Here is a 144179-nt window from a genome sequence, read left to right on the forward strand (position 1 = left end):
AAAAGCCAATCCCTAACACTATTAGTGATACTCTCTTAGGATTGCATACAGGAGCCTAACATAACTGTCCTCTGAGAGCTCTAACAAGCAGCCAATGGAAACAGATGGAGAGACCTGTAGCCAAACATTAGATGGATCTCAGGAAGTATTGTAGAAGAGTTGGGGGAGAAATTGAGGGACCCAAAGGGAACAAATACTGCCTGTGCCCTGGACTACTTGCTGCTGACCCTACCTGCCCTTGGGGGTTGTAGGTGTGGTGGCGCAGAATCAAAGACACAGACTCAAGGAGCTGATGTGAAAAGCCCTCAGCAAGCTCATCTGAACACTGTTGCAAGCTCTTTCAATACCCCCCACCTGTGCCCCACTGGTCCCAAGAAAGCATCTCTTCTACAATGCAGTTCCTGATTGGCTGGTATTGTCTGCATCAGCAATTCTAGTCTCTCAGGCAGTCTTCAATTAGGTCCTCCTGCAGGAGATGCCTTTGTGGCTGTGCAGTCCTCAGCATTCCTCCTACAGACAGGGACTCTACAAGAAGACCAACAGAGTCAACTAGCCTGGACACAGAGGTTCCCTGAGACTGAACCACCAATCGAAGAGCAAGTACAGAATGGACCTAGCCCTCCCACATTTATGTAAAAGATGTGCATCTTGGTCTTCATGGTCCCCCCCAAATTGGAGTGGAGGTTGCCCCTGAAACTTTTGCCTGCCTGTGGATCCTGTTTCCCTAACTAGGCTACTTTGTCTGGCCTCAGTGGGAGAAGATATGTCTAGTCCTGCAGTGACTTGATGTACCAGAGTTGGGTGATACTCAGAGGGGCCTCCCCTTCTCAGATGATAAGGGGAAGGGGAGGGAGTAGGAGTTATTTTCTCAGTGGGGGCCTGGAGGGGCTGAAATCAGGGTGTTAAATAAATAAATAAATAAACAAACAAACAAATGGAAACAAAGTGGAAAAGTTAGATGAAGTGAAGTACACCTATACTCCTAGCTATGAGAGAAACCGATGCAGGAGGATCACTTGAGGCCAAGATTTTGAGACAAGACTAGGCAGTATGGTAAGACCCAGGCTTTAAAAATGCACATTAAAACTACTATGAAATATCACAGTACAAACACACTCTATTTCAGATTAAAGTATAGTGATAGACCAGTATGTAAAGCAACAGGAAATTGTATGTATTTTTATATGAGTGAATCAGTACAAGCACTGTGACAACTCTTTTTGCTTTCTTCTAAAATAGAATCAACACATGCCCAAAGCCAACAGTTTGACTTTAAATCTGAATGGATGGCCAGATGGCACTCATAGAGTGTATTCATACTAACAAATGTATCCTTTGAAGAGTTTTGGCGCTTCAGATCTGAAATCTTATCCAAACTGCCCTACTTTTGACTAAAGTGTTTAAAACAGATTTATGTCTTGAAGTGTTGTGTAGCTTAAATCTTGAAATCTTTTACCTATTGCCCTACATTTGAAGTATAACTGAATGAATCTTCTAGGATAAACCAAAAGTCAGAAAAGCATGTGCCCTAAACAGCATCATTTCAGCAAAACTGAAAACAGCATAAATATTTATCTGTAGAGTAGTAAATTGTAACAGACTCACAAACAACTAACAAAATGAAGAATGTTAATGCTCTACAAACATGCAATACAAATTCATGTAGGATGCTGTTTCAAGTGAAGGAAACTAGATACAAAAGAATATGAAATCTATGCTGATTCTACTTGGGAGAGTTTAATCCATCCAGGTTATTAAAAGATGGAACAGTGCTCAAATTTGACATGGGACAATCATTATAGCGATTTTAAAGGGGGGGGGGGACGTAACTCATAATGATGTTTTAGCTTTACCTGAAGTGGGAACTCTATGCATGTGTTCAACTAGACATAATACTGAAGCTCGGCATCTCTGAAACTTCACTTTTCAACATATCTTGCTATTGAAAAAAAAAACTTATAGTGTTCTGCTTGCTTTTTCAATTTAAATTGTTAACAGGCATTTATTTTATTTAAATACTATTTGAAACAAATATGTAGGTTCGGTGTTCATTATAAAAATTGATAATTTATTTACAATAAGCTGATTAATAAGCATTTATAATGGAATAAAATAATCAAAATTCTAATATATTTCAAAGTAAGACAGAAACATTGAGACAGAATACCTAGGACACAACCTACAGACCGCAAGGAGTGTAACTGGCAGAAAAGCCCAAGTGAGGAAGCTTCAATCCCACTTAGAAGGGGGAGAAAATAATTACTTGAGGCAGAGGGAGGGGGGATCTGGGTGAGAGAGAGGAGAGTTAGGGGAAAAGGGGAACAGGATGGGTTATGGGGGAAAGGAACAGGGGAGAAGCCCAGAGAGCCAGGAGAATGAGTGAAAATGAGTAGCCTCGGGGGTGGGAGGTGGGGGCCAGGATCCGCTAGAAAGTACCAGAGACCCAGGAGGTAAATGAGTCTCGGATCTCTTTGGGAGTGACCCTAGTCAAAATGCCTAACACTGGGGAGAGGGAACTCAAAGAGCCCACTTCCTATAGATAGGCAGGGCCTCAAGTGGAGGGACTGGGTTACTAACCCACAGTCAAAATTCTTGACCCAGAATTATTCCTGCCTAAAAGAACTTCAGGGACAAAAATGGAGAAGATACTAAAGGTAAGGAGGTCCAGTGACCGGCCCAACTTGTGATCCATCTCATGGTAGGGCACCAAGGCCTGACACTATTAATGATGCTATGATGTGCTTACCGACAGGCACCTGACATGGCTGTCCTCTGAGAGGCCCTATCAGCAGCTACCTACACCCAATCATTGTACTGTAGTCTGGGACTCCAGAGTTTATTAGGGGGAAGATTGAAGAAGCTGTTGGGGAGAGCGATCCCTCAGGAAGACCAGCAGTCTCAACTAACCCAGACCCAGGGATCTCCCAGAGATTGAACCACCAACCAGGACCATACACAGGCTGGTCCCAGACCCCGGGCACATATGTAGCAGAGGTCTGCCTGGTCTGGTCTGAGTGAGAGAAGATGTGCTTGAGGCCCTAGGGAAGGGGGTTGGTCTAGTGGGGGGAGCACTCTTTCAGAGGCAAGGAGGAGGGAGAATGGGATGAGGAACTGTGGGAGGGAAGCCTGGGGCAATGAATGGAATGTAAATAAATAAAATAATTTTTAAAAATGCAAAAATAATGCTAAAAATTAGAAGAAAGACCAATTTTAATATTAACCTGAGACTTTTATTACACCAATGAAAACACAGATCAAGATGCTATAATAACCAATACCAGCTTATTAAAGTTTGGGACGCTGTTTGGTATGGCAGTGCATGGCTTTAATCCCAGCACTTACTAGGCAGACAGGTTCTCTATGAGTTCAAGTCAGCTAGGTTTGCATAGTAAACTCCAAGCCAACCAAGACTACATAGTGAGTGCCATTCAATAACAATAACAATAATAACAACAACAACAACAACAACAATAATAATAACGAAGAGGAGAAAGAGATAGAGGAGAAGGAGAAGGAAAAAGGAAAAAATACCTGTGGCTCCCAATCTTCTCAACCTTAGACTCTGTGTTGTCCTTTTCACCAATAGGTGAATCTCTGACTGTGCCTGTGATTTAAATTGTAGATGCTAACATGTAATTAGGTTTACGTGGGATTCCACACAGATATCTGATGTGCAAAGGACTCTGTACTGAAAGTCACTTCTCTATATGAGAGCTTATTGTGGATGTTGGCTTTGTTCAAAACAAATGAGTAAAATATCAACAGGATATCAACTTATCCCAAAGTTCATATTCAAATGTGCCTTGTCATTGTGCTAAAAATAAATGTATATGAAATATAACTTCCATGAGGACATCTGAGTATATATATGAATTTCATAAGGACATATCATGTGTTATCATTTCACCACTTCTCCACTCCTAACTCCTCCCAGACCCCCTTCCCTGAATCTTCCTCTCAACTTCACATACTATTCTTGTTTTGTTCTGCTTATTTATCTGTTTTTAGTAACCCACTGAGTCCAGTGAGTGCTGCCCATGTATGCTTGTAGATGGGGCCATCCACTGGGGCATGATTGATCTTCTGGGGGCTGAATCATTAAAAAGGTCTGACTCTTCCTCCTCTAGCAGTCACAAACTGTCAATAGCTCCTCAGTGAGGAGTGTGGGTTTGTATGCCCCTCCTTCCTTTGTGTTGGAATGCTCACTGGCTTAAGGAGAAAACCCAGCAATAAATCTAAAAAAACAAAAACTAACACCAAAAAAACAAAAGAAACAAAAAACTGTAAAACCCAATCATGAATGAATAGGCTTTCAACAATATAAACTCTTGCTTCTTCAATGTTATCTCTCTATAGACAATATAAAATTTCTTATATGTTTAGACCCAGACACGATCAAGTCATTATTATTGCTTGTATGTCACACAGATACTCTACAATTATGTATTTTCTTTAAGATCTTGAGTCCTTTCATTAGGAAAGTCCTAAGTTGCTGATTAAAATGAGCATAGTATCGACTCTTCTCTTCCCCTCAAAGGTCTCAGACACTTGTCTGCTGGCGGTGGACGTGGTCTTACCTGCAAAAAAAAAAAAAAAAAAAAAAAAAAAAAAAAAAAAAAGTGAAACATGCTGGAGCCTGGCAAGACCCATCATAAAATTATTTTCCACAGTGGTGGAACTTTCTGGTATTTTGCATTATCTACTTTCCAAGTGCACCACTTCAAGCAGGCAGCAGTGTTGCACAATGTGTTCTATCAAACCACCTCAGGCCTAATTCAAATAAATGTTCCTGTCAAATATCCATGCTTCCAGGGCAATTTCAGATATTCACATTGACAAGGTTTTACTTTTTTTTTCCCTGTGCATTTTGAACTCTATCCCTTAGCAAACACAGGCCTTGTGAGAATTTTAGATTGTTGAGGCATGTTAACTATTCTCTTAAAGTGTTGAAAGAATCCCACTTCTCAATTTGCTCCTTAAAAAAAGCGTATTGCATCTACTTAGTATGTGTTTGCCTGTATGAAGGCTTGTGTGCACATGTATGCTATGCTGATGGGTATGTGGATGTCAGGGGACAACTTTCAGTAGTCAGTTCCAGTCTACCATGTGGGGAGCAGGGTCAAACTCAGGTTGCCAGGCTTGATGGCAAACTCCCTTACCTTGCTGAGCCAGCTCGCTGACCCTCACTCTGCTCATTGTAATTCTGCAGAAATGTTGCGAGTGTGTAGTTAGTTTCCAGTAGTGAGTATATTCGCTGACATCCCCAGCCACGAAAAGAGTGGGGTATTGAACTTAAAGCCCACTGACAAGCTATTCAGTGGAGCTAACTAGGCAACATATCAAGTTTACAGAATCCAGGGGACCCCACCATTATTGTTCCAAAACAGAATCTAAGGGAGTTTAAACTGTAAAGCTGTTTACATTGGCATTCCTTCAGCCCAACTCTTGTGCATTAATAACTGTCATAGATTCCTATACACGCAACCTTAGAAATTTGAAGAAATCTGGTTTCCAAAGTGGTTCAAGGCAGAAGTTTGGTGTGAAGATTATATCTACTATAATTCACCCCAGGAGCCTATGCAGGCAAATGAATCAGTATAGAGATGTTGGCTGTTTCAGAGAACAGTGAGTATCCTACCTTGGTACTGGTGGTGATACCCATTGTCTAGATATAACTAGTAGTATCCAGATTGGAACATGTGAACCCTAACTCATTTAATTCTTGGTGCTTATGTTTCATGGTAGATTTTAAAGCACTGGGGGGGGGGGGATTAAAGAAATTTTGTTTTATTGAAAACAGCTGTATGAAACTCAAAATTAGACATTTTGAAAATTCATGGAAGGTTCCAGAAATTATGAATTTATAACTTTACTATTTTGAGTTTCAGTACAAATATATATTGTTCTTTTGACTCTGATCTATGCGAAGATAGCCCATAATAATTTCCATACTAACTTTAGTACATATATTATAGAAGGATCCAAAGTATATTGCATATATTCATATTTTCATTGAAAATAAATAATAGAAAACTATCATGGGTAAGGTTATAAAATGTAGAAATGGGAAGTAACCCACAAAAGACTATCAAGTCTTTAAAGCAACTCTAAGCTTCTAGTTTTCCAAGTATGAATTTGAGATTATGAATACCTGTCATATTCTCCGCATATGGATTGATACCGGGAGGTTTGTGTGTCCACACAACCTGGACACTTGTTAACCACACAGCACATTAAGTTCAATGTTTGAAGGCATCTGTTCAGTTACATGAGAAACCTTCAGTCCATTAGGAAATAAACAGCGGGTGTGACATCTTCCTTGGCAACCAGTTTCTCCCACAGGACTCTCAAGTAGTGGCTCGGTTCCAGGACACTATGGGAAAACTGCAGAACCAAAGCTGACCCTTGGTGAGGGCATTGAGAGCCTCCGTGGCACAGAGCGCTTCTGAGCAAAGCCAGCGCTGGTGTCCTGGGGAAAGTAAGGCTGTGCGCCAAGGAGAAAGAGACTCTGGTGTGCTCCAATAAAATGGGACTGGGGACAAGTGCTCTCGGGCCAGGTCAGCCCCGGGCTGCTGAGAGCACACGCCTCACATCTTGGTCTGTTTTCTCTCTTAGTCCGGTGTGACTATGAGAGTTAGTGTTTTCCCTTCTCAGCACTTTTTCTTTCCTTTTTTTCCCCTCATTTCTCCAAGTGCAGACAGCTTAGCCAAAGTGCAGATTTTAGCCAAAAAATGTTACTTCATTTTGGACCTGGGGATATATAGTTTTTAAATTAATATTTACTTTGGCTCACGTTTCGATTTTGTTTATGTTTTTATCTGACAATCGAAGCCATACTTGAGAAGAGCCATTTATGGAGCAGTATGGGATTCTTGGCCTCCAGGAATAAATGAGAATTAAACATAAAATCAGCAATCAGCAGACATGACGCTGAAGAGCCCGGTCAGCCCGAGAGGATTCATTCCTGGGAGGTTCTTCATAAAGTTCGTCGACATAGACACACATTGAAAGATGAGGCCTGTTTTATAATCTCTCCCTTTCCTTCCTTCCCTTATTCCCAAGAGTGATTCTTTTGAAAGATTAATTAATATGGGGAGGATTACAAAAACTTAGGAAGAGGTTTGAGATGGATAGACAACATTTACTTATAAAGTTGGAGATCTAGGATGACTAATTAACATGATTTATCATAAATTATTCAAGGAGTGTGATGAACTCTTAGAGGTCTTTGAATGCCAGTCTTTAGCATGGTACCAACTGAAGGCTAGCCATGGTCCAGCTTTTCTTCCTCACAGAAACACTTAGACCAAGTTAATATATGAAGGGAGATCAGGGTCCTGATATGTGAAGAGGATTAACAAGCATTGTTATTATACTGCCTTCTATAAAAAAAAGAAATAAGTGTTTATGTTGTTGCTATCATGGAAAATGTTATTTTCACTTCTTTAGAGAAATGCTTAAGTTGGACCCAGAGTTGCAGAATTCTTTTAGTAAGCATTTAAAAGGTACGCATACAGTCTCTGTGTCAGTCTAAGTCTTCACAGTGTCCATTTCAGAGTTCTTTCTTCCTGGAGCATCTTATAGTGAGTTTTCTTCCCATTGTTATTCCTGGCTACATGGTAGCATAGAGATAGCCTCCTAAGTGGAATACCAGCCCGTCAGCAGGGATCTCTGTCTTAGCTGGATGTGTTCGTCTCTGCAAATGTGTTTTAAAACGGAATGGAAAAAAAAATGTAACACAGGTGAAATGAAAATAAATGTAATATTATAGTCCCAAAGTGTTACCCTTTGTAGAAATTTTGCAAGATTCTCTAAAATATAACATTAGAGAAGGCACATGAAGACCATGTAAGAATCCTTTGTACTATCTTTGTAACTGTCTCTCGAAGTTAACACTACTTTGAGATGAAACGGTCTTAAAATACACAACTGCCTTTAATTCCTTCTGAAATGACATTCCACATACTTTTAATATCTATTTTTAAATACCAGCTTTTTATTAACTATCAATTTATTTTATTATTTATCTCATCAATGTGGAGTTCTGCTCACAAAGTTTATTTTCTACCTCCCCTAAAGGTTGTGTTTCTCAGAACCCATATTAATTCTGAGGCATGTACATTCTGCTGATAATTTCTTCACATGGGGTATATTTCAGCTCAAAAGGATCTGTCATTTAAACTATATTTTAGTATCATAGTTCCCTGGGCATCTACTGTCATTCTTCCTGACAATATTAAACAGGTAGCTAATTTCCGCCCATACTTTCTATCCTGCACCCCAATGTTAGCAATAAGTGCTGTGGGCTTGTCGATACCTTTCCAGTTTCTTTTCGTCTGTCTCTCTGCTGTTAGTCCCCCTCATTCTCCAGCTGTCAGCACTAGTCTCAGACTTTCCACAGTGATATTCAAAATCCATCAGCCTCCGTAAGGAGAGCAGTTTTGTTTTGTTTTCTTTTTTGTTTTGATTTTTCCTTTATCAGCAGAGGTAAAGATGGCTCCCAGACCTTCTCTGTAGTTTGAGGTTAATTATCACAGGGTTGCTTAACAATTCCAAAGAAATACCAATTAGTTAATTCTACTTGGGAGTCCAACTTTTGAATACATAATTCTGGTTGAATTATGTTTTCTGTCAAGCTTTGATGTCTTCTGATTTTTCCAAATGGCTTAACATCCCAAGATATTTTCCCCACTTGGACCAGAGGCCAGTCTTAAGTGCCTAAAGCTGCTGCCACAAATGGCAACATTGACACAGTCTGCTATACAGAGAGGACAGCATGCATTATGTGGCTGTCCTTTTAATACTTGGGCTTGCTTGCACTTATGGAGGTTGCTTTTGGTATTGGTACTAAGCACAAATACTTAGGAGACCCACAGAAACCTCTTTTCCATTCCTTCTCTAACTGAACCAGGACACTGTCTGCTTCCAGACTTCTATATCCAGATTCTTCTTTATAATCAACATATCATCAACATTTTATCACCTTCGTTATAAATGGTTTCTAATATTTAGCCTTTTCGCCTATCTTGTGTTCATTTTGAAGGTGCCCAGCATCAAGAACTGGATATAACATTTTGCCTAATTGGCAAGGTTTCAGTAAGAATAGAAAAAACTCCTTAATCAGAGGCATCTCTAAAAGCTTTATTTTTTGTATATAGGTTTTCACATCCTTAAAGTCCCAAAGATAGATGATGCTGGTGGTCCTGAAGAACACTTGGTAGGCTCACTGTGTGAGATGACAGGAGAGGATCCCTGATCTTGCAGGATTTATTGCTTTTATATTGAGCAGAAGCAAGCCTGCTTTTTGCCAGAGAGAAATGTTACCAAAGACAATTCTGTGGGAATAAACTGGAGAGAGAACAGTCCGAACTTTCCATTCCTGACATACTTAGAGAGAACACTCTGGGATACTCAGTGACCATGACAGATGGCCTCTTCCAACAGCTGGCCAGATGTTTCTAGATTCTCTCTATGCCTACCATTATATGGGGTGGGGGGGGATGTTGTAAACAATTTTAGCCTTACTTTTTCAAAGCAACATTCTGCTTACATTTGGCTTACTTTGCTCTTGTTTTCTTAGCATTCAGCCAAGCCTCCTGCTACTTATGTTCAGCACTAATTGCACGAGGCCTTGTATTTGGACCTAGAGCAGTGGCTCTCAAATCTACCTAATGCTGCAATGCTTTAACACAGTTCCTCGTGTTGTGATGATGCCCAACCATAAAATTATTTTTGTTGTTTCTTCATAACTGTAATTTTGCTACTGTTATGGATCATAGTATAAATATCTGTATTTTCTCATCATCTTAAGTGACCCCTGTGAAATGGTTTCTTGACCCCCAAGGGGATCATGACCCATAGATTGAGAACCTTTGACCTATGGTCTGTAGACTCAGCAGGACTAGAGAGAGGGGTCTTTATCTATACAGCTATGGGAAATTATTGACCATGCTGCATGAACACTTTCAAGTCCAGGGGTTGGTTCACCCACTCCTTTCACCAACTCCTAGCCCATGTCCTGTAGGTGAGGCCAATAAACCCAATGGTTTCTGAGGATGAACTTTGATAAAACATTATTTTGCTTTGTCACTGGGACTCTGTCAAGAGTGGGGAAAGCATGGTATAAATCCTCCAAGGGAAAAAATTCTCACAAGAAATAGTAATTTATTTATTAGGGTTATAGTACAGCATGGTATGAAGAAAGAGACAAGTTAGAAAACTCTCAGTCAGTTACTTACATTATATAAATGGTAAAACTTGAAGATGATATATATGATCATAAAATTTCTAAGTCCAAGCTCAATCCAACCTCGACTTAATCAGTGGAGTGATTGAACTGCTCTCGGGATCAACTACTTTAGTACTGTTTCAAAGAACAAAATTTATGTCTAATAAAAGTTTATTTAAAATTTTTCCATTTTTCCCCCAAAGCTGTACCTAAGTATTACACAGTAGTTAAAAGTATCAGACTGTGGTAACTGTCCCTCTGAAGACCTCATCAAGGATAGCCAGATACCAGGGAACTATGTGGCATATAGTGTTGAAAGTCACTTGTTTTCTTATTTAAGGAGTCCATGAAGACCTGACCTGGTCAGTGGGCTATAGCCAATATCCAGTCTCAAAATATGAGGGCTCATACAGTGGGAAAACATCTCACAATGCTTCTAGACAAAGCTGCAGTCCAACAAAGCCATTGTCCTATCCTCCCATGCACAGAACAATTGGTAAAAGACAGGAGAATGGAGCCAGAGGCCTCTGCCAAGTTCAAGTGACCCCTGAGGACCAGATCCTGAAGTGGCCTTGACGGTAAAAAGAAAGTGACTAATATTGGCCCAGTATGTGGTACTAAACACCCAACAGGAAAATATGAGCAAAGATGAAAACGATTGGTATGTTTCCTTAACAATCCAGGAAATTATGCTCCCCAGACAGTAGTCTTAAATTCATATAAGAAGTTACTACTTCTCACTAGTGATTTTCTTCTTGATAAGAAAATGCTGCCCAGATATAAGACTTCAGATCTTGGCTCACTGAAACTCTTACTTCTAGCCAAGTAAGAAAACCCACTATTGTTTTAACTTGAAAATAAAATGCTGGCTAAATGTTCTCCCTCTTTAGAAGCCATCTGGGAGGGACCTTACACTGATTCTAGCCATTCCAACAGCTATCAAAGTGCCTGAAAGCAGATCCTGGGTTCATCACTCTGGGGACTAGTCTTGGAGGCTCGAGGAAAAATGAGAATGAGCTAATAGATTGGTGTTCTTTGAGCCAATCAAGAGAGTCTAATGGGCTTTGATTTAGACATTTGAAAAATATCCCCTGTTCTGGCCGATTCCCTGCCTAGGACTTGTCGTGCAGATAATCTTGCCTTCGCTTCTCTCTCACATCTCTTTCCAGGTACCAGCAAAGGCCTTCCTCTCTTCAAGTCATAAAACCACTGACATACTTTTGAAGTCTTTTAGATAGATCCCCCAGAGTGGCTCTGGTGTCACATCCAGTAACCCTCACTTAGCTCAAAGAAGCCAGATTGGTTGTCACCCCAGTTCCATAGCAGAACTTAGAGTTACTTCTTAGAGTTTTCTTCTTCAGAGAAGGAAATGATGAGAGTGGAGAGAATAAAGTAGCCCTGAGGTTTAGGGTAAAACATCCAAAGGAGAAGTAGCTTGGTTAGTTTTTGGTTAAAAGCTAAAAATATTCTTGAGTTTCTCAGTAGCTTCATCCTTGCCAGAGTGCAGAGATGGAAGGATTGTTTGTGGGCTCTGATCCTTGATATGATTTCTAAATAATTTTAGGATTACCTTTCCTGTATGGGACTGTTGAAGTAGGAACAAGGGCCCAATAGGAAAAAACTCCTCCTGGTCAAGAGAATAGAACCTCTGGTCTGAATAAAAACATAACCTGCAGTTGAGTCAGATTAATCTGCTGGCCAGAGGACCACCCCTAAGAATTCCAGCTCCCTGCCCTGGGATTTTTATCCACTGAAACTCTAATAAAATTTTTCTTGTACTTCTATTTGAGTCCATTTTTAAATTCTTTTAATAATGAGACTAGGAACCCCAAGAGGAGACCCCAATGTATTGCTGCCTCTACTGTTTTGTCTGAGTTGATGATCTTTGTCTACCTTTCTACTTCAGTCATTTATTCTTAGGGATAATCTGAAACTTTTATAGGAACCATGTACTAGAAGGTTTGTTCACTTTGGTTTGAATTGAAAAATCAAGATATCCGATGCCTTTTGATTTGAAAATTTAGAACATCTGTCGTTATTGGTAAATTGAACTTACATTCTCATTTTGCTAATAGGTTTTTAGTTAAAAGCCTGGCACGAAGGGAATTGTGGTTTCAGACTGTGAGTTTAAAATCATTACAATTAGTGTTTAACATATCTTTAACAGTCAATTTGGAACCACTACAATCAACACATTTTGAAAAATGGAATGTTTGCTTATTCCTAGAGCATGAAAAACATACTTAAGGATAGATGAATTCTTGGAGAACATTCTACTTTCTGCTAGTTGAGGAAGGATTTTTCCTGCAAGGGGAAAAATGTTAAACCATTTGAATAAGTGTTACGTAGTTGGCAAGAGGTCAGATGAAGATGGTAGTTGAGTCATAACTTGTATCCCACTTCATTCAACTTTTGAACGGTTGGTTTTGATTTGTGAAGCTGGGAATTGTGGTAGAGAAGAATTGGGTCTTATCTGTTAACAATGCCAGCTTTAGTACTGCATTTTATTTCCGTGAATCTTATTGATTTGCTGAGCCCACTTCTCATGAATTTGGCAATATTCAGAAAGCTATAGATCAGACTCAGAGCAGCAGACTACCAAATAGTGATTAGGACCTTTCCTAATGCAGTTCTAAGAAGCGATATGGAGCATCTTTCCTATCTCACACCTGAGCTGGCCATCACCACGTCCCATGCATGCACAGTTCACTTTTCATTGCACATCACAATGCACTTGAGAACTGAGTGGTTGTGTAGAATAAGAGAGGTGACAATTCAAAGTGATGATGGCTTTTAGTAGCTCCTGGGGCACAGGCTTACCAAGCTTTTCACCTTTCATGGATGACTCCCATGTGGAAATCAGAGAACAACCTGTGAGTCCTTTATTTCCTTCAAGCATATGGGTCCAGGGATTTTAACTCAGGTCAACAACCTTGATGGCAACCTTTACTCATTTAGTCATCTCTTCAATCTATTTATTTATTTTATCTTTTCAAACTTTGGACCCCCCACTGCACTGTGCCCTTGTTAGCAGTTCCTCTGTCAAGTATGCTGTTCATGGTTTTTTGTTTTCTGTGCGAGTAAATAATCTATTTTAAACTCAAGGAATAAAATAATTTGAAATTGTTCTTTGGCTAACATCATTTATATACTAGAAAATCAATATAAAATAAAAAGTGATAATCAGCAAAGTAAAACCTACAGTAGTATGCATTAAAATGAGATGTAATAATATTTATTAAGAATGTATTCCAATATCAAATGGAAAATTTTAACTACTGCAAAAAAAAAAAACAAAAGAAAAAAGAAAAAACCCTAAATTACTTTTATATCAACCTAATAATTTCTTCATTAATTTGTACTTACTTCATTATTTTCTGGTTCCCTTTGATTACAAGGGGTGATCTTGATTCCTATCTTTCACTTGTTTGCAAATCAATTTAGGATTTTTCTTTGTAGTAACCATGATGCTTACAAACAACGTTTTATACTCATAATGTGCAATTGACTTAACTTTAATCATATATGCCATTTCTACTCTTTTGATCTCTTCCATAATTGTTTTCAGTGAGGTTTTTCTATACTTGTGCGTTTTAGCAAATTATCATAGTTATAGTTGTGATGATATTAATTTTCTGTTGAGATCAAGCTGTGGCCTTCTCTAAGTTACTGCATATTGTGTAAAACAATGGTTGTTCATATTGTGCATTTCCCTAACAGATTTCATTTTCACAAGTAGTTCTTAACTCCATCTTAAGGATGGATGAGGACTTTGAACCTAGGTGGACATATAAATGACATGCTCTGCCCAGGATCACTCATGAGACACAGACTGATAAATTACTTGTTCTCAGGAATAGAAAGGGTGTTCCTTTGATTTAACTCTGTTAGGTAAGATATTTCAGTCAATTTTTCATTCATACATTTATTTACCATGTGATATATGGTATACAATCTGAGAGATTATAATAATAATTTAGACTGGCATAAAAGCACTTATATTTCCTTTAGCCCAGTTACTAAAACACAAGGACAATCTGTCAAATATTTTGATTGAAACTACTATACCTTGTAAATTCGTTGTTCTTCAATAAATTCTGATACTGTAGAAAGGCATACTGTGCTCATTTATGTTTCAAGAATAGCATACTCATGACATCTTTATGTCAGAAAGATATTTGATTTTTCCACTATTATAGAATAATAGAATTCTGAGATTGACTACACATTTTTTATTAATAGTTTACATTTTTCTTGCATATACTAACATTTTTTATAATATTGATGGTCTAACTAGGTATTTAACAATCACGTTTAAAGGACATGTTTGCTGGGTATAATACTTTAGTACAAAAATAACAAAAACTAAAGATGAAACACAAAATGGAGACTTAAAATGAAACAAAACTAAAAGGAGAGTTTTTACTTTGTGGTGCACTGAAAATAAAAAAAAATGTTAAGAAGCAACTAATCAAAATCATAAGACCATAAGAGACTAAAATGAACAGCTGCACCCCAGCAGAGTAAATAGATGACTTACTTGAAATGTGCAGTGAAATGTGAAAGAGTGAATCAAAAAGAAATCAGATGTAAGAGCAATACTAAAGGAGATTGGATCAGTAATTAAATAACTTCATCAATTCCAGGCCTTCAGGGCTTCATGACTAAATTCTACCAAACAGTCAAAGAATTGATATCAGTTTTGCTCTTCCAAAGAAACTAAGCAGAAGGAATGGATTTTAAACTTATTTTAAGAGGTAGAAAACATATACTAAAGCAAGTCAACTATCACAAAACAAACAAACAAAACAACTCCAATGGGACTATACCTTTGAAGAACTTATTTAGAAACACCTTCATGAAAATAGTCACAAACCAAATTCAACAGTGTATTAAAATAGACTCGCCCTGAAATCCAAGAATGCTTTACCATTCAATCTATACCAAAAAATCTGTACCTTAAAAACAACACTTGGTGATCTTAATACATGCTGAAAAACAAAGAAATAAAAACCAAAGCCTTTGTTAATTTAAAAAAATAATAAATAATGTTACAGAGCCATCAGTAGATTCATCAAAATATTAATTAAAATTCCAATATCATTTTTCAAAGTAATAAAGTTTCACAGAGCAAAAGAAATGTAGAGTAAAGAAAAACATTTAGGTGTGCATTTAAGAGGGAGTTACATCCTAAATACAAAAGAGTCAATAGCAAGTAAATAAAAGTCCTTATACACTATCTAAACAAATACTCTATACACACACACACACACACACACACACACACACACACACACACACACAATGTCCTGCTAAAAATAAACCTTCAAAGTTTCTTTTCCATTTTTATTGACAAGGAGAATGAAAATGGAAGGGCAGTTACTGCTATTGAAGCTAAGAAACAGAGGATTAATGTCTGTTCTGTTCTCTGTTTTGCATGCTTTAATGCTCCACAATGAAATGTTTTCAAATAGTTTCTCTGTCTATGATGAAAAAAATGTATGTTTCATATCTCAAAGCACGAGAAAATATAAGATCACAAAATATAATTAAAATTTTTGGATCATAATTTTTCCCTACATAGAAATTTAAATTTGGTTAATTTTTATTGTCTTGGCTAATAAAGGAATCAGAAAAACGTAGTCTTTAAGAAGATTTGAGCTCTTAACACTCTATGGAAAGGATCAAAGTAACGCAACCAGATTACTCTGAAACAATTTGTTGCATGAAATGAACACTTGTCACAGCCACCCTGTTACTCCACAGACTTTGCCTACCGTCTCCTTCAAGAAAATATAAACATCATAGGACATAAGATAACCAAAAGAGAACAAAATACATCAATAATTATAATTTTCAATTACCAACTATCGACTATTGAAATATATCAAAGTAGATGACAATATAAAATTAAATATTAATATCTCTTTTCAAAGATTTTAACGTCTTTCTATTTTTGCTCATCTAGTTGTCATCTCTCCATTCAGATAGGATCATAGCTCCCTTTTACAGTTCAGTTTTGTCCCTCTGTGATTGGTGGTTTAGTCCTTGGAAGCTTTGGGGGAGCTCTGGTTGGTTAATATTGTTGCTCTTCCTATGGGGTTGCAAGCCCCTTCATCTCCTACAGTCCTTGCCCTAACTTCTCCAATGGGGTCCCTGTGCTCAGTCAGATGGTTATCTTCAAGCATCTACATTTGTACTGGTCAGGCTCTGGCAAAGCCTCCCAGAGGACAGCTACACCAGGCTTCTGTCAACAAACACTTCTTGGCATCAGCAATAATATTTGGGTTTGGTGTCTGCAGATGGGATGGGTCCCTAGGTGGGGCAGTCTCTGTTTGACCTTTCCTTCAGTTTCTGCTCCACTCATTGTCTCTGTATTTCCTTTAGACAGGAGCAATTATGGATTGATATTTTTGAGGTGGGAGGATGGCCCCATCCCTCAACTGCAGGCCATGCCTATCCACTGGATATGGTACTATCTCCCCTTTGTTGGGCATTTCAGCTAATGCACTCCCTGTTGCGTCATTGGAAACTCTTGTGTCCCCGGCATCTGGGACTTTCTAGTGGCTAACCTCCAGTTCCTCATCCTCCACTTCTACACACCTTCTTTCAAATTTCTGACCCTCTGTGTTTCTCACCCATCTGAGCTGTCCCCCCTTTTCCCTTCCTCTCCTCTCTTCCCCCCAGATCCCTCTCTCCCTCTACTTCCCAAGATTATTTTCTTCCCCCTTCTAAGTAAAAGCATCCACACTTTGGTGTGGTAATCTCATTTTCTTACAAAATCTCTAACACAAGTATTGGTATAAAAATGAGAATTGATAGAAGATAACAAAAGAATAATAAAGTGTTTGAAATTATAATGTTGAGGTGAAATGAATAAGAAATGATGTCCTATTTGTGTACTTGTGTGTGTATATGTCCAGGATTCCAGGGTAGAAACTAGAAATCCCTATGACAGAACAACCAACTAAGAATTCAGTTATCAAAAATTTTGAAGATGGTTGGGTGGTCCCAACTCTCCACTGGGGTCCCTGCCTATCTACTGGTGGAGTTCTCTTCGGGTTCCATCTCCTCACTGTTGGGCATTTCAGCTAAAGTCATCCCCATTGCGTCCTGGGAGCCTCTCACATCCCAGGTCTCTGGGACATTCCTCTCCCCCAACCCCCTGAAGCTACATATTTCCATTCATTCTCCTGGTCCTCTGGGCTTCTCTCTTGTCTCCCCTCATACCCAATTCTGCCCTCTTCTCCCCATGTCCCCTCTCCCATCCAGGTCTTTCCCTCATTCTGCCTCCAGTGATTATTTTATTTCCTCTTATATGTGGGGTTGAAGCATCCTCACTTGAACCTTCCTTCTTTTTAAACTTCTTACAGTCTGTGAGTTGTATCATGTATATTCTGCACTTTTTGGCTAATAGCCACTTATCAGCAAGTGCATACCATGCATAACCTTCTGGATTACATTAGTTAGAATGATATTTTCTAGTTCTATCCATTTGCCTGCAAAATTCATGATGCCCTTGTTTTTAATAGCTGAGTAGTATTCCATTGTGTAAATGAACCACATTTTCTGTATCCATTCTTCAGTTGAGGGACATCTGGGTTGTTTTCAGCTTCTGTCTATTACAAATAATGCTGCCATAAACACAGTGGAGCACATGTCCTTGTGGTATTATGGGCATCTTTTGAAGAGTGGTATATCTGGATCTTCAGGTAGAACTATTTTCAGTTTTCTGAGGAACTGCCAGGTTGATTTCCAGAATGGTTTTGCCAGTTTGCAATCCCACCAGTCATGGAAGAGTGTTCCTCTTTCTCCACATCCTCACCAGCATCTGCTGTTACTTGAGGTTTCAATCTTACTCATTCTGATTGGTCTAAGGTAGAAAGAATGTCAGGGTGGTTTTTGATTTGCATTTCCCTCATGACTAAGGATGTTGAACATTTCTTTAAGTGCTTATTGACTCAGAATTGTTCCATAGGGAATGCAGGGGGCAAACTGAAGAAGCAGTGATCTGCCAAACTTGGAATCCATCCTATATGCAGGGACTGTATCTTGACACTCTAACTGATGCCAAGTTGTGCTTGCAGACTGGAACCTATCATGTCTGTCTTCTGAGATGCTCTACCAGCACCTGACTGAGACAGATTCAGATATGAATAGTCAACCATTGGATTGAGGTCGGCGACCCCTATGGAAGAGTTAGGGGAAGGCCTGAAAGAACTGAAAGGGAAGGCAACCCTACAGAAAGAACAACAGTATCAACTAATCTGGACCCCTCAGAACTTTCAGAGACTAAGTTACTAACCAAAGAGCATACATTGGTGGGTCTGTAACCCCTGGAACATATGTAGCAGAGGACTGCCTTGTCTGGCCTTACTGGGAGAGGATGTGCCTGACCCTGTAGAGACTTGATGTCTCAGGGAGATGTTGTGAAGTAGAGTTAGGTGGGTATGTGAGGATGGTAGGTGGGTGGAGTTGCACCCCCTCAGGGGCAAAGGGGGGGATAAAGAGCTCTTGGGGAAGGGGCTGGGAAGGGGGACAACACTTGGAATGTAAATAAATAATTTAATAAATTTTAAAAAACATTTAAAAGGAGAATACACTTATCATCTAAGACAATGGCCTCCTGGGGGCTATGTTCAGGAAGACAAAGTTCCTGGCATTATAAAATATGTGAAGACTTACAGTACCTTGTATTAGGGTGGCCAATTTCCTTGACATGGCAAAATAATGACAAACTAAAGTCTCCAAATTACCACTTTAAAGAATGAACTAATGTTCACAAAGAGACAGAATTAAAATGATACTGTAATTTAGCAATGCACAACCAAACTGGTTTTTTGTTTGTGGCCATAAGACAATGATCACAAAGAAAAGTTTGGTTACTTAAGAAAGGAAATAAAGAAGGAATGAATGAGTCACTATGTCCTGCCTTGTAAAGTGCTCTGATGGCTGCCATTGCCTCGGGAAGAAGTTCTTTTCATTTTTTAGAAGTTGCTCTTCTTTTTTGGCTTAAAATAAGTGGCTATTTCCGTGTCTGTGGAAGCTCTCTTTTAAGAGTTAGTTAATAGTTTCTCTCATGCCTTAGTCCCTTGTTATTATAGCACTAACGAGAACCAGACTCCAGAATGCCCTAGAGTGCCCTGTGTAAGAGGGCACTCTAACTCATGCAAAGAAGACTAATAAACCAGAAGAATGACAAGAATTTGCTGATCTGGTGGTGAAACTGTTATTTTGGACTTTGAGAGTACATGGTCAAGGAAGGCAATGGCAAATTAGATTATCCTGAATGTGTCTATTTGCTTAACAGAAGTGTTATGTATATATGTATATATGTATATATGTATGTATGTATATATGTATATATGTATGTATGTATGTATATATGTATATATGTATGTATGTATGTATATATGTATGTATATATGTATGTATGTATGTATATATGTATGTATGTATATATGTATGTATATATGTATGTATGTATATATGTATGTATATATGTATGTATGTATATATGTATATGTGTATATGTGTATATGTGTATATGTATGTGTATATGTATGTGTATATGTATGTGTATATGTATGTGTATATGTGTATATGTATATATGTATGTATGTATGTATATATGTATGTATGTATATATGCATGTATGTATATATGTATGTATGTATATATGTATGTATATATGTATGTATGTATATATGTATGTATATATGTATGTATGTATATATGTATGTATGTATATATATGTGTATATGTGTATATGTGTATATGTGTATATGTGTATATGTGTATATGTATGTGTATATGTATGTGTATATGTATGTGTATATGTATGTGTATATGTATGTGTATATGTGTGTATGTGTATATGTGTATATGTGTATATGTATATATGTATATATATAGTGCTATTTGAAATGTATTCTCAATGCCAGAACTATAATTAATGAGCCTAGATTCAACATTGTCACTTCCTGAAGGAATTCTAAATGTCTTTCATCTTGTGGCATATTTCTATATAGTGCAAAGATGTTGAGAAACAGAAAAAAATGAGTTTCTCTTTCATAGTTCATGTGTATTCATTTATTAGCTCTTTAACTCCATTTCTAGAGTCAAATAAAACATCATTTGTAATAGGAATCTTTAGCATCTATAGAGGTGCAGTAATGAACTACTTATTGTATCTTGGTAAAGGTATTTCTAGGTATTTTACATTTTTCTAGATATTGTAAATGGTTTTATTTTTTATTTCATTACCGGCTATGTTGTTTTTGTTTGTTTGTTTGTTTGTTTTTGCTTTTGTTTTTTGTTGTTTTTTGAGACAGGGTTTCTCTGTATAGCCCTGGCTGTCCTGGAACTCACTTCGTAGACCATGCTGGCCTCAACTCAGAAATCCCCCTGCCTCTGCCTCACAAGTGCTGGGATTAAAGGTATGTACCACCAATAGACAACTATAAAACCTCTCTAAAAATCCTAAATAGAAACTCTACTTCTAGACACACATAAAATTTTGTATACAAAAGACATGTATAGTCTATTCATTTATAGTATTAGACATAATTATAACAATATAAGAGTTAGAAATGTCCTAAACTTTCATTTAAAATGTAGGAAAATTTTGAAGACATGTATATAGTTAAATAATATGAAATGGTTAAAAGTTAGAGGGTTTGAGAGGTGGATAAAAATGCCCTTTTTTTCTGGCTTCTCTGGGTCATCTGCCTAGGGTTTGCTATTCTAATAACTCCAGCCTTTCTTTCTCCTTCCTGTTTCATTCAAGTACCAGTCAAGAGCATCATTTCCTCCTTACATCTAAATGTAACTCCCAATGTACTTCCAAGGTCCTCAGATATATCTACGTAGAGATGTTCCAAGTGCCATAGTCAGTGGTCCCATTCAGCTATAAGAAGCCAGATGAGTCAAAACCCCAGGTCCCAATAGGGCAGTGAAGTTTTCCACTTCAGAAGAGGACATGATATATTTGTAGTCGTCTCATTGCTGTGACCAAATCAGAAGAAAGAAAGGAACAATGCTTTTGGATTTATAGTTAGAGAACATGCAGCCCATGAAGCCAAGGAAGTCCTAATTGCGAGAACAGGAGGTAGCTGGTCTGGTCACATGGTACCCACAGAGCAGAAGCTGAGGGTGATGGATGGTTGTGCTTGGCATGCTGTCTCCTATTTCTTGAGTTTGAGGCCCTATCCATGGAATCATATCATTCACATTAACCTAATCTAAATAATCTTCCAGAGACACACACACCCGGAACTCTGTCACAGTCCTCAATCATGTCACACTGACAAGACTAGTCATTCCAACTCTACCCCCTTGTCAGTTTGACAGCAAACACATCATTTTGAATCATAATTTTCCACCCCTTTCCCCCAATAGCTCATGGAAAGCTCATAATGCAGTTTAGTGAGTTCAACTTCAAAAGTAATGCTTGTCTTTAACAATTATAACATTTCAGAAGTCCAAAGTCTGTGTCATCTGACACTCAAGGCAATGTTTTAATGGAGTTCCTATCAAATAAAGACAAATTATAGATTTCCAATGTATAAGTGTTCTGAACAAACAATCCCATTCCAACCTGAAAGACTGGAGACATAAGAAATAATTAGGCCAAAGCAAGACACACCTTAGACAACCAAGCATCAGATCCTGGAGCTCCAAGCCCAGAGTCTACTACATATGGCATCATCTAGCTCCAAGGGCTTGGGCGGTCCCCATTCCTCTAGGTCTACCATCTGAAACATATACATACTTTTCTTGGGCTGGCTCCATCCCATGCCTCGAGATGTCCTTGATGGATATTTCACAGTTCTGGTGTTGCTAAAAATCCCAGGACCTTCACTGCAGTTGAGACGTCCCTATCAGCTTTATGCAGCAGCTCTCAGAACCCCAGTGAAAGGATTTTCAGGAAATCGCACATTATCTGGACTTGGTGGATCTCTGGAGCTGTGGTTAAAGATTCCATGGCCCTTACTCCCAATTCTGTGTTTTTTATGATTACAAGTTAAATGCCATGTAGAAAGTATTATAGGCATAGATTTTTCAAAACCTACTTTAATTATGGTTCTTAAATGCTTCAACCTCCCTTCTAGACCACCAACCAGAGGTAGTGGAGAAAAAGGGTTAATAGAAAAGGTGGTTTGTGGACCTGTTTAGAAGTAGTTCTTTAATGACAGAATATTAGGGTCCAGTCCAATAGCAAACATCAAACACAAACCAGCAGCAGTGGCTCAATCCAGCAGAAACCTCAAGGCTCTGCTGAATTGGCTCAAGTCAGTAGAAGCAGCAAGAATCGGTTGGAATACCAAGAGGAGTTCTTTGATGTGCTTCTCTCTATGAAGTGAAGACCAGAGAAGACCAGCAAAGCACGGTGAAGACCTGCAAAGTGTTCCAAGGCCTAGCAATGCAAGACTGTCCTCGCACTGTCTGTGAGGTTATATGTGTGTTCTTTCTAAACATCAGGCAACCTCTCAAGCGGCAGCTCCGGCAAACATCATATCACATCTTTCACATGGCTGCTCAAGCAAAACCGCCTCTCACACAACAGCTTCCAGGAAACCATCGTGTAACAGAACTGAGTTTCAAAAAACAAAACAAACAAACAAACAAACGACTCCAGAAATGATCAATTAGAGAACAGGACCTTCAGTGTTCACAGACAGATTTCCAATCAAAGCATCAAAAACACCTCCTACATCCATCCCTCTTTAAAGGAACCTGGGCCTCTTGATCACTTTTGCTCTTGTGTGCTTGATGAATTTTGTTTCCATGAACTAGTTCCGAAAAACTACAAAACATGTGATCAGGTTTAACAGAACAACAAAAGCCATTCAAGGTACAGATTTTATCTATTAGCTGTTCACATTGTTGTTGTGGCAAAAATAACTCCTGCTCCCCCAAAAAAGAAATTTAAAGAAGGGAAGATTTGCTTTTGCTTCCATTTCCTGGGGATGCCACCCACTAAAGCAGAGATGATGGGTTGTCAGGAGCAGGAGGAGACTGGTGAAAGAGAGAGTGATACATGTTTGCACTAAGCTCACATTTTTCTTTTTACCGAATCTGAGACTCTAGTCCATGGAACAGTGCCTCCCACAGAGACATGCCCCATAGACTTTTTTCCAGGACTATTTACAGCTCGTCTAAATCCCACAAAGTTAATAATTGGGATTAATCATTGCATACACTAAAATTTTGCATATTATAATATAAAAATTATGTCTATGATAATTGAAACTACAAGTATCAATAGTAAATTTTCCTATGAATGAGAGTATATGCCACCTAGTCATGTCAACTCTTTAGTAAGTATTCATTTTTTTTAAAGCAGCTATTCCACATCAGATGTTATCTGAGGAATGAACTCTAATGGCACTCAGAATTCTTGTTGCTGTGGCGCTTAGTCTAGTTGTAGCAATAGACATTTCAGGAAGTTGTAATGAAGAATGACAAAGAAGCACTAACGTAGGGCAGTGAGTACCTGCTGTGTGAACACATGTGACCTTGGCTTAGTATGGGAGACAAGGTAGGTGCTGTGCAAGAATTCATTGTTTGTTGTTGTTGTTGTACTTAGGAATGCCCTCCGTATATGGATGTTGTTCTGAGATGCCTGTTTTCACGCTGGTTCTTCTTCATTTTTATCTTGGAACAGGAGTTTTCTCACTACGGTAATTATTATCTGGAGCAGCTAAGACTCTTTCTTTCCTATTCTTTTTTTTTTTTTTTAGGTATTTTCCTCGTTTACATTTTCAATGCTATCCCAAAGGTCCCCCATACCCACCCCCCCAATCCCCTACCCCCACACTCCCCCTTTTGGCCCTGGCGTTCCCCTGTACTGGGGCATATAAAGTTTGCAAGTCCAATGGGCCTCTCTTTGCAGTGATGACCGACTAGGCCATCTTTTGATACATATGCAGCTAGAGTCAAGAGCTCCGGGGTACTGGTTAGTTCATATTGTTGTTCCACCTATAGGGTTGCAGATCCCTTTAGCTCCTTGGGTAATTTTTTTTTCTGGTCTAAGACTCTTGATTTTGAAAATAAAATTCTAAAACTTGTCATTCTAGCATCTCCCTGACTTGTACGAAATCTCAGCTCCATTAAGTCAAAAGGCAGGTGTTTTTCCATTCACAAGCTGTCAAACATCCTCTCTACCCTTCCCCCACTGCCGACTTTTTAGATTCACTGTGGTTAAGTATTCTGGCCATTTCTCCATGTTTATATCTGCCTCTTCAACAAGTCTGTACAATCTAGAATGGCCACTCAGTTTTGAGTGCAGTTATTTATGAACCGAGTAGACCTGATATGGCCCTGAAATCTTGACATTGAAAAGATGCTGCCATTTCTTAGTCTTTCAGTCTGTTCTGATCAAACTTGTCTCAGCTGTGACAATATTCACACCTGACATATTCCAGAAATAAGCAAGACTCGGTGGTGAGTATAGAAGCTGCATAGGAAACAGGCAGGGATCTTAGGGTTCTGGTTTTATTTGCTGTTTTTGAAAGCTGCCCCAACCACTAGTGTCATTTTGATTGAATAATGGAAGTGGCTAATAAAATTCCAGTAAGCTCTAATTATAAAGTCCGTGTCATTGTGGGAATAATAATTAACCAATTAGAAAACAAGGTAGAGAGCTTCTTGGGAGATCTCTTAATCAGGAAGCATGCCTCATAGGAAGGAAGTTACTAAAGACCATAGCTCAGCTCACTAATACCTAAGATTATTTGGAAAAAACCACTATCATATATGAGATACAATGATGTTTTTAAACTTTTTTAAAAAATAAGATCGTATTACATAGCCTTGGGTGGCCTTGAACTCACAGAGATCTGCTTACCTCAGTCTCTGAGTTCAGGGATTAAAGGCAGGCATGACCATTCCTGGCCCTAAATTTATTTTGGATTAATCAAGGACAATATATAGACACAATAAGCATATTCTGAAACTGGAAGATTTCAAATAATTAGTAAACCCTGAGGGTTTTTTGTTCTGTTTCCAAATAGATATTTAGTTTGCCTTTTGTTTATATGTTGTGAAAATATAATGGATATGTTTTTCCAATGAACATTTTGTAAGAGATTAATTTATCCTTATTTTTCAATATAGAAATAGTTAAACAAAAAGAAAATCATAGACAGTAAGAGATATAAATTTAGAAATTGTTACATAAATTAGTCAGGTTTTATAATTGAGAAAAATGAACTAACCAAAAATGGCAAGCTTGTTTGCTATTTAATATTTTTAGCACAGATTTTTTTTTGTAGAAAAAATAATTTTCAATGGTACAGAAAGAAGCCAGTCTAGATAATGAGCACTAATACATTTATGATTGTTCAAATCATCAAATAATGAAAATAAAATAATTAATTTGGATGAGCCACACATAACCTTCCATTTTATAAGTGAAAGGCGAACAGCAAAGCCGGCTGGGACTATTACCCAGCTCTCTGGATGTTCATGAGGACGGATAGGTTTTGTTCTCACTATGTGTTATGGAACCAAGCTAAAGTCTCCAGGTAGGTCTCAGTGCATAGTGGAGTCTTGTGCTCCAGTACTACAACTCTCTTGACTTAGACTCTAATTATGTTCCCCCTTCCTATTTCTTCTGTTCTCCTTTGCCTTTATTTTAATTTAATGGTCAGTTCTCTATGCTGTTCATCTAGGTCTTTTTCTTCTTATTTTTAATTTCTGTATCATTTTGTTTTGGATTTTTAGGCAACTCTTCATGTTTTATTCTTGCGCGCACCCAACTGGCCAGGAAGAACGACGCTGCAACAGGATCCTTCTGCACACGTTTATTCAGTCCTGTTTCTTCTTGTTTATATCTCCCTTGTTTATATCTCCCCTGTTTATATCTCCCTTGAACCCTGGGCCTCTCACTCTTTTATACTCTCAGTTCCCATCCACGCACAGCAGGCCACGCCACCTTACCAGGCACGCAGCTTCAGCTAATCAGGGCAGCAGGGGCATATCTCCATCAAAATGGATTCACCGGTATCCTGGTACACCTGCACAGCTCTCAAGATGTTTGTGGCTTATATGAGGAAGTCAGGTGCAAATCATACGACTTAGCTGCAGTCCCTGGCGCCTTTGGGACTGCCGCCACACCCGCTCCCCACATTTTATCACTCATTTTTTCTAACCCTCAGAAGAATTATTAATAATAAACTATTTAATTAGCTAATCATATTTGTAATTTCCCCTGGAATTTTCATTTTCTAATGTTTGTTTCTTTGATGCCCTTTCCTCTCTTTGGTCGAGGTTATGTTACTAGGTTGTTATCCTTTGGTCTTTTATATGAATTTTGAGATGTTCCCCCATATCTATGAAGAATACCATTGGAATTTTGATAAGAATGTTTTTCATATGTATTCATACACTCTGTGTAGCAGAATATTTAAATAATTTATTCCTTCAATCCACAAGCACAGATATCTTTCCAAGTTGTTGTGTTTTTTGTGATATCTTTCATCAATGTTGTATAGCTTTCATTGGATAAGTATTTTGTCCCCTTTGTCAGGTTTATCCCCCTACTTTACGGCACTGATGTGAAAAACTACATTTGATATGTTTTGTGCTCACTGGCAGAGTTGTAATTGTTTTATACATTTGTCTTTTAAATCCTGTAGGAAATGAAGAGTGAAGGGATAAGCCAAATTTTAAATTATACTATTTTTCATATCATCTCTTCATGCCTTTATATCATCCCATGAACTTCTATTCTGAAAAATCTCTGCTGAAAACCTCACTGACAGTTTTACTGGGAATTCCTCACACAGGATAAGTAACTTCTGTCTTGCTGCTTTTTGAGATTTGCTGAGTTTTGACTCCTGCCAGTTCAGTCATAATATGTCTCAGGGTGCATTGCTTTGGACTTAAACAACTTCCAGTCAGTTGAGCTTTCTACAATGAATATCAACTTTCGGGAAGTTTCCATCTATTATTTACTTTTGAAAATATTCTTTCCAGACGTTTCTTGCTCTTTCTTCTCCAGACTCTTGATTGTTCACTTGACATGGTTCAGCAACGTTCCTTGATTTTTTTCCTTGACTTTTTTGTTTGGTTGGTTGGTTGGTTTCTTATTGTTGCCTTTTACTTTTCAAGACTGATTGTTTGAAATCATCTTACTCCAAGTTCCTTGATTTTTTTTTTCCTGCTGATTCTTGAACCTGCTCTTAGAACTCTTAAATCAGTTGCTCATTGGGCTGCTCTGATAAAATACTCAACAGCACAACTAATTTTGTTTCAGAAACACGACATATACTGCAGCCTCCATTCTTTTTTTAAAATATTTTTATTATTACGTATTTTCCTCAATTACATTTAGAATGCTATCCCAACAGTCCCCCATACCCTCCCCCCCACTTCCCTACCCACCCATTCCCATTTTTTGGCCCTGGCATTCCCCTGTACTGGGGCATATAAAGTTTGCGTGTCCAATGGGCCTCTCTTTCCAGTGATGGCTGACTAGGCCATCTTTTGATACATATGCAGCTAGAGTCCAGAGCTCCGGGGTACTGGTTAGTTCATAATGTTGTTGCACCTACAGGGTTGCAGATCTCTTTAGCTCCTTGGATACTTTCTCTAGCTCCTCGATTGGGGGCCCTGTGATCCATCCAATAGCTGACTGTGAGCATCTACTTATGTGTTTGCTAGGCCCCGGCATAGTCTCACAAGAGATAGCTATATCAGGGTCCTTTCAGCAAAATCTTGCTAGTGTATGCAATGGTGTCATCGTTTGGAGGCTAATTATGGGATGGATCTCTGGATATGGCAGTCTCTAGATGGTCCATCCTTTTGTTTCAGCTCCAAACTTTGTCTCTGTAACTCTTTCCATGGGTGATTGTTTCCAATTCTAAGAAGGGGCAAAGTGTCCACACTTTGGTCTTCGTTCTTCTTCAGTTTCATGTGTTTTGCAAATTGTCTCTTATATCTCGGGTATACTAAGTTTCTAGGATAATATCCACTTATCAGTTAGTACATATCATTTGAGTTCTTTTGTGATTGTGTTACCTCACTCAGGCTGATGCCCTCCAGGTCCATCCATTTGCCTAGGAACTTCATAAATTCATTCTTTTTTATAGTACTACCGTAGGATCCCGCAATACCTCTCCTGGGCATATATCCAGAAGATGTCCCAACCGGTAAGAAGGACACATGCTCCACTATGTTCATAGCAGCCTTATTTATAATAGCCAGAAGCTGGAAAGAACCCAGATGCCCCTCAACAGAGGAATGGATACAAAAAATGTGGTACATTTACACAATGCAGCCTCCTTTCTTAGCAACTGATCTTGCTGTTGCTGGACTCAGAAGACAGAACTCATACACTGTAGATGCTCTGAATTTTATCCCTTAAATATTACAACTCTCTCCAGTGCGAGCCATGCTGTGGGCATTCCAGACTCAATGGTTAGCCCTTCCTTCCCCGTCACTTTGCTTCCATTTCCCACAATGTTAATGTGTCCTGTCTATGGCATTAATATATTTTCTTCCGAATCATCAAGACATTGTATATTCCTCTTCTCTCAAAGACTCAGTAATTTCTTTCCATTCTACCCTTAAATCAAATCCATTTATTTCAGTAAAACTTCCTCCTCTTTCACATTTTCCTTTGGTGAAATATAAAAATAATATTTTACTATTGCTAATGTTCATAGTGCCTTAATTCTATTATTCTTCAAATATAATATCTTTAACATTATTTAAATTCTTATTAGCATTTTACTTCTACAGTTTTTGTTTATGAGAAATAATTTTTTTAACTAGAATATAAGGGTTTGGGGATCAGAATTATATACATCCAACATTCCATTTATCAATATACACAACAGTAGACATACTATCTCTGCCCCACAATGAAATTGTTTTTTTTTGGGGGGGGGGCATTGCATTGTTGGTTTTTAATCATCCTTTTTTAAAATTAATTAATTAATTAATTTTTTACACTTCATATTTTTATTCACCCCCCCCCGTCCACCCTCAGACTGTTCCATATCCTATACCTCTTGCCCACCCCCCATCTCCATGTGGATGTCCCCACCCCCACCCAATCTGATCTCTAAACTCCCTGGGACCTCCAGTCTCTTGAGGGTTAGGTGCATCATCTTGTATGCTACCTGTTTGGTGGTCCAGTGTTTGAGAGATCTAGGGGGGTCCAGATTGAGGCTGCTGGTCCTCCTACAGGATCTCCCTTCTCCTCAGCTTCTTGCAGTCTTCCCTAATTCAACAACAGGCATCAGCTGCTTCTGTCCATTGGTTGGGTGCAAATATCTGCATCTGACTCTTTCAGCTGAGGGCAGTCATGATAGATCCCTTTTTGTGAGTGTTCCATAGTCTCAGTAATACTGTCAGGCCTTGGGACCTCCCCTTGAACTGGATCTCACCTTGGGCCTGTTGCTGGACCTTCTTTTCCTTAGGCTCCTCTCCATTTCCATCTTTGTAATTTTTTCAAACAGGAACAATTTTGGGTCAGAGTTGTGACTGTGGGATGGCTCCCCTCTCCCTCACTTGATGCCTTGAAATTGTTTTAATACAGTTATAGAAGTTACAGTTAAAGGTCAAAGTTGAATAACTCTATGCATACTCTATCAAAGGTCTAAAAGCAAGCCTAAAAGTATATATATAGGAAATTATGTATGTTGTACTTTTAAATTATTTCAAATAATTTATTTTTAAAAAATTAAATATATTAAATATTGCTTAATTTGGAAATTTTCAATAAATATGAGTGTGTGAGATATACTAGTAAGATCACACTAATGTGAACATTTTTGTATTGATTGAAACTGAGTCTAGATAGCATATTAACATCAGAAATGTTTATAAACAATATTACCAGTATTGTGTGTAATAAATACTAAGTTGGTCTCCTGTTCAGGTTTATGGGATTTTTTTGTTTGTTTTTTGTTTTGTTTTTTTTGTTTTTTTTTATCAACTCAACACAATCTCCGTTATTTGAGAAGAGTAACCTCATTTGAGAGAATGTCTCCATATGATTGGCCTGTAGGCAAGTTCATGAGCCATTTTCTTGATTAATAATCTATGTGGGAGGGTCCAACCATGGTGGGCAGTGCACCTCTAGGCATATGGTCCCAGGAGGTATTAGAAAGAAAGCTGACACTGAGCCTGAGAAGCAAGCCAGTACACACTTTCCCTATGGCCTCTGCCTCAGTTCCTGAACTAACTCTCAGCCATAAGAGACTTAGATTGAGACGTGTAAATGACAATAAACTCTTTCATCCTAATCTGCCTGGCCATGATCTTTATTGTGTCAACAGAAGGCAAACCAGGACACTTGGCTTACAGGAATCTTAGAGTAACCATGAAAAGTGACAAATTAAATCACAACTTTACAGATGTAATTAGTGACAGATATAAATGTATAAGATCCTTCTGATTCCTCAAAATATCCAGATATTCTAGTTGTTTCTCTGTTAAGTACCTATATATACATTTCCTGAATGGGTGTATAACTGATTTCTTCTTAGATTATAGACCATTTGTTTAATTTGTTGTCTTCCTTATCACAGAAGTTAAAAGGCCATTATTTTAAAAGATCATCATTTTCAAATCATTAACTTTTCTTCTCTCTCTTTTTATTTTGCAAACGTCTTTACATTGTCTCTTGAAAAGCAATGATTTAATACTAGTTTTACTGGTAGACAGGGGTTGGGATTCAGGACTGGTCAAATCCAATTAACTTGAGAACTCCAGGCATCATATCTATTAAAGCTTTTTATCTATGTCATCTCATAGGAATGAAATCCATCCCCACCACAGGCACCATCTGAAATCACTCATTGATGAAATTGCATTGCTTATGCAGTTTGGAGATATTTGGACTTTATTAAGTATGTATTGTGCTACAAATCAGAATATATATATATAGTGCATATTTGATTTGAGATGTTTTTTATAAAAATGATTTAGGCGAGAGAGCTTCTGAAGTGGCGCCAGACAACCGGCCACCTTCCTGGTGAGAGCACAGGGGTCCGCCCGGCCCTAGAGGTTTCTGCCTCAGGCTCTGGCGGGAGCCACCTTGGCTCCAGGACTCTGCGGAGGGCAGGCTGCACGGGTGAGGGTGTGGAATACAGAGGCCAGCAGTTTCTGGGACAGGCGAGAGCCACAGCGCTTCTGAGGTGGGACCATCTTCAGCTCCAGACAACCGGCCACCTTCCTGGCCAAAGTAACACAGCTTCTGGGAAAGATCCTGTTTTGGGCCTTCATCTTCAGCCAGGAGGAGGTCCAAACACCAGATAACTGTGCACCTTGTCTGAAAGAGGAGAGCTTGCCTGCAGAGACTGCTCTGACCACTGAAACTCAGAGGAGAAAGCTAGTCTCCCACATCTGCTGCTAGAGGGTAACAAAATCACCAGAGGAACAATTTCTAAACAAAGACAACTATAAAAACTAACTCCAGAATTTGCCAGATGGCGAAAGGTAAACGTAAGAATCCTACTAACAGAAACCAGGACCACTCACCATCATCAGAACCCAGAACGCCCACTTCGCCCAGTCCAGGGCACCCTAACACACCTGAAAAGGTAGACCTGGATTTAAAAGCATATCTCATTATGATGGTAGAGGACATAAAGAAGGAATTTAATAACTCACTTAAAGAAATACAGGAGAACACTGCTAAAGAGTAACAAGTTCTTAAAGAAAAACAGGAAAACACAACCAAACAGGTAGAAGTCCTTATAGAAAAACAGGAAAACACATCCAAACAGGTGATGGAAATGAACAAAACCATACTAGACCTAAAAAGGGAAGTAGACACAATAAAGAAAACCCAAAGTGAGGCAACGCTGGAGATAGAAACCCTAGGAAAGAAATCTGGAACCATAGATGCCAGCATCAGCAACAGAATACAAGAGATGAAAGAGAGAATCTCAGGTGCAGAAGATTCCATAGAGAACATCGGCACAACAATCAAAGAAAATGGAAAATGAAAAAAGATCCTAACTCAAAATATCCAGGAAATCCAGGACACAATGAGAAGACCAAACCTACGGATAAGGAGTGGATGAGAATGAAGATTTTCAACTCAAAGGACCAGCAAACATCTTCAACAAAATTATTGAAGAAAACTTCCCAAATCTAAAGAAAGAGATGCCCATGAACATACAAGAAGCCTACAGAACTCCAAATAGACTGGACCAGAAAAGAAATTCCTCCCGACACATAATAATCAGAACATCAAATGCACTAAATAAAGATAGAATACTAAAAGCAGTAAGGGAAAAAGGTCAAGTAACATATAAAGGCAAGCCTATCAGAATTACACCAGATTTTTCACCAGAGACTACGAAAGCCAGAAGAGCCTGGACAGATGTTATACAGACACTAAGAGAACACAAATTCCAGCCCAGGCTACTATACCCAGCCAAACTCTCAATTACCATAGATGGAGAAACCAAAGTATTAAACGACAAAACTAAATTCACCCATTATCTCTCCACGAATCCAGCCCTTCAAAGGATAATAACAGAAAAAAACCAATACAAGGACGGGAACCACTTCCTAGAAAAAACAAGAAGATAATCCCTCAACAAAACTAAAAGAAAACAGCCACAAGAACAGAATGCCAACTTTAACAACAAAAATAACAGGAAGCAACAATTACTTCTCCTTAATATCTCTTAATATCAATGGTCTCAACTCCCCAATAAAAAGACATAGACTAACAAACTGGCTACACAAACAAGACCCAACATTTTGCTGCATATACAAGAAACTCATCTCAGAGAAAAAGATAGACACTACCTCAGAATGAAAGGCTGGAAAACAATTTTCCAAGCAAATGGTATGAAGAAACAAGCTGGAGTAGCCATCCTAATATCTGATAAGATTGACTTCCAACCCAAAGTCATCAAAAAAGACAAGGAGGGGCACTTCATTCTCATCAAAGGTAAAATCCTCCAAGAGGAACTCTCAGTCCTGAATATCTACACTCCAAATACAAGGGCAGCCACATTCATTAAAGAAACTTTAGTAAAGCTCAAAGCACACATTGCACCTCACACAATAATAGTGGGAGACTTCAACACACCACTTTCACCAATGGACAGATCATGGAAACAGAAACTAAACAGGGACACAGTGAAACTAACAGAAGTGATGAAACAAATGGACTTAACAGATATCTACAGAACATTTTATCCTAAAACAAACGGATATACCTTCTTCTCAGCACCTCATGGTACCTTCTCTAAAATTGACCACATAATTGGTCAAAAAACAAGCCTCAACATATACAAAAATATTAAAATTGTCCCATGCATCCTATCAGATCACCATGGACTAGGGCCGATCTTCAATAACAAAATAAATGATAGAAAGCCAACATTCACATGGAAACTGAACAACACTCGTCTCAATGATACCTTGGTCAAGGAAGGAATAAAGAAAGAAATTAAGGACTTTTTGGAGTTTAATGAAAATGAAGCCACAACATACCCAAACTTATGGGACACAATGAAAGCATTCCTAAGAGGAAAACTCATAGCTCTGAGTGCCTCCAAAAACAAACTAGAGAGAGCACACATTAGCAGCTTGACAACACACCTAAAAGTTCTAGAAGAAAAGGAAGCAAATTCACCCAAGAGGAGTAGAAGGCAGGAAATAATCAAACTCAGGGGTGAAATCAACCAAGTGGAAACAAGAAGAACTATTCAAAGAATTAACCAAACGAGGAGTTGGTTCTTTGAGAAAATCAACAAGATAGATAAACCCTTAGCTAGACTCACTAAAGGGCACAGGGACAAAATCCTAATTAACAAAATCAGAAATGAAAAGGGAGACATAACAACAGATCCTGAAGAAATCCAAAACAACATCAGATCCTTCTACAAAAGGCTATACTCAACAAAACTGAAAAACCTCGATGAAATGGACAAGTTTCTAGACAGATACCAGGTACCAAAGATAAATCAAGATCAGGTTAATGATCTCAACAGTCCTATATCCCCTAAAGAAATAGAAGCAGTCATTAATAGTCTCCCAGCCAAAAAAAAGCCCAGGACCAGACGGGTTTAGTGCAGAGTTCTATCAGACCTTCAAAGAAGACCTAATTCCAGTTCTTCACAAACTATTCCACAAAATAGAAACAGAAGGTACTCTACCCAACTCATTCTATGAAGCCACAATTACTCTGATACCTAAACCACAAAAAGACCCAACAAAGTTAGAGAACTTCAGACCAATTTCCCTTATGAATATCGAAGCAAAAATCCTCAATAAAGTTCTTGCTAACTGAATCCAAGAACACATCAAAACAATCATCCATCCTGACCAAGTAGGTTTCATCCCAGGGATGCAGGGATGGTTCAATATATGGAAATCCATCAATGTAATCCAGTATATAAACAAACTCAAAGACAAAAACCACATGATCATCTCGTTAGATGCTGAGAAAGCATTTGACAAAATCCAACACCCATTCATGATAAAAGTCTTGGAAAGATCAGGAATTCAAGGCTCATACCTAAACATGATAAAAGCAATCTACAGCAAACCAATAGCCAACATCAAAGTAAATGTTGAGAAGCTGGAAGCAATCCCACTAAAATCAGGGACTAGACAAGGCTGTCCAACCTCGCCCTACCTATTCAACATTGTACTTGAAGTCCTAGCCAGAGCAATTAGACAACAAAAGGAGATCAAGGGGATACAAATTGGAAAGGAAGAAGTCAAAATATCACTTTTTGCAGATGATATGATAGTATATATAAGTGACCCTAAAAATTCCACCAGAGAACTCCTAAGCCTGATAAACAGCTTCAATGAAGTAGCTGGATATAAAATTAACTCAAACAAGTCAATGGCCTTTCTGTACACAAAGGATAAACAGGCTGAGAAAGAAATTAGGGAAACAACACCCTTCTCAATAGTCACAAATAATATAAAATACCTTGGCGTGACTCTAACTAAGGAAGTGAAAGATCTGTATGATAAGAACTTCAAGTCTCTAAAGAAAGAAATTAAAGAAGATCTCAGAAGATGGAAAGATCTCCCATGCTCATGGATTGGCAGGATCAACATTGTAAAAATGGCTATCTTGCCAAAAGCAATCTACAGATTCAATGCAATCCCCATCAAAATTCCAACTCAATTCTTCAACGAATTAGAAAGGGCAATCGGCAGATTCATCTGGAATAACAAAAATCCGAGGATAGCAAAAAGTCTTCTCAAGGATAAAAGAACCTCTGGTGGAATCACCATGCCGGACCTAAAACTGTACTACAGAGCAATTGTGATCAAAACTGCATGGTACTGGTATAGTGACAGACAAGTAGACCAATGGAACAGAATTGAAGACCCAGAAATGAATCCACACACCTATGGTCACTTGATCTTTGACAAGGGAGCTAAAACCATCCAGTGGAAAAAAGACAGCATTTTCAACAAATGGTGCTGGCACAACTGGCGGTTATCATGTAGAAGAATGCGAATTGATCCATTTATATCTCCTTGTACTAAGGTCAAATCTAAGTGGATTAAGGAACTCCACATAAAACCAGAGACACTGAAACTTATAGAGGAGAAAGTAGGGAAAAGCCTCAAAGATATGGGTACAGGGGAAAAATTCCTAAATAGAACAGCAATGGCTCTGCTGTAAGATCAAGAATCGATAAATGGGACCTCATAAAATTGCAAAGCTTCTGCAAAGCAAAAGACACCGTCAATAAGACAAAAAGGCCACCAACAGATTGGGAAAGGATCTTTACCTATCCCAAATTGGATAGGGGACTAATATCCAATATATATAAAGAACTCAAGAAGGTGGACTCCAGAAAATCAAATAACCCCATTAAAAATGGGGCTCAGAGCTGAACAAAGAATTATCACCTGAGGAATACCGAATGGCAGAGAAGCACCTGAAAAAATGTTCAACATCCTTAATCATCAGGGAAATGCAAATCAAAACAACACTGAGATTCCACTTCACTCCAGTCTGAATGGCTAAAATCAAAAACTCAGGTTACAGCAGATGCTGGCGAGGATGTGGAGAAAGGGGAACACTCCTCCATTGTTGGTGGGATTGCAAGCTTGTACAACCACTCTGGAAATCAGTCTGGCGGTTCCTCAGAAAATTGGACATAGTACTACCGGAGGATCCCGCAGTACCTCTCCTGGGCATATATCCAGAAGTATATATCCGGTAAGAAGAACACATGCTCCACTATGTTCATAGCAGCCTTGTTTATAATAGCCAGAAGCTGGAAAAACCCAGATGCCCCTCAACAGAGGAATGGATACAGAAAATGTGGTACATTTACACAATGGAATACTACTCAGCTATTAAAAAAATGAATTTATGAAATTCCTAGGCAAATGGATGGACCTGGAGGGTATCACCCTGAGTGAAGTAACCCAATCACAAAGGAACTCGCACAATATGTACTCACTGATAAGTGGATATTAGCCCAGAAACTTAGGATACCCAAGATATAAGATACAACTTGCCAAACGCATGAAATTCAAGAAGAAGGAAGACCAAAGTGTGGACACTTTACCCTTTCTTAGAAATGGGAACAAAACACCCATGGAAGGAGTTACAGAGACAAAATTTGGAGCTGTGACGAAAGGATGGACCATCTAGTGATTGCCATATGCAGGGATCCATCCCATAATCAGCTTCCAAATGCTGACACCATTGCATACACTAGCAAGATTTTGCTGAAAGGGCCCAGATATAGCTCTCTCTTGTGAGACTATGCCGGGGCCTAGCAAACACAGAAGTGGCTGCTCACAGTCAGCTATTGGATGGGTCACATGGCTCCCAATGGAGGAGCTAGAGAAATTACCCAAGGAGCTAAAGGGAACTGCAACCCTATAGGTGGAACAACAATATGAACTAACCAGTACCCGGGAGCTCTTGTCTTTAGCTGCATATGTATCAAAAGATGGCCTAATCGGCCATCACTGGAAAGAGAGGCCCATTGGACACGCAAACTTTATATGCTCCAGTACAGGGGAATGCCAGGGCCAAAAAGGGGGAGTGGGTGGGTAGGGGATTGGGGGGGTGGGTATGGGGGACCTTTGGGATAGCACTGAAAAAGTAAACGAGGAAAATACCTAATAATAATAAAAAAAATTAAGAAAAAAAATAAAAATAAAAAAAAACACCGAAAAAAAAAAAAGATTTAGGCTGCGAACTTTGAGGTTTGGAGGAAAAGATAACTGAGTTGAGGGGAAAGCAAAATATTCTATTCATCGCAAATCAAGATAGGATTTTCTGTGAACTGAACAGCCAAGTCAGCTGGAGAATCAAGCAAAGCTCCAGAAGCAGGCAGCTTCAGATCTTCATGTGCTCTCCTCTCCTCCAAATCTAATCTCCTAGGCTCATCCCCAGCTCTGCATCATCCTTCCTACTATTGCTTCTCCTCACTCTCTGCCCCTATTTGCTGCACACTGAGCATATCCTGGAGGAACATCCTGCTTTCCTCCTTCCTGTGGATTCTCTCAGCCCCCTCCTCCACTTCCAGTCCATCCCCATCCCTAAGTGTCAGTTCCTAATACCAAGAAACACACTCTACCTAGAACTTGCTTTGGCCACATCTGATTGGTTCCCAGAAAAATCCTTAGCAGGCAACACAGAGCAATCACATCCTCCTAAGAAGCAAAGCGAGCAACAGAACCAAGGAACCAAACATGGCCTCACAGAGATCAGATCAGACATCAGTACACAGAATTGTAATCATCCATAACCCACATGCTTAGACACCAGCATAAAAACACAGTAACAGTCAGCACAGTATGTTCCAGTTAATAGTGCAGGTCCTGAGAAATGCAAAGTAGTTGAAGCACAATACAGGGATTTAAAATTAGCCTTTATAAGTATGATAGTGGTCCTTAAAGATGAAATGAACAAATTTCTTAAGGAAATTATGAAAACACAAACAGTAAAAGGAAATAACCCAAATGTAAAATAGAATCAATAAAGAGAACTCAAACTGAAGGAAATCTGGAAATAAAAATTTAGGAACTCTAACAAGGAACATCAATGGTAAGCCTCATCAAGGAATACAAAAAGTGCAAGACAAAATTTCAGGCACTGAAGACACAGTAGAAGAAAATAACATATTAAATCTAGAAATCTACAGGCACTAATCATTCAGGAAATCTGGGACAGTGTGAAAAGACTAAATCTAATAATAATAGGAGTAGAGAAAGTAAAAGAAACCCAGGCTAGAGGCACAGAAAATATTTTCAACAAACACAATAGAAGAAAAATTTCCTAACCTAAATATGCCTGTCACTAAAAGAAACAAACAGAAAACCAAATAGACTGGACCAGAAAAGAAATTGCCCTCAGCACATAATAAAATACTAAACATACAAGACAAAGAAATACTATTAAAAGCTACAAGAGGCTGGCTTAGTCGGTGTCTCATGGAACCACCACGGAAAATCATTCATATCTCGGTGTCTGTCTTATTTCCACCAAAGTTCGATGTGGCATTATATTGCATTATATATAAATCTTCATTAATGTATATCATTGTCAATTAGGTCAGGAATGGTAGCATGTACCTGTAGTCCTAGCACACAGGAGGCTGAGGATCATGGTTTACGGCCGCCCCAGGCACTTGAGTTCAAATGGAAAAGGATTTTTAAAGGTATCATTAGGAGAAACTACATGTTATATAGAACCTTAGTTCAGTGGTTCTCAACCTGTGAGTCATGACCCTGAAGGGGGCAGGGGTATTGACTGACCCTTCCATAGGGGTCTCCTAAGACCATCAGAAAGCACAGATGTTTACAATTCAAAAACAGTAATAAAATTACAGTTATGAGTAGCAGTGACAATAATTGCATACTCGGGGATCACCACAGCATGGGGAACCATGTTAAAGGGTCCCAGCATTTAGGAAGACTGAGAACCGAAGGGTGCCTAAGGGTGACAGAAGAGAAAGATAGACAGAGGTAGAGGCAGAATGGAAAGATTCAGATAGACACTAAAACATTTGCCTGCTTGTAATGAGAATCTCACACAGCTCAGGCCTTCAATGTACTCTTCCTTACTCGGCTTTAAGACATTTTCAGGGGATGGAGAGATGGCTCAGAGGCTGAGAGCACTGGCTGCTCTTCCAGAGGACCTAGGTTCAATTCCCAGTACCAATATGATTATAACTCCAGAGGACATGACACCCTCAAACAGACAGGCATGCATGAAAAAACACAAATGCACATGGAAATAATAAATTATTTTTTTTAAGTTTTTAAGTTGGGGGATGGAGCACTGGCTGCTCCTGCAGAGGACTTGGACTCAGTTTCCAACACCCACAAGGTGGCTCACATCACCTCTAACTCCAGCTCCAGGTGATCCGGCTCCTTCTTTTGACCAGTTCAAGCACCAGGCAGGCATGCGATGCATGCAAAGCACTCACACGCATAAAAAGGAAAATAAATAAAAATGCCTTAAAAAAAAAAGCTACAAGAGGAAAAGACCAAGTAACATGTAAAGGTAGACTATTAGAATAACATCTGACTTCTCATTGGAGACTCTGAATACCAGAAGGGCTTGGACAGATATCCCATGAACTCCCAAAGATCACAATTGACAGCTCAGACTAATATACACTAAAACTTTCAATATAATAGATAGGTGGAAAGACATTCCACAATAAAACCGAATTCAATCAATAAGTATCTGTTTATAGATTCAGCTCTCTAGAAGGCACTAGAAGAAAAAAATTCAACCTGAAAAGTTTAACCACACCTAAGAAAACACAAGGAATAAATAACTCCAAAGCAAAAATTCAAGAGGGGAACACACACCCCACAACAAATAAACAGGAACTGATGAACACTGTTCATAGATAAATCTCAGCATCAATGGTCTCAATTTCTCAATACAAAGACAAAGACTAAGAGAATGGATGCAAGAACAGGATCTATCATTCTTCTGGAAACAAGAAACACACCATAACATCAAGGTTATTGCCTCAGGGTAAAAGGATAGACAAAGATATTATAAGCAAGTTGACCTAAGAAGCAAGCTGGTATAGCCAAGTATATATCTGACAAAATAGACTTCAACATAAAACTAATCAGAAAAGATAGTAAAGGACACCACATACTCATAAGAGAAAAAAGTTCAACCAAGAGAACATTGCAATTCTTTTTTTTTTTTTGACATTGCAATTTTTAACATGAATTTCCCAAACACAAGGGTACCCAAGTTCATAAAAGAAACATTAGTAAATCTTAGAGTATATATTCACTCTCACACATTGATGGTGGGTAACTTCAATACCATGCTCTTACTAATAAACAAGTCATCCAGACAAAAACTAAACAGAGAAATGCTGGTAACTGATGACATAAATCAAATGGACCTGTCAGATATTTATGGAACATTTCACTCGAACACAAAAGGATATATCTTCTTCTGAGCAGCTCATGGAACTTTTTCCAAAATTGAGCATATACTCAGATACAGAGCAAGTCTCAACAGACACAAGCAAATTGAAGTAACATCCTACATTTGGTCTGACCACTGTTGTTAAAATTGGATATCAACAACAGGAGAAAAGAAAAAAAAAAAAAAAACCAGAAACATCAGAAAGTTTACAAGTTCATGGAAACTGAACAACTCACTACTGAATAAAAATAATCTGTCGAAACATAAATTAAAAAGGAAATTAAATACTTCTCAGTATTGAATAAAAATAAATACACAATATATCCAAACTTGTAGGATACAATGAAGGTTGCTCTAAGAGGCAAGTTAATAGCGCTAAGTGCCACAAAACTTAAAAAAAAGAAAAAGAGCCCATGTTTGTTACTTAACAGAACACTAGAAACTTCTAGAACAAAATGGATAATTCATATCCAAAAGGAATGGACAGTAAGAAATAATCAAATTCAGAGCTGAAATCAATAAAATTGAAAAAAATCAATACAATAAACAGTGAAACAAGAAGTTAGTTCTTTGAGAAAATCAATAAGATTGACAAGACTTTAGCCAAATTAACTAAAAGGTAGAGAGAGAAGATCCAGATTGGCAAAATTAGAGATGAAAAGGGAGATATAAAAATAGACAGAGGGGAAATTCATAGAATTAAGGGCATACTTAAAAAAAAAACTGTAGTAAAACAAATGGGTAATTTTTTTCAGTACATACCACCTAAAAAAGTATATCAAAGGGCTGGAGAGATGACTTAGCAGTTAACTAACTGCTAAGCACTAACTGTTCTTCTAGAGGTCTTGAGTTCAATTCCCAGCAACCACATGGTGGCTCACAACTATAGGATCCCATGCCTTCTCCTGGTGTGTCTGAAGACAGTGACAGTGTGCTCATATTCATAAAATATGCAGGGGAATGACTAGTGACGTTGGTATCTGAGTTTAAGGTCCCTACCTGGAAAGAGGTGCTGGCAAGTGGGAAACAAACATATTATTCTAGGCAGGCCATAGGTCAAGTGATGCAAGTCCTTCTCTGGAAAGGTAGGACCCGTAAGGGTGCACGGAACAAGTGGTCCCCATGCTGCCTGCAGGAAAGTGTGGAGCTGGTGGTGTGAATCTGGGATCCCTACTTATCTCATTCTCTAAAAGGATTCCTAAAAATGAAAAACATAATTTCCTTTTAAACTTGTTTTTAAAATCAAACACTCCTAATAGTTTATTGTATAGAGATTTATCCCCACTGCTCCCATTGCTGTGGGAGTTTGAATAGCTTTAGCCCCCATAGACTCATGTGTTTGAATGCTTGGAGCACAAAGAATGGCGCTACTAGGAGGTGTGGCCTTGTTGGAGGAAGTGTGTCCCTGTGGGGGTGAGCTTTGAGGTGTCCTCTCCTCAAGCTCTGTCCTGTGTGAGTGGAGTCAGATTCTCCTCTTGGCTGCCTTCTGGTAAAGTTCAAAAACTCTCAGGTCCTGCATGCCTCCATGCTTCTCACCATGATGATAATGGACTGAACCTCTGAACCTGTAAGCCAGCCCCAATTAAATGTTTTCCTTTACAAGAGTTGCCTTGGTCACAGTGTCTATTCACAGCAATAAAATTCCATCTAAGACAATAGCCAGTACTCAAAGGTCTATACAACACGTCACCTGGCACCTAATACAAAATATTTTTTTTTTTTTGCCAAAACAGCTGTACTATATGTAAAACAAGCAGTTGCTCCCAAGAAAGACATATATCTCTGCCTAATGTGTTGGAGATCTAATTTAGAACATATTGAAAAATTATTTTCAAGAAAAAGAGCTTTTCATCAACATTTCCTGTTGCTTTTGGATGCTGTTTGTTGCTGTTTGGCTACCTATAAAATCTTTATTTTATTTGGAAAAAGTGTTTTAAGCCTATGTAAACCTGGACAAATCCAGGTTTAAAAATCTATTCATCTTCTATTCTTGACTTTAATACACTCTCCAGTGCCCCCCAAATCTTGGTAATTCTATCCATAAACGTCATGGAAAGATAAATACCGTTTATTAGACATTTATTAATTAATAACTATATATTCTCTTTATTTATTATAGACATAGCTTCAAAAATATTCTACTGCAAGTAAGTTATGAGTAGCATTTATGAAAGTACAGGCGTGTGGTAAGCAATTAGAACAATTGAACAATTAGCATCAAATTTAGATTGCATCACTGAAACCATGGGGAGGAACAACTAACAGGAAAGGCCTTTTGACAAACCATATGGAAGCTTAATAGTCTATGCATTTCCAAAAATATATACATATATGAAAGGAATTTAAATGCAGTCAGTATATAATGGAGGAAAATTCCTTATGGATCTATGGCCCACTCCATGAGGTAGAACCCATCCCTGACACCTGCTTAAGTGATCACAAACCTGAAACTATATAGGCCATGAGCCTACAGGGAATTACTATTATACTACTAAAGGAATGTAGCAATAAAATGACTTCTAGTGACATATTACTGTACCCAATACACAGCTCTGATATGCACAACTCAGTGCACATCAGAGAAACGTTCTCTTGAAGAAGTTAATTAACTCAGAGACCCACAACTGGACAGGGTACGGAGAGTGAGAGACATTGGGCACACTCATCTTACATAGGTTGCCTTTATCAGACCCTTCTGTTAAGGTCTGGAATGTATACAGAGGAAGAAGCAGAAAGATTGTAAAAAGGTAGAAGTGTTATGTGCCTCCAAGGAAACAGTGTCTTCCAGACACTACAGCATTCATAAACATATGAACTCACAGAGACTTTGACAACATGCAAAAGACCAGCACAGAGGAGAGGAGTAGACATAAATTCCTACTCCTAACCAAGAAGTTAATTGCAACTGATTTCTCCTGAAAAGGGATAATCAATTTTCTCAAATGGAATGTCATGGGATATGTCAACCACACTGCAGACAAGCCCTCCTACGCAGTAGTAGCTGGGCAACACATGCTTCTTGTAAGCTTTTCTTTTTGTTTTATTTTGATAGTTTTGTCTTATTGGATTTTTATTTCTTTTACTTTGTGGGTTTTTTTTTTTTTCAGAGAAAAAGAAAGAAAAAAAAAACATGAATTTTAGTGGGTACCAAGATGGAGGTAATCTGGAAGGAGTTTGGGAAAGGAAAGAGTATGATCAAAGTATATTGTATGAAAATTAATACAAAATAGTTAATTTTCAAAGTATAATGCAACTCCTTGAGGACTTTATTTTTTATTAATTTTAGTATGTTTGTGTGCATGAACCTTGAGCCAGATCATACAACAAATTCCTTGACATTTTTAATAATAATTTTTACTAATAATTGAGCAGTTTAAGAAGCAATCAAGTCTTGGTTAATCATTACTTTGGAAACGTGTTATTTAATAAGCTTGTAACTGTATTTACTATGAGCTAGTCAAGGCTTGAAGTCGATACAAATATTCAATGATTGAACCTTCTCAGCAAATCTGTGTGGCACATATAATTCCCTATCCTCATCTTATACATGAAGATAGAACTATAGAGAGGGTAAGCATCTTGCCTAGATTATACATTGAGTCCATACCTATAAATTTTTATTAAGTAACATGGTTATTGACTGTATGAACATGTTTAGGTAAAACTGGAAGAACCATGTTTTTTTTTTTGAATGATAAAATGACTCTTTAAAACTTTTAGAAACAGGGATTAGAAGGTAGCTCAGCTTTTCTGGAAAATTCTTAGTCTGGCAGTGTCCTTACCAGCGATCAAGATTAAAAACCAATAGCCACACAGTTAATAACTCCAGAATAAGTCCAGAGCCAGGAGGCCTTCAGACAAGTAGAAAGGATTAATTAACAGTTCTTGTTGGGCTGGTAGGATTTCTCAAAAGATCAGACAGCTAGCAAGAAACCTAATGTATGTATAGAGTTCAGTTTCGGGGAGTAACATGGTGGAAGGAGAAAAACAACTTATTCTGTGAACTCCATCTGTGTCTCCTTTCCCAAAACTCAATTAATAATTATAAAAATAAAATAGCAAGACAGCGATTGAGACTGTTAATAGACATCCTAACAAGAAACATAAAAGAAGGGAAACATTTTGCAATAGAGACAGAGACACTCAAAGCCCTGCACTTGTAGAACTGGCTCAGTTTGAGGCAGTAAAGTCTCCATGAGTGCCACAGGCATTAAGTCTGTTTGTTCCAATATTTTTTTCTTGTTTAAATAACATTTGCCAAGATCCTAAAATGAGCTAGGCAGTGAGATTACAAACTTGAGTGATCAATGTTGCTGCACACCAAGGCTTTGTCTAAAAGGGTAAAGAAGTACACCTGCTGGAGTGAGTGAGTGCTAAGAGATGCATCCTAATTTATCCTGAAGAGGAAAGTCAGAAGATGTAGCTCCCCTCTGGAAAGATAAGCTTGCAAAGGCTTCAAAGGGAAACCATACTTGGCTTGAGTCTTCAAAACTGGATGCTTCTTGGCAGGAGTGTAGAGAAATAAAAGAGGCATGCAAAATGCACACATATATGTGCCTGGGGATGCAAGGCTATGCCACTTGATAAGAGTCATCACTGACTCCTCCCATGGTATCTGGATACACATTGATCATACTATCCCTAAAGAGAAACAAACTTAAGCCTATAAACCTCGAGCATAACTCTCAAACAACAGTAAACGACAGCAGAGCACATGAGGTGACAAATTCTTTTTAAGGCCCCTTCCAGATGAGTGAATAACAAAATGAAAATGACACTGGCTACAGAAAATAAATAGAAACCCTGTCTATTTTCTTCTTTTACCCTGTCAGAGTAGCTCAAATAAACAGTATATCTTCTAAACCACAAACCATTCAGCTTTGTGCTTGTGTCCAAACACTGGAAGTAGAGACCCTGCCTTCATCTCTTTGGGTGGCTACTGAGAAATAGTTCATGGAAAACAAGAGAAGCAGATGTGGAAATTGAACCATGACCCTTAATTCATCAGGTTGGATGGAGATCCTAGATTGGCTTCATAGCCTCATCCTTTGCACAAGGAAGAAGTGGGTGACAGGGCAGCTGAAATAGTACTGCGACTGCGTGGAAGAAATGGTAACCGAGAAGGTGAATTGATGACTGAGTCTATAATCTGGCATTTCTCAGCTTCCAACAACAGTTAATTGGGTGTAATGAAGGACCTTTCTCTGAGATATGCTTACCCTGTTCTAACAGGGTCTAACCAGTACTTACATCACCAAGTTTGTCTTTGGAAACCCCAATTATTTGCCAAACACCACGCACATCAGGCTGCACATGCTCAAATGCCCTGGAGATCAAGCATGTTTAGTAGGGCATGATGGAGAACAAAGAAATATGTAAGGCATAAAAAATGAAAATGAACACGAGGGATAAACATCTGAAGCACATTTCAGCAAGCTAATCAACTACTGACTAAAGAACAATTTCTGCGAAGACTCCTAAAGAAGCTGAGGAAGAGGGTGATCCTGTAGGAGGAGCAGCATTCTCAGTTAATCTGGTCCTCCAAGATCTCTCAAACACTGGACCACAAAACAGACAGCATACACCAGCTGATATGAGGCCTCCAACACACATATAGTAGAGGACTTCCAGGTCTGTGTTCATTCAGAGATGATGCACCTAACCCTAAGAGACTGGAGGCCTCAGGAAGTTCAGAGGTCAGGTGGGGTTGGGGGTGGGCGCATCCATGTGGAGATGGGGTAGGGTGGGGAGGAGGTATGGGATGTGGATCAGTCAGATGGTGGATGGGGAGGAGCGGGGAATGGAACATGGTGTGTAAAAAATGAATTACAAATAAAATTAAATTAAAACAAAAGAGGTCATAAATGACCTTTGTCATCGTGTTACAGCTGTCATGGCTCTGTGGGTGAGGATCTAAAGACTGGATACCAATTTCTCAAGAGAGATTTTGAAAGAGGAACACTAGAATAGGTGCATCATTCCCTGCAGGAGTATTACATTTTAACCCAGAAACAATGAGAGCAACGTGAACAATCACATCTCCACTATGCTTCTCATTTTATCCTATATAATTTCCCAACAAGTCTAGATTTTCAATTATAAAGACTTTAATATGAAATTGACTATGCACAACAGATTGCATAGTCAACCAGCCTTATTAGATACAATTAAACAATGTGACAGAGAAGTAAAACAAAATCTTATTTTATTCCAAAGTTATTCCCTATGATCTTGGCTGCTCTTTCTTTTGTTGTGATAAGATACACTAATAAATACAACCTGTCTCACAGATAAGACAATTGCCCACCATGGTAGGGAAATCCAAGTGGCAGTACCTTGAGGCTGCTGGTCATGGTATATCAACTGACAAGAATCAGAGGATGTGGGTTGGTTGTGCTAAACTGGCTTTCTGCTTCCAAGGACCCAGGCCCAGAGCATTATGATGCCCACATTCAGAGTTGGCCTTTCCACCTCATCTAATCCAGATAATCCCCTGAAGGCACGTATGCACATTTGTGTCTTAAGAGATTCTAGATTCTGTCAAGTTAATAATCTTTATTAACAAGCACACCTACAGAACTTAAGCATCTAAATGTGTTTAAAACAAATGGAATATTTTAAATTCTCAAGGAACTTCACTCTACGAAACTCCTTAGGGAGGTTGTTTAAAACACCTAAAGACTTCAATAAAAATACTTTAACAGAGGCTGGGCATGAGGGTGCACACCTTTAATCCCAGCACTTGGGACGCAGAGGCAGGCGAATTTCTGAGTTTGAGGCCAGCCTGGTCTACAGAGTGAATTCCAGGACAGCCAGGGCTACACAGAGAAACCCTGTCTCGAAAAAAAAAAAAAAACAAAACAACAACAACAAAAAAAATACTTTAACAGAAATCTACTTGGAAAATAATGCTTGTACTAAATAGTTTTGTGTTAATTTGACAGAAGTTAGAGCCATTTTGGAAGAGGTACTCTCAGCTGAGAGAATGTCACCATCAGTTGCCCCATGGACAAGCCAATCTGTTGTGCATTTTCTTAATTGGTGATTGACTTGGGAGAACCCACCTTACTGTGGGGAGTGCCACCCCTGGGCTGTTGATCCTGAGTGCTATAAGAAGGTAGCCTGAAGAAGCCATGGGGAATAAGCCACTAAGAGGCTTTCCTCCATGGCCTGTGTATTCAAGTTCCTTCCTGCTTCACTTCCTACCCTGGCTTCCCTCACTGATGGACTGTGACCTGTGACCTGAGAGTTGTATTCTGAAGCAACCCTTTCTTCCCCAACTTCCTTTTGGTTATTTTGTTTTATCACAAAGAAATCCAAATTAAAACAATGGCTCATTGCTGGGGTGTAGGAGGGTGTTGTTGGGGGGCGGGGGGATTTTGAGAGGGAGAAAATTGAATCTAATTATCCAGGAATGGTTTGGATCTATACATAACTAATGAGCTGTCATTGCACAGCAGATGATGGGCATTCAGTTGTTCAGTAATAAACGATTTCCAGTTCTCAGAGTCAAACCCACAGAAGATGCTATATATTTCCATAAGAGCTACTTAGTGGTCAAGAAAAGACAAGTGGCTGCCAGATTGAACCAGAATCAAGAGTTTCAAAAGATTCATTTGACTTCCAGCTGAACACAATCTGTCTTTCATTCATTATCATCTTTGTCTTTCAACAAATTTTATATGATCAGTGCATAAAGCAGAGAAAATTTCTCATTAATTTAATGACTAGAAACAGATAATCAACACACACACACACATATATATGTATAATGTTATATATCATGCATACACATGTGTTATATGCTAATTAATAATAAAAAGAATAATGTTTGGGGAACATGGAGAAGCAGCAGATTTGTGAAGCCTATAGAGAACACTTCATTGAGAAAGTGGCATGAGAATTAAGATGAACTCCTACAGCTGAGGAGTGCGTTCAGCAAAATGGCTGGATACAAAATTAACTCACAAAAGCCTCTCCTTCATATAAATGATAAATGGACTGAGAAAGGAATTAGGGAAATAACATTGTTCACAATAATATAAAATATCTTGGTGTAACTCTAACCAAGCAAGTGAAAGTTGTGTAAGACAAGAACTTCAAGTCTCTGAAGAAAGAAGTTGAAGGTGTTGGAAGATGGAAAGATCTCCCATGCTCTTGGATTGATGAGGTTAACCAAGTGACACTGGCCATCTTACCAAAAGCAATCTACAGATTCAATGCAATTTACATCAAAATCCTCACACAATTCGTTACAGATATGAGAGAACAATCTTCAACTTCATATGAAAAGAACAAACAAACAAACAATCCAAATAGCTAAAACAATTCTATATACTAAAAGAACTTCTGGAGTTATCACCATCCTTGTTTTCAAGCTGTACTAAAGAGCAATAGTAATAAAAACTACATGGTATTGGTACAGAAAGAGAGAGGTTGATCAATGAATTGAATTGAAAGCCCTGAAATAAACCCACACACTTAGGGACAGCTCATTTTTGACATATAAGTCAGAACCATACAATGGAAAAAAGGAAAGCATCTTCAACAAATGGTCTAACTGTATATCTACATGTAGAAGAATGTAAACAGACCCATATTTATCACCCTGCACAAAACTCAATTCGAATTGGATCAAAGACCTCAATATAAAACCAGATAAACTAAATCTACTAGAAGAAAAGTGGAGAATAGCCTTGAACATATCGGCACAGGAGACAACTTCCTGAACAAAATATCAATTGCTTATTCAGAGAGGATACCTGGGGGAACACTCTCAGAGGCAAAGGGAAAGGGGGATGGGGGAAGAACTCTGAGAAGTGGGACCAGGAGAGGAGGGTAACCTTTGGAATGTAAATGAATAAAATAATTAGTTAAAAAACAAAGACAACAAAAAAATTTGCAGGCAAATTAATAGAACTAGAAAATATCATTCTGAGTGAGATAACCTAGACCCGAAAGGATATACATGGTATATGCTCACTTATAAGTGGCTATTAGCCAAAAAGTACAGAATATCCACACTATAATCCGCAGACCCAAAGAAGCCAAATAACAAGGAGGACTCAAGTCAGAATGCTTAAATGTCATTCAGAAGTAGAAATAAAATAGTGAGAAGTGAATGGAGGGAGAAACCTGGGTATGGGGAACAGATGTGGGGATCTGGTGAGGGGAGAGCTGAGGAGAGATGGCAGGGAGAGTGAATGCAGAAACTCTGGGAGGGGCATCACTAGGAAGTACCAGAGACCTGAGATAGAGACTCTAGTGAGTATATGAGGGTGACTCTAGCTGAAACTCAGCAGTGGGGGATATGGAGAATGAAGTGGCCACCTCTTGTATCGAGGCAACCCAACCAAAAAACTTTTGACCCCAAATTTGTCCAGCCTAAAAGAGGTATAAGGATAAAGATGGAGCAGAGACTGGGGAAATGGCCAGGCAATGACTGGCCCAACTTGAGTTCCATTTGTTGGGCAAGAACCAGTCCCCAACACTGTTAATGGTACTGTATTGTGCTTACAGAGAGAAGCCTACCATAACTCCTCTGAAAAGCTCATCCCAGCAGCTGACTGAAACAGATGCAGGGACTCATAGCTAAACATTAGATAGAGCCCTGGAAGTCTTGTGGAAGAGTTGGAGGAAGGATTGAGGAGCCCAAAGGGGTTAGGGACTCCGCAAGAAGAATGACAGAGTCAGTCAGGTATGGAACCTTGATGAGCAATGGTGAAATACAGTTCTAGAAAAAGGAACTAGCACAGGTCAAAGTTTGAGAGGCTGAGTGTCTGCTTTGCTCTGTGACACCAGGAGGGCAGGGTGGCTGCCAGGAAAGGGAAGAGTCTGGACAGGCATCCTGAAGTCCCCCAGCTCCTGGGGCAGTCACACGATTGAGTGCCTTACCCTAAGAACTTCTCCCTCTACTCTCACTTTGCTAGAGATTTATTAAACAATGTTTTGAGAACCTGCTAACACAGTGTAGCCTGAATTTTGTAACAATCTTTATTAAAAGATTAAATTAAATGCTATGTATCTTTATGACAATTTATCAGTCAGAGTGAAAAGACCCAGATGCAGAATAAGTGTCCTTTCTTTTCTCATGTGTGAATGTTGGCTTAGAATCTTCAGATATGTTTGTCCCATTTGGAATACATTCAGAGGTCAGGAAGTTAGTAAGGAGCAATGGCAGGGTAGATTTCAAGAGAGGGGCAATAGAATGCAGTGGTATAAAAGGTTAAGGAAGAATAATGAAAAGGAAAGGTTAAATGGAGAGAGGGAGGAAACAGGGTGGGGAGATATGAGTTGGAAAACCTACCTCAAAAGACAATTTGAAAATTTTATATGAAAACATACCACATTACAAGAATATATATATATACATATCTATATAAAGACACACATATAAAAAGAGTTTCAATTGTTGTGGTGGTCCTAGGGAGTGGCACTATTTGGAGGTGTGGCCTTGTTGGAGGATGTGTGTCACTGTGGGCACGGGCTTTAAGACCCTCATCCTACCTCTCTGATATCCAGTTCTTTCCTAGCAGCCTTCAGATAAAGATGTAGAACTCTCAGCTCCTCCTGTACTATGCCTGCCTGGATGTTGCCATGCTCCTCCATTGACGAAAATGGACTGAACCTCTGAACCTGTAAGCCAGCCCCCATTAAATGTTGTCCTTTATAAGAGTAGCTTTGGTCATGGTGTCTGTTCACAGCAGTAAAACCCTAACTAAGGACAGACGGTTGTGTTTGCCTGTACTGGACAATAATGTTCCTACTACACACAACAGGATAACTAGTAACAGCACAATATTAGTATGGGCTACCTTTGGACTGGTTGGACAATAAGGCCTCATAGACCACCAACAATTGCAGACTACTGCTAATGTTATGGATGACCCTGCAGAACTTGATGGTAAAACCCTATTGCTAAAGACACCCTACACTTGAGGCGTATAACATGAAATAGTTAACCTGGTACTCACCTGGAAGATTCATCCTTATTAGTTAGATTTCATAGTACTGAACGGTGATATTCAGACTACTAGAGGTGAAAATTAATCATTAATCTACACCCTTAACACTGTTGCTGTCTCACCCAACAGATATCAATTGTCAATAACTCCTTCGATGAAAACGTTGTGCTAACCTTCTCTCTTCATGGTAGAATTTTGTCTGGCTTGAGCTTGTATGGTTCTTGGACATCCTGCGCATTTATATGTGCAGCTGCTGCCCTATTGTGCTCAGAAACCCCTGTTTCCACCACTTGCAGTTCATAGAACCCTTCTGCCTTCTCTTTTGCAATATCTCTGAGCCTTGGTGGGAGAAGATAAGATGGTTCGCTTAGGACTGAGAATCCATGCAAATAGGACTTGATAGTTTTGTTTTTAAGGGCATAGGTGTGTTGGGAAGAAGTGTTTATAGGAAGAGTAGGTGGAGTGAGTGAAAGCGATCAAAATACATTTTATAAAATACTCAAAGAACTAATAAAAATGAGAAAAAAATTGACTCTTTAAGTCGTTATAGTTGGTCTAGCGTAACTTCCATTGGCATAAGTTTGAAGACCTGATATAGTGAGTTTCCCAAGGGTGTCACTGGGTGAAGGTTGAGCTGGAATAATTGAATCTGACATTGACTCAACTTACAAGGGCTGAGATCTGTGTTTGGTAGCAAGCAAATCACTGATTCATTTGAGACAAAAAGCATATGTTGATAAAAACAAAAGGATCTAATCCAAACTTGGGTTTCTACTAGAAGTATTAATTTTCTGTAGTAAGTCAAAATCTTCATGCAAATATATAACCCCACTGAGAGTAATGTCATTTAGCTTTTTCCATACTCCATATATTCTTAATACTTTTGGCTAACTGAAAACTAAGCAATGCATGCTTACCACAGAGTAGGGCTGACTAAACTTTTAATATATTAAATAAAGCAGGTATAATTGTAAGTTTGGAAACAAGTACCTTACCTAAACAGAAAAGGTCTCTATAGAACAATGGGTCTTTCTTAAAGAGCCTTTCCAGCAAAAGGGTTTTAGACCAGGGGTTTACCATGTGGATAATGATAATACATTATTTATAAACCTATGTACTTGAAAGAACTCTGGTTCATTTGATGTTAAGCTAAGAAAGACAGTTTCCTAATGGGAACATGTTTTCTTTAATCAAGCCCAAAGTATTCTTAAAGAATTCATTGAGCCATACCTTGGTTCACCTCCACTATAAAGTACTACATGTTTTTTACAGACAAAATACTGTCCCCCACACACAGAGTTGATCTTTTCTGGCCCGAGTTCTTTAGCAGTGTAGATCAGAACTCCATTTGGACAAATTCACAATACGTGGTTGAGAGTCCTTCTCTGATTATATAAAGTGATGCAGAGTTTTAAAGCAAAGTTCCAAAGGAGCAAGCAACACTAAAAACAAATCCAAGAACAATTTTGTAAGAACAAATTCTGAGCTAAGCAAGCACTGTCAAAACCACAGGAGTATGTCTGTCTCTCTGTGATATTATCATCACAACCACATGAAGATGTGCAATAAAAATCCTCAAATAAATCATAGTATAAAATAGGTAATTAAAAATCCTCACATTTTTTTCTATTTTAAAAGGTATGGAGAAAATAGCTTATAGTCTCATCCTTCACTTACCAGTAGAACTACCATATCAAAATAAAGCCTATCAGAATTAATGAAGGTCTGGCTGAACTGACAGGCAAAGGTAAACTGGAATTGATAAATAAGAGAGTAGAAGCAAGACTCTCAGGAGAGTGTTAGCTAGATGGGATGTTAAGAGACGAATGCAAAAGATTGATTACTAAGACATCCCATCTTGGAAATAACATGAAAATATTGATCTCCATAGGGATTTTGTATGAAAACCTGATAGAACAGGGTGAGAAGGAATGACTTGAGGGGTAAATTAGAATAGATATTCATGTTTTAAAACTAGGACAGAGTAGAATCACTGAAAAATGTAGGCATCTGAAAATAAACTCATGGTGAGAAGAAGATAACAGATTTAAGAGCTGATATTTACTGACTATTTCCTATGTACTAAGCTCCACATATTCATGATCTCAGTCCCCTTGATGTCCTGGATCATTTATTGTTTTGTTCATGTACTCACTGTCTGAATACATAACATATTTTAGATAGTATTCCATATGCGTTTGGGGAAAGTGTGTATCCTGAAGGTGTTGGATAAAATGCCATTAGAAACATGTGCTGGCTAGTTTCATGTCATCCTGACACAAAGAAAGAAAGACAGTTGAGAAAATGCTTCCATGAATGTCTTACTTAGGGGTAAGACTCTGTAGTTTTTTGTTCTCTGCACCCTGACCACATGTGTATCTGTGTTACTGACAATCTATACCAACAGGCTTTCTGATGAGGCTTGTGAGATGCACTTATCTATGGACAGAAAGAATGCTCAAGAAAATTAGTTTAATACTATGTTTCTTTGGCTTAGAAATGATAATAGGTTCTGCTCTAATAGCTATGATATGTCTCTGTACAGTGTCTTGGTCCCAGTTATAGTGCCATGTATGGGTTCCATCCTTTGGTGGAGGCCTTAAATCCAATCAGAAAGTGGTTACTACTCCCACAATACAAGTGCAATTATTGTACCGATGAACAGTCTCATCAGGGCAGTGTTTGTTATAGCTTTCAGGTTTCATGGCTTGATAAGCTTCATGATTACTTTCATGCTCCAGTCATGTATATAGTACCATTCTAACACCATGGAAGCTACTCACTATGGTTAGAGCTTTGAGGTCAATATGAGTTCAGCTTTTCTAATTTCTATGACTCAAGTGTGTGGTGCCTTTGGCAATGGAGCCTAATTGTCAATTTCTAGAGGATAGCCAGGAACAATGGCAAAAGCCTGTGATATTTGGGGGATCTTGGAAGTCTTATATGCTAAGTACTATTACTCCATACTTCCTTTTTATTGGATATTTTCTTTATTTACATTTCAAATGTTATCCCCTTTCCAGGTTGCCCTGCCCCTGCTCCTGGAAACCCCCTATCCCATTTTCCCTCCCCCTGCTTCTTTGAGGGTGTTCCTTCACCCACCCACCTACTCACTGAAGCAAACAGATTTTTTTTTAAGTGACTAATAGAAACATGGAAATGGAACTTGAACACGCTGACATTACATGCTTTCCTGTGTGCTATTTCTTCATGAGTGCATGCTAATCTTCCATTTAAGCTCAGTTCCCAGAACCCATATTGAATGGTTCACAACTATCTCTAATTCAAGTTGCAGGAGATGTGAAGCCTTCTTCTGTCTCTTGGGATCCCTGTTCACATATGCCATGCAGTTATAGGCACACACAAATAAAAATAAAGAATTCTTTTTTAATGGAAATGAAGTAGTAATTAGTGTTACTCTGATCATGTTTCTAATTCCTAGCACAGAACAAAGAATAGAAGTAAAATGGTACTTTTATGAATTAAAAGATTAATAACAGAAAATAGCAGTGAAATGAAAGATTTTTTTCACCTGAAAACAGCAATGGGGTATAGAATGATTATCTGATAAAGGGTTTCATCACTATTTTCACAAAACACAGTAAAGGAGACTTTATAATGAAGTGTGCATGTGTGTGTGTGTGTGAGAGAGAGAGAGAGAGAGAGAGAGAGAGAGAGAGAGAGAGACAGAGACAGAGACAGAGAGACAGAGAGAGACAGAGACAGAGTGACAGAGACAGAGAGAAACAGAAAGAAACAGAGAGAAACAGAGAAAGAGACTGCTTTAGTTTCTAGTAAATAATTGTGTGGCAAAAAAAACTGTAACTAATTCAATATATGTGAACCCCCCTCCACTTCTAACTTATCTACCCTAATTTTCTAGGAGTCTGGATGTCTGAGAGAAGATTATACCTGATGATTATAGAATTGCTAGCTTTAAAACAAATGTTAGTGTCAAAACATCAAGGATAGGAACACTGAGAAAGTTAATAAGAGGGCTTGCAGCTGAGTATTAGACAGCCCAGCTAATCATATAAGGGGAATGAGAGAGCGATGGGATAAATAATAAAGATAGTTCCTGCATCTTTGTCCAGGTTTCACATAGCCAGTCACCAGAAGGAACAAGTACAAAGCGCCTTTGCCCTTTCCTCTAGTGACATTTTCAACTTTATGGGTATTTGCACTTATATAAATATTCTTACATCCAGTTATAACAGACTTAATTGTAAAGATGGCCTTTTTAAAAAAAGAGTCCTATGTATTCTGGAAGAAGAGTACATCAAGTGGATTCAAGGGAAGACAAAGGCCCCTTACATGGGCCATCCAGATACCAGACTCAGCTACTGGCCACTGCCTCAGTCCTTCTTCTACTCTGCAGGAGGCTTCAGGTATGTGCCTGTTGAACATAAACTTGACTGCTTCGTCTACTTGCACCCCAGTGTGAATGCCTTTCCCCTAGTGACACAAGAAGCAACACTTTGACACACTGGAATCAGATGGAACACAGAGGAAGGCATCTTCCATGGTACATGTTTTGGTGTTTTTTCCTGAGTCTGTTGACAATAGACCTGAACAACAGTCACATGGTATTGTAAAGCTGGGTCTTGGGGTAGAAACTACTCCCACTTTTCTGGAAAAAGAAAAAAACCACCACCACCACCAACAACAACAAAAAATCAACCAAACAAAAAAAGAAATGCCAAATTGATTTCCAAAGTGGTTGTAATAGAGGAGTGTTCCCCTTGCTCCACATCCTCACCAGCATGTGCTGTCCCATGAGTTTTTGATCATTGCCATTCTGACATGTACAAGATGGAATCGCAGAGTCATTTTCATTTGCTTTTCCCGAATGACTAAGGAGTTTGAACATTTCTTTAAGTGCTACTCAGCCATTAGAGATTCCGCAGCATGAAAGAAAGGAGGTCCAGAGACAGGTCCAAATTGGGATCCAGATCAAGGGCAGGCCCGGAGCCCTGTGCTGTTACTGATGCTGTGGTGTACTTGCAGACAGGAGCCAAGCGTTGATGCCCTCCGAGAGGCACAACAAGTAGCTGAAAGAGTCAAATGCTGGTACTAGCACCCAGCCAATGGATAGAAGCTGGGGATTCCTGTGGTTGAATTGGGGAAACGCTGGGAGAAGCTGAGGAGGAGGGAGGCCCCATGAGAAGACCAGCTGTGTTAATCAGCCTGGACCCCCAAAATATTTCAGACATTGTGCCACCAACCAGACAGCATACATGAACTGATATGAGGCCCCTGACACATATACAGCAGAGGACTGCCTGGTCTGGCCTCAGTGAGAGAAGATGCACCTAACTCTAGAGAGACTTGAGGCCCCAGGGAGTGGGTAGGCCTGGTGGTGTGGGAGCAGGGGGTGGGGATATCCTCTTTGAGATAGTTGGGGGAGGTATGGGATGGCACGGGGGGAAGACTGAGAGGGGATTAAGTCTGGACTATAAAAAAAGATTAGAGAATAAAAATAAATAATTTTTAAAAAGGTTTCTATGTTGAGAATTCTATTTAGCTCTGTACCCCATTTTAAAATTTGGTTATTTGGGTTGTTGGTGTCTCTGACAGATGCTGGGCATATATTCAAAAGATGCCCCACTATGTCACAGAGGAATCTGCTCAACTTTGTTCATAGCAGCTTTATTTATAATAGCCAGAAACTGGAAACCACCTAGATGTCTCACAACTGAAGAATGAATAAAGAAAATGTGGTATATCTGTACAAGGTAATACTATTCAGCTATTAAAAACAAAGACAATAAATTTTGCAGGCAAATGGGTGGAACTTGAGACTATCATCCTGAAAGAGGTAACCCAGACCCATAATGACATGCATGGCATATACTTACTTGTATGTTGATATTAGTCATAAAATACACTCTACCCATGCTACAATCCACAGACCCACAGAAGCTAAACAAGAAGGAAGGCACAAGCAAGGATGCTCGAATCTCACTTAGAAGGGGAAATAAAATAATCATAAGAGGCAGATGGAGGGAGAGAACTTGGTGGGAGAGGGGATGGAGAGGGGAATGAAGCTGGGGTTCAGGATCAGATGTGAGGATGGACAGGAGGGATTGCCAGATGACCATGAGAATGAATGGAAATCTACATACCTATATGGAGGGAGGGGGCAACTTCAGGACCTGCCAGAGACCTGGGATAAGGGAGGCTACCAAGAATCAATGGGGTTGACCTTAGCTGAGACTCACAGCACTGGGTATATGGAACCTGATGAAGCTGCCTCCTGTGGCCTTATGTAGCAGATGTGCAGCTTGAGCTTCATGTGGGCCCCAAACAACTGAAGCAAGGGCAAGGGGCGGGGGAGGCGGGGGGGAAGGCATGCCTAAAGCTGTTGCCTGTCTATGGAATACATTATCCTAACTGGCTACCTTGTCTGGCCTCGGTGAGAGAGAATGAGTCTAAGCCTGCAGAGATTTGATGTGCCATGGTCAGGGGAATACATGGGGGGAAAGGGGTAGATCTCCACCCTCTCAGAGAATCAGAGAAGATGGGAGAGAGGATTGGAAGGGGACGACAGGGTGGGGAGGGCACTGAGAGAGGGGGCAGCAAAGCAGTCTGGATGTAAACCGAAGAAAGAAAGGGGGAAAGAAAGAAGGAAAGCAAAAACAAACAAATAAAAATCTCAGTCATATGGTGTTGGTAGATTAATGATGACCTACAGAAGTTGGATAAGCACAAACTTCCAACGATGCTTCATTCAATGTACAGACCTTTAGGGATTAAGAGAAGTTATGCCCATATCCATCTCTGGTTAACCACTCCCAGCATTGTTAAAACCAAGTAAGGCAATCTGTGATTAACTAGCTGTGTTGGATACTGATAAGCACTGTCACACGTCTGCTCACAATGAGGTGCATGTTAGAGCGCTGGATCACCTCCCTCTCTGTGATGCCAAATTGTTTCGAAGCCATCTTGTTTCATTATTAAGAAAGACTGGACACTCCCTTCCTCCGGGGGCCAAAACAGTTCCATTCCACCACAGAGCAGGACCTTTGTGCCTTAACAAGGAAGCTGGGCCAAATTAGCTTCAGGTCAGTGCAGCCCCAGGGGCCTCATAAACTTTCCAGGAATCCACCAGATTAGCCAAATGAAACAATACTGTGAAGCTGAAGGGAAGCAAAGAGGGAAAAATTAAAAGCAAACAATGTCTCCAAAGTTTCTGGAAGGCAACCATCTCTCCTTGTAGCTCCCAGGCACCACAAATGGGTCATTCTAAGGCAGCTGACATAAAACCCAATGCCAGCAGGTACTGTTACCCCACATTTGGGCATAGAACAACCAGGAAACACATGTAGACCCTGTTGAGTGAGTTTCTTGGTTTTGACAACTGTCTACAGGATAGCTGTTTGTTTCCTCTTAGTTTTCTTATCTTTTTGTCAACTTTCCCCATATGTGGCCCACAAGAAAGGAAGGTGATTTTAAGTGTACATTCCAGTGTATTGTTCATTTTAGTAAAGAAAATGATCTTCTGAGGTGGAAATTTCTGGTTTCTTTGGGGACTCATTTGTGTCATGTGACTTTTTTATGGACGCTGTCTTATGAGAGGATTTTTTTTCTGAGAACAGACGTGGTATTTTTCTGGAAGCTGTCTTCTGAAAGGGTGTGTGATATTTTGCTGGAGTGAATGCTTAAAAGGGTATGTGATGTTTAGAAAGACTATAGCCCCAGAGAGAGTGAAAGAAGGCACTTGCATTGGTTCACCTTGCAATGCTTTGCTGGTCTGCAATGATTCTAGCTTGTTGTGGCTTCATAGAGAGAAATGCGCCAGAGACCTTCTGGTATTAAGGACTTATGCCAATTTGGAAGAACCTGGCTATTTCTTCTGGATCTAGCCACTGCTACCAATTCATGTTTGGTGTTCCATACTGGACTGCTGATATCCTGACAACAAAGATTGGAATTGCCCCAAAGAAATACTTCTAAACAGGTCCACATCTCCTATTTCTCATTTCCGTTCTTTTTCCCCATCTTTTGTAAGTGGGCTAGAAAGAAGATTGAAGCATTTAAGAACCTTTATTAGAGTAAGTTTTGAAAAACCTAAGCCTATACTTTCCCCTTTCCTATGGACCACAAGAAAATATTCTCATTCATCCGTATTCGTATGCAAACACACAGAGAGATGCTACTAATATATTGGCTTGAAATGCAATGATGGAGATAATTCTATTAAAAAATAATAATTGATGTATGAATTAGAGATCCCGAGGTTGAGCTAAGGAGCAACGTGGAGTGAATGTTCCATGGGAATCACTGCAGTTTTCTTTATTAAAAAACAATAGTTCTCCAATATTAAGTTATGTTTTGTATGTAGGTGCATAGATACATAAAAGAAGTGTATAATTATATAGTGTGTATAAATCTACCCATTTATTAGTTAATTGAGCGTGTTTGGATAGAAAAATATATAACATAAGAAGCAGAGGCCATTCAATTCCTGTTCTATTCAGTAATTATGTCAGTGTGTCAGTGTGTGTTGGACACTAAGCATAACATCTTTGCATGTGACATGCAAAGGTCTTGCCAGAAGGACTAGTAAGATGGCTCAGTAGGTAAAGGCACTTGTGAGAAACCTGAGCACATGAGTTCAATGCCCAGAACACACGTGTACAAGGAGAACTTGAAAACCTCTGAAAATTTTCCTAGCACCCCAACGTGCGTGCCCCACCCAGTCGCACAGTACATAAACGTAAAGTTAACATAAAAATTAAATGAGACCTTGCCAAAATAAGCTGAAACTGATTCCAAAACACAGCCAACCACCCCATCTGTTTCTCAAATGGAAAATCCTCTGTCTATTTTAGTGCTGGAAGGAAATCTGCACTGGACACAATGAGAAATGACCTTTCTGAATAAATTTTTACTCAAAGAATCATGTATGCCGAATAAAGCGAAACATGCACGGAATGCAAAGCTGTAATTTTGGAACTGGGCATCTCTCCTGACTTCTGTGCTTGCTCTTTTATCATATCAGATAAAAGGTTTTCCCAGTCCACAACTTTGTCTATTGTTTTCTATGACTGAAGTATCATAGCCAGTCAAATAATTAGAACTTTCCAAATTTTTTCTTTTTCCTCTGGAGTCATATAAATACCAGTGAAGTAACTTTACAGATGAAACACACACACATATATATATATATGTGTGTGTGTGTGTGTGTGTGTGAGTGTGTATATATATATATATATATATATATGTACATATATACATATATACACACACACATATGTATATATATATGTATATATATATATATACACATATGTGTGTGTATGTGTATATATACATATATATTATGGATATATATTATGGATAAAAATATCTGATTTGTGAAATGTTAATACATTTTATCATTTCATAAATGATATCATAGATGAATCAATGCCTCCCAAATGGCATAAACTATGAATAGAATAGTTTATAAATACTTAGAGGAATTGTTTTAAATCTGAAGAAAGACAACACATTTGCAAGTTTTTGATGATGAAGGTAAAATAGAAATGGAGAGCCTTTATGTGACCATGATGTTTTGTAATATTTAGCCTTCTAAAATGATAACACACACATATATGTATCCTTGTGTAAGTATATGTATATATAATTCATCCACTCTATTCTGTAATATATAGGCAAAATAAAAAGCACATACTTAGTAGAGTAACGCATCTGGTTCGCGAACTCATGCCCTTTTACTCCAAGTCAGACTTTTTCCATTGTGAGGACAGCTGCATGCCCCATATCCAAATATAGAAAAGTTTGGAGCATCAAGAGCGAATCTTAGCTAAAATCATGGTCGGTGACAAAATAAAAGTAGAAGTTAATGTAAAACTTGAGCAGAGTGTTTAGAAAGAAAATAAAGCCATTCGTTGATTGCCTTACTACTTGCCTTATTGCCTTGGGAAGAGGGATCCTCAACTGAGAAAACTCCCCTCTCAGATTGGCCTGTGGAAAACTTGAAATGCATTTTCTTAGTTAGTGATTGTTGTAGGAAGGACCAGCCCACTCTGTGTGGTACCAAGCCTGAGCAGCTGTTCGTGGGGTGTGTAAAAAACTTGGCTGAGCAAGCAATGAAGAGCAAGGCAGTAAGCATCGCTATCCCCCAAGGCCTCTGCTTCAGTTCCTGCCTTCTGGTTTTGCTCTGACTTCCCTCAGTCATGGACTGTACTATGGAACTGTAAAGCTGGAATAGACCTTCTCCTTCCCAAGTTGCTTTTTGTCTTGGTGTTTTATCACAGCAATAGAAACCCTAAGAAACAGATCAAATGCTAATATGTGCTGACAGAGGTTGAGTCCTTAAGTTTAAATGAGAACAGAAATATGTGACATTGTGAGAAATGGCAATCACTATCAATGGTTAATGATATAATTACAAATAAATATTCCATGAGCCCTAATTCAGCTTAACCTTGTGCTATTTTTTTTTTTGTGCTGGGTTCTTTCAAATTTTAAATTTTATTTAGAGAAGGTTCAAACCATGGAGTTGGAAAATAACGGAAAGGCACCCCTACATTAAACCCACCTGTACACTCAATTAGCAAGAAAACACCCTACATCCAACCGCTCGCTGCCCAACTTCATGAAAGGGAAGGGTTAAATTTACTTCATGCATGCCCCAAATGGCTTATTAAAATATTACTTTCAACAATGATTTTATTAAAATATGTCACAAAAACATTCTGTATATCTTCATGTGGATTTTAACAATGAGCAGTTAGCTTCCTTTCTATTTTGTATCTTCCTCCCTCACTTTTTAATATAGCAATATTACTATGCCTATTCCATATAAGCGTACCATTGCCTTAACAATCTCTAAAAGGTGCTTCCTAATTTGATATGAGCAATGACATCTTTTATCTAAGGATGATCCTTCCCTAATGCAATTTTTAGTTTGTCAGTTTTTGTTTGAAGAAAAACGAAATGGTGTGTCTCCAGGGCTGACTTCCACCACTACACAGAGTATATGAACATGCTTCAAAGTTTGAAAGACGGATGTATTCACTGAACACTCTGGGCAGAATGACGGGACACTAGTAAGTGAGAGATTGTCTGTTGAAGTGGCAGAACTGAACTCAAACATCGTCAGTTCTCAGCATTTACAATGCCAGGAATTGATTCCCCAGTCACAGTTGCTTGACCATCTATGACTGTTATCTAATGCAAGATGCCCTCCATCTGCCTTGGAAGAAACCATTTGGGCTCCCTAGTCTTTATAAATGCCACTATTGACGTAAGTCTTATTTTTTGAATTCTTATATAACCCATTAAAAAGTGTTGGCAGAACTATCTCCTGGCTTGTGCTATGATAAGCGTATCGTAATGTAGAAGAGAAAATGGCTAACGTGGCCATTCAACCCGGTATACCTTGTCAATGGTCAGTCATATATATTCTGGTAAAATAAGGTAGGAGGGCTATTTCTTTGAGCTCAGCCTGGACTCTTATCAGTATCTATCCTTTCAACGATCTCTAAGTCCTTGCTTCAAGCCACAGATTTCTCCCTTAGTGAAGCAGAAACATTGCATGCTCTGTTGTTCCTGTAATGGCCACTATCAGTTTGGCACTTCATCTTGACCTCAGAGCCATCCTGAAAATCGTCTCTGTTGTTTTTCAGAAGATGAGCTCAGTCTTTGAAGAACAAGAGCTGTGAACAGTAAACCAGGACTCTACTTAGTCTGGGCCTCCCCACAGCAAAGAAAAAGAGCTGAATGCTATGCCTATAAATGGCTGCTTTCAGAATGAAGAAACTCATTAGAAGAAATTGCATCATTTTGTAAAACATATGTGAAGCAGAGTATCAAGAAAAAACACACGTAGCCTTTGTGAAAACAATTATACAATTTGGCATTCAAAATCAATTTGGGAGAAAAGATAAAAAGAGCCTAGAAAGTGCCAAAATGACATTTCTGACACCATTCTTTGTGTACACCCTAAACTGGATCAAATTTAAAATAGAAAAATATGTGAAAAGCATAAAATTGGTTAACACAATGAAAGGATGTGTAGTGCTCTAAGTGCTATGGAAAGAGATTTAGAAATGATATAAACATGTTTCCGCCAGCAAAAACAAAACAAAAACAAATAAACCCCTGCGTCTCTTGGTAGTTAAAGGTGTGTTTCCCAAGGTTATACATCCATTGGAGAGGGGAATGAGAAAAAAGGCCTAGACTTCTCCTGCAGCAGTGACTTGTCACTAATACAAGTGACAGCAGAAAGTCAGACTTCAACTAAGTACAGGATGAGAGTTTTGTACTGTTTAATTTAATGCTTTTGACAGAGCTCCACAGAGAGGTTGGGCACAAGAGTGCAGCTGTAAAAGAAATCCTGTCACATGGGAGGGTGAGTGGCTCTGTCTTTCAACCTTTCTCACCAGTGGTGGCAAATGTACTCTGCCAACGTTTGATGCTCAAATAGAAAATTGGATGTGGGTATAAGACTAGTTCTACAATTTTAGATTCTATAACTGTTCTAAAATTTAGTGATCAATCTTTATAACACAATACCATGGGTACCAAAGGGAATTTTCTATTATAATGAAGAAAAACTGCTGTCCTGGGAACTTAGTAGGAAGCTCATAGTTTCTTGGTTCTGGAGTGTAGACATTTGATCAATGTCATTGCATGGAAAAAACAGGGTCAGTAAAATTTCTTTCTGGATGCATCTAATCTATCTATCTATCTACCTATCTATCTATCTATCTATCCATCCATCCATCTATATATCATCTATCAATCTATTCATCCATCTATCTATCATCTATTTATCTATCTATCTATCTATCTATCTATCTATCTATCTATCTATCTATCTATCTACCATCTATCTATCTATTCATCTATCTAACTACCTACTATCTATCTATATTTCTCAGTAACCGTGCTCAGCAAACTTTATGACTCATCATGGGAGCCAGAAGACGGCATAATCCTCAGGATGCCATAAGCATGATTAAAATTGTAGCAAAAAGTAAAATTTTCAGTCAAAATTTTAGTATTTGTATTTTAACTTTTTTTTTTGTTTTGTTTTGGTTTTTCGAGACAGGGTTTCTCTGAGTAGCCCTGGCTGTCCTAGAACTCACTCTGTAGACCAGGCTAGCCCCGAACTCAGAAGTCCACCTTCCTCTGCCTCCCAAGTGCTAGGATTAAAGTTGTGCACCACCACTGCCTAGCCTATTTTAACTTTTCAATGCTAAAATTTATATTATGACCTATAACACATCAAAAAATTGTTTTTTCTTGTATTTTAAGCTTTAAGGTATTTTAAAGAATTTTTAAGAGAATTGCATAAAACGGGATAAATACTTCACAAAAAGCCAGCCATATTTTTATGGTTTGTGGTAACTTTGTAAAATTTCCCAATGTTATTTTGCTTCTCATTGTACCTTGGCAAAAAATGATTTGAGAATGGAAGTGGACTTTTTGCTTTCATTGCTGAGCCATTCCTCCATTGAGTACAGTAAATGGTTCATATCAGGTTTCCCTGTCTAGTATCCAGAAACTGCCTTGTCTTGTCTGGTATAGATAGCAATTACTAGGCCCACTCTACCTTTCCCTGGAGTCAGAAGGACATCCAGATAGGCCAATCTGAACATTTCAGCTAATTAGATATACTAAGAATAAAAAAGACCTACCTACATTCTTTTGAAGTTTTTATATGAAGATGAACAGAAAATAAAATATTTTCCTCATATCCAGAGATCTTAAACATGGAAGACCATATCACCTAAGAGTCATTCTTGTTGCAACATGGGAAATGCCTAAGAATGAAGACCTTGGGCAGAAAGGCAAATATGAAAGACAAGGAGAGGGGAGCTCCTTGCAGCATCCTGAACTCTAGAACCTACTGTACTCATAGCTAATACAGTGCTTCAGATTTCCAATTATATAGGAAAATTCCTTTTGTCCTTATTTCTTTGTCAAACTACTTGACTCACACTCAAGGTTGATAAATAATACAAGGCTCTGATATGAAACAATGTGAAAGTGAAGAAACTAATTAGAACTAATGTTTTGAAAACCTCCTAAGACCATATGAATTGTTCATGCTGTACATCACTTACTGTACATGACTCTCTGAATTCCAGTGTCAAATTATTCTCCTTCTGTGTCATCTGCGGAGTTAGTATAGGGGTGAATGGAAATTAAGTGGATTTTTATAAAAGGCTATGTAGATAAAATTCACCAATACTAACTCTACTACTGATTTACTAACTCATCAAATAAATATTTATTAAGCACCTATTTTGTACAAGATACTGCTCTAGTCTGGGAATGTTAACATAAGCAAACACCTGCCCCAGATGATACAAGACAGGACAGCCTGGACATACAGATTGTGTTTGTAATATGCTGATGATAGTAACTTCTGAGAGGAAAGCTAAAACAATGAAGACAAATATGAAGTTGTCTCTTCATACACAGAATCCACAAAAGACTCACAAGAAACCTCAGGAGTTAAGACCTGAAAGAGGTACAAGAATGAGCCATGTAATGATGTGAGGAGTAGGGCAGGAGGAAGTAGAGCATTCTGCCAGGGAGGCATTGCAGAAATACTGATGAACTATGGGAAATACTAGGCCAAGATCCTGACTATTTGCTTATAGAGTTTAAAGAGCTAATGCTTGCATGCTCGATCTGTAGCTTCAGAGAAAGAGAGCAGCTAAGCATGACTTTCACACTTTCAGGCTAAACATCTGGAATACTGGAGTTTCTGTTCTTGGCACCATGAACACTGTAGTGAGAGATTTGGCTAGGGCATGTATGTTGGGTGGGTGACAGTAGTTACAAACATTTTCAATTCTAGACACTTAGTGGAGATGTAAAGAATCTGTTAAACATAAAAATCAGACTCATTCTATCAGGAAAACTCACGCTTTAAGTGTGGGATGTGCATAAATGACTTTCTTCCCAAGAGGAAATAGTAGCAGGGGAGGGAAACAGTTATGAAGTGGAGCACTGTGACAAGCCCTTTCTTTGCCAGGTGACCAGTGTGAATGTCCACAACAACAGACATGCTGTCATGGTTGTTCTTAACAGGGTAGGATGGATGTGACCCAATAGGTTTTCCTCTGCAGATTTTCCTTGTATTGTTGTTGTTGTCGTTGTTACTACTGGTTTGTTTAGTGTTCATTTTATTTGGGTCTCACTGTGTGTCTCAGCTTGACCTCAAACTTGAATGAGAACATCTGTCCCAACCTCCTGTGTTCTGGAATTAGAGGATTATGTCGCTACACCCTGCTAGTCATTTAATTTAAAACTCACAACCTCAGACCCCCCCAAACCATAGTTTGAACCTTATTATCTATTATTCTATGAGTAAAACATGAGATAAAATCATAATTGAAGGTTATTCTACAAAGTACTTCATCAGTCTTCTTCAAAGCATCCAAGGTCATTAGATACAGAAAACCTGAGAAACTGTCACAGCCCACGAGAGCCTGAGAAGAAAAGACTCAATGTAACACAGCATCCTATACAGGAGTCTAAACAGCACCAGGTCAAAATACAAAGTCTGAAAGTATAAATTTTTACTAAGAAAACCTTATCAATATTGACTCATCAGTTGTGGCAAATGTGCTGCATTCATGTGTGGTAGTGAAAGAGAGAAAAATGGATGTGAGCATAAGAACGCTCTAAACTAATTTTACAGTTTTTAGATGTCTATAACTATTCTAAAGTATACAGGTTAATTATCCAAAACAATACCAAGGACCACTGTCCACTGTAATTAAGAAAAGCTGCTGTCCTGAAAACTTAGTAGGACGCTTACAGTCTTATGGTTCAGGAGGGTAAACTTCAGATGTGAATGGCATTACATGAAAACCAAACTCTGTACAGTTTCCTTCTGGTGCCATCTAATCTATCTATCTATCTATCTATCTATCTATCTATATATATATATATATATATTATCTATCGATTTTTTGTTTATTTCTATAAATATTTATGACCTATCTACTTCTCTATCTTCTATCTACATATCATATATTTATCTATGTATATCATTATTATCCATTTATCTATCATCTATCTCTCTATAATCTGTCTATTATCTAGGTATCTATTATAATTTATATATCTATACCTATTAATCTATCAATCTATCTATTTATCTTTTATCTTTGTATCCTCTTTTCTTTATTTCTTCTGACTCTTACCATCTTACTTCCTTAAATTAGAATCTTTTTTATTACATTGATACTACCTGAAAAATATCATATCTCCTCTCCATGCCCAGATGTTTACCTAATTGGGAGGTTTCTTCCATGCAAACCCAGCTACTATTCATAAACTTCAAGGATTAGGATGAGGACGTAATGGCAGCATTTTGCCACAACACTAATGTATTATACTTCAGCTAGTTGCCATGATGGATAATAACCATTAACCCCCACTGTTATCAAAGGGAAAGTTATTAGTATGCATCCAAGAACAATTTAGATGGAGTGGTGATGTAGAAAGTGATTGAGGTATATGAAAAGAGAACAGAAATAGAAGTACTGGACACACCACACATGGACCTTCTAAACTGACCTGGCTGTAAATGGTATGTAAACTAGGGCTCTCCAGAGTGACAGAGACATCAGGATTTAGATATTTAGAGAAGCAGAGAGTTATGTAAGCCTCCTGTGGTTATGGAGGCTCTAAACGTCTAAAGTGTTCTGGGAAAGCCTTTCAGACAGAGATGTGGGAAAGAGTTGTGGTTAAGACCTAAGTCAGGAAGGCTGCAGACTCCCAGCCTTATTCCACACACCAGGAAAAATGGGCTAGATAGATAGGAGGAAGCAATCTGGGAAGGAGATAAGTAAAGTCAAGATTATGGATACATTGAAGATTGTAGTAATCCCAAAGTAAAGAGTAGACAATGAGAAAGTGGCTGCAGTATGTGGTGAGTCTTCAGGGAGAGGAATTTGTGGGATGGAAAGTCTGGTGTTAGAATATGTTAGAAAAATCCTGGCACTGGAGGGATACTAACACTGGCTTCTCTTGCAAGGAACCAGTGTTTGGCTTCTAGCACCTACATTGGAGCTTGCAACTCTCTATCACATCAGATGATTCAACAACTTATTCTGGCCCCTGTGAGCAGTAGGCATGCACATGAAACATATACATTTGGACACAAGTAGAAATAAAGTAATAAAAAATTATAACAAACAAACAGACAGACAGACAGACATTCTAACCCTGATGATCTTTTCCAGAAGAATGGGTTGGATCTCCAAGGTTTAGTCCTTATCTTTAGTGAAGGAAAACACAAGCTTCCATCGAATGCCTCAGGGAGACATTAACCCCAACAAAGTACTGAGCATGGACTTGGGTGAGGGAACTCAGGGAGGACCTAAGAAATCAGAACCTCTCTAGATACAGGTATTGTTAGAAAGTTGGAAAGAAATATGTAACTGGGTAATTAAATAAATGTCATTTCTAGGAAAAGCATGCTGGGGTAATTGGTAAAGCAAAGAAGTAGCAATTTTCTACTTCATCCAAGAAAGAAGTGTTTTATATTTGAGCCGAAGTTATTTTTTGCTGTGCTTACATGAAATCACAAAGTAATTTTATTTTGTCTTTTTTTAGAGTACTGTTAGAGTTTAAGACTGGTGCTCTGTGTTATTGTTTATTCACAAATATATGCATGTACATATGCATGTCATACATGTGTGTATGACATACAAGTATGTGCATGTGTTTATGACTTAGCTTCCAGATGCCAGATGCTACATTTTTATAGGTTTAAAAATAACCTTTTAGCAGGAATACAGAAATGTCAATAGTGCAGAAATAAGGAGAAAAGGTAAGGACTATGGCTGAGGATAGATACATGGATTCCCATATCATGAGGTTAAAATTGTTCATTTGTTTGCTTAGTAATTTGTGAGTTTCTTCATCATTTCTATGTCCCTTGTTAAGAAGAAAGCCTGGCATATGTGAGAGATACAGGTGAGTCAGCCATCCCATCAGTGGGGTATTTATTTTAATTATAGCAAAAGATGAAGGGAATATTCACAGAGCAAAATAATGATAAAAACTCAAGAAACATCCAAGGGATGAATGTTAGGAATAAAGAGAAAGGAATGAAGAAATGCCAGAATTACATAGTGATCCAGGCTTCACCGGAATAGTGGAGCACGGATTGGTGTGTGGCAGCAGTCTCCATTATGACAGACACTAGCTTACCTTGTGCCGGTGGCTGACATGAATAAGAGAGAATATTCTTATTCTCAGTATGGAAGCTCTCCTGTAGGCTAGGAAGAATTATTTGTTACTAGTTTGCCTATATGTGTTTATTATTGAGTTTTTTTTAATAATGCCTAGAAGTCAAGCAAATAGCTCTGATAGCCTTCTGTATTCTTCTGTGGTAGCATCATAGCACATATATGTATGAAAATAATTCCAGGGTTTCTGAGGCGTTTCTCTTGTCCCTTACTGAATAACTGAATGATGGAGTGTAGGCTTTGTTCTTTATGTATGTTAGCATCTGCTTTGAGGCACACTCATTTGCTGGAGGCACTTACACATTTGTTATGTAGATACTCAATACATTTTAAAAAATTACTTGGCTATTCACTACCGTTTAATGAGCCCCAGTTAAAGAAAGAAGAATATCGTTGATTCAGACTATGGAACTGAATCCAAGTTCTGCTACTGAAAAACTTCTAACATTGTCAATTTTAATTTTACATCTACAAAATTGAGTTAATAAGAGTATCTGGCTTGTGTGTATGTTTCAGATCAAATAAACTAATATATGTAAAGTGTGAAGCAACATTTTTGCTTGAAATATACCCAATGTCCCTGACAGTACCGTCCATGGCATGGGTTAATGACTCTCTTATTGTAGTCACTGCATTGGCTTAATGAGTTATGTTTTCCCTGATGTACAAGGACAGCACTGACCTTCTGTGAACACCACCTGAAGAAGTGATGCAATGAGTCTGAACATGAGTGTCTTTAAATAGAAAGCAAATTCACTAATTCTGATTTCTGCAGAGGATTACATATAATGTGAATATGTAAATTATTCCCATATATTATTTATATCATAGATGATGTTTTCCTTTCTTCTTGTTTATCATGGTTAACTGTGAGACCAGGATGGCTTGCCAACTGGAGTCCAATGCTACTTGTTTATTCTTTGATATACAACACCAAGTACAGACAAATAGCTCATGTCCTTTTCCCTCCTCCAAGAAGTGTCACTTGACATAGAAAAATGAAGGGCTGTGGCACTTGCTGTCTTGGTTAGGGTTTCTATTGCTGTGAGAGACACCATGACCATGGCAACTCTTATGAAAGAAAGCATTTAATTAGGGATTGGTTACAGATTCAGAGGTTTAGTCCATTGTTTTCAACACGGTAGCACACGGGCAGACATAGTACTGGAGAAGTAGCTGTGAGTTTTATGTCCAGATTGGCAGGCAACGGGAAGAGAGAGGGAGAGGAAGGGAGGGAGGGATGGTGGGAGAGGGAGAGGGAGAGGGAGAGGGAGAGGGAGAGGGAGAGGGAGAGGGAGAGGGAGAGGGAGAGGGAGAGGGAGAGGGAGAGGGAGAGGGAGAGGGAGAGGGAGAGGGAGAGGGAGAGGGAGAGGGAGAGGGAGAGGGAGAGGGAGAGGGAGAGGGAGAGGGAGGGAGACTGGGCTTGGCTTGAGGGTTTGAAACTTCAAGTGACCCCCCATGAACATGCTCTTCAAAGTCCATCTATTCCAACACAGCTCCGTCTCTTAATAGTCCTGGCTCCTGAATATACTTGATTCAACTCTGAAAATAAGAACTGAAGTTACTCCCCTGTGTTACAGAACTGAATGTACAACCACAGAAAGCAGATGTGTTTTCTTTCAATTTCCAAATTCTTCAAAAGAAAAACAAAATGAAACAAAACAAAACTGACATGTCCGTTGTTTCTGTCTCTCAGTGGTTGTGAGTTGTATCACTACCTCACCTTTGACCCACACCAAAGATCTGGAAATTATGTTACAAATATTCTTTTCTTGAGTATTACCAAGTCATCTATAACTCTGAAACATGACATAATTAGAAGGGGAGCCGGAGACACTGGATCTGTGGTGATGGTCCAGGACCCCCCATCGTACATGTCTCTCATCAGACACGTCTCCCAGTTCATAGTATTTCTGCATCCTTCAGGCAATCTATGTGGTTGCCAAGAGTGAAGAAGTTTTTGGAGTTCTCACTCATCCCAGCATGGGGCACTGTTTTTCTCTAGTTGCCAATTTTTTAAACTGTGGCCCATGAAAAATTTCATTACAGAAAAGGTTTCCAAAGAAGCAGTTACCAAAAGTCAATTGCAAGCCAAATGAGTCATAAATCCAGGTGCCTCTGGCATGCCTCCCCCGTGTGGTGTCTCACCACTGCACTGCTGTCCTCTCTGAACACAACAATATGTGCACCTTGCTCTCTGCATGCTGTCATTCCATAGAATGCCAACAAATCCTGCCTGAAAGAGCCAGGCTCAGAGCTGAGACTGTTCTATGTGATGAATTATTGTGTTCTTATTCTATAAGGTTTTGTTGCTGTTTGTAGTCTATTTGCAGACAATGAAGACTAATCGTGTTTCTTTTACCATCAATCCTCACTATATGTTTGGATTGGATTGATTTACAACTTTTATGACACCTGTGAAATATCAATATGGTTGTCTAATAAAACCTGCATAATGACACCGGCCAGCATGTTAACGTGAACAAGGGAAACCTCATGAATTCCCACACAATGATGAGCCATAGGCAATCAATGGTTTCTTTTTTTAATTATAAATTATTTTATTATTAGATATTTTCTTTATTTACATTTCAAATGTTATCCCATTTCATGGTTTCTTCTCCAAAAATCCCCTATTTTCTCCCCTCGACCCCTGCTCCCCAACTAACCCACTCCTGCTTCCTGGCCCTAGCATCCCCTACAATCAATGGCTTCTGAGATGGGAGATTTGATGGGCTCCCTGGTAGGTTTCCAATCTCAAGCAGTTGGCCCTAAACATATGAACAAAAGAACAACTAAGTGGATTCATTAGAGAAAGTCACACACACACACACACACACACACACACAGAGAGAGAGAGAGAGAGAGAGAGAGAGAGAGAGAGAGAGAGAGAGAATGCACTCCTGAGTGAGTCGATAATAACTAAAAACAGAGATGTTGTGAATTTGAGAGGGAGTTGGGGGGACAAAGAATTGGACAGAGAGAGGGGTGAAATGATGTAAACACAATATTCATGTATGTTCTCAAAAACAGTAAGAGATTCAATTTAAAAATGTTTGAATTCTCGAGTTTCATTTAAAAGACATTAATTGAATTTTTCTTAGAATTAGAAATGAATTTTCATCAGTGCCTAAAATTTAATTAAATTCTGACCTTAAACATATCCCTGCCAGGTGGACAATCTATTTAAGCAAAACAAAGATTATCGTCATTGATGTTTATAAAGCTAAACAACTGGTCAACTGAAGAGACACTGCAGATGACGCTCTATATCCTGCAGCATCAAATGCACAGCCAACATTGAATTTTCACATATTTTCTCGCATAAAAATAAACAAACACACCCATCTAATTGCTCTTATTTTTAAGAAATGGTTAAAATTATGTGTACGCTAACTAAATTTTAAATAAATTTCTTAATGAGCATTATCAGCAAATGCTTTCTTTGCATACCTGTTTTATATACCTATATACATACCCATGCATCACAACTTATCCATATTTGGCGTTTCTTAGTTTGTCAGGACTGGCACTAATAATTCATGTTTGATGTTTTGGACTGGACGGCTGACATCCTGACAACAAAGATTGGTATCACCCCAAAGAACTACTTCTAAACAGGTCCATGTCCTCCTTGTCCTATTAACCTTCTTTTTCTTCTACCTTTGGTCAGTGGGCTAAAAGGGAGGTTGAAGCAGTTAAGAACACTAATTAACATAGGTTTTGGAAAATAAACCCTACATGGTTCTACTTAGCGAGTGCAAGTTTGGTTAGTACTGCTTATCTTGTGCTTTGACAAGTAATATTCTAACATTCACAGTGACTTCTGATAAGGAACTCCCTTCCCAGGGTATATCTCAAGATTCTTCCCTGTGACATACAAAATTTGAAACAGTGGTGGAGCAGTGGACCAATATAGTAACAACTCTAGCTAGAAGGGACGATGTCAAGAGCAGAAGAATCATTGTGAATAATCTTTCTCCCCAATATTTTTTACTGGTTCATGTACATTTTTCAAATATGTAGACAAATATTCATTGATATAATAATTAGAAAAAGTATTTTAAATGGAACCAGTCTGGCAAAACTTCCAGATGAGCTGTAGGTGCTGGAATAGCCAGGTCGAGGGGTTTCATGAGAGTCAGAGAGATGCATTCAGTTCAGCATTACTGGATGGACAACGAACACTAAACGCAGGCAATGTCAGCAACTAGCAAATGGTCTCCAGGTCCTGGTTTTGTTTTATGAAAAATGGGCCAGACCTCCCAGAAGAGCTGGTGACACGCATAACCTTCAGAATGGGACATATTCATTTAATGATTTTTGCAGGTAACAAGCATGAAGCTGTTTTCTGCAGGAGTAAAATTCTGGAAGGCTAGTGGAAATCATGACATCATATTAGTTCCTTAAGCCAGGAATTTTGATCTGTCTAGGAGAGAAAAATTGAATAGCTACTTGCATCCAGAACACTGAAAGGAAAGTCAGGGGGCTACTTTTGTTTTCAAACACATACAGCTGTATTATGAAAATGGAATGGATTGACTGAAGTTGTTCATACTGTGGTGACATATGTTACCAATAAACTGAAGTGAAATACGGAGTTACCATTTCTGGGAAAGATGGCTTAGTGGTTAAAAGAACTTGTTCAGTTCCCAGCCTCTACCTATAACTCCCTGCCATCCACAGTTCCTGTTCTATTGGATAGACTGCCTGCCTCTTACCTCTGCAGGTATACATTTGTGCAGCAGCCATGTGTGCTAGCAAAGCTCTCATACACATAAAAATAGATAAATCCTTCTGAAAAGTTACTACTCAGAGTTTAGAACTGCTAGAATAAATACAATTTCCTTTGACTTAAATCTTTCCTGTTCATTTGAGTCACAGCAATGCATCAAATTTTATGTTCAAATAAAGTTTGCCACTTCATTAAAAAAAATTATGGAAACTAAAGAACACACTCATAGCCCAGGGCAGAAGATGTAGCCTAAAGACACAGTGAACCATGTAGTTTTGCCTGTATTTGTCAAAAAGAACAGAAAAATCCAAACATCAACCTTTTTATGTACCCTGACTAGTATTTAACCTGTTTACACATAGAATTCAGATAAGGAAAGACATAACTGCCCTTACTGGTGGGGATTATGTAAAAATCATGTATTTTCAACCCCTTTATCTGATGGCCTAATCCACAGTATTTACCATCACAGAAACCAGGATGTGGTTTTGTTTTGACAGTGAGCAAATCTCTAACAAGTGTTTCCAGTCTGTAGAAAGACTGTGTCTAAGAATCAGACAAGATGGCTGACAGCTATTACTAAGAAAAGCAGGTTCTGTCTTCCTTCGAGGGCAAGCTCTGACTCCCCCTCTGCTGTGGGTGAGGAATTAAAATCAAGGATTCCATTCTTCAGAGGCATCCTCCTGCGTCTGGAGCTGCAGGCTCTGTGCTTGTGGTGTTCTCAGAAGTCTCCACAGACACACCACATCTAGCCCTGTACTTTATGACCAGCCTGGTTGTTTAGCCACACATTATCCAGAGGACTACGTGTTACTCAGTACTTCTTCCAAGATGTACTTACAAGCTTCTTTGGAATTCCTTCAATCCCTGATAAAGAAAATTAAACTTAAGTGGAAACAGTGGGAGAGAGCCAGAGGAAAGCAGGGTAAAAGTAAACTACGTTATGCTTAGGAAAGGGTTTACATAAAAGAAGTTAACAAGAAGTGCAGTCATTACATTTTCTCCACGTCATGAATGTGTCAACAGCCACTGCAGTGTACTTCAATGGCCCAGATGGCAAATTTAATGTCATAAAGACTTTGCAATCATGAAAAATATAATAAATGAAAGGAAAAACTAAATCCTCAGCCATAGAGACCCTCACCATAATATAAAAAAAGCCCTGTCTTGAAAAGCCAAAACAAAGAAGAAGGAGGAGGAGGAGGAGGAGGAGGAGGAGGAGGAGGAGGAGGAGGAGGAGGAGGAGGAAGAGGAGGAGGAGGAAGAGGAGGAGGAGAAGGAGAAAGAAGGAGAAGAAGGAGAAGAAGGAGGAGGAGGAGAAAGAGAAGAAGAAGGAGGAGGAGGAGGAGAAAGAGAAGAAGAAGAAGAAGAAGAAGAAGAAGAAGAAGAAGAAGAAGAAGAAGAAGAAGAAGAAGAAGAAGAAGAAGAAGAAGAAGAAGAAGAAGAAGAAGAAGAAGAAGAAGAAAAGAAGAAAGAAGCCTGAGAAGAGGCCTAAGCAAGTGTGTGTTAAGATGTTTATCATTCCGTTTATCATTCTCTACAACAGAAGTTGGCTAATGAGACAGATAAGAAAATATTTAAACTTGTTGCAGTTATTGGAGCTTAATAAACCATACTTCAGCTTTGTGTGTGTATGCATATGCTTGTGTGTGAGTCTGTGGTTCTGTGCGTATTTATGTATGTATATCTGTGTATGTGCATGTGTGTGTGTGTGTGTGTGTGTGTGTGTGTGTGTGCGCATGTGTGCGTGTGTGCATGTGCGTGTGTGCATGTGCGTGTGTGCGTGTGTCTGTGTATGTGTCTGTAAGAGTCTGTTTACTAGGATGTGATTTTTAAATGTATTACTCATTCTATTTTGTAATGAAAAATGTTTAAAATACTGCTCTGGCCTAACTTTGATCCAATAAAAATATCTCTTCCACAAAAATTTTTAACTTTTAATAGAAAGGAGAGAAGGCAAATTTAATTATAGTAAACATAGTCTGTAGCAGACTTAACAGGTAAATCAGATATGGATACATACCAATATTATTAGTACTCAGTGATACAGTTCAAAGATAAAATGGTAGAATGCATGTCTATCAACAGAACAACAGTTACGATCATTTATTTACAAAAATAAGGTGGAGGATAGTACAGAAAACTCCTAAAAGCTTTGCTTCCATGCTGAGGCACATAGACATAGGGGAGTGAAGGCATCAACCTTCTGAACACATGAGCAAGCACTTCCTTGCAGAGAAAAGGGAGGTAGCTTTTTGAAGGTACTTTCTGACTAATTTGCAAGAATATAGTAAACAAGGAGCCAGAGAGATAGATGGCCTAGTGGTTAAAACATATATTGTTCTTACAGAGGACCAGAGTTTTATACCCAATACCCCTTTCAGATGGTTCACAATTGGCTGTAACTTCAGCTCCTGGGTATCTTCTGGGCTCCATGGGTACTAGCTATACCATGTCCATCCCCACATATAGATACACAAACACACATAATTTAAAACTATTCTTGAAAGACTGTAATAAACATGTGGGTTCTTTTTAAAGTGAGTAGATTCAGATGGGACCCATCATCCAGACGGTATCTCGTCCTCCCCATAAATTAAGTCTACATATTGTACTTCTAGCAAAGATGTCTAGAAAGGGCTCTGTGTTCTCAGACAGTACATGGGTACATGAACATTATTTTTGAAAAGTGGTCTATCATTTGATGTCCCCTTTGTTTCTGGCACTATCACCTCTTGGGCAAGATGCAAGAGCATGCCTACCAGATGAAAGGCAAAACTAGCTGAAAATCAAAACTCCTGTTAGTTTGCTGTAGTCAACCTCTCAGTTAGCAGTGAGGTCATTGTCCTCCAGTATCCATCTCTTCCCCACATATGTTCCTCCTTCCAGATCTTCTGAGACCTACCAGACTCATATACACTCCTGGCAGAGAACACTGGGCTCTGATTACTCATCTAAATCATTCATCAATGAGTGCCAGATGGTTTCCTGGAAGGTTTGACCAACAAGAAAATAGAACTCATCCTAAGGCTACATTTACCCTACGCACAGTGGGCTATCAGTAAGAACTTGCTGACAATTCAGACTTAAAACTTCCTGCTTCCAGAAATGCTAATGATTAAAAAAAAAAAGATGCTTGTATAAAGTTACATCTTCTCGATTATGGAAAAACGTTTCTGGGGCAGCAGTCATAAAGACTTCCAATTTATTCTCAGATAGAGGAGCTTTCCAGTGGCTTAAGAAGATTTTCAGTAAGGATAGAGTGGCAGAGCTTGCTGTCCCCTTGTTTCCAGGAGGGAAAAATGGTATCTTCCCTAGGAGCTGAGTCGACATCATTTGTATAAGGACCAGAACCAGTCACCAAAAGAAGCAGCCAGAATGGTTGCAAACAAAGCAATGAGGAATCTAGGACACCTAACATTGCAATTTGAATGATTTGGATTAAAATTAAAATGTGACTCTATCTGGAAAAGATGTTATCTAAACAGTGGCATCCATTGTCAAGGGGAAAAAGTCCCAATTCTTAGGGGAAATTTTGTTCCACAATAGAAAGGTAAACAGTCTGGAATCTCTCTCTCTCTCTCTCTCTCTCTCTCTCTCTCTCTCTCTCTCTCTCTCTCTCTCCTCTCTCTCCCTCCCTCCCTACCTCCCTCCCTCCCCCCTCTCTCTCCCTCTCTCTCTCCCTCTTCCCCCTCCATTAGAAAGCAAACGGGAATCTAAAAAATAAGATTAAATAAAAACAAACAAATAGATGTTTCTGCATCTATGGGTTTCTTGTGCTTTTTTCTTTGGCTCTTTTTCCTGTTTATTTCTTTTGTCTAGCGTGGGGTCTCTTATTAAAAAGAAACACCCAAAATGTACCCATTGCTATTGCAGTAAATTCTAACAAAATCAATGTGTACCTAAGCATGATCTCCATCATCACAGGACAGCATAGAACTCAGATTTCTCAAAGAAAAGAAACACATGATGTGAACCTTTGAAAACAGTCTCAGCTTCTGGTAACATATTCTCTACCATGAGGAAAGGGAAGTGGAGGCAATTAAAATAAGGAAAGATGGCCTAAATGGCCATCGTACCAAAGGCAATCTATACATTCAATGCAATCCTCAACAAAATCCCAACACAATGCTTCAAAGACACAGAAAGAGCAATTCTCAAATTCATATGGAAAGGCAAAATACCCAAAATGGCGAAAACAATTTTAACAATAAAAGAATGGCTGGGGGAATCACCATCCCTGACCTCAAGCTTTCCTACAGAGTAATAGTGATAAAAACTGCATGGTATTGGTACAGAGACAGACAGGCAGATCAATGAAATAGAATTGAAGACCCAGAAATAAAACCACATACTTATTCACACTTGATCTTTGACAAAGAAGCCAAAAATATACAATGGAAAAAGGAAAGCATCTTCAATAAATGGTGCTGGTCTAACTGGATGGCTGTATGTAGAAAAATGAAAATAGACCCATATTTGTCACCTTACACAAAGCTCAATGCCAAGTGGATCAAGGACCTCAACATACAACCAGATACACTCAATCTAATAGAAGAGAAAGTGGGAAAAAGCCTTGAACTCATTGGCACAGGGGAAAATTTCCTAAACAGAACTCCAATGGCGCATGCTCTAAGATCAAGAATTCACAAATGGGACCTCATAAAACTGGAAAGCTTCTGTAAGGCAAAGGACATAGTCAATAAGGCAAATCGGCAGCCTACAGATCGGGGAAAAAAAACTTCACTAACCCCACATCCGATAGAGGTCTAACATCCACAATATATAAAGAACTCAGGAAGAACCAAACTTTATAAAAAACCACCAAAAAAACTAAACAACCCAATCAAAAAATGGGGTATAGAACTAAACCAAGAGTTCACAACAGAGGAATTTTGAATGGCTGAGAAGCACCTAAAAAATGTTCAAAGTCCTTAGCAGTCAGAGAAATGCAAATCAAATCGACCCTGAGATTCCACCTCACACTGATTAGAATGGCTAAAATAAAAAAATTTCAAATGACAGCACCTGCTGGAAAGGATGTGGAAAGAGGAACACTCCTCCATTGCTGGTGGAATTGCAAACTGGTACAACCACTCTGGAAATCAATCTGGAGTTTCCTCAGAAAATTGAAAAAAGATATACTTAAAGATCCAGCAATACCACTCTTGTGAATATACCCAAAAGATGCCCCACTATGCCACAGGGGCACATGTTCCACTATGTTCATAGCAACCTTATTTGTTATAGCAAGAAGCTAGAAACAACCTAGATGTTCCACGACAGAAGAATGGATACGGAAAATGTGGTTCATTTACACAATGGAATAGTATTCAGCTATTAAGAAAGAGGATATCCTGAGTTTTGCAGGCAAATGGCTGGAACTAGAAAATATTATCCTGAGTGAGGTAACTCAGACAGACCCAAAAGGACATGCATGGTATGTACTCACTAATAAGTGGATATTAGCCAAAAAATAAGTGCAGAATACCCATGATACAGTCCACAGAACTAAAAAATGTTAACAAGCTAAAATGCCCAAGTGAGGATGTCTCAGTCCCACTAGAAAGGGAGAAGAAAGCAATCACAAGGCGGGAGGGAGGGACCTGAGTGGGAATGGAGACAGGGTGGAGGAAAGGGGAATATAATTGAGTATTAGGTGGGGGGAAAAGGACTGAAACCCTGAGGGCCAGCAGAAAGAATGGAAACAGGTAACCTCAGGAGGTAGAAGGTTGGGGGAGGGACCCTCCAGAATGTACCAGAGATCTGGGAGGTGAGAGACAATCAGGACTCTAAGGGAGGGACTCTGGATGAAATGCCCTACAATGAGAAGAAAGAACTTGTAGAGCCCACCTCCTACAGAAAGACAGGGCATCAAGTGAGTGATGGGGTTGCTATCCCACAGTCAAAACTTTGAACCATAACTGTTCCTGTCTGAAAGAACTGCAGAGATGGAAATGAAGAAAAGCCCAAGGAAAAGAAGGTCCAGAAACAGGCCCAAAGTGAGATCCAGCTCAAGGGGAGGCCTGACATTATTACTGAGACTATGGAGTGCTCACAAAAAGGGACCTATTATGACTGCCCTCTGAAAGACCCAACAAGCAGCTGAGTCAGATGCAGGTATTTGCACCCAACCAATGAACAGAAGCTGCTGACGCTTGTGGCTGACTTAGGGAAAGGTAGAAAGTAACTGAGGAGGAGAGAAACCCTTTAGGAGGACCAGCAGTTTCAATTAACCTGAACCCCGAGATCTCTCAGACATTGGATCACCAACCAGGCAGCAAACACCAGCTGATATGAGGCCCCCAACACACATACAGCAGTGGGCTTCCGGGTCTGTGTTCAGTAAGAGATGATGCACCTAACCCTCAAGGGACTGGAGGTCCCAGGGAGTTTAGAGGTCTGGTGGAGTTGAGGGGGCGCATCCTTTTGGAGACAGGGGTGGGGTGGAGAGGAGGTATAGGACATGGAACATTTGGAGGGTGGACCAGGATGGGAATAAAACCTGGAGTGTAAATAAATAAATAAATAAATAAATAAATAAATAAATAAATAAGGGGAGAAGGCAACAACACACAGAATGAGAACTCTATAAATCTGTAACAGAGACCCATTGAAGCTTTACTGAATAACCACCCAGGAGCACCTATCCTGAAACTCTACAGGGCTGCCCAAAGCACCAGAGAGACTCGTGACTCTTAGACCACCTCAGAGAAAGAATGCAACTCAACCACAATCTTGCAGCATCTGCATCTGCCCAAATCTCACACAAATTCCAAAGATTCAAGGGGGATTAAGAAGGAGTGCAGCCAAACTCTCTCTGGATGAAGGGCTACCACAGGCTCTCTCCAACTAGAAATAAGACTTGAAATAATCAAACCAATTTGCAAACAGATAACTTTCTTCCAGAGAGAATTTAGAGAAATACAAGGTCTAGATAGCAAGTAATGTATTAATGACATTTCCTGACTAGTGAAAAGCCCCAGACATCCCAATAAGCAGATCAATGTGACTCAGAGGCAGGAAATTCAAACAGTGAAAATGGCTCAGAGCTGATAAAAACCCAGACCCAGAAAGACGCATGCTGCATGTCTGTCCTCACTTGAGCATCGTATCTCTGGATCTTTAGATGTGACTATATGAGTTTGGGATAATGACAGAAACCAGGAACGCAAAAAGGGACATGTAAGGGAAAGGAGCAGTAAGGAAGGAAAGTGTCAGACACAGGCCATGGGGGAGCTACAGATGAGAGCTAGAGAGGGGGCACAACAGGGAGAGAAGGTGGGGGTCAGACACAGGCCATGGGGGAAGCTCCAGATGAGAGCAGGAGAGGGGGCACAACAAGGAGAGAAGGTGGGTGGGGGTAGAAGGAATACTTAGAGTGATGGAAAAGGCCATAGGAAAACATACTATTTTGTGTTTGTTTTAAAACACATAAGTATATGTGAATATATTTTTATATACAAATAGTTTCAAAGAAGATACACCACTTAGGTTGATAAATCTCCCCTCAAGAGCCATAACCGAAAACCTGAGTGACAAGGCAGGGGACATCTGTCTTTGACTTGTTGGACATGGGACTTAACAAAAGGCTCTCAAAACAATGCAGGTGATTGCTATTACCCTTGGTTGCCTCCCAGAACTAGAAAGTAAGGTCTTATTGTTGGAAGACCCCATTGCTGAAGACAAGACACACTTCAGGCATAAGAATCAAGGTAGAACTCTCCTGGAAGGCTCTGCCATAAGGACAGGCTCTCCTATGGTCCAAATGTGATACACAAGTGGCCAAGGAGAAAAAAAATTATTAATATTCCAATCCATCTGTACAGGCTATGAACCACACAGAATGACAAGATACTAATAAGGATGCAATAATATGTACATCTTGGGGTAACCAAGGAGTCACATAATTGGACTTAAGAATCACCCAGTAGTCTGGAATTCACACCTGGACAACTCCACACAGCTGATGAAATTATGGGTGGTGCTATGAAGAAACTGCCATTTTTCTAAACCAGTGCAATTCCCAACTATCATCTCAGTATTTATTCTTATATCCAAAAATAAGTATAGCTCTCAGTAGTAGTCAAATTGGCTTCTTGAAGAAGACAAAGATAATTATAGAAATCATGAACTGGTGAAAATGAAAAAAAAAAAAACAGACCATGAGGTCCCCAAAACTGATTGACACATTTAAAACTCAAACCTTCCCCCTAAAAGTCAAGGAACACCATGGAAGAGGAGGAGGAAAGAATTTAAGAGGTAGAGACCAAAGGTATCTGCTGTGAGACATGGTCTTCTATATTTGATGAGAAGTCACATCAGAAAATACTAACAGATTGCCTTAACAAGATTCTCACCATAAGAACACCAGTTGATATCACCACACGAATGAAACAAATCTCAGAAAGCCCCATCCACAGTTATAGAGCTGTAGGTATGTAATGGCTACTGAGAGATAATCAGTCACCTGCAGGTAGGAGACCATTGATAAAGTGTACAATCTCATGAGGTCAGCACTGAACACATACATAATACGAGCAGCGCTAAAGAGTCAGCAGGCTATGCAATTATTTAAATGAATATCCAGATAATAATTCATGAGTTTAAGATGGGACTGAGAGGCATGGGAGGAGTTTGAGGGATGAGATGGTAGGGTAGACATGATGGAAATCCACTATTCATGCTTAAAATCCAACCTAGTCTTCAAAACCTAATCCCCACAAAACATGGTCTACGTATCCCAATTAAGAGGAGAAAATTGTTAGACCACAAAAAAATGTATGTAGCTATCAAATTCGTTAAAAGCACGAAGTCAAATAACATAAAAGCACCATTAATAATGCAATGGTTGTTACACATGCAAAATATAAGACAAAATATACTTAAATACCAAGAGTATTAGCAAGGTAAAAATGTATTTCACACTATTAAAGAGTCAACATACAAAAAAAGATACATTGGCCCTCAATCAAAAAATTTAAATTGGTAAGAAAGTCTGACAGAATTTTAAAGGTCATTATTCACAATTATAGTCATATATTGTTATGGGCTAGAAGCATTCATGTCTCACTCTTGGTACTCAGCTAGTGGTACCTGACTAATCAATAAAGTAATCCATTGATGGATATAAAATGGAGTCTACGACTAGAGGGGAGTAGAGACCGGGCAGTGGAGTCTAGTTGGAGGAAATGGGCATCAGGAGTCATTTATACTGTAAGTGTCTATAGTAACAAGAACTACAATAAATGAGCATTTCAATTAATTAGTCAAATTAGTTAAACTTTAATTGAATTGAAAGTCAACAAACTCATGATCCTCCTGCCTCTGAACCTTCAGCAAATCCTACCAGTGTAGGTAGTGTGCACTATTAACACCAAAAATATTGTCTCACAACCTGATCCTCTTTTATAAGAGGAATGGAAAAACTAAATCATCTCAGATTTCCTTTTCTGCAGCAAAAAAACTCCCCTTTCCATTCCTTGTCGGATACCAGCAACTGGCCAGATGTGATGGCTCATATCTGTAATCCCAGCACTCTAGAGGCTGAGGCAGGAGGGTTGTCAGTTTGAGGCCAGCCTGGGCGACATAGGAATTTGAAACCTGCCTGGACTATAAAGGAAAATTTGTCTCAAAAAAAAAAAAAGACGAACAAAAATTATTAATAACTCATTGAATAATTAAAACCCAGGCCCTTTCCCTTTACAACATTATGTTTCAAACCCAACTGGAGGGGCCAATGAAATGGCTCAGGGATTTAAGGGGCTTGCCACCAAGCCTTAAGACTGAGTTTGAGTCCTCAGACCCACACAATGGAAGGAGAGACCAATTGTCTTGGGTTGTCCACTGACCTCCACACAAATACCCTGGCATACACACAAATAAGTAATAAATAATTTTAATTAAACAAAACCATAACTGGAGATAAATTCATAAAAGTGACTTAAATCTTACCTATATTAACATAATTAACATATTAATTGGTTTCTATCAGCTTAGTTAGCTGGTTTATTTATTCTTGAGACAGGGACCTCACTGTATAAGCCCGGCTGGCTTTGAGTTCACAATCCTTCTACCACAGGCTCTGAGTATCTAGGATTTTAGGTGCATGCCACTACACCCAGCTTTAGCCTAGACTTAAAAAAAAAAAAATTAAAGCAGGTTGTGTTTCCCTTGAGAAGTGAGTATGACCTCAGCCTGACCTTGCTTGGTAGTGACAGGAAATAACACCACTGCTACTGATGCAGCCATCAGGGAAACTCCACCAGCTCCCCTGTTCCCCTCGCCCTCCCTGGTCATGACTGGAAGCCACATGGAAATGGTGAGCTTGCCAGGTGGGACATGAAGAAAACCAGATCCTGGTCTCTGTAGTGCTCACCTGGGAGACCAGGGATGGGAGGACCCAATAGTCCTCTCACTGCCTGAATTCCATCCATCCCCCCGCCAGGCAATGGCTTGAATACAAACTGTGTTCTCCAGTGGTTAGTGTGCTATAGGACCTGGTTGCCATGGTGCTGCCACAGAGAGGTGGTGGGGCTTATAGAAAACTGTCCTTGTGTGAGGTTTTCAGGTCAAGGAGGAGTGTCCTCAAAGAGGGATTCTCAGTGCTGGTTTCGTCTTCTCCATCCTCTCTTGGCTCACAATGACAGCTAACTGCTCTGCCATACATTTTCCACCTATATAGGTAGCACACATGCTGGAAGCCTGAGGCCACAGAGTCACTCAGGTTTGGACCAGAACCTTAAGAAACAAGCACAAAAATAAAAACTTCTATTCATGAAAAATAATAATAAAAATAAAAGTCAATGAACCTGAACTATTGATGAAATGATAAATTTCTAGATATTCTGACAAAAAAATAAGCCATCTATTGCTGATGTTAAGGAGATTATTAACATATATAGCCACAGTTATGAAGTGTCTGACAATATTTATGAGCATATCTTACACCAATAAAATCCACAACCCAGAGGAAATGGGCAAATTCCAAATATATACATATATATTGCCAAAACTGAAAAAGTTATAGAAATCCTAGACATTTCTATATCTGAAATGTAACTTAGATTTGTGATTTGAAACATCCCCAGAAAGAACCTCCAGAATCATTTGCCTACACTGGTACATTCTATAAAATATTAAAGGAGAAAACGATAGCGAAATAAAAATAATTTTAGAAACTATCAGAGGAAACCAGCTAATGCAAAACCTAGAAAAACACAGTATGGAGGGGGGGAGATAAATTTCCTCCAGTAGCCCTCAAAACAGTAAAAGAAAAAAACTTAGGAGTTATAGGCAAATTCAATGCAATTCTTACTTTAAAGGATAATGCAAATGCTTCAATCCTACTTAGAAGGAGGAACAAAATAATCACAGGAAGGAGAAAGGAGGAGGAGGCAAGGGTGGGTAGGATCAGACATGAGAAGAGACAGGAGAGAAGTACAAGGGTCAGGAAATTGAACAGAAATATGTAGCAGTGGGGGATGGGGAACTGGGGTAGCCACTAGAAAGTCGCAGATGCCAGGGAAACATGAAATTCTCAAGGCCCAGTGGGGATGACACAGCTTAAATACCCAGCCACGGGGAGAGAGAACCTGGAGAGATCACCTGCAGTAGATAGGCACGGCCCCCAGTTGAGGGATGGGGCCACCCACCCATCTCAAAAATTTTAACCCAGAATTGTTCCTATCTAAAGGAAATGCAGGGACAAAAATGGAGCAGAGACTGAAGGAAAGGCCATCCAGAGACCGCCCCAACTGGGGATCCATTCCATCTGCAGACACCAAACCCAGACACTATTGCTGATGCCAAGAAGTGCTTGCTGACAGGGGTCTGGTATAAGGGTCCTCCCCTGAGAGGCTTTGCCAGAGTTTGACCAATACAGATGCAGCTACACACGGCCAACCACTGGACTGAGCACAGGGACCCCAGTGGAAGAAGAGTTAGGGAATGGTCTGAAGGAGCTGAAGGGGTTTGCAACCCCATAGGAAGAACAATAATATCAACCAACCAGACCACCCAAAGCTCCCAGGGACTAAACCACCAACCAAAGAGTACACATTATTGGTCCCATGGCTGCAGCTGCATATGTAGCAGAGGATGACCTTGTCAGGCATCAACAGGAGGGGAGGCCCTTGGTCTTATGGAGGCTGGATGCCCTAGTATAAGCGGATGCTAGAGCTAGCCCCTGAGGTGGGAATGGGTGGGTGGGTGGAGAAGCACCCTTATAGAGGCAAAGGGGAGAGGTGATGGTATGAGGGGTTTGTGGAGAGGAAACTGGGAAGGGAGATAGCCGTTGAAATGTAAATAAGTAAAAGAAAAAAGAAAAAAGGAAAGAAAGATAATGCATAGTAATGAAGAGGAAACTACCCTAAGGTTTTAAGGCTTGCTTAAATTTCAAAAAATTAATTGATAAAATTTGCTGTTTGCTGAATAAAGAAAGCAAAATCACTTCAATAAATGGAGGGAAGATTTTAAAACTTAACATCAATTCATATTAAAAATAAAATAAATAAAGCCTTTTAGAAACAAAAACCCCTATCTAAAAATGGTTGTATTATTAAAGGAAGCTGATGGTGACCCTGGTGTGGCATTGTCTGCCTGGAATCCAGTCCCTTGGAAGCCTGAAGAAGGATCATGGGTTTGAGCCCAGTTTGGGGTACACAGCCAGACTCGGCCTAAAGGTACATCAGAAAAAAAACTATGATTAAAAATCATCAATAGTGGTAGGCTGAATACTTTTGCACATGATAATGACAAAGGCAACAGACGGAAGAAACAGAAATCAAATGAACATTGATTAGAAATTAAAGACACCCATCTTTATTCTGAGACATGAAAACCAATGTGGAAAACCCTAAGAAACCTTTAAAATTATTAAGACTAGCAAGTGTTTTCTGAAATATTACAGGATATCTGTCGAAAAGCAAAATTTAAATCTATCTGGGTGATCAAATAAAAAATGAAAAATTCTAAATAGCATGTTCCTAAAGTTAATTTTAATATAGACGCAGTAAATTGAAAGGTATATAACATTGTGATAAAACTTTTTAAAATACCTAAAGCAATCTCATCATGAGATAGAAGACCTCCTATTAAATGTAGCCTTTCCCTCACTTGATGTCCTGTCTTCCTGCTGGAGGTGGTCTCTATAAGTTCCCTCTCCCTACTGCCTGGCTTTTCATCTAAGGTCCCTCCTTATGAGTCCTGGGGGTCTCTCACATCCCAGGTCTCTGGTGCATTCTGGGGGATCAACCCAACCTCCTATTTCCTGAGGTTGCCTGTTTGCATTCTTTCTGCTGGCCCACCGGGCTTCAGTCTTTTTCCCTTACCCAATACCAGATCAGGTTCCCCTCTACCCCTCAATGTCCCCTCACCCTGTCTACTTTCCCTCCCAAGTCCCTTCTTCCCTCCCCACTTGTGATTGCTTTCTTCTCTCTCCCAAGTGGGACTGAGGCATCCTCACTTGGGCACTTCAGCTTGTTGAGCCTTTTGAATTCTGTGGACTGTATCTTGGGTATTCTGTATGGGCTTTTTTTTTTCTTTTTTTCTTTTCTTTTTGGCTAATATTCACTTATTAGTGAATACATACTATGCATGTCCTTTTAGGTCTGAGTTACTCCAGCCATTTGCCTGCAAAACTCAGGATGTCCTCATTCTTAATAGCTGAGTAGTATTCCATTGTGTAAATGAACCACATTTCCTGTATCCATTCTTCTGTCTTGGGACATCTAGGTTGTTTCCAGCTTCTGGCTATCACAAATAAGGCCACTATAAATACAGTGGAACACTTGCCCCTGTGCCATGGTGGGGCATCTTTTGGGTATATTCTCAAGAGTGGTATAGCTGGGTCTTCGGGTATATCTATTTCCAATTTTCTGAGGAACCTCCAGATTGATTTCCAGAGTGGTTGTACCAGTTTGCAATCCAGTGAGGGATGGGGTTGCCATCCCACAGTCACTCCTCTGTCCCATAATTGTTTCTGTCTGAATGAACTACAGGGATGAAAATGGAGAGGAGCCTGAGAAAAGAAGGTCCAGCAGCAGGCTCAAAGTGGGATCCAGCTCAAGGGGAGATCCCAAGGCCTGATACTATTATTGAGTCTATGAAGTGCTCACAAAAGGGGGGTCTATCATGACTGACCTCCAAAAGATCCAACAAGCACCTGAAAGAGTCAGATGCAGTTATTTTCACCCAATCAATGGACAGAAGCTGCTGAGCCCTGTTGTTGAATTAGAGAAGGCTGAAAGAAGCTGAGGAGAAGGGTGATTCTGTAGGAGGACCAGCAGTCTCAATTAACCTGGACCCCCGAGATCTTTCAGACACTGGACCACAAAACAGGAAGCATACACAGCTGATATGAGGCCCAAACACACATACAGTAGAGGACTTCCAGGTCTCTGTTCATTCAGAGATGATGCACCTAACCCTCAAGAGACTAGAGGCCCCAGGGAGTTTAGAGGTCAGGTAGGGTGGGAGGGTGGGGTATCCACAAGGGACGGGGTGGGTTGGAGAGGAGATGTGGGACAAGGAAGAGTGGGAGGGTGGGTGGGGAGGGGCGGGGAATGGAATATGGGGTGTAAAAATGAATTATACATAAAATTAAATTTAAAAATAAAATAAAATAAAATCCAGCCTTTCTTAGAGGCTGTACCAATTTTACTATTGCCTTAACCACAAAACCCTCTCAGGGTTAGATCGATAAGCTGATTCTAAAATGTGAAAACCCAAAAATTATTCCTGAAAACCTTCTGCCTACTTGTTAAGACTTGGTAGACCTCAGTGATCAGACAATGAAATATATTTTCACACATGAAAACAACCACCACCTTTCCACATCAAGTTCTTCTGTCAAATACAGGAAGGCTGTTGGATGGGACACAGGAGATACATGGTTAGCAGCGACATGGCTCAATGAGGAAAGGCACAACCCGAGATCGTCTCTGGAAATCACATCCTATCTTCCCTGTGTCACCCCACCAAGTAACTTTCTTTTCTCTGCTTTTCACTGTTAATTTGGCTCTTCTAAATGGACGTAACTTGGGGAAAAGGCTATGAGTTCAGGCTCAAATATCAGGAGGCAATAACAGACTGGATCAGGTGTCCTCTGCCGCGCGCGCGCGCGCGCGCGCGCGTATGTGTGTGTGTGTGTGTGTGTGTGTGTGTGTGTGTGTGTGTGTGCATGTGTGAGATTTTAAATATTTTTCCACTTATTTATTTTCATTTTACACCCCAATTACACCACCCTTCTTCTCAACACCCCCTGTCACATAGCCCTTCCTCCCTTCCTTAATGTAACCTCTGAAAGAGAATCTCTCAGAAGAGGAGCTAGAACACATGTAAGAGTCAGAGGATGGACAGGAGAACTGTGAAATGTTGCCTTGTGAACCTGACTTGGAGCTCCTGATCATGAGCTCACAGTATCTGTGGCTGCCAGCCTAAGACCTTCCTAAGATGCAGCTAGTCAATAATCCCAGCATGGATGGGGAGAAGCCCTTGAGGCTATACTCATAGCTGAGGAGCTATTGGTAATTGATGGGCTGGAAGCAAGGGTGTCTAGAGTCAGGGTGGCCTGTAGGTTTCCCATGTACATACAGACAGTGCTAACTGCACTAGCTGAGCTTTTTAAGAGAGAGAGAGAGAGACAGAGAGAGACAGAGACAGAGACAGAGACAGAGACAGAGAGACAGAGACAGAGACAGAGAGACAGAGACAGAGAGACAGAGACAGAGACAGAGAGACAGAGACAGAGAGAGACAGAGAGAGACAGAGAGAGACAGAGAGACACAGAGAGACAGAGACAGAGACAGAGAGGACCTGGATGTGGAAGGGGCAGGGCACATGTTGGGAAAGTCGGGGGGTTCTTCGTGATGGATGAACATCATTACAAAACATTGTAATATTTGAAATTGTCAAAGAATAAATAAATATATTTTAAAAGAAAATGATAAATCACATAATAGAAAAATAGTTTGATGCCATTCTAAACTAAGACATTTTACTCCCCGCCCCCCCCCCAAAAAAAACCCAAAGAATAAAAGAACAATAAGAAATTAAGAACAAATTAAAAGTGAGCAGAAGATTTGAGTGGACACTTTGAAAATTAAAATATGTACATTACAGCCCAACTCACCAGCGAAATGAGAGTTAAAGCAAAAATACTAGGGGTGAGAGAGATGATCCAGCTGTTAAGAGAACATACTATTCTTCCAGAGGACCCAAGTTCAGTTCCTAGCACCCATGTCAAGCAGCTCACAGATGCCTGTAACTCCAGCTCCTGAGGTTCTAAAGTCCTCTTCTAGCTTTTGTGGGTACTACCCACCAATACACATACACACACACACACACACACACACGCATACATACCCCAACAAATATTTAAAAACACAAAAGACTAAAATTTAGAAGATCAATAAATGCAAGTACCAATGAGGGTGTAGAGATGGGGGGACTTACATTAAGTTGTGTCTGGAACTATAAAACAAGTCGGATTCTTTGGGAAATAATAATGCAATGTCTTATACAGTAAACTGCACTTGGACCTCAAAGTTCATTGACTCCTTACTTAAATATTTATCCAAAAGAAATGAATACATCATACAAAACTCTTTTGCATGACTGTTCAGAGCAGCTGAGTTCACAAGCTTCCAGAAGGAGGCAACTGGATTCCGTGTGTGGCATGATCCAAGCAGTACTGTGCTATGCTGCAATACAGAGAAGCCAGGCTTGGTGTGCACAACCCATGAGTGACCGTGAGAATTAGTGGGCTGAGTGCAAGCAGCAAATTGAGACAGATGCACACTTTATCTTACACTGATATAAGATTTTAAGAATGGCAAGCCTGTTAGTTTTTTTGCACCAGGAAGAGCGTGGAAAATTATCCAATTAGGAGCTCAAAATAACTTTTGAGGGTAAGCCAAATCACTTATATCATGACTCCAGTGGTGAGAACACAGATATATACAAACTTCCAAACTAATGAAACTCTATACAGAAAAGAGAAACATTTTACTGTGCTGTACTGATTGGTAACAAACTACTTGAAAAGGTTATGGTAAAGTAAGCTTATGTTCTCTCCTCTGCTTTCTCTCAGACTCAATTCACATGAACTCAATTTAAATGAGTTAAAATGATCCATGGAAATGGTATGAATTACATAATGATAAATGAAAATCACAAAATATGCATTTATTCTATTCTGAAGTTATTTTATGATGTAACGCATCCATGAGTATAAGGATATTGTTTTATAGGCTTTTTCAACAAAAAAAAAAATTTTAGTTGGGTGCACGATCAATGTTATGGAATTACATCATACAGAGGACATTGCATGAATTAGAGGCTTCCTTAGTTTCTATTATCTTAGTTTTGTCTTAACCACCTGTGAGTGACTTATCTTTTAAACCATGAAAACAATAACAAAATTAAAGCAAAGTGCCACAATATAACAAAGCAACAACCCACTCTGGCAGCCAAAGAAAACATCTGTACTGAAGACAGGAAAAAAAAAGTCTCCATTCACATGCAAAGATGGCTAAAATCAAAATCAGACAGTATTAATTGATCCAGGATGCCCTGCAACTCTAAGACATAAAGCTGTCAAAAGCCATTGTATTGTCGTAGTTGAAAAATAAAATGTCTTAAAAGAATACCAGACATTGTGCCTGTATCTAGTGAGCACTACACGAAGACTTGCTTGCATGGCAATTTGCCTAACAGAAAAAGATGGAAAAGCTGGAACTGAAGAATACTTATAAAAATTAAACCAAATTATACAGATTAAATTATAAATCATTTGTAAAGCACTTAAGCCAATTGCTTTCTTTTAAAATAATTTTACATTATTAGTTATAAGCCAATTGCTTTCTTTTAAAATAATTTTACATTATTAGTTATAAGCCAGTTGCTGCTTTCTTTTAAAATAATTTTACATAATTATGTAAGAGCATAAAATAGTTGTGAGTTTTGGCAAGAATTATGCCAACATGAAGAAAATCTTCAAGCATTCAGAGGCAGTTGTCAGGAGGTAATTTTGGAAGATCAGCTAGTAAATGGTCAACATCCTTTCAGAGTGTCACATGACATAGAGTCATGGCTAGACTCGTCATAGAATTGTGTACTTTGAACACACCTTAGGGTATTTCAGAAATGATGTTATTCTTCCTGTATGAGCAGATCAAAAACCAAAGCAATTCACTAAGGTTTTAAGATGGCATAGTTCCATAATTAACCGCAATCAATCAAGATCTGCACCTTCAAAACATTACATATTTGATATTTTTCCCTTCTTGAAAGGAAACCTCTCAAACTCTCCCTCTTGCATTCCTACTAGGTTGCATCTTTGCTTCTTATCCTTGGCCTTCTCTTCTCTCTAATTAGAGAGATGTCTGTCCAAACTGGCTTGGTCAGAATTATCACCTGGGTACCTACATGTTAAAAAGATAAAATCCCTTACTTTGCAAACATATGTTCAGGAATATTTTCCTGATAATCTGGAAGATTTTTTTGGTTGCTATAGATTTTAAGAGCTAACACTTCCTGAAAGCAGCTAAGCACGGACATATTTCTAAACATTTAACACACAGCCATTTATAAAATTTGCCAAAGCCAACCTTCAGAAGTGTATCCACCTCATCCAACAAACGAAATACATGGACACAGAGCAGAGACTTAGTCAAGGTAAGGGGAGTGTTTCTTTCAGAATTTAAAATCCAGCATTCTATCTCCAGATTTTTGGAGACCGACCAACAGGTAACAATGACAAATTCAATGTAACATAAGTTATAGAGATGTTCCTTATGTTCATGATGCCCTTGCCAAAGGACTTTCTTATTTGTCCAGTTTTTGGTTAGGGTTCCCTTTTTGACCCTTGGAAACCACATGGCCAAACCTCTGAGGATTCTCACTGCAGATAGAGGCATGTTTGTAAGGTTTCACAGAGGACTTTCTTCATCCTCATTGCAGATAGAGGCATGTTTGTGAGGTTTCACAGAGGACTTTCTTTATTCTGGTCCAGACTGTCCCCCCACCTCATCGCCCAGCACTCCTGTGCCCATTCCCGACTGCTGCAAAACTCACGCATGTGCAGCTGGTTCTCATCTTCAAGAGTCTGCTCTTCTCAACATCAGTTTCCTCTCCTCCCTGTCACTTGTCCATGTTGGTCAGGTCACCCAGGAGAAGAAAGTAACCCAATATATAATGAGCAAGAATGGCTTTGTAATGAAGACTCTAAATCTCAAGAAAGGACACCATGTCTAAATTTCTAAAACAGACCAAGCACCCTAGATAACCCTCTTACTAGGAGCTAGCATGTGCCATCGACAAATAGCTTTCATTTGTGTGCTATCATTTTAATAAAGAAACTAAGAATGCAAATTCAAGCAAAAACAAGGTGCAGTACGTAGACTAACTCTCTGCTCTATACTTCGTGTATCTCAGATAGTTTTTTCAAAGTTTGTGCAGCATTCAGTCTTGAGTTTTACCCACAGGGGATTATCTCATACTCAAGAGAGTTGGAGGGAAAGGTGAGAGAGAGATGTTTTTCCAGACTCTCTCTCTTACCACCATATGATCACGGATTCCTGCCAGCTGCCTCAAAGAAGCAAATAGGCCATAGGACAATTTTTTTCTTGAAGATGTCTCAAGGAGGGCTGAAGCCATCGTGGAGGGGTTAGAACTGGAGAAACTGATGGGATTAAAGTTTGTTTTAAACAGAAACATATATGCAGAAACAGTAGCAACAACATCTGAAGCAGTGGTGATTTTCTGTGAAGCTCCAAGAGACATGACATAGTTTTCAATGATAACAAATAAATAAGAGAATATTCCACAATGTTCACATATTATGTATCATACACAAGATACGGTGTGATGAACCACTTGGTTAACAAGGACACTCTGGCTTTGTTCAAATAAAGTATAGTCAGTACAATAATGTTATAGTATTTAAGTTTATGCTATATAAAAGATAAAATTCTCCTATTTCTTTTATTGTCCTTCATTTCATGAATTTTAGAGAAGATTATAAAATATTTCATCCACTGTCATGGGTCCTTATTCTGAGAAATTAACTAAAAGCTTCAGTAAACCACTAGAACTAAACACACATATTACAGCTCACCATTCACCACCGACAGAAGATACACTATTCCCAGGATCCATTACTATGAAGAGATGACAGCATGTCCACTTTGATAAAAGTAAAACTAAGGCTCAGAGAAAGAAAAACACTGTCCCAAATCTACTCACCTGTAAATGGTGGCCTCAATATTTGAATGGCCATCACAACCACCTTATTGGCATATACTGTTTGTTACACACCATCCTCATAGTTTCTAGTCCAGAGTGCCTAACCCTAACCCTAACCCTATCTGCACTTCTAGTGCCTTTTCTATGTAAATTGTTGATAGTTTTAAATAAGTATGAGGACCTGGAAAGGAAGAATGCTTCCCTCAAGTCAGGAGACCTGAAATACTGTTCACAAAAGAGGTGACCTTTGAACTGCACCCTTGAAATATGACTAAGAGTTTACTTAGCAGAGGAGACACCTAGGGCAAGGTTCCTGGAGCCAACACAAAGGGATAAGAACTCAATGTACATATTGGAAGGCAGGGGATTGACCTGGAGGAGACACAAGAAACTTTTCCTTCTTATTTCACTGAAATAAGAAGGCAGAAGAAAATGATAAAGACACAAATAAAATTAAGAGTCTAAGAAGAAAATGAAAAAAATAATTATTGCTTGCTAAGATCCAAACTGTCAATTTAATGTCCCAGTTCCAGGAAACCAAGGACAATTGTCATAAGTATTTTCTCATTGCTAGATTTCTTTAAAAATCATCACCTGAAAATTCACCTGAAGAAGTTCTGAATTTTACATATACCATTATTGTCTTTGCCGAACCAACTGCATCTTTCTTGCTTTTGTTTTTATCCATATCTTGAGTCCACTTAAGCTTTCCTCTGTACAAGGAGTCTCAGGAACACCCCTGACTTCATGGTCAGAGTCTAGATCTACTACTGAGCTTATACTCACCCCCAACTGTTGCTCATATTTTTTGGTACTAGCACTTCTTAAGAAGGGAGGGATCTGAACTGGTTGTTAAAAGTTGATCTTTATTAGTAGAGACAGTTAAACTTCAAGAGCTGTCACAATGTAATACTGCGGTATCTGTGGTTGTTTTGGAGTACAGCAAAAACACGTTGCACAATGCAAAACCCAGCTGCTTGTCTTTCCTGTGCAGTGAAGTATAATTCATTGGGGAGCTGATTTCTGGTTATTAGTGTACACCCATGCTCCAGTTCCACTCTCCCAAATAAAGTCTTTGTCTGACAGATGTGGAGCAATCTTCCCTAGACCATAGCTACATCTGGCACACATAGAATATCACTGTCAATATCCCAATGGCGTCACTATGTTTGCATCACATACTCTAATGTATCATCATGGTTCCTATCTGAGATAAAGGTTCAGAAAGATCTTAGTCTAGAACTATTTCGAGGATATAATTTCTCTGCTTACAAGAGGATAAGAGTTTCCATGAAGCAAACCAACTCATAACCCAGGTCACAATGAGAATGACTTGGAGCAAGATGCTCAGACACTGCCTCTCAGTTTTCCTCTCTGCAAGGCAAGACAGAGAATCCACGTCATAAAGCTTTCAGAAATAGTAATGTACTGTAGCTGTTAAATCAGTTAAGACATCTGGGGGTACTGGTACACACCCCTGATCCTAGCACTGGAATCAGGTGAGCGTCTGTGAATTCAAGGTCAACATAGACCATGTTGTCAGTTCTAGGACAGACAGGGCATTGCAGAGAGACCTTGTCTCTAAACAAACAAATGAATGAATGAATGAATCAGTTAGGATATAAGAAGCATAAAGTACTTACTAAACTTCAATATAAGATTGCAATTTTCCCTCAATTTGTTGAACTCTGTTGTTATGAAAAATTCAACGCTGTAGATATATTTAGTCCATTGTTTACCAAAATTAGATGAAAACCTTCCTAGTATTAGAGGACATTTGTATTGCACCAATCTGGGTGGTGTTTTGCAAGGATAAAAACAACTTGAACTTGTTCAGGGTACATTTGTTTCCATTTTGGTTTGTTGGCCTCCTGGGCATGCTGGACTTCAGAACAGTTAAGAAAACAAAAGAGTCTCCTGGAGTTGACAGTCTAGCAGGAAAAAATGAGGATGTTCTACCCAAGAACTGGGAACACAGTTTTGGAAATGAAATTATTTGCAGTGTAATGTTGAAGTGCTGTGTTCTTCCTGTGTTCTTTCTACTTGATTTATTTTCTGTATCTTAACAAGCTTCTTTCTTCTAGAATTCCAGGACTTTCAGTGAAGTATATAAGGATAGCCCCAACATAGAGCCATGAAAATGTCATGAGATTAATTTCATTGGTAGTGAAACTATTGTCTCTGCTGCCATCAGGGGGATACATGAAATTGTGTTTTTATAAAAATGGAGTTTCACAAAACAAAAACCAAATCTTAGTATACGTAAATTAAAGCTAAGTTATAGCACACGAAGAAATAGTGCTGATTCTGGAGAGAGAATACAGCTGTGTCAGAAGTATATTTGGGGATGGGAGATTCATTGAAAAAGATGTGGGTGGAGATAATTACTAACATAATTCTAAGAATACATGGAACGTATAAAATTTAAAGCAGGGCTGGTGAGATGGCTCAGTGGGTAAGAGTACCCGACTGCTCTTCCAAAGGTCCGGAGTTCAAATCCCAAAAACCACATGGTGGCTCACAACCATCTGTAATGAGATCTGACGCCCCCTTCTGGTGTGTCTGAAGACAGCTACAGTATACTTACATATAATAAATAAATAAATCTTAAAAAAAAAAACTTAAAGCAAAGAAAACTGCATAGAACACAGGTTTCAATTGTTCAGTTGGATTTATCTAAATCTGGTCTTACACAGAGGACGCACAATTGAACAATTACATAATCATGTGGTGGATGTTGACCACCTGGTTTCTCACTGGTGAAAAGGGAATTTAAGAGCTGGTGGGACACAGATGAAACAGTATTCTAGGAATAAGAACAAAAGAACACTCTTGGATTTGGAGGAGCTCAAGAGAAAGGTAGACTAGCTCAGAAATATGACACAGACAGTTTTCTAAAGAGCTAGCAGTTTAGATGGAGAAAGGGAGGGAGAGGCAAGTGAATCTTGATACACTGGAAACCATCCTGGTCTACATAGTGAATCTAAAGTCAACTTGGTCTACATAGTGAGTCTAAAGTCAACTTGGTCTACATAGTGAGTCTAAAGTCAACTTACTCTACTTAGTGAATCTACGACCAACCTAGTCTACATAATGAGACTATGTCAAAAGAAAGAAAGGAAGAAAGAGAGAGAGGGAAGAAGGGAGGGGAGGAGGAAGGAAGAAAGAACAGAAGGAAGGAAGGAAGGAGGGAGGGAGGGAGGGAGGGAAGGAAGGAGAGAAGGAAGGAAGGAAGGAAGGAAGGAAGGAAGGAAGGAAGGAAGGAAAAAGGAAAAAGGAAAAAGGAAAAAGGAAGAAAAAATCAGAATATATATACATATACACACAAGCCAAGGTAGTCAGTTATGTTTGGACAACAAAGGAGCAAAGTTGATAGTTTTATGTAGTGTACTGTGAGTGAAAGCTCAGTAGGGCAATTTAGCCAATTTGATTGTCACTTACTAAGTGTCTTAAGGTCATAGTTTGTGTTTGTATTATGTTATCCACTGTAAGTAATATTTTTAAATGGCCCAAAAAAGCAGGCTATATTTTTGGGAAGAATTATGCAAAAATCTTGGAGGAGGTATCTGTCTTTTTCCTTGTTTGACTCCATTTTAGTTTTTTTTTTTTCAGGAATAGTTCCATTGAACTTAAGAGCCAAGATAATCTCTCATAAGGTCCCTTAAATTTAAGGTCTTGGGTGCTTTTCTCTTGTTCCAGAAGATCCCCTAGTGAAGGAAATAGGTCTCATTTGCCATGCTGCCTGAAAGTGTCTACCAAACTTCCAGTACACAGAAGATACAGATATGTTGGGTATATAATGAATGAATGCTCATTGCTTACTGAATAAGTGAATAAAATTTTACTGAATTGATAGTTATTGGTAATATATGATGTCTTATTTTAGGTTTCTATTGTTGAGAAGAGACACCAGGACTATGATAACTCTTATAAAGGAAACATTTGATTGGGCTGGCTTATAGTTTCAGAGGTTTAGCCATGGTGGGAAGCATGGTAGCTTGCCAGCAAACATGTGCTAGAGAAGGAGCTGAGAGTTTTGGATCTGAAGCTTCAGGGCAACAGAGTCTCCCACCCTTGGTTGGCTTGATCATTTGAGATCTCAAAGCTCACTGCTTAGTGACACATGTTCTTTAAAAAGCCATACCTACTCCAACAAGGCCACACCTCCTAATAATGCCATTCCCAATGAACCTATGGTGATCATTTTTATCCAAATCACCATATATGAGTTGTCTAATCATTGCAGTTTCATGTTGTCACTCAACACTTTTAGTATATTCTCCAGATATGAATAGGTACCAGTTTTACATTCAGCTCCTCTTAGAATGACTGAGTTTCTGCTAAGAAGAGAGAGCAAAGATAACTGGTAGTTAAGCTTTAATATGGATGCAAAGTTTATATGCTGCTGTGCTGGCATAGCTCTTTCTGGCTGGAAACCCTGGGAGTTCCTTCTATAGGACCTAATGACTTAGGGGACTAAAATGATGAAGTCCTAATATGTAAGAGTCAAGGTCAGTGATATTACTTGGATGCTGTAAGTGAGCCTTGAAGAAGGGGAAAGGTAAACTTGTGTGTCTATTAGAATCATTATTATCAGAAGATAACTAATTTTCATTTGAGTGTTACTGAAGTCTCCTGGGGGGAAAAATATGTCTGCTTTGAAAGTTGGACTTCTGCGGACCACCCCATAAAGGGAAGTAAACATTGTAATTGGGATTTAATTTGAGGATCTAGTCTAATTAGTCACACATGTTGAAATCTACTAGTTGTAGATATGAACATGTTACCGTTTTAATAACTTGCCACCTTAGTGAGTGAATGCCATCCTAATGTTATGTCTGTCAGTTATATGTCTTCTACTGAACATATAAACTCAATGATGGTTAATTTATTTCTAAAAGACATTCTGCCACCATATGAGTTCCCCATAAAGATTAGTTCAAGTGACCCATATACATTTCTCCAAAGACAAGGAACAGAAGGTATTCATTAATATCTGCTTCCAACAAATGCCTGAGCTGCAAGGAGAAAAAAATCTCAATGTAGGAGAATTGGGTTTATATGCCTTTCTTTTCTAAAGGAGAACATGACAAAGGAGGTCTTCCTGAACTTCTGTAGGAAGTAGGTAGGAACTCTGCTATGGCAATGCATCCTTTGCAATGTCTTGTGATACCAGGTTGTACACTACAGAACAATGAATGGAAGCGGCAAAATGAACAAACGAACTGAATTGCTGAAAAATAATAGACAATTCCATCTAGGTGATACTTAAATATGTTCCATTTAATTGTTATAATTGTTATACAATAACAAACTTAAACATTAATTTTAGAGCTTGATGTATTCATACTTAAACTATTTTTATAATACTGGTGAATAGTAAACAAATTTAAGGAAATGCTTTGGTTTGTATGTGGCTTTGCTTTTGTTTTATTTATTTACTTTGAGGAAAAAGGAGATTCAGTTATACAGGTACAGATATTTCACTGTATTTTGTATACAGACATTGCATTATATTCCCATATAAAAATATGTCATAACTTTCAACCCAGGCTTTCAAAAGTAATGCTATCACAGTGATGACTTGGGGTGACCTAGGAATCTCCAGTGTTTGTGCTACCTGAGGGCAGGAAACAACCGTTTCCCTCTACAGTGAGTCTTCAAGCATTTACATGTTTACTACAGGCTGTGGTTCTAGGTGCTTATAGATTTGTTGTTAAGCCAGAGTAGAGCAAGGACAGAGGTTGAAAGGCTGTTGCAATAATGTAGATGAAAGATGCTAGCTTTGAAATGGGTGGTGCCTGTGGAGACAATATGTAGCAGAGGTTAGGAATGTTGTAAGTATAACAAAGGATGTGATTTCTCGAGAGTTGAACTTTAGGATAGAAAAGATTAAAGAATTTTTTTAAAAAAAGCTATCAGTTAACAACTCTAAGTTTTTGACTTGAGCACTAGAGGTAAGGAGTTTTGCTTGGTGTTACGGATGAGAAGGTAGAGAAAACACGTTTGAAAAGAAAGGGGATGCAGTGTTTCTCTTAGATAGAAAATTGCCACTGGCTACGAAGATGTGCACACTGCCTGCCAAACTCACCAGTGCAGAACATCTCATTCTGCCTTGAACTTTGCCTTTCCATGGTTTTCCCATCCAATTAACAACACCAAAGTTGCATTTGACCTGGAGCTACAGAAATGAAGTAAAAGGAGTTTATAATCAGAATATAAGTGTCCTAACATTTTAATTTCAATGCGAATACATAAGTGATTGTGGGGGTGTGTATGCTCGTATGTGTATTTTTAATAAACACGGAGCTAGCGCATCTTTGGCACTGATTTCTAAGCTGAGAGGTGTTGAAACCTTAGCCTACTGTCTCTGTCACCACTAGCTCTGCAAGATCTGTCTACTGGCCCAGGCATTGAGAACAGAAGAGGTATTGTTTTCTCTGTCAACATTTTTCTCACAAATATATTTCCCTTACATATATTTTTACTCGCTGTGTGAATAAGTGCTAAAATTGCCTTCAAAGAGTAGTCAGAAGTTTGTTTCTTGGATATGAATACTCTCTCTTGGGCACCCCAGGTCTCATTCTTCTTTGAATCTAGCAGCAAGAAAGAGATACATCCTATAGGTAGCCTAGGATAAAAAATAAACAAACACGGACTAAATCCCAGATGACTCTGATACCAGCTGGAGGAAGTATATTCCCTTCTGCACAGAAGTTTGAACTCCATGCCACTTCTAATATTTTAGAAAAATATTTTGCTGCCTATAGAACTCACCCCTTTATTGCTTGACTCTGGCGTGTCCTTTTTTTTATAGCAATAACTTTTAATTATTTTAATCTTTTTGCCTTTGTCTGGGGCATTCTTTGAAACTTCACACACACTCAGAAGTTTACTTTTCATTTGTTCTAGGATTCAGATTCATGTTACCCAAATAGGTGAACTTAGAATACAAGTAATCTTATAAAAAAATATAAATTCTGATAGAGTGAATCTGTAATATCAACTTGACTCTTTATAATCTTCTCTGTTGGGGATTTATATAAATGGATACTTCATATAGAATAGTGTTCACTGGTGTAGTATTTTATAAGTGGTTGAGCTTTCATTCCTAAACCTTGCAAATTAACTTTCAGGAAAATAAATTATAAGTAGTGAACTTCCCCCTAAAATTTTACTTAGCTCCTGAAAACTTTTTAATTTTCAACATTCTTTTGCCCAAGATTTATATAGACAACAATTCTTGGTATATGCTATGGTTTAAATCTTTTATTTACAGTACAACTCTTGTCCTCCCTCCCAGCCCCCCCCCCCCCAGTTCCTCATCCCATTCTTCCTTCTTTCTGTCTCCAAGAGGATGCTCCTCCCTCACTAGACCTCCACCCTCCCTGGAGCCTCAAGTCTCTCAAGGATTAGGTGCATCTTCTCCCACTAAGGCCTGACCAGGCAGACCTCTGCTATATAAGTACCAGGGGCCTCAGATCAGCCATGTATGCTCCTAGTTGGTGGCTCAGTCTCTAGGAGCTCCCTGGGGTCTGGGTGAGTTGAGACTGCTGGCCTTCCCATAGAGTCACTCTCTCCTTCAGCTTCTTCCATCTTTCCTCTAATTCTTACATATGGGTGCCCGACATCAGTCCAATGGTTCAAAATACGTATCTGCATCTGTCTTAGTCAGCTGCTGGTAGGGCCTCTCTGAGGACAGCCATGCCAAGTTCTCATCTGTAAGCACACTATAGCATAGTAGTATCAGGCCTTGGTGTCCCCTGATGAGATGGATCCCAAGTTGGCTCAGTCATTGAAACATCTCTCCCTCAATCTCTTCTCCATTTTTAGCCCTGGAATTATTTTAGACAGGAACAATTCTGGGTCAGGAATTTTGACTGTGGGTTAGTAACCCTACCCCTCCACTTGAGGTCCTCTGCTATCTATTGAAGGTGGACTCTTTGAGTTCTCTCTCCCCCACTGGTAGGCTTTTTGGCTAAGGTATTTTGATCATATTCAGTCAACCCCTTAAGTCCTCCTAGATCAACTCGCACATCCTTAGCCACCCAAATTCATAAATTCATTAAAGACTTGGTTGCCAGCCCGGGTGGTACCTGGAGCTGATGACTTTAAGTAGAACAAATGCAGCTGATGGAGGCAGATGATTGGGACTGTGACTTTCATGGTGCCATTGGTCTCTTCCTTTGTCTTTGCTTTCTGACCACCACAGGGTAAGCAGCCTCCCCTAGTAGATGTATCTGTGATGTTGTGCAGGAACATTGAACTCATGTACCAAAATAAAATTTTCTCCTTATAAATCTTGTGTATTTTATTACTGACAAGAAACTGATTAAGAGTTTATCTTGCTATGTGACTGAGGCTGGCTTTAAATTCAAGATACTACTGTCTGAACCTCCTAGTGCATAAATTACAGGTATTTGTCATCTTACCCCAGTCAACAGATTGTGTGTGTGCGTGTGTTTGTGTGTGTGTGTGTAAGTGCATGTGTGTTTGTGTGTGTGTGTGTAAGTGCATGTGTGTTTGTGTGTATGTGTAAGTGCATGTGTGTTTGTGTATGTGTAAGTGCATGTGTGTTTGTGTGTGTGTGTGTGTGTGTGTGTGTGTGTGTGTGTGTGAGAGAGAGAGAGAGAGAGAGAGAGAGAGAGAGATAGTCTGTGTGAGTGCCTGTATATGTATGTAATGGCACCACTGTAATGGCCAGAGAACAACTTTGAGTATTAGTCCTCACCTCCTGCCCTGTTGTATCTCTCTTTGGTGTTAAGAATTGCATTACATTATCTAAAGAACTGTAACAACATTGAAAAGTACATCAGAGAGAAAACACTAAAATGATTAGGGTATGATAACTGACAATATATTCGTTTACAGCATGTGAAAAAGCTTGAACATTTTTAAACAGCAAAAGAACTAAAAATGTTATTCAAAATTAGTGGGAAGAATACTAATGATAATCCTTAGGGAGATTTATAAAAAATAGGATGACAGAGTTCAGCCAAGTGCTAGTTAACAGTCAAAGAATACTAACAAGGAGTGGAAAGTTTTTGAGAATTGATAAACCATGACTCTCCTAGAAGAAAATGCCAAATCATATAACATGAAGGGCATGTATTTAGTTTTCTAGGTCTTTGTTGCTCTACAGTCCTAATAACCTAGAAGGGGGTACTATTGTTTAATATTCTGCCTGTATAGGTAACAGTAACTTTTCACTGAGACACATTATAAAGAAAATTAAGTGGAATGAAACATTTTCATAAAAATGTACACTATTTTATGTAGACCAGTTGCTAGCAATGAAGAACTAAGAGGAAATGCACACAAGCTCTATCACTGTAAACAACAACAAAAAGGCTGGAAATAATACTGAGAAACTCTTTAAGCAGTAAGCAGGGAAAGCTAGCATCACTAAGCAAAGAAAAGGAAACAACATGTAAGAGCACTCTCTGGCCTCTTGGTCCAGCCACGTCCTCTAATGGGATGCAGGGGATGCAGGGGATGCACAGGGCATAATCTATATTCATACCATGGGTTAGGAGACCCGAGACAGCTGAGATCATGGGTTACAAGTCCAGAAAGGAGCTACAGAAGTGAAAAAGGTGCTTCTCCAGAAATTCCACAGAGGTCTTTGAATATTTCACTAAGCACAAAGACATTCAATCCTGAGGTAAAATTCTGGGCAAAGAAAAATGGACATTATGTAAGCCAAAGAATTTTAATAGCTTTTATCAGGATGGAAGTTATTAAAACTCCAGCCACCTAAAGTGGAAAGTTTGCATTGATCATACAAAGCATTCAGAGGAGGTTTGGAGAGATGGGTCAGAGGTTAACATCAGAAATCACCACAACTAAAATTCAGACCCCACTGTGCACATAACAAGCTGGAGATTCCACAAATGTTGAAACTGCAGCTCCTAGGGATCTGCTACCCTCATGAAAACACACACACACAGAGAGAGAGAGAGAGAGAGAGAGAGAGAGAGAGAGAGAGACAGAGAGACAGAGAGACAGAGAAAGAGACAGAAGTAGAGACAGAAGTAGAGACAGAAGTAAACAAATAAATAAATAAATCTTTAAAAATACTATAAGAATCACTCTTTGGCATAAGAAATAGATGATTGCTAATATAGTCTAATTTTTAAAATCTTTAAAATTAATTTTATTTTTCATCTAATCTGTAACTTGGTTATTGATACCTAATATGGTATGAAAAGCTAGATATTCAATAATAGAAGAGTCAGTATTTCCCATACTGATGAAAAATAATGATGCATATGAATAAATGAGAAAATGTTAAAATATAAAAAAACTCAAAAGAAAGAAAAATAGAAAAATGAACATGTAAGATAAATATCAAGATGATATATTTAAACCCAAACAAATTGACAACTACCCTAAAAGTAAATGAGGTAAAACACTCTAATTACAAATATTGCATGTTAAGGACAGCCTTGGCTACAGCAATCTTAATTGCTTTCTCATTAGTAATAACATTGGTGTAGTTTATTATATTATTCATACGACATTATGAACTCTGTCCTAAACAGTAATCTAAATGGTATTTTATCACAGCAACAGAAAAAAAATGCATTGTGATACAGAATACAAAATCAAAACAGAATTGCACAGTGCTTCAAGAAACCTACTGCAAGTATGAATATTTTAGTTGACTAAATATAGACCATCCAAACACTAAGCTTAATCAGAGGCTGCACTAACTAATTTGTATTTCATTTTAAGTGTCTTCTTTCTATTATTGAGAGGCATTTAACAATTTTAACGTGTTTTATTTCAGGAGTTGAGGAGCTATGATCTTTCAGAAGTCATGGTGTCTCGTGCTGGTTCATCTTTCTTGAGTTTCTGTGTTGCAACCCATGTCTATTTTAGTTTGAATAGCTCCTCCAGCTTTATTTGAAGATCTACTCATTTAGCAGCTCACTCACGAAGCTCAATATCCAGCACCACTCAAAAAGGACAGAAGAAACTTGTAGAACAGCAGCAATAGTGAAGGTCAAGGGTGAGGAGGAAATATAGACAAAAAAGAAATGAAAGGAAGAAATCAATCTATTTCTATATGATGAAAAGTGCACATAAGCAAAATTACTTTGAGAGCTGCGGTGAGGCAGGCAGCTCACCATGGGGAAGGGCATGATAAAGCTATGCTGTTTATCTCACAGGTCTCACTGAAAGAAGTGTGGGCCCAGACAGGATGTAGAATTTTCAAGAGTACACACCCAGGGATACTTCCTCCAATCATGCTCCATCTCCTTATATCCAATCACTGTGAATTTATCTGTGGATCATCCAATCACATTCCACCTCTTCATACCCAATCAGTGTAAACTTATTAGTGGATTGACAGATTGATGACATCAGTACCTTTTTGATGCAGTCACCTCACGCAGGCTGAGGACAAAGCCTCTGCCTATTTGACTACAGTGAGCATTTTGTAAAAAAAGTTCATCAACTTAGTTCACAACTCAAGAAATATGTTTAACCCAAACCCATACTGTGATAGTTTGTATATACTTGGCCCAGGGAGTGGCACTATTTGGAGGCGGGGCCTTGTTGAAGGAAGTGTGTAACTGTGGGCATGGGCTTTAAGACCCTCATCTAAGCTGCCTAGAAGCTAGTCTTCTCCTAGCACCTTTTGGAATAAGATGTAGAATTTTCAGTTCCTCCAGCACCATACCTGTCTAGATGATGTCATGCTCCCACCTTGATAATAATGGACTGAACCTCTGAACCTGTAAGACTGCCCCAGTTAAATGTCCTTATAAGAGTTGCCTTGGTCATAGTGTCTGTTCACAGCAGTAAAACCCTAAGACACATGCTCAATGCAAAAAATCTTAATTAAATGGAGTGGGTCCCAAGAAAAGTCCTGAAGGTATTGAAGGGCATTGTTAGACAGAAAAGAGATTAGGAGAGACTAAAAAGAAATTAAGCAAAGCTGGGGGAGGGGGTTCTGAACATCTTCAACATGTATTACATGCACATAAAATAATGAAAGAGTAAAATGAACATATTCAACTTGTGGCACAAAAATTAAAGAGAAAAGATTGTTCTAATCAGAAAAAAAATACAGCCATGGAACTTTATAAATAATCTCCACCTTCTCCTGCATTTAGCACTGCTCTCATTTTCCACTGGAGAACTCTTGTCTGTTTCACAGCCTTTCCCTGACAAGAGAAAAAATTCTGTCAGTATTAATAACAAAACAGTAAGCAAGCCTAAAAAGGGAAAGGAAGTGTAATCCAGAAACGTGAAAAATTAGTCTGCTGCTGTCATTGAAAATTACAGCCGAGATGCACATAAGTGGGTAGACAAATGAGACAGACAGCCAGGATACAGTAATGGAGAGAAAACAGGAGCGAAGATATCACAGGTGACATCATGAAGCCTTAAGACATATGTTCCCATGGTTACTGCATTCTGGCAGTGACCTTGGGGAAACTGTTTCCACTCTTGTCTAACACTATAGAACAGTCTGATATGTGAGAGGGAGACATTGCATGCGCTCCATACTAATACAACAGAAACTATTATTAGTTTAGAAGAATACCTTGAATATGTGCTTGAGGACTGATGGATCATGGACACAAAGCATGCAAGTATTTAACAAAGAGGAAAACAGTGGAAAGTTAAGATCCACCAGCCTCCCCCTTCTCACTGCCTGCTTCAGAGTTCCTGACATAATTAATTAGACAAGAATAAAATGCAAAGGAAGTCCTACTGGCATGAGGTAATACACACATTATGGATGTGGGGATGTACTTTGTTAACATTCTACAATGCCCTGTTTTCAATTTCCTCTGTTCTTTTATATAATGCAGTTTTGGTTATGCCTCTGGATTCAGGGTAAACTAGGCAAAGTTTAAAGCCTTGTCTTTGTAATGACTCTTCTTGTAAAATATGCTATAAAAGCATGTAATTGGTTCCTTCAGGGGATTAAATAAAAAGGGCACTGACAAATTAACTTGTGGCAAAATGTTTGACAATAGAGCAGAAGTTGTGAAATTATACCATACCTGCCTGGTCCTAGTTAGATTATTTACCCTTTAATCTCTAAGGGCTTGTATGTATTTGGTTTTTGAGTTCTTTATTGTTCTATAGTCCTAAGAACCCAGAAAGGGAGGTTTGTTTGTTGATTGATTGTCTGTTCCTTTTTAACTTTCATAGAAATATTGTGCCTGCATAAGATAGTAAAAACGTAGAAATTCTCATCTATTTAATTTTTAACAATCTTTTGAAATGATAAGAATCAAATTGGGTGCTTTTACTCTAAGCTGCCTCCAACCCCTAAGACCCTTGTTTATTCTTGAATTCTTATCTTCAGGTTTTCGATATTCATTAACATGCATGACAGATCATAACCCTCTATTTACATTACACTGTGGTAAAGTTGATTGAAACATCAATTTAAAGAGATTTCTGCAATGGATAAACAAACTGCAGTATATTGAACACCAATCAGCTTTGAAGGGGAAGGAAATCCTGCAAAGTCTTAAAGCATGGATGAGCCTCGAGGCATTATGACAAATGATTGAAAAATTTACAATAAAAAAATACAATGTGCTCAGCCCATATACCAAGAGTATTAAATTAGAATGGTGTGTGCCAGAGGTTGGATGGAGAAGGAATGAGCTAGGCATTTCTGGGTTTTGTTGTTGTTGTTGTTGTTCCATGTATAATTGAAAATTCATTTTATTTTTAATCTTCTATGAACAATTAAATGGATGGCATTTTCCTGAATAAGTCTGTGTTGTTTAGGTAGAATTGCTATCTTTTCAATGCTGAATCTCCATAAACATACATATGATGTGATCATTCTATATACTAAGATTTACTCTAGTTATTTCTAATAGCATTCTATAGCAATCTGTATAAAGAATGAACATACTTTTTATTTAATTTGTATTTTCTATTAATGTTCTTTATTATGATACAAACCCTAGTCAAAACACCCACTACTTGCTCCTGATTTCTACCTACCTAGTGTAGAAATAGTTTTGTATATTGATCTTGTGTCTTAGTCAGAGTTTTTATTCCTGCACAAACATCATAACAAAGAAACAAGTTGGGGAAGAAAGGGTTTATTCAGCTTACACTTCCATATTGCTGTTCATGGCCAAAGGAAGTCAGGACTGGAACTCACACAGGGCAGGAAGCAGGAGCTGATGCAGAGGACATGGAGGGATGTTTCTTACTGGCTTGCTTCCCCTGGTTTGCTCAGCTTGCTTTCTTATAGAACCAAGACTACCAGCCCAGGGATGGTCCCACCCACAAGGGGACATCCCCCATTGATCACTAATTGAGAAAATGTCTTACAGCTCGATCTCAAGGGAGGCTCCGTTCTCTGTGATAACTCTAGCTTGTGTCAAGTTGACACACAAAACCAGCCAGTACATCTAGTACTCAGTTGTGTTAGAACATATATTCAACTATTAATTCTAATATTATACAACATATTTATTCAAACTTTTGACATAGATACTTAATTTGTCTCTTTATTTTGGTAGTAACATGAGTTTTGAGGCCCTTATGACTTTGTTGAAATTATAGTATAATTACATCATTCCCCCATCCTCAGATCTCTCCCATGTGCCCACACTTGCTCTCTCTGCCTACACACACACACACACACACACACACACACACACACACACACACACATTGCTAAATGTATAAAAACTACCTATTCAGTCTACATAACGATATGTATGTATATAACTCCATGGCTGACTCTTTGTTATTGGATAGCTATGTTGATGGAGGTGGGGACCTCTTCCTTGAGGAAAACTATGATCCTACTCTCAGCATTCCTTGATGGCCTGAAGTTGTTATTATGGTTAAAGCTTCCTAGTATCCCTACCTCCAACTATGTTAAACATGTCAGCTGTTCTTTGTCTTATGTTTGAGCAGTTACAGAAGTAAGACTTTCTGGGTGTAACTCATTTGGCAGTTTTAGAAGACATACTCACAGCAAACGTCCTGATCCCCTGTCTCATACCATCTTCTGGTCCCCTCCTCTGCAGTGAGCCCATCTGCCCCATGCTTCAGATCAGTGCTTCCAGAGCACCTGTCTTAGTCACCAGCAGCTTAGCCATCCATACCAATTTCTCCTTCAATGGCTTTGGTCATGAAATATCCATTACCACTAGACATTAGTTTGTTTTTTTTCTAAATTATTTTGAAACAAAGAAATGAGAAAATATATAGTAAAAGCCAACTCCTAGCCATTAATCAAGTACCAATCCTTACCACCACTAACATACATTTATTATTTACATATGCCGAGTCTTTAGAACCATTTTGTACTATTAGGAAATGTTTAATTTTTAAACACAGCATTTCTATCTATGCTATTAAAATGGTATTAATGCTGTTTATCAATTACCATGTTTTATTTAATTTATTTCAGACTTCCATGAGACACTGTGACCTAGCCATCACTGTCACTAATTCATAAGAACACATTCAGCCTTTGTCATAAATTCTTTCAAAGACTTTCACAAAATGTAATTCATTGTGTCACATATGGAATGGTTTTCATATCCAAAACATGATGCCTTTAATAATCTAGAATTTGATGTCATTTTACTGTTATTTTTTCTCAAACATTATTGATATATTTGGTACTAAGATGTGGTTCAACAACAACAAAAAAAACCTGAATCAATGAGTGAATATAGATATAAAAGTACATGATAATCTTACCTAGGGGTGCCTTAAAAATGATTGTAATAATTCTTTTCTAAGAGGCAGGAGTTTGGCAAGTCTACCTATTCAGAACATATATTATAGGCAAGGACAAATGACCAAGCAGGAAATTTGAGGGATAGGTACCAGAGAATTGGAGACAATGTGGTCCATGATAGAAGCATCTGAGAGCACACATGGACTGCACATGCTATCTTGACTTTGTTATCACTGTGTTACAAGGAAGAGACTGCAATGAGAACTGTATCCAGCTACACCAAAGTACAGCTATGACACCTGAGATGTAAAACTCCCATTCTATTCCACTGCTTTTCATGAGTCTTTATGGTACCTTGAATACCAAGGTCCCATAGATACCAAAGCTGTCTTTTTCAAAGGTTGACTTCATCTTATTGAGTATCTAGTATTTTTGTTTCATGATTGTTGTCATGGGATGTCTTAATCATTTTATTATTATTTTTAGTCCTTTCATATTTATTTCAGAGGAAATGTTAAAGGTAATGGCGAAAGTCATAGAGCCTTCCCACGCTCCTCCAACAGTGCCGTTGGTAACAAGGTGGGGTGAGGGCTAGAGAAGGACGGGTATCCCTTGATTTAGTTGTATATTTCCAGGACAAATGAAAACCCAACGATTCAATGACATCTTTAGACAATCAAATCCAAGAGCTGTTATCTTCCAGAATCTTAGAGAAAGACTAATTGATCCACCAAAAATCAAAATGTTCCATATGGTAGACATGGACACTTCCTGCTTAAGGTGTGTGAGAAATGACATGATCTAGGTCAGAGGTTTTTCCAGCTGACGTCTATCTGTCTTAAGTGCTCAAGTTCCACTGTCCTCCACCCCCACCCCCATCCCCAGTGGAATAAATGTTATTTTTTGAAGAGTCTTTAAAGCTATGTTACACATTTCTCTTGATTTTCTCCAGGAAAGAATATTTGATATCATTTAAATGTTTCTGTAGCTGCTTAAACTTAGGGAACACAACTGCTCCAGAGCTGTCATGGATATCAACGAATGTGCCGTCACATGATGCAGTTCGATACTCGATGACCATCTTTATATTCAGTTTGTCTATACTGAATGGCTTCTGGCCATTTTAATTTTTAGTCTCCTCCCTACCCTCCCCCCCCATACACACTTTTATTTTTGTTACTCTTCTCTATTGTGTACTCAGCCACAATCCACAGAGCTTTCCCTCCACCAGACACTGACCTCAGCTAGAAATCTCTTCCCTCACCATGTGTGGGGAGCCGCCCTCACATTTGCCATTATAAGATGGCGCTGACAGCTGTGTTCTAAGTAATAAATAATCTGCACATGTGCAGGGGCAGTTTTCCCGCCACGTGTTCTGCCTTTCTCGGGATGACAACTGGGCCGATGGGCTGCAGCCAATCAGGGAGTGACACGTCCTAGGCGGAGGATAATTCTCCTTAAAAGGGACGGGGTTTCGCCATTCTCTCTCTTGCTCTTGCGCTCTTGCTCCTGAAGATGTAAGCAATAAAGCTTTTGCCGCAGAAGATTCCGGTTTGTTGCGTCTTTCCTGGCCGGTCGCGAACGCGTGTAAGAACCATGGCCATTTTATTTGTTCACTTGTGTCTTTGTTCTTACTTATTTGGTTCATCAATTATACTTTCAATTTAGAAAACTCTTTAAAGAATTACTGGTATAGAGTCGAGGCAAGAGAAGACGGTCTCGAGAGAAATCAGCGACTTTTCCTTGTTGAACTCAAGGAACAAATAAAAACTGCGTTGAAAACAAAAGTAAATGGACATAGAAATAAATGTTCTAATATCAGGGATTGTCTTGATTTATGTTGAGAGACTGTAAGTGGTGCTGACATTGCAGCAGGAGTGGATTCTTATCACTGGGATTTCTTTTGGCCATGTCACTTGCTCATAAAAGGACACTCAAACAGCACACTGTTCTTGGCTCTGAGGTTCCTCTGTCGAGCTTAGTCTTGAGGAGCCAAGGAAGAAATTGTTAGGTGCTCACTTGGTTACTTTCATAAGCAGACAACTAAGACCACATGTGAAAGAACAGAGTATACTGTGGGCAGAGCATGGGAGGGTGCTCTGGGGAAGTGGAAAAAAAGCACAAATGACCAAGCCTGGAGCCTAGATCAAGGCAACACACACACACACACAAACACACATTTATGTATATATGAGTAGATAGATAGATAGATAGATAGATAGATAGATAGAAGATAGATAGATAGATAGATAGATAGTAGATAGATAGATAGATAGATAGACAGACAGACACATAATTACTGGTAGTGGATAGTGGGGACTGTAATGATTTTATTGAAATTATACCATAATTATGTCATTTCCCTACTTCTCCCTTCCTTTGATCTGAAATAAGTATGAGAGAACTAAAAAACAAATAAAGTAATAATAAAAATTGATTAAGACAACCTATGACAACAATCACAAAACAAAAATTATAGATACCCAATTAGATGAAGTCAATTCTTTCTTAGTCAATGCTTTAAAAGGGCAGCTTTGCTGTGTGCACAGTCCAGATGTGCACACACATGCTTTTATCATGGGCCACATTGTCCATGATAAAATCCTTCAATACCTATCTCTCAAAGTTCCTGCTAGGCCATATGTCTTTGCTTATAACATATGTTCTTAACAGGTACATATGCCAAACTCCTGCCCCTTAGACAGAATTTATTGCAACCATTTCTAAGTCACTCCTAAGTAAGATTGCTGTGTACTTTTACTTAAACCCATTTTCACTCATTTATCCAGTTTTTGTTGAATAATTTCTCAGACTCAAATATTACAAACTTAAGGTTTGAGAACCAACAAACAGTAAAACAACATCAAGTTCTGGATTATCACCAAGGCGTCATGTCATGGATATAAAAACCATTCCATACCTCCTGACAACAGTGAGCTATGTATACAGTTTTGGATAGGATATAGTCTCATAGAAAGCTGAAATAGATTAAATAAGACAAGGTAAATGATAAATAACATTAATACCATTCTAGTAGCATAGATATAAGCATTATGTGTTTGAAAATTAAAATTTTCCTAGTAGTACAAAGATGATCCTAAAGACTGAGCATGTGTAGAATCATAAAATTATATTTATAAGTAAAAATAATGAATATATGCCCAGCATATGTGGTTATCTATTGTAGAGTTGGTGTCTGGTATCCACCTGAGAAAAATAGTAAAACAGTCCTTGTGCTACCAGAAGTGTGCTGCATCATCAAGTTCTGAACTCATGCAGTCGCTCTGTCTCCAACATGTGGTCCTCCAAGGCAATCATTGTTTGCCAGAACTAGAATGGATTGCTGCCCTGGGAAGGAAATAGAAGATAGTGCCAAAGAAGGCAAAGATGTGCAAGAAGAAAAATGAAGTGTAGCTAGCACAACATGTTCTTAAGTAATACACAAGTGATTAAACTGTGTAGAGTCTACGTACTTTCTGGCACAACTCAAAACAAGTCAATTAAATATAGGCAAATGTCCTCTGTATTGAAAAGTTATTGGTAAAGAGATAAAAGGTGAAGTGATTTTCCAAGTAAAGGGGCTTTGTGGGGGTGGGAGAACCCCCACTTATTACAAAAGGGAGAAATCCAATAGCATACTTGAAAATCCGGTGCTCTTATGGAAGGCTGAAATGAGGAATTGACAACAATTCTGAACTCCTCTAAAAGTCCTAGAGAGTAACCTTGGTTCCAAGATGAAAAGAACTTAGGCTCAACCTAGGGGACTTCTTGCTGTTCAGTCCAGACAAAAGTAATCACTGAGTAATTTCAGACCTGCAAACAGATATTCCCTGATCTTAAGGAATGTTTGCCCTTATATAATTGAGAAAAAAAATCACCTAACTAAATACTATTTTTCAGACAGAATAAACGTAGGCACATTTGCACCTAGACTTTGCTTGGGTTTGAGAAACAAGATCAATAAATGTAATATCAAGTTCAGGATCATCCATTCTGGGTATGGCAGACTTTCCAAATCTAACACTGATAGATTTCTCTTGACCTAAAAGTCAAAAACCTTCTAAAACAAAACAAAACAAAACAAAACAAAACAAAACAAAACAAAACAAACAAAACAAAAACTCTACGCAATGAAAATTCCAGCAGGAGTTAGGGTTGGGGCAGAGCTCTCCAGGCCCCACCTTTGTCTCTTACCAGAGAAACTATTAGCAGTTGGTGATTGCTGAAGAAGGGTTGCATCCCAGTGGATGCTCACACATTCATGTGAATATGGGAATTGCACATACTCATAGGATTATTAATGACAATAAAAGTAAGGAGGATATGAAATTGGAAGGAAGATGGGGTTAGAACACAAGAGGAGTTGGCAGGAGGTAGTAATAGATAATAATAGATAGCAATGGATATATATGACCAGTGTATATTGTGTGAATGCATGAAAATCTCATGTGATAAAAATATTTTTAAAAATGTTTATGTCTATTAAGGAAAAATATGAAATTAAGTCATTTCTCAACCTCCCTGGGCTCATTATAAAGTATCTCAGATGTCTTTTATGACTCAGCTTTCTAATGGCAAAGGTAAGAATCAGAAATTATATCTTAGCGGGCTAAGATAAGCCCACTTTTAATATAAGCGGGTTAGCTTACTATATTCAAATGAACAACAATAAGCAAGTCTTATCAAAGAGTCATGCTTTCCTTACCCTGGCCAATCTTGAGCATCACATTGTAAAAGTCTTTTATAAAGTTCATCCCAAGGTGTGGAATCCTTAATAATGACTGGCAAAGTGATACTTGCATGTTTTATACCAAGAAAAATAACAAATTATTGAAAAGGCATCAAAAGAGAACTATCAGGGTATCTCATGAATCCACATGTATCCATAGTAACCACTAAAAGCATCCCATTCCTGAGGATGTAGAGGAGAAATCACACAAGGACATAAAAGATCATTTAGCCGTTGTGGGTACTTCAGACATTTACTCTCCCATAACACCCACATGGAAAATCTGACTTCCAGTAATCCATTAAATTAACAACCCCATTTATGGGAAACGCTGCCAAAATTAACAAGATCCCAGCAATATAATACATCTATAAAATTCTTTTTATTGTAATTGTCAATTTTATCTACCCACGAATAACCAATGTCAGTCCTGCATTCTAGATGATAAAGTACTCATTTTATAAGATAGTTTTACTGTTTGATTCCTAAACATCCAAGCTCCTAGTAAAAACAGCAAATATCTTTCCCCCATTGGAAGTGAGAAGCAATTTATAGGATTATTTGTTTTAGCTGAAATTGTTATGCTAATAAATTAAACCTCTATGAAAAGAAAAAATAGATGAATTTTTCATAAAATTTTTACCAAATAAAAATATCTTTTATTTTATTTTATTTTTTTCTTTAAGTTTTTTAATTAGGTATTTTCTTCATTTACATTTCAAATGCTATCCCAAAAGCCCCCCATACCCTCCCCCCCCACTCCCCTACCCAACCACTCCCACTTCTTGGCTCTGGTGTTCCCCTGTACTGAGGCATATAAAGTTTGCAAGACCAAGGGGCCTTTCTTCCCAATGATGGCCGACTAGGCCACCTTCTGCTACATATGCAGCTAGAGACATGAGCTACGGGGTTGTTCCACCTATAAGGTTGCAGACCCCTTTAGCTCCTTGGGTACTTTCTGTAGCTCCTCCATTGGGGGGCCCTGTGTTCCATCCAATAGCATGCACTTCTGTGTTTGCCAGGCACCGGCATAGCCTCAAAAGAGACAGCTATATCAGGGTCCTTTCAGCAAAATCTTGCTGGCTTATGCAATGGTGTCAGCGTTTGGAGGCTGATTATGGAATGGATCCCTGGGTGTGGTAGTCTCTAGATGGTCCATCCTTTTGTCTCAGCTCCAAAATTTGTCTCTGTAACTCCTTCCATGGGTGTTTTGTTCCCAATTCTAAGAAGGTGCTAAGTGTCCACACTTTGGTCTTCATTCTTCTTGAGTTTCATGTGTTTTGCAAATTGTATCTTGTATCTTGGGTATTCTAAGTTTCTGGGCTAATATCCACTTATCAGTGAGTACATATCATGTGAGTTCTTTTGTGATTGGGTTACCTCACTCAGGATGACACCCTCTGGGTCCATTCATTTGCCTAGGAATTTCATAAATTTATTCTTTTCAATAGCTGAGTAGTACTCCGTGTGTTAATGTACCACATTTTCTGTATCCATTCCCTTGTTGAGGGACATCTGGGTTCTTTCCAGCTTCTGGCTATTATAAATAAGGCTTCTATGAATATAGTGGAACATGTGTCCTTCTTACCCGTTGGAACATCTTCTGGATATATGCCCAGGAGAGGTATTGCGGGAGCCTCCGGTAGTACTATGTCCAATTTTCTGAGGAACCGCCAGACTGATTTCCAGAGTGCCCTATGATGCTCCAGCAACGTAATATTCATGATGAAAGACAGGCAGGCAGGAAGCATGGCTGAGAAAGAAATTAGGGAAACAACACCCTTCCCAATAGTCACAAATAATATAAAATACCTTGGCGTGACTCTAACTAAGGAAGTGAAAGATCTGTATGATAAGAACTTCAAGTCTCTGAAGAAAGAAAGAAATCAAAGAAGATCTCAGAAGATGGAAAGATCTCCCATGCTCATGGATTGGCAGGATCAATATAGTAAAAATGGCTATCTTGACAAAAACAATCTACAGATTCAATGCAATCCCCATCAAAATTCCAATTCAATTCTTCAACTAATTTGAAAGGGCAATTTGCAAATTCATCTGGAATAACAAAAAGCCTAGGATAGCAAAAACTCTTCTCAATGATAAAAGAACCTCTGGTGAAATCACCATGCCTGACCTAAAGCTGTACTACAGAGCAATTGTGATAAAAAAAAAAAAAACAAAAACAAAAAAAAACCAACAACAACAACAACAACAACAACAAAAAAAAACTGCATGGCACTGGTATAGTCACAGACAAGTAGACCAATGGAATAGAATTGAAGACCCAGAAATGAACCCACACACCTATGGTCACTTGATCTTTGACAACGGAGCTAAAACTATCCAGTGGAAAAAAGACAGCATTTTCAACAAATGGTGCTGACACAACTGGCGGTTACCACATAGAAGAATGTGAATTGATCCATTCCTATCTCCTTGTACTAAGGTCAAATCTAAGTGGATCAAGAAACTCCACATAAAACCAGAGACAGTGCAACTTATAGAGGAGAAAGTGGGGAAAAGCCTCAAAGATATGGGCACAGGGGAAAAATTCCTGAATAGAACAGCAATGGCTTGTGCTGTAAGATTGAGAATCGACAAATGGGACCTCATAAAATTGCAAAGCTTCTCTAAGGCAAAAGACACCGTCAATAAGACAAAAAGGCCACCAAAAATACCTTAAAGGTAAAATAATGAGGTTCTTTCATAAGGAACTAATTACAGCCATGTTTCTTGCCTGTATGTCTTTCATCATGAATATTACATTGCTGGAGCATCATAGGGCACTCCTGCCAAGTAGAGTGAGGATGACAACCCCCCCCCCCCGGTGTTTAGTGGTCACAAATGTCAATTGTAGCTGTAGCCCTTTCAAATCTTGAGTCACTCCAACTTTTAGTAACATGGAAGGGTTGAAATTTTGAGTATGTGTTAGCAGGCTATGAAGTAAATATTTGACAATATCTTTTGCTGTGAATAAAGAAAACCCTAAGTAATTTTATAGACTGCATTAGCTAGTGCCCTATTGCTGTGAAGAGACATCACGACCATGGCAACTCTTATATGAGAAAGCATTTACCTGGGAGCTTGCTAAGAGTTGCAGAATTTAATCTATTATCATCTCGATAAGAAGCATGGCAGCATGCAGGCTACCGCTAGAGCGATAGCTGAGAGCTACTGCCTGAGGAGAGCAGAGAGGAGAGACTCTGGGCTTGACATGGGCTTCTAAACGTTCAAAACCTATCCTCTGTGACAAGCTTCCTCCAGTGAGACAACACCTCCTAATCCTTTCAAATAGCGCCACTCCCTGGTGACCAAATCTCTAAGCCTTTGGGGGCCGGTCTCATTCAGCCACCACAAATACTAAGAATATTTATTATGTGGTACCATAGAAATGTGGGAGTAGTTGAGGTTTCAGCAAAGATTGCTTGAGCTTTCCAGTAATAGTGACAAAGTGTGGAGTTCTTAGCTTCTCTCCATGGTTCCTGTTGCTGACCCTAAGTAGAATGCCCATTCATGACCAGAAAAGTATCCTGAAAAAGAGACAGACTATCCTCTAATGTGGACCTTTGTCAGGACTAAAAGAATCTGTACACCCATGATGGCTTCCCCTCAGGACAACCAGGTTTTCCCCTGGTTACATCGGGGAGAGGGGACTTCACAGGGGTATATCTCACATAAATGCAGGTGTTCTTAGGCAGCTGTGGTGGCTGAGTGTGGAGTTTAATGATCAGAAGTGTTGTCTTATGGGAACCGGAACTGTGTCACACCAGAAAGGGCTAGTTTAAGAGTAGAAATACCTAGTGTTGCTGAGGAGGTGAACCCTAGATTTAAACTAAATCAAACCCTCACAGTAAACAAATGTAGGGTTTGATTTAGTTTAAATTATTTGTAAAATGAGACTAGAGAGAACTGAAATGATGTCTGATAGATATTAAATCAAACGTTATGCACCATCTTTTACAAATTTTTAGTTAAAATTTTCAAACAATGTATTTTGATCATTTCCCCTCTCCACCTCTTCCCAGATTCCTCACATCTCCCTACTTCTTAACTTCACATACTTTCTCTTTTCCCTTTTCCTCTTTAAGAAAATAAACCAAAATTGAGACTTAATACAAACAAACAGAAAGCCAATATGACAAAAAAAAAATGTGGAGTCCATTTGATATCAGCCAGTTGCCCCTGAGCCTGGGGCCTGCTCTGGAATGTGGTTGATATACACAATGATAATCAGGGGTCATTGCAGATAGGGAACAAAAAGATTGTACAAGTCAGAGAATGGGGAGTCTGATGTGAGATTGTGTCCTCTAGGAAGGTCTGAAGCTACACCCACACAGTCCCATCAACATGACAAGAGTAGGCATGTTAATGTGGATGGATAATATTCCAAGAGGCATCCATCTTACACAAGAGCTTTAGGCAACTAAGAAATTCTGAGAGCAGGAAAAAAGTCTTCCCCAAGGTAAAAACACAGCAATTAGTCGTACAATACCACCATGTAGTCAGCCCTGAAAACATACATATAGGAAACATGCTGCAGACTGAGCAAGCCATACATGCATAGATATGTGTATGTGTATACAACAACCATAAAGAAAAGAGGAAGCACAGAAGGGCTTATGGGAGGGTTTTAAAAAGAAGCAAGAGAGAAAGCAAATGATGTAATTATATTCTTTTTAAAAAAAATTTTAACAGATGTATGTATGTATGTATGTATGTATGTATGTATTTTCAAGACAGGGTTTCTCTGTATAGCTCTGGTTGTCCTGGAACTCACTTTGTAGATCAGGCTGGCCTCGAACTCAGAAATCCGCCTGCCTCTGCCTCCCAAGTGCTGGGATTAAAGGTGTGTGCCACCACCGCCAGGCTTGATGTAATTATATTCTAACATCAAAAGAATAAAAAATAATTTTAAAGAAGAACTGAGAAGGGTAAATTTATACTATCAAAATACTGGCAGTCTATAGAGACTGAGTACTTAAAGCTAGTGTAAATGAGCAAATATTTACCTTGACTTTACTTTTTTATTTTGTATTTTAATAAAGTTCTTTAATGAGGAGGACATGGAGGAGGAGGTTGAGGAGGAGGAGAAGGAGGAGGAGGAGGAGGAAGAGGAGGAGGAGGAAGAGGAAGAGGAAGAGGAGGAAGAAGAAGAAGAAGAAGAAGAAGAAGAAGAAGAAGAAGAAGAAGAAGAAGAAGAAGAAGAAGAAGAAGAAGAAGAAGAAGAAATAAGGCATAGAGCCAGAGTGATAGAAACACTGCTGGAGAAATTGCCATCCCCAAGCTCAGGGTACTTTACAAAGCTGTGTTTAAAAAAAAAAAAACTGTCACGGAACTGACATATAAATGGACACACTAATCAATAGACTAGATGAGGACCCAATGAACTAACCACTATCATCCTACTAGAACAGCATAGCATCAATCTGCCCTCAAATGGATAGCTCTCTTCCCACATTTAACTCAGCTCTCAACCCCTTCAAAGAAATATCTCTGTGTGGTAGATGGCTCCAAGTGCCAAAAGTAAATATCAGTGGAGTGGGGTGCCCAGCCACATATGGGTCATCTATATCACAACTCCTTCCCAAGGCTCAGAGACCATGGAGGAGGCAGAGGTAGAAAAAAATTGTAAAATCCAGAGGTAGAGAAGGACTGAAATAGTGTTTTCTGGACATGAGGAGAACACTGTGCTCATGAACTCATAGCACCAGTGATGCCCTGCCCAAGATAAAGCCTGGTCTACATTGTAACACAGAGAAGTCCAAGAGTCTCCACCTTAACTAAGGAACAACAAATGCACAATGGCTTCTTGAGGGAAAAGAGTTGGTTTCTCCCAAAGTGTGGTTCTTAGTTTGCCAACTACAATCTGCTGAATGGATCCACATGTAAAAATATGTGGGCAGTTCAAATTGGAGTCCATTTTTTAAAGGACAAAAAGTTGGATGGATATGAAGGAAGGTGAACCTTGTAGGAGTAAGAGGGGGAGTGGTAGGGAATATGATCAAAATACACTGCATGAAAACCTCAAAGAATTAATAAAGTTATTTTTAAAAAAAGAAAAATAAGAATTGTGGGCCCAACTAAAAGCTCACATACTCACAGCCACCTGATTTTTAACAAAGAAGTCAAAACTATAATCTTCAACAAATGGTCCTGGTCAAATGGGAAAGCTACATGTAGAAGGACAAAATTCAGTCCTCATCTCTCCCTCCAGACAAAACTCACATCCAATAGATGAGGAACCTCAACATCAAAAACTGAATCTGAAAGAGGAGAAAGCAGAGAATATGCTTCAACTTATGCTCTCAGGAAAGAACTTCTGAACAAGATCTTGCTCACATGTCATCAAGATCAGCAATTGACAAATGGAAGCCAAGATACTGAAAATCTCCTGCAGAGGACGGCCATCATCATATGGTGGGAGTGGCAGCCTATAGCTATGAGTACTGGAATCAAATATGCTTACCTTTTTTAGAGCCTGGGATTTGCTCCAACATGTATTTTGTTCAGTTCTTGCCTTTCTCACTGGTACATGAAGAAAAGATCCCCAGAGTCAAATAAACAAGGGGAGCGATGGGCTTCATATTTTCATTAAGGTTGAAGAAGAAGCCTGCAGTATTTCAACATATGGGAAACTCTAATAAGCTTCTGCATGCCCACCTCCATTAAACCCAGGACTTAATACTTAAAGATTCCATCCCTTTCCCACATAATGTGCATTAATATGAGAGAAGTAACTGGGTGGCATCCACTTCGAAAGTTATATTATGTTATTTAATGCTCAAAAGGAAGTGAAGTATATTAAAGCAAATTACATTTGAATGACAATACTGTATAATTATACCTATGCAATTAGTGTAAGAGTCTAAGCATATAATGATTTTTTTTGTTTAATTACTGTTCTCAAATGTCAAATTCTGGGGTTTTTTTTCCCACAGAGTATCAAATTCTCTTACAATATCTTACTTAAATCAAATTTGTCAGTTACAATAATTTTCACATCTAAAACTTAATCTTAGAAAACATAATAGAATTAATGAAACCAAAACAGGGTCTTTGACTTAAAAAAAATCAATAAAATTGATACACAGCAGACTGGTTGTGAGGAAAGGATAGAAACCACAATTTACTACTCTCAGAAATGAGGACATAAAATAATTAAGGAATAGAGTGATGTTGGCAGTAGCCAAGAGGACTTGCTGTGCATCCATGCGCATCTGAGTTCAAATTCCCATCACCCATGTTGGTGGTGCTGTTAGGTCTGAAATCCAGTGCTATGAGATCAGGGACAGGAGGATTGTTGAGGTTTACTGACTACCACCATAACTCCAGACTCGGTGAGGATCTTGACTCAGGAGAGTAAGGTAGAAAGTGAGAGAACAAGATGTATCGATAACACTCATGAGAGAGAGAGAGAGAGAGAGAGAGAGAGAGAGAGAGAGAGAGAGAGAGAGAGAAGAAGAAGAAGAAGAAGAAGAAGAAGAAGAAGAAGAAGAAGAAGAAGAAGAAGAAGAAGAAGAAGAAGAAGAAGAAAAGAAGAAGAAGAAGGATTAAGAGCTAATTTATGCTACTTTTAATACAACAAGTTCCATGGGATAGAAAAAAATCTCTGAAACATACAAACTCCTATAGTTCAGTAGAGAAGAAACATACCAGCACTTGAGAGACTGAAGCAGGTGGGTCTCCTTGAGTTTGATGCCAGCCTGGTCTACATAACAAATTACAAACCAGCTAGAGTAACATCCTGGGACCTTTTGAAAGAATGAGAGAGAGACAGAGACAGAGACACAGAGAAAGACACAGAAAGAGACAGAGACAGAGGTAAATGGGAGAAAGAATGAGGGAAGAAGAAAGGGGGGAATTGGAAGGGGAAGGGAGAAAGAAGAGATGAAATAGAATTGGTTGGGCCTGGTAGTTCATGCCTACTATCCTAACCCTTACACTTGAGAAGCTGAAGCCAGACTGGGCATTCAAAGTCACCCTAGGCTACATATGAAGACTCTGATGCAGAAAATCTATTTTGTTTTGTTTTGTTTTGTTATCGTGTGTGTGTGTGTGTGTGTGTGTGTGTGTGTGTGTGTGTGTGTGTATTGTGTGTGTGTGTGTGTGTATTGTGTGTGTGTGTGTGTGTGTGTGTGTGTGTGTGTGTGTGTGTGTGTGTGTGTACTGTGAGGTAAGTTGTCTTCCCAGTCAGCACTCACCTCTTCTTATTCAGTATACTGGTATTCTAGATACTAAAAGAGGTAAAATATCATAGATCCAAATTGAAAACTAATCATGCACGAAATGATTGTTCAGATGGAAAATGTGTCAGAATGTGGAATGTAGCCTCTGGAACTAGCAAGTGTGTTTACTAAAGCTGGAGGGATTTTTTTAAAAAGACATCAAACTTAGTTATGTATTTCCCACATGCTTAATTTTTAAATATTAAAATCATATGTAATAAATAGATTTTAAAAACAAATGAAAGACCCTTACACTGGTAACTACAAAAAACTGATGGGGTAAAATTAAATAAAGCATAAAACTATAAAGAAATATGGTAAAGCCAAGTCTCCTTCAACTACCACAGAAGTTCAACTCAGTGCCACTCCAAATTCCAGTTGACATTTTTAATTGGAATCAACAAATGGAAAAGGAAATGAATGTGCAGTGCTTAGTAAACGTAAAACAAAATTGAAAGAGAGGAGAAAAACAAGAGAATTACTGCTACCTGACATTAAGTGTTACTGTTAAACTGTAATAATTAAAGCAATAACGCGCAGACAGAAATATGGACAGAAAACAGTGACATATATTCAATCCACGACTGATTTTGGCAAATGATTCATGGAAAATATAGAGGAAAGAGGGTAATTTTTAAAGAATTTTTATTGGGATTATTATCTATCCACATGCAAAACAAAACAAAACAAAATTATAACCCCTTCCATACACAATAGTTAACTCAGATAGATGTAAGAATAAAACTTAAACTATAAATCTATAGAAAGAACACAGGAAAAAGTTGTTATGACTGTGATTTAAATAAAAATTTTCTACTTAAAATGAAGAAGCACATTTAAGTAAAAAAAAAAGTTGAAATTTCTGACCTTGAAAAAAATGTAAACTTCTTTTTCAAGAGATATTAAAGAAAACTGAAAAAAAATCAGACCTTAGAAAAATATATTTGTATAGTGTGTTGATTTGTATCTAGAAAATATAGTTTTAAAATGTAAAAAAGGTCAGAAGATATTGGAATGGACAAATCACCAAACAAGACAAAAATGGAAATTGAACCATGGAAAAATGCTCAAACTCATTGATTATAAAACCACAGTGAATAAAAGTGGATACTATCAAGTATTGATGAGGAAATGAAAAAGGCTCAGTTCTCAAACAATGCTGGTGGACATATTTAATGTTATCTACCATGTTGGTGATACAGCCATTTCTACATCAGTCATACACACACCCTATAATCGTTCCATTTCACTCTTCAGGATTCCTCCATGGAAAATGAAACCATGTCTACATGGCCTGTACATAGCAGCAGCATTTCTTGAATGGGTAAAAACTAAGATAATTTTTTAAAATTAACAGGTAGAGGGGTATATTTTGAAGAACTTGGCAAAGGAATGCCACTCTATAATAAAATGTATAAACTGTTGATAGTACAAATAGATTAATTTATTAATAAGCATAGTGAATGAAAGAAGATAGATGGGAAAATTTTACAAATGTACACAAGATAGTTTTTTACAAATGATCTATAAGTTTAGTATTGAATGTGGTAATGAGTTTTCTGAACGTATCAAGTCATGCAGTTCAGATATAGCTCCTAAAAACAAAATTTTCTCATTTTGTAGTTTCACAGTTGTATTAGATTAAAACTTCCATCCTCCCTTTGTTTTTTTTTTAATATTTTATTAGGTATTTTCCTCATTTACATTTCCAATGCTATCCCAAAAGTCCCCCCATACCCTCACCCCCACTCTCCTACTCACCCACTCCCACTTTTTGGCCCTGGCGTGAGCTAGATGTCCTGGTGGTAAGAAACACTGAAGAAGAGTTTCTATTTCTGTCAACACAGAACAGGAAAGCCATGGTTGGCTTGCTTGACTTCCCTCCTGTTTTCTGTGGGGAGATGTTTCTCCTTCTATTGAGTTGAATCCTCTTTGATCTAATGTTGAGGTGAAGACTTACAAGACATTAGGGTCACTACATGGGGGTGTGCATGGTTCTCTCAGGGGGGTGCTCAGTTCAACTAATGCTTCTTCTCTTGCTCCAAAGAGCTCCTTAGAGGAGCAACCAGTCCTCCCTTTGTGCCACCAGCAACAGGTACATATCTATCACCAAGTTTAAGTTGAAAACATTTATCATGTAGTCTACCTATCCAACACACAGACGTTGTGCACTCATAATTATTTGTGTGTTCTTCCATGTTAAATCACCTTGCATAGCTGGAATTGGGAAGCAGTAATCCTTTTTTTGTCCCCACAGTAAGCTAATCTTTTCCCTTAAGATTCTCCAATCATGAGACTCTCTTGTCATCAGTAAGAATTCTGTTCACTACTTAATCTCAGTATTAGTCAGCTTTCTATCATTGTAACAAAGTACATGAAATAACCTACCTAAAAGAATAGGTATAGTTTTGGTTATTTTTTTATTGTTGTACTCCATAATTGATCATTCTCATTATTTGTAACTTCTACAATATAGTATACCAATACATGAAAACTATGAAGAGCAATGTACTGATTTCATGGACAGGGACAGAAAAAGACAGATTTCCTCATGGGCAAGCTATTAATGATCTTTCCACTAAATCTCATCTCTTATATATTTTACTACCTATTAATACTATAAACATAATATTCAAATTAATGCAAGGATCTTTCAGAGAGCATTTATGATGCAACAATATCAGGCCCTTAGACTTTATTCTTCCCAAACAAGAGTCAAGACAGATAATTAGTCTGCATTCTGTGCTCCTGAGTATGACCAATATTCTGTTAAGACCTTCTTTGGACATTATGGATGCTCTGGAGTGTTCTAAAGCTCAGAAGTCATGGCTAAGAGTAAAGAACTAAGTCTCCATTTCCTAAGTCAATTCTTAATTTTCTCAAGTGATATATATCCTTGAGTCTACCTTTACTTAAAATAAGAAAGTGAGAAAGAGAAGACTTTTGCCCATAAATATTTTACTCCACAGTAGAACAGGCATCTATAAGATGACCAAAACAGATTTTAATAATAATCAGAAGGACATAATCAGAAGTCTATTTCTCAGAACTTATATAACAGTCATGTGTGACTATAAGAAGGATTCTACCATATTAGCAAAAGTAAAATTCTCTACTTTTGGCTCTAGTCCACTGCAATCGTCAAGGAATAAATGCTGGTACTAAAAAAATTAAGACAATATCTAAATAGATAATAAGAAATTTGGAAGCAATAGCAGAGCTTGAAAGATAAGAAATTCACATTCTGTAGTGGCAAAAACCCACCTCTTTCTTGGACAAAAAAACTTGCATGTGCAATTCAAGGGATAATGGGTGAGAAGGGAGGGGCCAAATCTTTTACTTAATGTCTTTCCTGATATTGCTGAGGAAATTGGACTAGGAAAAAATTCATAGTTGGTTCATATGAACAAAAGTGAACATAAATATTCTAGAGATATGTGCTTTCAAAATGTATAAACCCCAACTCTGTCTAGATCCTGAACAATAAGGGATGATAGTGATGAGGGCTATGGAGTCTGTAACTAGGAGTCCTTGATAGCGTCACCCTCATAGATTCCTGGGAGTATCTACTGCATTAGGTTCCTGCTTTCAATCAGTTCTGTGTGTTAAGAAGCACCTTGGGAAGTCTTCGCTAAGATGGTTTTATTCTTTTGAAGCCTTCTCTCTGCTCTCTTCTCAGATTAACATAAACTATCTGAAACCATTTGCGCCCACATTGAATAAAGTGTGCATTGTCTTTCTTTCAGTCTCAAGGGAAGAACTAAATTACTGAGCCCATAATAATCAAAGGTCATATAAATTTTTTATTGTATTAGTCACGGTAGATAAACTATTATAATAGGAAAATGGAAAAACTATGTTAACTTAAAAGAATAAAACCTTTCTGTTTAAGTAACTGTTAAAGCAGTACAGTTTTAGGGTAAATGGTTTGAAGTCTATATATTTATTTAGTGTAGCTGTCCAGCAACCATGGATGAACTGAGTACTTGAATGGGAGGCTGGAAATGAACAATGATGGGCAGGCAAGAGGATGAAGCCAAGACAAAGGTTTCTGATCAAGGCTCAAAGTTTAATATTTAGCACTGTATTTATATAGGGAGAACCCACAGAACCATCCTTTGTTAAGTTATTTGGTTGTTCAAGGCTGGGGAAAGGGCACAATTTAGGAGCCCTGCAAGTTTCTGTGTATGGGCATTGCTGTCTAAACTGAACATGGGAAAGAATGTGGATAACTAATTTCAGCACTCAGGAGGCAGAAGCAGGCAGATCTCTGTGAATTCAAGGTCAGCCTGGTCAACAAAGCAAGTTCCAGGACAGTCACAGGTGTTACACAGAGAAATCCTGTCTCAAAAACAAAACAAAACAAAACAAAGACTAGTGAGATGAATAATTACTGGCTGTTATGGAGAGACTGTTAGCAGATCAAACGCATATCTCTGGTGTGTGTGTGTGTGTGTGTGTGTGTGTGTGTGTGTGTGTGCGCCTGTGTGTGTATGTTTGTGTATATGTGTGTATGTGTGTGTGTATGTATGTGTGTGTTGCCTAGGAGACGAGGAGGTCTGTTTTCTACATCACTTCACATGTAGGTGAAATTCAAGCAGAGACCATACTAAGTAGAATTATCTTACAGGTTTTTGAGATTGGTCTCCTCTTTTGGCCTGGATTCTATCCCCTCCAATTCAAAGGTTTAAATGCCAATCATGTTAAGAGGAGGCTTTTAGAGTGGGCTCTAATCCAATATAACTGGTGTCTGAAAAAGAAAATTTAAAAGTAGACTAGGACATCAGGGATGTGTAGATATAGAGGGAAAAAGCACGTGAGGATTCGGTTGAGATGACCTCACTTGCAAGTTAAGCAGAGAGGGCTCAGGCGAAACCAAACCTGCCCACGCCTTGTTAGGACTCCAGCCTTCAGAACTTGAAGGGATTGAAGGTTTGTTATTTTAGCAACCAAGTCTGTGGTACTTTGTTATGGTGGCCACACAGCTCATGAAATCCTTGCTTATATCCATGCTTCCCATTAGTTTGCTGATGGAACAGAGGTGGAGGTGGCTCTCAAGGTTAGTCGCTGTGTGTTGCTAATGGCAAAGCTACAAACTAAAGGAAGTCAGTCCAAACCTAGAACCACATTGTTCAATTACACAGATGAATAATAATGTTTTATTGCACTGACCTACCAAAATATGAATGTTAGTTGCAGTAGCTGGCAAAACATTCAGCCAATGCATATTAAAAGGCTCACAATTTGCTGTCCCTCTCCAGTGTTCTGCGTCACTGTTGTCAGGGTACATACACACTTTTCAGCTTTTAGCAAGCTCAGTGGGAATATTACTGGCTTTGCTTACACATTGGTTTTTAAAGTAGGATATTTGGCTCTTCCTATCCACACTGGAGATTTTAACCACAACCCAGGAGTGTAGTGAATTTTCTACTCAATGTTTTGACTAACATATTTCAAAACTAGATTCTTAAGGGTAAAGGAGTAGAAATTTCACAAACATATTAATAAAAATGTGTGCCAATATTCAATCAATCAAATGAGAAAATGCCATTGTTCAGGAAGAAATAAGAAGTTAATCTATTTTAAAAGACATTATTTCTAAGCTGAGCATAGTGGCCTGCCTTTATCTCCAGCACTCAAGAGGCAGAAATAGGCAGTGATTTTAAAGGGAGCATGGTTTACATAGAGCATTCTATGACAGCCAAGGTTAGATAGAGAAACCCTGTCTCAATTAATTAATTGATTAGTTAATTAATAAAACATTTTCTGATATAAAAATTACAATTTGTCCAATTATCCTATATTCCCAGGATAAGAATATAAAACTATAGTCTAGCTAAGTATATGAAGGGTTTTGACTCCTTCATTAAGATTGCTTCATCTTGTTTTCTACCCATGGCCCTTAATAGTTAATGGAAGTGGGGCATGGTGCACACGCCTTTAATCCCAGCACTTGGGAGGCAGAGACAGGTGGATTTCTGAGTTCGAGCCCAGCCTGGTCTACAGAGTGAGTTCCAGGACAGCCAGGGCTACACAGAGAACCCTTGTCTCGAAAAACCAAAAAAAAAAAAAAAAAAGAAAGAAAAAGAAAAAATAGTTAATGGAGAAAATCAAATAGTAAGGTTTGCTCCATATAAATAATACACTTAGTAAATTTACATAATAATCTTTACCTTATCATGGACAATGATGATTATGGAGTAATTAGTGTATCAAATATCTTATGACAAATATCTTAAGGTATGAGTAATATCAGAGCATTTATTCTTAAATCATAGCTAGAGATTAGGATAAGGCTTGGCCCCAAAAGATTGCAACTAAGCTCTAGCTTCTCCTCTAAGGAAAATTCACAAAGCAAAACTGTTCAGGCAATAAAGTCAGACGGTAAAAATATTATCTGATAGCGTGATAACATATCAACACTCCAGTGTCGCATGAAAATAAGCATTGGGTAGCAATCGATCTTTAACGTGGAAAATTGTTACCTCTGGCCTGGTAACAGGCAGAGAGACACTGTGACAGCTAACATACTTCTCCACCACAATGGCAGTCTGTCACAGCTTGTCCTAAATGATCATGATCATAGGAGAAAAAAAATGTTCTGGGATGATAAATTTAATAGGCACCCTACTCAAAAGATACATTTGGTGTACAGAAGAAAGGACTTCTTGTCACACTTCACGTATGGCTTTAGCTACAGCCACTTTCTTCATGCCCAGAATAAGCAGGTCTTCCTCCTTTGTCTTCTTAAGAGAAATTAGCCAGTTTACTCTACTGTAACAAAATGCCACAGGGCAAGTCCCTTACACAGAAGATTCATAGCTTCCACAGTTTAGGTGACTACACGGTCTGTTTCTCATGAAGCCTTCCTTCCTGACTTACAGTATCCATCTTACTGTATCCTAGCAACCTCTCCCGAGTGTGTGTGTGTGTGTGTGTGGGGGGGTGATGCCTCATTTCCTCTTATGAGACAATATAACCATTGAGACCCTAATATCATTTAACTGTAACAACTTCCTGTAAGCCCTACCTCTAAATACAGTCACACTGACGCACAAGTCTTCCGACATATGGAGCACACAGTTGAGCCCACAAAATGGCTATTTGTTTTGCATTATTCTTTCATTGTTTTCCTGCCGCTTGACCGGGGTTAAGCGGAAAAGGTGGTTAGTTACATTGTTTCTGAAATTCATTCTTTGGCTGCTGCCACCCATACAAACAATGTGAGTCAGAAAAAAAAAAAACTGGACTGTAAGCAAGAGTCTGTTTACTCCCTCTTAGCGGTGTTCATTTGTAAACCAACATGTCTGATCAGCAAAACACAGAGCTGAGAAAGAGTGACCTTCGCTGTCTCAAAAGTGATTACATGAGCTGGAGATTTCATGTGTTTGTCCCTGTTACATCAGCCAGATAAGGATGGATCTTTAGGCGGTCCACATTAGCTCACTTAAGATTCTATATAGATTGGGAGGAGAAGACAGGGCTGTCCTATATGAAGATTATATGCTAGCAAGGGAAAATAAATCTTATCAAAAGAAATGAAGAATAAACAAATAAATAATGGAACTATTACATAGAAGTTAGGCAGTGTGATCAACCTAAGCCATTAACAATATCTTCCAATAGATTAGAAACAAATAAAAAATTGAATGCATTCAATGACCAACACATCCTTGAGTGCCCGCTTCTCTATTACGTAGTGCCTAACCCACCAACGGACAGGTTTTTTTATACTTACTGTAAAGTATTTCAAGCAATAGGTATGCCCTCTAGTGGTGTGGCTTCTGTTGTTAGATGTCCAAAGTGGCTATTATCATCACAAACCAGTGCAGTGTATATGAGTGGAACAGCAAACAATGTTTCCAAATAGATTGTAATAGCTTCTCCTTTCAGGGCTGTGGAGATTGCTCAGTGAGTAGTGCTCGCTGCATAAGAGTAACAATCTGAGCTTGGATCCCATTACTCACATGAAGACTGGCCTGGTAGCATGATGTATTTGTAATCACAGCACTCCTACAATACGATGGGAGGCAGAGATAGGAGACTCTCTGGAATATCTTGAGTTGGCTAGCTGGCACACACAGTGGCAACCAGGGAGAGAACCTGTCTTAACCAACATGGAAAGTAAGGGCTGACTCTTGAAGTTATTATCTGACCTCCACATGTTCACCATAGAATCCACACACCCACGCATGCACAGAAGCACACACAAACACACACACACACACAAACACACACACACACGGGGGGTTTTTTAATGTTCCTTTACTTTGTTAATCTCCCTTAATTATTTTATTTATCCAGTAATTTTTATCATAAGTTTTCAACTTGCTTTAGTCATATACAGATGGGGCACAGTTAACCCCGGCTACAACTGAAATACATTTTCTATTTAGAAGGGATGTATGCAGGATCCTTCAAATATTGGAATCCTGAAGAAATTTAGTACAGATTACTGTTCACTGTCTGCAGTGTTTACTCTAGGAATTTCCATCGTTACAAGTGGCTCAGGGCAGACTTAGCCACGTTGACACAGCAGAACTCAATTTCTTAAAGGACTAAGAAAAGAAAACCCAATGTATTAGGACGGTTTTTAGATAAGCATTTTAAATAAGGAACAGCAAAGCATCTAAAGCAAGATATATTGGCAGAAATTCTGGGGCCTATACTTTAAGTTGTATAAATAACGTGTGATATTTCTCCTCGTTATATGTCTTTAAAGCCTGCATCAAGAGCATATGGTCCTGAAGGGAAAAGGAATTTCATAACCTACCAGAGACCAAACAGCCATTCTTAGTGCTCAGGATTCCACACACCAGTCCTTCAGAGTGATCCCTTCACCAGATCCAGATGACTAAGAGTTGTAGTTCCAGGATGTAATGTTTTAAGTGTCAGTGAGCCAGGCATCTGCTGGCCTGTCTGCACACTTTGTGTATTCATAATTGCGTACATTTTTTTAGTGCCATCTGTAACAGTTGACCTTACCCTGACATGTTCTTCCTGGGAATGTATATTTAAAAGGCCAGGTCCTTTTGGATGTAAATGTAAAATTACAACAAGTAATTACAGCAAGACACGAGTAGCATTGCTGTTGCTATAGACTTGTTAGCACTTTATAAACACAGCTTATTAATACTGATTGCATTCTTTTTCCAGACTCATGTTTTTGTCAGTTTCTCATAAAGCAACGGAATATATAGTGACTGGGATGCTAAGGAAACATTCTCTGTATTTCATGGATAACTTTTCCTTAATCAATTATGAGAAGCTATCCACTCTTTAATTAGGAGCCAGATGAAAGCATAGCACTTATAGCTAGAGTGGTCCTTATTGTCTCTAATCACTCTGGTTATTATTATTTTTAACTTGGGCAATCAGCTGCCTCAGTCTCCATGCCTGCCAAATGAAATTGATAAAATACTTTCCTCTTCAACTTGCTAGAAAGGTTAAATGAGAAAAGATTTCTGATATGCTTACATAATGCATGGCATAGATAGCCAGTGTTTAATACATGTTGTCTATATAGAAACAATTAACTTAATTAGGAAGTCTAAGAAACACTGGTCTAACAACAGTGCTGCTGGGAAGAGGAAATGGGAGTTTTATCTAATAGAGCGCTGGTTTCTTACAGAGTTTGCCCCATTTTTAAGCTATATATTTTTCATTATTTCTTTTAATTTTTGAGATTATAATATAATTACATAATTTTCCCATTTCCTTTTCTCCCTCCAAAACTTCCCATATACCTTTTCTTTTTCAAATTCATTGCCTTATTTTTCATTAATTATTGTTTGTTGGGTTTGGTCCTGTGCACTGTGTATTCAGATGCTGAGTTCTGTACCCCGAGATCAGGTTGCAGTCAGAACACATGTATTATATTGACCAATGTGCTGTAAAGAATGCTCCCCAATAATCTGATTGGGTAATAAGAAGCTAGAGCCTATGATTGGTCAGGGGAGATGGGAAGTTGGAATTTTGGATCGAGTAGGGGGTCTCAGGTAGAGCCATGATGGCAAAGACAAAGGAAGTAGAAGAATGTTCCCACAAGGCAAGAAGGACCCTGAGCACATAGCCAAGGGACACTGACCCTGAGGCCATACGTGGAACAGAGCAAGATTCAGTTGGCAAGTAATGGTGGGTCTATGGCTGGGATATAGGTTAGAATAGCTCAAAATCTGCCCAGTTTAGGTTTGCAGTTTTTCAATAAAAACACCAAGTTTCTGTGTCCTTTTTTCAGGAGCTATACAGGCTAAAGTGAGCATGCAAAAGCCTTACAGATATCTGGGAACAAAAGGGGTCGTAGAAAATCTCCCACAAAATTACAACTATAGTTGTTACATGTTTATTCCTAAATACATAAATACAACATGCTTAGTTCGTTTAAGTTTTAGATGTTTTCAGATTGGGCCACTTGGTTTTGGCTAACTAGCCATGCTTTTCCCTGGAAAAGACTATTTCTGTGGTCCTCAGGATCTTAGTTGCCTGTAGTTCTTTGTGTAGGACTGAGGACTCAGGCGCTTTCCCTGTTCACTTTGCCATCTATGTTGTTAACTTTGTCCTGATCATGTTTAGTGATAGGCAATCATGCTGTAAAATTATTGTCAAGGTACCTCTAAGAAGTGTTCAAGTGCAAGGTTAAAGCTCTTCAGTTCTAACGTCAGCTTTCTCCTCTGAAACAATTGTTTTATGGCATGGTTTGTGCCAACTTGAAGCTTCTTATAATTCCAGGATCCATATATATATCTTAGTCATGTGTCTATGCTTTTATCATGTCCATGTTGCAGATGAGAAATCAAAGGGTATCAGAAGAGGGTTTTGACATTAAGACTCACATCTTCATTGCAAGGCTTTTGGTACTACACGGACATCAGCAAGGAGAGAAATCCTTCCTCCAGTACTTTCTACATTGCATTTTTCACCCACAAAAGATTGATCAGACTGGCATGATAAAACATCTAGATTGATAGATAGACTAATTCTGAAGACCAAACAACACAGGACTTTCAGGCCAGCTGATGAAATCCTACTCATCAGAAAGGGGGGAAAGGTGAAAGGACAACCTGAGCCAGCCCAACTGGAATCCATTCTAACACATTAGGATCTTCTAAGCAAAAAGAAGAAAAGAAAAGAAGAATCAACACTCAGATTTGCTGCAACATGTTTGCCTTCCATTTGGTTGGTTGGTCCGTTGGTTTGTCTGTCAGTCTGTTAGGCAAGCATAGAGTCTAGAGGTCCCACAAACTTCCCTTGAAAAAACAAGTGTTCTCTTTCCCAGTAGCCAAGAACACTTCGCTTCATAGTGGTAATTTCCAGCCAAGCACTTGCTCATAGAAGGATGGATGAACAAGGCCACCTAAGAGCAATGCTGGAAATGAGCACAGTAAGGGAGAATCTGTCCTTGAAAAAGACTTGTTAAGGGAAAAACTTAGTTACCATCCCATGCATCTCATGCGTTTGCATGGCCATGCATATGATTAACTTTTGGTATACTCAATCAACCACAATGAGATCACTCAGAGCTCTACACTAGCCCATCTGCTAATCAGGATCTTCCCCAGAAAACCAGACCCTCCCTCCTTTTCAACTCAGAGAAGGAACACTAAACAGAACTTGAGGCTTTTCAGTGACACTGCTTATCAGTACCCATTATGGGGAATGTATTCTTTCCTTTACTCTCACTTTTAATAAATCTACTTTCACTACTATTATTTCCTCTGTCCCTTGTCTAATTGGTTTTTGGAAACACAAAGAATCTAGACATCTGTCATGAGGCACTCTGAGACTCCCTGCAGTAACAATTATACAGCCTTATTCCTGACTGGAGATAAGAGATCCAATTGCCCTTCCAGTGTTTACATTGAGTTGGAACTTGGCTTTCTAAGTCCTTTCTTGAATGCTCCCTTCTCTGTAAAGTATCCCTCCAATACTTTATCTAAGTAGGTCTTCCCAGTTAATGTCCATAATTACTTTCTTGCTGCTTACCCCTGGATACTGTATAACTGGAGGCTTCGGGATAAGAGCCAGTCACCAGAGGGTTAGAAAGTTTGCTCCCTCCTCCAGCCTCTGGGAAGAGAAGAGGGGCTGAGGTAAGCTAATCCCCTGTGACCTGTAAATGAATCAGTTATGCTTAAGTAATGAAACTACCACATAAACTCCCATGGACAGAATTTTGGGAGCACATATAGAAGCAGCAGGCCAGTGACATAACTCTGAGGAGCAGAAAAAGGTGAGTATCAGAGGTTTCCAGGGATGTTTGCTAGTCAATCAGATATTGGCAGTATTAAGAACATTGGAGCTGGGCCCCTTCATCATAATCAGCAGATTGTAGGAGGGAGTATTCAGTCATCATGTAGGAAGGCTTTGAAGTCAGATGGATAGATAGACAGACAGACAGATAGAGTGATTGATTGATTGATTGATTCAAGTATGGTCAGTGTGGTATAGTATCCCCCTCATTGTCTTCTGATCAGGGCCTCAAGCCCCAAGTATGCCTGTACAATGTCACACTTCCCATGATGAGGATAACGGACTGTACCTCTGAAACTGTAAGCCAGCTCCAATTAAATGGTTGACTTTAAAAGAGTTGCCTTCATCATGGTATCTATAAGACAACAGCTTAATTTTAGACTTCTCAAGTTCATCTTTCTCAAATGCTATTGCAACATCAATGACTTTGCTTGTGGTCCACAGCAACACCATAGGAAGACCAACAGCATCTAACCTGGAACCCTTGGAGTTCACAGAAAGCCACCAATCAAAGAGCACATGGGCTGGTCAGGGGCCCCAGGAATATATGTAGCAGAGGACCGCCTTGTCTGGTCTCATTCGGAAAGGATGAGCCTAGTCTTATAGAGGCTTGATGCCATAGGGAACGGGGAGGGAGGGGGTGCTAGGAGTGGGGTTTAGGTGGGAGTGGGTAGGTGGGTGAGGGAGTACCTTCTCAGAGGCAAGAGGATGGGAGATGGTGTGAGGAACCCTGGGAGGGGGGACCAAAAAGGTAGACAGCATTAGGAATATAAATAAATAAAATAATTTAATAATAATAATTTTAAAATGTTGGAAAAAAACAGTATAGTGGATTTGAATAAAGTCTTCTCCAAGATTAATCAATTTCTGATACTTGCTACTGTGAGCCCATGTAGAATTTCAGAATCCAATAACTGTATTTAAGAAGAGCCATAAAGTCAATGCCTTATACACAACGACATCTGTGGGAAAGCCATATGAAGATAGAGACAGGAACTGTAGGACATGTCTACAGATCATCCCGGCAAAGGATTATTCAGCCAGAAGAATCTAGGAGAGAGGCACAAATGAGATTTTCCTCAAAATCTTTAGAACAAGTTCACCCTGCCAATAATCTGTTTGACCTTGGAATTCCAGCCTCCAGAAATAAAACATTTCTGTCATTTGAAGCCACTGAGTTTTGGATAATTTGTTGCATCAGCCCAAGGAAACTAATACAAGAATAAACTAAAATCATTATTACTTTAGTCATTTTTTAAAAAATATAGTAACATAAAATAAAAGAAGGACACAATTCTAACTGGCTTCGCGATCGTGTGTGATGGAAACGGACAACGTCAGAAGCTCTCATTAGTCACGTTTTTTAAGAGATGATGATGGAAAGCCATACAGCACTGGCGGAGGCTATTCAGTTAGGGAATGAGCTAGGGTCAGTGGGAGGCAGCAAGGCACTCAGTCTTCTCTGCCACTTTCCAACTGTGGTACATGGACGAGTTCCTCCAACTCTCTAACTCTGGAAATGGTAGACGATCGATCATAAAGTCCTCCCTAGGGGAATAATGCATGTAAAACTCTTCGGCTCTGCCTGAACAGAGCGCTCAGGAAGTGCTATAGATTATGCATGGGCGTCTTAATCATGGTTTAGAGGAAAACAAAGTTATGCAAATAGGGCATGGAACTAATATGGGTTGGAGAGAGCATGAAGGGCGCACCAGGAAAAATGTTCCCAATTTCTTTTTTTTTTTTTTTTTTTCCATTTTTTATTAGGTATTTTGCTCATTTACATTTGCAATGCTATACCAAAAGTCCCCCATAGCCACCCACCCCCTCTCCCCTACCCACCCACTCCCCTTTTATGGCCCTGGCGTTCCCCTGTACTGGGGCATATAAAGTTTGCGTGTCCAATGGGCCTCTCTTTCCAGTGATGGCCGACTAGGCCATCTTTTGATGCATATGCAGCTAGAGTCAAGAGCTCCGGGATACTGGTTAGTTCATAATGTTGTTCCACCTATAGGGTTGCAGATCCCTTTAGCTTCTTTGGTACTTTCTCTAGCTCCTTCATTGGGGGCCATGTGATCCATCCAATAGCCGACTGTGAGCATCCACTTCTATGTTTGCTAGGCCCAGGCATACTCTGACAAGAGACAGCTATATCAGGGTCCTTTCAGCATAATCTTGCTAGTGTATGCAATGGTGTCAGCATTTGGAAGCTGATTATGGGATGGATCCCCGGATATGGTAGTGTCTACATGGTCCATCCTTTTATCTCAACTCCAAACTTTGTCTCTGTAACTCCTTCCAAGGGTGTTTTGCTCCCACTTCTAAGGAGGGGCATAGTGTTCACACTTCAGTCTTCATTTTTCTTGAGTTTCATGTGTTTAGGAAATTGTATCTTATATCTTGGGTATCTTAGGTTTTGGGCTAATATCCACTTATCAGTGAGTACATATTGTGTGAGTTCCTTTGTGAATGTGTTACCTCACTCAGGATGATGCCCTCCAGGTCCATCCATTTGGCCAGGAATTTCATAAATTCATTCTTTTTAATAGCTGAGTAGTACTCCATTGTGTAGATGTACCACATCTTCTGTATCCATTCCTCTGTTGAGGGGCATCTGGGTTCCTTCCAGCTTCTGGCTATTATAAATAAGGCTGCTATGAACATAGTGGAGCATGTGTCCTTCTTACCAGTTGGGGCATCTTCTGGATATATGCCCAGGAGAGGTATTGCTGGATCCTCCGGTAGTACTATATCCAGTTTTCTGAGGAACCGCCAGACTGATCTCCAGAGTGGTTGTACAAGCCTGCAATCCCACCAACAATGGAGGAGTGTTCCTCTTTCTCCACATCCACGCCAGCATCTGCTGTCACCTGAATTTTTGATCTTAGCCATTCTGACTGGTGTGAGGTGGAATCTCAGGGTTGTTTTGATTTGCATTTCCCTGATGATTAAGGATGTTGAGCATTTTTTCAGGTGCTTCTCTGCCATTCGGTATTCCTCAGGTGAGAATTCTTTGTTCAGTTCTGAGCCCCATTTTTTAATGGGGTTATTTGATTTTCTGAAGTCCACCTTCTTGAGTTCTTTATATATGTTGGATATTAGTCCCCTATCTGATTTAGGATAGGTAAAGATCCTTTCCCAATCTGTTGGTGGTCTTTTTGTCCTATTGACGGTGTCTTTTGCCTTGCAGAAACTTTGGAGTTTCATTAGGTCCCATTTGTCAATTCTCGATCTTACAGAGCAAGCCATTGCTGTTCTGTTCAGGAATCTTTCCCCTGTACCCATATCTTCAAGGCTTTTCCCCACTTTCTCCTCTATAAGTTTCAGTGTCTCTGGTTTTATGTGAAGTTCCTTGATCCACTTAGATTTGACCTTAGTGCAAGGAGATAAGTATGGATCGATTCGCATTCTTCTACATGATAACAACCAGTTGTGCCAGCACCAATTGTTGAAAATGCTGTCTTTCTTCCACTGGATGGTTTTAGCTCCCTTGTCGAAGATCAAGTGACCATAGGTGTGTGGGTTCATTTCTGGGTCTTCAATTCTATTCCATTGGTCTACTTGTCTGTCTCTATACCAGTACCATGCAGTTTTTATCACAATTGCCCTGTAGTAAAGCTTTAGGTCAGGCATGGTGATTCCACCAGAGGTTCTTTTATCCTTGAGAAGAGTTTTTGCTATCCTAGGTTTTTTGTTATTCCAGATGAATTTGCAAATTGCTCCTTCTAATTCGTTGAAGAATTGAGTTGGAATTTTGATGGGGATTGCATTGAATCTGTAAATTGCTTTTGGCAAGATAGCCATTTTTACAATGTTAATCCTGCCAATCCATGAGCATGGGAGATCTTTCCATCTTCTGAGATCTTCTTTAATTTCTTTCTTCAGAGACTTGAAGTTTTTATCATACAGATCTTTTACTTCCTTAGTTAGAGTCACGCCGAGATATTTTATATTATTTGTGACTATTGAGAACGGTGTTGTTTCCCTAATTTCTTTCTCAGCCTGTTTATTCTTTGTGTAGAGAAAGGCCATTGACTTGTTTGAGTTAATTTTATATCCAGCTACTTCACCAAAGCTGTTTATCAGGTTTAGGAGTTCTCTGGTGGAATTTTTAGGGTCACTTATATATACTATCATATCATCTGCAAAAAGTGATATTTTGACTTCCTCTTTTCCAATTTGTATCCCCTTGATCTCCTTTTGTTGTCGAATTGCTCTGGCTAATACTTCAAGTACTATGTTGAAAAGGTAGGGAGAAAGTGGGCAGCCTTGTCTAGTCCCTGATTTTAGTGGGATTGCTTCCAGCTTCTCTCCATTTACTTTGATGTTGGCTACTGGTTTGCTGTAGATTGCTTTTATTATGTTTAGGTATGGGCCTTGAATTCCTGATCTTTCCAAAACTTTTATCATGAATGGGTGTTGGATCTTGTCAAATGCTTTTTCTGCATCTAACGAGATGATCATGTGGTTTTTGTCTTTGAGTTTGTTTATATAATGGATTACATTGATGGATTTTCGTATATTAAACCATCCCTGCATCCCTGGAATAAAACCTACTTGGTCAGGATGGATGATTTCTTTAATGTGTTCTTGGATTCGGTTAGCGAGAATTTTATTAAGGATTTTTGCATCGATATTCATAAGAGAAATTGGTCTGAAGTTCTCTATCTTTGTTGGATCTTTCTGTGGTTTAGGTATCAGAGTAATAGTGGCTTCATAAAATGAGTTGGGTAGAGTACCTTCTACTTCTATCTTGTGAAATAGTTTGTGCAGAACTGGAATTAGATCTTCTTTGAAGGTCTGATAGAACTCTGCACTAAACCCATCTGGTCCTGGGCTTTTTTTGGTTGGGAGACTATTAATAACTGCTTCTATTTCTTTAGGGGATATGGGACTGTTTAGAAGGTCAACTTGATCCTGATTCAACTTTGGTACCTGGTATCTGTCCAGAAATTTGTCCATTTCGTCCAGGTTTTCCAGTTTTGTTGAGTATAAGCTTTTGTAGAAGGATCTGATGGTGTTTTGGATTTCTTCAGGATCTGTTGTTATGTCTCCCTTTTCATTTCTGATTTTGTTGATTAGGATTTTGTCCCTTTGCCCTCTAGTGAGTCTAGCTAAGGGTTTATCTATCTTGTTGATTTTCTCAAAGAACCAACTCCTCGTTTGGTTAATTCTTTGAATAGTTCTTCTTGTTTCCACTTGGTTAATTTCACCCCTGAGTTTGATTATTTCCTGCCGTCTACTCCTCTTGGGTGAATTTGCTTCCTTTTTTTCTAGAGCTTTTAGATGTGTTGTCAAGCTGCTAGTATGTGCTCTCTCCCGTTTCTTCTTGGAGGTACTCAGAGCTATGAGTTTCCCTCTTAGAAATGCTTTCATTGTGTCCCAAAGGTTTGGGTACGTTGTGGCTTCATTTTCATTAAACTCTAAAAAGTCTTTAATTTCTTTCTTTATTCCTTCCTTGACCAAGGTATCATTGAGAAGAGTGTTGTTCAGTTTCCACGTGAATGTTGGCTTTCCATTCTTAATGTTGTTATTGAAGATCAGTCTTAGGCCATGGTGGTCTGATAGGATACATGGGACAATTTCAATATTTTTGTATCTGTTGAGGCTTATTTTGTGACCGATTATATGGTCAATTTTGGAGCAGGTCCCGTGAGGTGCTGAGAAGAAGGTATATCCTTTTGTTTTAGGATTAAATATTCTGTAGATATCTGTCAGGTCCATTTGTTTCATAACTTCTGTTAGTTTCACTGTGTCCCTGTTTAGTTTCTGTTTCCACGATCTGTCCATTGATGAAAGTGGTGTGTTGAGGTCTCCCACTATTATTGTGTGAGGTGCAATGTGTGCTTTGAGCTTTACTAAAGTGTCTTTAATGAATGTGGCTGCCCTTGCATTTGGAGCGTAGATATTCAGAATTGAGAGTTCCTCTTGGAGGATTTTACCTTTGATGAGTATGAAGTGTCCCTCCTTGTCTTTTTTGATAACTTTGGGTTGGAAGTCGATTTTATCCGATATTAGAATGGCTACTCCAGCCTGTTTCTTCAGACCATTTGCTTGGAAAATTGTTTTCCAGCCTTTCACTCTGAGGTAGTGTCTGTCTTTTTCCCTGAGATGGGTTTCCTGTAAGCAGCAGAATGTTGGGTCCTGTTTGTGTAGCCAGTCTGTTAGTCTATGTCTTTTTATTGGGGAATTGAGTCCATTGATATTAAGAGATATTAAGGAAAGGTAATTGTTGCTTCCTGTTATTTTTGTTGTTAAAGTTGGCATTCTGTTCTTGTGGTTGTCTTCTTTTAGGTTTGTTGATGGATTATCTTCTTGTTTTTTCTAGGGCGTGGTTCCCGTCCTTGTATTGTTTTTTTTCTGTTATTATCCTTTGAAGGGCTGGATTCGTGGAGAGATAATGGGTGAATTTAGTTTTGTCGTGGAATACTTTGGTTTCTCCATCTATGGTAATTGAGAGTTTGGCTGGGTATAGTAGCCTGGGCTGGCATTTATGTTCTCTTAGTGTCTGTATAACATCTGACCAGGCTCTTCTGGCTTTCATAGTCTCTGGTGAAAAATCTGGTGTAATTCTGATAGGCTTGCCTTTATATGTTACTTGACCTTTTTCCCTTACTGCTTTTAGTATTCTATCTTTATTTAGTGCATTTGGTGTTCTGATTATTATGTGTCGGGAGGAATTTCTTTTCTGGTCCAGTCTATTTGGAGTTCTGTAGGCTTCTTGTATGTTCATGGGCATCTCTTTCTTTAGATTTGGGAAGTTTTCTTCAATAATTTTGTTGAAGATGTTTGCTGGTCCTTTGAGTTGAAAATCTTCATTCTCATCCACTCCTATTATCCGTAGGTTTGGTCTTCTCATTGTGTCCTGGATTTCCTGGATGTTTTGAGTTAGGATCTTTTTGCATTTTCCATTTTCTTTGATTGTTGTGCCGATGTTCTCTATGGAGTCTTCTGCACCTGAGATTCTCTCTTCCATCTCTTGTATTCTGTTGCTGATGCTGGCATCTATGGTTCCAGATTTCTTTCCTAGGGTTTCTATCTCCAGCGTCGCCTCACTTTGGGTTTTCTTTATTGTGTCTACTTCCCTTTTTAGGTCTAGTATGGTTTTGTTCATTTCCATCACCTGTTTGGATGTGTTTTCCTGTTTTTCTATAAGGACTTCTACCTGTTTGGTTGTGTTTTCCTGTTTTTCTTTAAGGACTTGTAACTCTTTAGCAGTGTTTTCCTGTTTTTCTTTAAGGACTTGTAACTCTTTAGCAGTGTTCTCCTGTATTTCTTTAAGTGAGTTGTTGAATTCCTACTTTATGTCCTCTACCATCATCATGAGATATGCTTTTAAATCCAGGTCTACCTTTTCAGGTGTGTTAGGGTGTCCTGGATTGGGCGAAGTGGGCGTTCTGGGTTCTGATGATGGTGAGTGGTCCTGGCTTCTGTTAGTAGGATTCTTACGTTTACCTTTCGCCATCTGGCAATCTCTGGAGTTAGTTGTTATAGTTGTCTTTGTTAAAAGATTGTTCCTCTGTTGATTTTGTTACCCTCTATCAGCAGGCGTGGGAGACAAGCTCTCTTCTCTGAGTTTCAGTGGTCAGAGCAGTCTCTGTAGGCAAGCTCTCCTCTCTCAGGGAAGGTGTACAGTTATCTGGTGTTTGGACCTCCTCCTGGCTGAAGGTGAAGGCCCAAAACAGGATCTTTCCCAGAAGCTGTGTTGCTTTGGCCAGGAAGGTGGCCAGTTGTCTGGAGTCGAAGATGTCGCAGCCTCAGAAGCTCTGTGGCTCTTGCCGGGAAGGTGGCTGGTTGTCTGGAGCTGAGGATGGTGCCGCCCCAGAATCTCTGCGACTCTCTCGCCCGTCCCAGAAACGGCTGGCACTCTGTATTCCACACGGTCACCCGTGCAGCCTGCCCTCCGCGGAGTCCCGGAGCCAAGAAGGCTCCCGCCGGCGCCTGTGCCACAAACCTCTCAGGCCAGGCAGACCCCGTGCTCTCACCAGGAAGGTGGCCGGCTGTCTGGAGCTAAAGATGGCGCCGCCCAGAAGCTCTGCGACTCTCTCGCCCGTCCCAGAAACAGCTGGCACTCTGTATTCCACACGGTCACCCGTGCAGCCTGCCCTCCGCGGAGTCCCGGAGCCAAGAAGGCTCCCGCCGGCGCCTGTGCCACAAACCTCTCAGGCCAGGCAGACCCCCGTGCTCTCACCAGGAAGGTGGCCGGCTGTCTGGAGCTGAAGATGGCGCCGCCCAGAAGCTCTGCGACTCTCTCGCCCGTCCCAGAAACAGCTGGCACTCTGTATTCCACACGGTCACCCGTGCAGCCTGCCCTCCGCGGAGTCCCGGAGCCAAGAAGGCTCCCGCCGTCGCCTGTGCCACAAACCTCTCAGGCCAGGCAGACCCCGTGCTCTCACCAGGAAGGTGGCCGGCTGTCTGGAGCTAAAGATGGCGCCGCCCAGAAGCTCTGCGACTCTCTCGCCCGTCCCAGAAACAGCTGGCACTCTG

Source organism: Mus musculus, chromosome 3 (assembly GCF_000001635.26).
Source record: "Mus musculus strain C57BL/6J chromosome 3, GRCm38.p6 C57BL/6J".
Lineage (NCBI taxonomy): Eukaryota > Metazoa > Chordata > Mammalia > Rodentia > Muridae > Mus > Mus musculus.